At 39.3% G+C, this 144,179-nt stretch overlaps 3 protein-coding genes across 4 annotated transcripts; 1 reads left to right on the top strand and 2 right to left on the bottom strand.

Moving 5' to 3' along the window:
* Positions 1–57,594: 57,594 nt before the first annotated feature.
* On the top strand, positions 57,595–120,972 carry LOC100648429 (titin). Of its 2 annotated transcripts, XM_048404706.1 has the most exons (8): positions 57,595–57,798; positions 57,886–58,144; positions 90,849–90,952; positions 102,671–102,718; positions 103,080–103,553; positions 103,955–104,236; positions 104,331–115,428; positions 115,931–120,972. In XM_048404706.1, the coding sequence occupies exons 3-8, from the start codon at positions 90,871–90,873 to the stop codon at positions 116,031–116,033; spliced, it is 12,087 nt and encodes a 4,028-aa protein (XP_048260663.1). In that variant the 5' UTR covers positions 57,595–57,798; positions 57,886–58,144; positions 90,849–90,870; the 3' UTR covers positions 116,034–120,972. The 2 variants fall into 2 exon arrangements, with proteins under 2 accessions (XP_048260663.1, XP_048260664.1); XM_048404707.1 differs by having other exon boundaries at positions 57,595–58,144; positions 104,334–115,428.
* A 25-nt stretch (positions 120,973–120,997) lies between these two features.
* Positions 120,998–123,468, bottom strand: LOC100652071 (venom carboxylesterase-6). Its single transcript, XM_048414731.1, has 8 exons — positions 123,274–123,468; positions 122,879–123,179; positions 122,458–122,655; positions 122,188–122,363; positions 121,946–122,102; positions 121,534–121,872; positions 121,261–121,420; positions 120,998–121,175 (listed from the first exon to the last, which is right to left on the bottom strand). The coding sequence occupies exons 1-8, from the start codon at positions 123,466–123,468 to the stop codon at positions 120,998–121,000; spliced, it is 1,704 nt and encodes a 567-aa protein (XP_048270688.1).
* Positions 123,469–125,960: 2,492 nt separating this feature from the next.
* LOC100652311 (venom carboxylesterase-6) lies at positions 125,961–134,814 on the bottom strand. The gene is made up of 16 exons (XM_003394629.4): positions 132,331–134,814; positions 131,871–132,168; positions 131,606–131,803; positions 131,146–131,324; positions 130,765–130,930; positions 130,362–130,682; positions 129,935–130,058; positions 129,690–129,846; positions 128,294–128,506; positions 127,912–128,209; positions 127,639–127,836; positions 127,389–127,567; positions 127,096–127,261; positions 126,694–127,032; positions 126,487–126,610; positions 125,961–126,397 (listed from the first exon to the last, which is right to left on the bottom strand). The coding sequence occupies exons 1-16, from the start codon at positions 132,529–132,531 to the stop codon at positions 126,226–126,228; spliced, it is 3,333 nt and encodes a 1,110-aa protein (XP_003394677.2). The 5' UTR covers positions 132,532–134,814; the 3' UTR covers positions 125,961–126,225.
* Positions 134,815–144,179: the final 9,365 nt, after the last annotated feature.

The following is a 144,179-nucleotide window of genomic DNA, read 5'->3' as shown; positions in this document are numbered from 1 at the left end:
CTCTCTTCGCTGCAACGTGCATTTCTTACTCCTACGAATTAGTTTTTGCAGCGAAACATTCATCGAATTCATTAAATATATCTAACAGGGCAACATTGTGTTTTTCAATCGAGAAATAATATAAAAATGTTAAAAAGCATTTAGTGAATTTATATATGGACTCCAGAGACAGAATGTACTAAGTTTCAATTAAGTAATTTAAACTTCTCAAACTTTAGAGGAAATAAAAATTACAAAAATTCGGTATAAGATATAAATGGCACAGAATGGCAAAAATTTTACCATTGGGAAGAGAGCAAAATATGATTCAAAAACATATAAAATGTCTTTCTTTTTTAAATAATGCACCCAATGCCCTCTGGCTTTGGGGTCCAGACATAAAATTAGTTTTTAACAATTGAAGACCCAGGTAGAAAATATAATTCAAATTTCCTATGTTTTATAGAAGTTTATTTATTACAAAAATATACTAAAGAAAAAACATAGAAAAATAATATTGTTCATCAATTTCAGCTTCTGCTACGTAATAGAAAATATCAATGTTCCCGGAAATATCAGATTGCAGTCTTTCAATACAAAAAATTAGTATCTATTCCCATCACGTCGTAAGCAACCCTAGCCTACTCTATTACTGCCCTCATCTCAATTCTGGTACGTTTCAACGAACGATCGGCCTCCGATGGATGCTTTCTTTTCCCTCGGGACGAGAATCAATTAACTAAGCCGGCGATGGAATTTCCACGATAATGATAACAATTTCGTCGGGCCCTCGTTCGACCTGTTATCGAGGCGAGGATGAAGAAGAATCGGATTATACCTCGTAACGAGATTAATCCGTGCCGCGTGGGCCAAGGGACACGGGGAGATGAAAGTATCGTTCGATACGAAGCTCTGAACCCTGAAACACGGCCGAGGGGGAAGTTTGTTATCGCTACGCGAAAATGGATAAATTAATTCGATTAGAAAGGATCGACACGTGGGTGGGAGTTTGCACGAGAATTCAGTATAGGCGTGCTATCTGATTCGTTGGGAATTTTATAATTAACGGATACGTCGATCTCGAGCTTCCGGCGATAATCAACAAGACTTGAAAATTGACGGTAATAAGAGATTAATATGACCGTGGAACTGGCTTTACTAATCAGTGGAAATTTATGTACAGAATTACATTTATAAAATATGGGAGGTTATATTAATAAAAAATAGATGATTACAATTTTAGATCTGTGAGAGAACCTGTCCTTTTATATCGTGTCTGGATCTAAAAATTGTATAGCAATAAGAATCAAAATGTAAAAGCGAAATATAGGTAGAAAGTAAGATTGTCTAAAATTATTAACTTCTTAGAATTCTATTTCTTTATCTTCTTTTCACTTATAATTGAAAATTGTTAGACTGCAATGGGAAGATTGGAGATAGGTTCGTTTATTTCGCCGAACAATAATGTTCGTATTTTATTCGCCATTACGAGACATCGATGGAACGCCACTTTTCTCGCGTGGTATCGCTGGAATTTCTCCATAGTATAAAGCAGACATTCCAGTTGAACATTGGCGAAAAAAGAAATAATAACGGTGAAACACGATTTTACGCGAATTATCTTATCTTCCAGTTTTACGGAATTATATCGCTTTGTGCGTTCCGCGAAGGGTTTCGCGTCCTATACGAATGGTCGTGTAAAACCTGTTTGACCCCATAATTAGGAATTTATTCCAAATAACCGGCGCGTTTTGATAACAGAACCTGATGACTCTTGAACCACCACGCCTGCATGCGACCCTACCAACCGTTCGCGTTCCTATATATAAATCGGGACGAATCTATAGGAGATATTCTTTTCCACGAACTTGAAACGATAAGCGGCCATTGAGTCTATTAGGCTGGTGCATATGGAATGCCGTTTCTTCGAAATTTCAACTAGTTCCATTTACTAAATCTGGTCATATCGTTATTTATCAATCACATTAAAGAAGAAGAAATGTATTATAATGCGCAATATATACCCGACGCTAAGAAATTAACAATATATATATATGTCGATATTTTAATTTATTTATTTTTTATTAAAGATATTTTAATTTATGTGAAATGAACTATATGAGCCGAAATTATAGAAGGAAGATGAGAAATTGGCTAACGGGTCGGTACAATGGAACTAGGTTGCTATATTGTCTTATTTGTATATGTGACAATTATGGATTTTGGCAATTACCCGCATTTATTTTGACGATTATATTGGGTCAGAGATAATCAATCAGTCTCCAACTTCTCTTCCTGACAATACTATCATCTATATATATATATATATAATCATCCGGCTCCTAAAAAATAGGATATTAATTACGTATTCTGATACGAGGATAGAAAAATAGAATTGTCAGAAAATGGAGTCGATCGATATGGCTTTTGTGCGTTTCATTCACGTATGAATGAAAATTTAATCGAAGTTAGATGCTACATATACGGATCTATTTCTTAATTTAATCGTGTCAAGAAGTTAGTCTTATCATTTTTCATTCAGTTTCCCTGAATTCTTTTTCGGTACGATCAAACAAAACAAACCGATCTCCAATATATGCGACTTTAAAGTAACGTTCTTAAGTAACTTCAAAGTTGTAAAGTAACGACGCGTGTTAAGTAACATTCTCTATTTTCGAAGCTCACATTTCCTAACCTGTGCGTATTCCTCGGCCCCCTATTAGGTGACTAAGAAATTTACTGCAACGAGCCATCACAAAGATAACAGGTTTCCTACCGTAATACCATTCGACGATTTTTTCATTTGCAATTGCAACGTCGCGGCGTCGTCAGATAAAATCGATTTCAATAAACTGACCTCGACTTTACACCGTGCATATGGCGCTAAATGTCTTCACTAAAGCATTTGTTCCAATCGTAACAAATAACTAAGTAACAGGTTTTCAACCTGCGGGACTCGCCGTTGAATGTTCCCCATTCCTCTCTTTTTTTTCCTTTCGTCGTGTAAAATTGATTCCGCGTAGTAAGCTGAATATGAAGCCGACATATGGCGGTAACACTAATATCTTCACTGTCGCATGCGTAATATCAAGCAATTTATTATTATCTACCTTCGAATGTTTCGTCGCGTAAATTTTCGATTTCAATACGTTTCTTGAGGTAAGACTTCGCGTGCAACTACGTCAGTTTGAATTATTTTATTTCATGTACATTTTTAATACCTTTGTCGATGTCAGAAAAATTGGAACAATCTAGCGACCTTTGTAAAAGTTATCTTGGAACTTATCAATCTCTGCCGTCAATTGCAGAAGCATCTCAACAATGACACAGCTATTCCAATCCGACAAAAGAGAATCTCAGACCGAAGCTTCGGAGCCTTCATCGTCAACTTAAATTTATCTACCTCCTACTGTGATCCAGTTTATTCGATCAAACTGTATAAAAAATTCAAATTGAAATCACAGCTGATAGACAAAGTAACGCAATTTGAAAAAGTACTCTTGCCTACAAATAAGGAACCGCCTAAACAACTATTTCCACCATTACCTAAACAACCTAAATACCATCTATTGCCAACCGCGATCCTTTCGCACCCCATTTCGAGGGTCCACAAGCTTCCTCGCCGAAATTTCCTCATCCACTTCCCCATGAAACGTATTCCCGAATGGACTGTCGTTCCTCCCTTATAGCCGCAATTCGCCAGCGAAACCACTGTTCATGCCAAAAACACCAGCAGCGTGGAGATCCCTCGAGCGAAAGGGGGAGAGTCGTTGAAATTTGCCAAGTTCGTCCATGTATGGAAGCCGGTTACCACGGTGGAACATCGCGGCTCGATAACCCTAGCCGACCACACCCACGCGTCAAGCCTCGACGGACAATTATCGTCCCCTCGGCTTAGCTAGGGGCTGACCTTGACCGTGAGAGCGCCGCGTTCGAGGTTAGAAGCGTACATGCGGCACGGAGAGCGTAACCGGAAGTGCGGGTGACACGCTGCACTGGAATAGAGCGGGCAGGCAGAACGTACACCACGCGCGCCGGCTCAACCTTGCCAGCTTACTCGCTCGGTTTGTTCGGTCAGACGGTAATCTTGCGTGGAATCTGGCGAACGGTCCGTTCGAAAACGATGTACCAGTTAGATAGGGGGCCACCGGTCTAGCGGTTTCTTTTTTCGAAGCGTTATGGACTAGGTAAGCGCGTGCCAGCGGTACACGACCGCCTGATAGACCAGGCTAGCGTTTTAAAGGCGTACAGAGGCCATGGCCGAGCCTTGTCAACCATATACCTGTCCTCGTTGTCGTTGGACATCGTTATTGTTGCGTATATACGCGCATCGGTCCGACAATGTTTCCAGGAAACTAGGTAAATGGATCTGGATCATTGGAGCAAGTGTTATCGAGCCGGGGAGCGGCGAGACACGTCCTAGATGCGGAGGGCTGGAAGGTTGTCACGTTTACGGCCGCGCCGGATGTTTTATGGAGTTAATTTATTATTCGCTTGTTTAGACTGTGGACCGTAGCGGAGCCGATGGTTAATGGAAGGAGAACTTGGTAGGTTGATGTTGGCTTTTGTTGGTTTATATGACACGATGTGGGTTTCAGGAAGGTCTTCGACTAGATTCTTTTTGACGGCGTGATTGAGCGTTTTTGGGAGATATAGGGGCGCACTTTAGTCATTTTTCATGTGGGAACTTTCCGTGGGAAACATGTTCATGAATACATATTTATCACATCTGCAGTCGGAAGTGCACACGGACGTGTACATTAAAACATAAACAAATATAAATAATTTCATACAAAATACAGATATTAATACAGTGTAATATAAACTTGCGCAAGTGGCAATTTATCCGGTTTGCACAACGATATTTCGGAAAATATGGTTCTCGTAATCGTTAAGAATACAAAAGTATCTTGTTACTTGTTTCTCTTTACTCGTCGTTCCTTCGATAGCCGATATCGTTAAGATCGCATACAGTTATTCTAACTTTAAAAAAAATCTTTTAAAGTGCAAACGTGGAAACGGCGCAAAAATGCTTAAAGGCCAGAGAAGAATTTTCATCGTGGACTCATCGCCGTCATAGCGCGAACGCACACCATACAATTATCGTACGTTTGCCAATAACTGCTTCTAATAACATGCTCCGCAGCAATCGTAAAAAAAGGTTCGGTGAAGTAAGAAAAAGACAATCGACACACGTTGCGCCTCTTTACAATCACTTTCTTAATTTCCACTCATCGCGAGTATTAATTACGTATCATTATCGATCGACGCGTCCGTACGATCGTCGAAAAGTCGATGAAGGAAACTTGGAAAAATACTGGATCGCTCTTTATCCCAGCTGATTCTAATGATTTGCTTCAATTAAACTGTGGCGTCTAGCTTTTAAACCGCAACAACCGTCCAGCTATTCAATAGACGTTCATGGACCATATTAAATAAGCGTTGCAGGGAAAATTGCAGTGTTTCAAGACTGTAAGAATACGCTGTCAGCTGACGCCGCGTCAAATCGAATCTTTCTTCGCGCCTTCCGCGACGCGGAAAACCAACGGTTGTTGTTCTGCACGATATGTAAATCTATCTAGCCGGCGGTAAACTTCGAACCGCGCATTAAAATGCCAATAACGTTAACTTACAATCGGGAAATTTGTCGAAGCGAGAATAAATCTTGCTATCTTACGGGAGATTTCGAGAAATTGAGAGGAAAAGGATAGTTTGAGTTTTTTCGTGAATTTATGTCAGTCGTAATTTCATTTATTACAGGTTGTAAATTTAAGGTGTAGATAGTTTAACGATGTAATGTTTGAAGATGAAATGTAATATATCGATTAGTTCTATAAAATTGACGTTTTTGTACGAATGAATAATTATGTTAGACGTTAATATGCATTACTTAAACAAACTTGAGTTAAAATAGCAGGACTCTATAGATATATTTGATTTAGGGCAGAGATTAAACATTTCATCGTCGGTTAAACATATAAAAGATTTCAACTTTTTAAGTATAAAATATTTTTAGTTTCAAAATGTACAATTAGTGGAACGATGATACATAACTTAGAACAGAATACGTTCAAATTCTAGCTGTGAGACATGAATGTTCTACCAATGATTTATATCGGTTGTACTTTTCTTTACAATTAGTATCTTTATAACCCTACGTTAGTAACCAAAAGTTGAAATTATAAACAGCTTTTACCTCCTGTTACCAAGAAACTGACCACAATTACTTATCTCAATTCGTCTGAAAATGCCAAGGTACGTCCACGAAAATGATCATTTGGACCTCTTCCACAACCTACCGTCACTGTACCAACATTTCAAACTCGTTTTCTCCATATGCACTCGCGTAAATCTTCCTTAACGCGATTCTCCGGCTCGTTCTCCAAGGTATCAATTTCTCCTTGGATCGGACGGAGAAACTTCCAAGCAAACCGAATCGAAATGTTGCGCGGCGCCCGGTGTTCGCCGTGGCTCTCTGAGCGGTGCGGATCGTCGAAACCGTTAGCCTGCATCCCGGTTACGCCGCATCCGGTCGGCACGTGGGTCAAACTGGGGATTAATCAGGTCTCTTTGTCTTGGTGTACAGTCAGAGAGTGCAGATAACATCGTCGATAGGCCGATGGGAAAAGCATACCGACTACAGCTCGCCGCCTATCATCCGATTTTATCCCCCGTCACGTGACGGTAGTTCACCCAGAAGAGAGTCTTGTACGCCGATCCATTTACCACGATAATATACCTACAAGTCGGCGTGTGTACAGCTGGATTAACGAGGCATGCGCCGCCTCGAATGAAGACGGTCAACCGGCTTGTAAATTCTCTACGATCGGGACGCGCTAAGGGTAACGATGTCGATACTCCGATCGATCCTTGGACCATATTTATTGTTACAATTAAGGTATGAATTGAATGACACTACCATGGAATCGAGTATTAATATAAAATATTATGAAACGTTGAATTACGCGTCGTTTGCTTAGATTCACAAAAAGACTCGAGTATGTGTGAATGCGTTGAGATTAAATCAGTAATGATTACTATGTATGGTTGAGTAGCTAATATTTGTCATATTTAGATGAAGGAACTATTAACAGTCAATTGCTACTGTAAGTTTCTGAAATATCTCAAAATCTTACGAAACTACACTTAGATTAAGCCTTCTAATTGTAACCTATAAAATAAGATTTCAGTTTTTCGTTGAGATATCTCTGAATTATTATATTTCCATTTCAGCGTAATAATTAAGGGATAAATGTTATAAATTATATATTAATTATTATAATTATATTATTATTATTAAGATTTGTGATACGATGACAGATATTATTTCTTTAAAATTTCTTCCATTTCTTTATTTGTTCATCTATAAGCTATCGTACATTTTCTTCTAAAGAATAACGGGCCGGTTTCTAATTCCAGTTTCTGGTTAAGGGTTCGTAACATAGTAAATTTCCCTTTCGTATCGCTACTCGATTTTTGGGATCGAAGCGGGCGGGTTCGGAAAATCCTGCCGCGCGTTCCACGAAATTTTCGTCGACACGGTTGGAGCTCATCGGGAATGCGTCCCACGTGCCAGAATATAGGGATTCCTGGTCTGTCCGAAACGAGAATTCCGTGAATTACGTCTAGAATCAGAGCTACTCAGAGAGGTGCTCGTGGAATACCAATGACGAAAGACGTGCTTTCCTCGTGCGACAAACTCGAATTCTTGTGCACCGATAAAAGGGGCTATCCTCGGGATCGTGCCCTTCTCGTCGAACTACAGCTTCACTTCAGGAAGGCGATGATCCACGGAATGAAATTTGAAATAGAATATTTCGAACATAGGCGAGATTCCATTTGTGTAAACGATATATTTGACGATACAATGTTCTCAACAATTTCCTCCTTTATATTTTGTTTGAAATAGAGGTTGTTCTATATAAACCTGTAATCCCAGTTTCGTGTATCTTTGCAAATGAAGTTGTCTTCGAAACTTATCTTTTTGGGAAGACTATAGGAATACATATCAGGGTTACTTAAAGTCATGATACTTCCCAAAAATATTGGCAACAGTTTAAATGTTTGTCACGTTTCACATACACTAACAACTTTTGTCAAACATTATGAGAAAAAAGGAAAGAATAACTAATTCTATATATTTTGCAGGTTTTACGTGCATAATAAAACTCTCATACCAACATTATATCAGCGATAAATTCTGTTAATCCTCTGGCTGGCTATTTTACGAGCTATTTACGGCGCAAGTATTCCTATGGATGAATAATATTAGAATATATGTATATAACCTGCGTGCGATTTCGTATATGGCTACAAGATTAAAATCTATAATTACATTTTATCTGAATATAATTTATTCCATGTGAACTTACCATCCAAGTTTCCTGTATCTTCTCCACTAATACCCATAAAAATTCAATTTCTATTGCTATTTAATTTTTCTTAATTTCATTCAAGCTTAACAATCGAAAGTAAATCGATCGTAAAATTGTCAAAATATTTCGAACATTGGTCGATCGTCGTGCAGTGGTTTGGCAATGCAACGTTTCCCATGGATGACTCTGTTTCAACGAACATGCACCATCTCGTTGTTAATTAAGATTCAGAGAATGAACAATTTCTCGATCAGTAGCCAGCGTATAAATTTAATTACGATAAAGCAGCGGTGCACACGATGTTTATCTGACTAAATAAATCCCCGTTAAGTGGATTTATTAATCAGCCACGCACATACAACGGCGTGACCGTTAGCCGTGCTCTTGCCACTGCTCGTTTTGCGTTGTTCCGCCGCTCCAAGCAAGCCGGCAAAACCGCCGCGAATAATTGTCGTTTTAGTCAATATTTATGTAGCCTATAGCGCGACATTAAAATAATTGCAACGCTCATTATTGGCAATCGTGTTTCGCCGCGAGGTCACGAACGCGATGACCAACGGAAAACCGATCTACGGTTACTTCGATCGTCTGTTACCATGATTTCGAGGAATGCCGCTTCAATAAAGAACTGATGATTCGAAGCCTTTCCTTTTGTATATTAAAACTGAACATATATAGCATCCGCTGATACAACAAATTATTGAAGAAGTTCACAAACTGAAATTAAAATTATTTAAATCACTATTTTTCCTGAAGATTTTCAAATTGATTTGAAACAATGATTAAGAAATAGAGAAAATGATCTTTTGAAACGTCTGCCTGGATCTAATATACTTTTTAACAGAATATACTATTTCCTGGAGATTTTCAAATTGATCTGAAACAATGATTAAGAAATAGAGAAAATGATCTTTTGAAACGTCTGCCTGGATCTAATATATTTTTTAACAGAATATATTTTTTTTAATATAATTTTTTTTTGTAATATACTTTTCAATAAAAGAGATCAGATGACCCACGAGACTGAGAATTGAGCACAATGTAACACACTCGCACTAACTGATCGAAGATGATCCAAAAACGCACAATCATCGTAATTGCATTTTCTTAGAGGACCATTATATAAGTTACAGAAATGTTTTGCAAAATAGAACCAAATCTAATGTCCCACCTGAGTTTTATGTAACTCTTAATGAAACATTATGTAAAAATTGTATATATATATACTTTCTCAAAGATACCTATAGTACGATAAGTTGTAATATTATAAATTGAGTTCGCTATGTGTGTGCAAGTATGTTTCATGTGTACTATTGTATCGATGTATTGAGTTATATTGTGTATAGAATATTTATATACTATGATATGTGTAATACATATTATGTATGATATATATTATATTATGTATAATATGTATAATTCGCTATGTATTTATATTATATATTGTGTGCAATGTGTTGTGTATCGTTTAATTTAATTATATATCGTAATTATCACTAATGAGCGTAAGATCGACACGGCCTTTAAATAAATAAATAGACTAATAATAAAAATAATAATAAAAAACCGTTGCTAGAATGTTTCGTGTAAATCAGGAGATTGCAAAGATTTAGAAATAGCGAGAAAAATACCTATCGAAAATGGAACTAAAAGAATTTATTCTTCGCGAAAAGATGTTACGCACGATACTAATTTCTTGTTATGCAAATTTCCTTTCGCCTATTAATAGTCACACCATAAAAATGTCTCGCTGCGTAGTCACTAATTCCAAAAATTGCCATTGTCGGTAAGGATGGTCAACACATCGAATCATTATACCATTAACTGTAAAATGTTTTTGTATTAAAAAAAAAGACAAATTATTTCTGTTCATTTTCCAGTTGTTAATTTTTCCGTCCGTCAGTTTATTGTATACAGCCCAAAGCTTAAGGCTTCGAACAGCAGATACTACCAACCCCTAAAATTCCTCAGTAATAACCGATCAATTCGCCGATCCCTCTTAACGCATCTCAACGCTGGACAATTCATCCATAAAACCAACAATCAATTCCTTTTTGTAAAATCCCATACTGGTCGTCACACCTATCAACAGTAACCATCCGAAGGAACAGAGTCGAGCATTGTTCAAAGGATCACTTCTCGGCCGCCTTAGTTCGATGAACGGTCCGACAACGACGTCCAACTCCTATCAAAACGCGATTGTTCGCGGCAAATTGAGCTAATCTTCTAGGAATACCGCACGAACGAGACGATCCGGGCTTGAAAAGGAACAGGAGGAGGCGCTTGGTCCGCGCGTCGCTTCTGACTTTTCATCGGGCTGCCACGTGTTCATAGTCGAGGAAGAAGACGTACGTGGCGCTGGCGATCCTGTCTAATTGTGAAAGGTTCGTCGCGTGACAGATGCTACCAACAGGCAGCTTCACCGTTCTTTTGGGAAGGAGTCGCATAGTAGGTGGAAATGATTATGCGAGATCATAAATTAAAATATTGAACGGCGACAACGATAGATATAGTCGCATTCAGACGCAGTTCAGAGATGCACGTCTTCTGATGCATGAGAAATGTTTCTATAATATTTGAAATGGAGGGTTTAATATGACACGTTAAGAAGTTTGTCTTATCGACAGTTTGTTACAAATTTATCTTTATATCCTCTCTATGAAATTACTTGTTTGTAAAATCCGCTTCTCAAACTATATGCTATGTTAAATATTTTTTAATGTATTCCAACAGAAAATGTATTGAGAATTATCGTACAATCATCATACATACGTTTCGAACGAGACTCAAACTACTCTGAAAACAGAAAAGCGGAAGGAATTAGAAACAAAAGGTAGCAAAGAGTCTTTTACAATGTAAGGCATTCGTATCAATGGAAGAAAATGAAGGAGCTTCGACTTCAACCGAAAGTTCCACACGAGACCATAGGTCACAAGTGACCAGTTGTTATAGATCCGTAATTCTCTCAGGGGACTTCTTTTCAGCTCTTCACAATAAACCCCAACGCCTAACCGATTTCAGGAACCCATAATGTCGCTTCTATCGACTATACTCGATCCTATATCGCGAGGAGTAAGCAAGGCCCGGTTGGCGGATGGGCGAGCGACGCGGACGAGAAGCCACGGGCAAAAGGAACTTCGATATTTATAGTGCCGTGGGGCGGGAGACCCGCAAAAACTGCCGGCGATTCGCAGTCCTGAAATAACAGGTTAGCTTGAGTCGGTCGACGGGGAGAGACTTGGGTGCTGCGCTCGCGCGTAAGAAGAACCCTAAGCGCGAAGAGGACGAGCAACGTGGACGAAGGACCTGGAGAACAGGAGGAACAAGTGAGAAATGAAGAAGAAAGAGGCAGTTGGTAAAAGGGTGGGGAAGATGAAGAGAGCAGAAGACCAAGAGAAAGGCGAGGAATGTGGAAGACGATGCGGGGAAAGATGAATAAAACTACGACGACTGCCGAGGACGAGGACGATGATGAAGAAGAAGAAGAAGAAGAAGAGAAACAAGAGGAGAAAGATGAGCAAAGAAAAGGGTGGAAGATGGAGAGAGGGAGAGTGGTTCGGCTTGTAGAGGCAGCGGGTTTCTATTTATACCGCGTCACCGTGGATCAAAGATCCTGCGAGTACGTATAGGGCCCTGTCCAGAAGCTTCTTCTTGGGGTGATGATTCTTACTCGTTCTGGCCCTTCTCTGCGTCATTCGTTGGCTTTCTTCTATTGAATCACTTTCCTCTTGAAATTTGTTAAGTGAATTGGTGATATTTAGTTTTTGATCTTCTTCTTCTTCTTCTTCGTTTGGAAATGATTCTTCGTCTGTCTGGTTCTCCTTTGTATCAGTTTCTGTGTTTCTTTTCGTTGCTCACTGGTTTTCTCCGACTGAATCATGTTGTTTGCACCCTCGACAATTTTTAAACAAATCTTTTGTGTCTGAGGAATTTCTCCAAATTCTTCTTCGTCTAATAACGATCTTCCCTCGATTTTGTCATCCACTGTTCGTTTTAAAAAGTTACTGAATGACTCGTTGGTGTCCGGCATTTTGTCTTCGACGAATTTCTTCCAAACCTTCTTCTTTTCTTCCCTGACAATAATTCTGGTTCTCCTTTGTTTCTTATTGCTCGTTCACTTTTTCCAATGGAACCTTGTTATCCTCTCAAGAATTACTAAATAAATCCTTGGCATTCGGTATTTGGTCTCTTTCTTCTTCATATTCTTCTTTTTCGATTTGTTTCCACGTGGCTCGTGTCGGATTTCAAGGGAATTCTTACCATCGTCCATTCCCGATATTCACTTTCTCTCCGTTTTTCTCGGTTTCATATTCCTTTTCTTCCTTTGATGGTTGATTTCTCGATGTTTTTATTCGCGAATCGACTACCTGTTTCACGACACGGAGAGTTAACGAGTGCGACAGGTTTCGAAGCTTTACACCGGTGACTCAAAACCGGAAGCGACAGACCGCGGCTCTGGGTCTCCTGAGAGCCGCTCTCTGCAGCAGAATCGCGTGTGAGAAAATGGAATTCGGATCGATTAAGTTATTCGGACGAAGCAGATACTTCTCTGACAGGACATCCTTATTCGGAGGATATGTTCCTTACTTTTTACTGATCATTCTGGTTCAAAATAAATGATGTTACATGTTTCGCAAGATGTGTGGGAATGGAGTAACTTGTTCGAGGGCGATTAATTTTAGATGCAGCATAAATCGTTCACTGGAATATCGAATGAAATATCGGGGATTTTAACAACTTAATCATTATTTACATATATCACTCTTTTTTTAACGTCTTAATCATTATTTGAGAAAAATTTCTCCTCATTATTTATTTACTTATCGATGAAGACAATGACCTTTAATTTTCTAATTATAGAAGTTCGTCTCCACTGAAGCTGCAATCGAGCAACTCTTTGTCGCCTCTTGTTGTTGTGTATTCGAAAACATTTCCAACAAAGAGCAACTTGTAAAAACACTTCGTTCACACTGAAGCAACATTTGGCAACTAGCGGTCACATTTCCCAGAAACACAAACAGGAACAAAATATTATTTAACGATATTAGAATTATGATATCATTCAAACCCAAGCAACGATTATGAAAGCGATTCGAAACTTTTGACTGGCAGTGCTCGATCTTCTTACTAAACTGTTATCTCGAAAAATAATAACAATCCACATTGCGACGAAAGACAACTCGAAGAATCATCGTTTGGTCCGACAACATCATCATTATCTTCGACGATGCATCGAATCGCGGTGCGAAAGACAAATTGAAGGAGGCAACTGCCCGGCAATAAATCGGTGACAACAAAAGGGATTGCCGAACGAGCCTGACGCGCGGCGTTGTCCCTCTTGCGATTTCCGCTTAATAGAAGCACGAAATCGGAAGGAACTGTTAACGAGAGGCACGATCCGCCACGAGAGTCGATAGAACCGCCGAGACACGACCCAAGAAACAAGTGGTTTGTCGTTATTTGCACACAATGAGCACGGGCAACTGTGGCTGGTCCGTGAGTGAAAGACGAATGGCTGGAAGCTGGAGATCGCCACGGTTGCCGTGATTTTCAGAGACTTATTGCCCTGCAGTTTTGACGGCCGTGAGATGAAACCTCCAGAGAAACCTCAGCGGATTGAGACACCCGATCGAAGATGGATGGATCGCGATGGACATTGAGTTTCGTCTTCGTTTCGATTCGTTCGTCCGCGACAGGAGGAAGAAGAATTCTTTTCTCTGAGAAAGGCTCTGTTAAAATCTCATTGAAGGAAAGGATACTGAGTATTAGAGTGTGGATATTTATAGAAATTCATATTTTTATGGAAGTAAGGCTGAAATTTGTTTCGTCTATTAAATATCGTAACTATATTGCGGGATTTTATGCATTTATAGATCATTTGAAAATACAAGATTACAGAGAACGCACATAATATGGAAAAAATATATAAAATATCTAAATTACAGTGCTTCCTATGGTACTTGATAAGTACAACAATTTTCTATCTTTTTAATCATACAGATATAGTTTGAAAAAAATATGAATTTCCATAGAAATCTGCAGTTTAATCATATAAAATATTATACTTTGGATATTTCATTTACGTAGTACGTGCATTGTGTGCATTTTTGAACTTCTAAATTTCCTACGGACGCATAAAAATCCGCAATCTGTGATTATGTGTATGTTTCATACTGTAATATAATATATTGTACCAATACAACATGGAAAGGAAACAAAGAATATAAGCGAAAAAAAATCTTCTAGAAACCAGGTGATTCGTGAGGGAATGGAATGAGAAGAAACGCGACGTGTCGTGAAGTATGCTCGAGTATGTAAGTACATACGTGGCTGAAAAGCACGAAGAATCGTGGAAACCTTCTTCGTGGTTACAGTTAGCCTATTGTTAACAGCGTGGGCCTACGTGTTAACACTTGGAATGGCGCTGACTCGTTAACCGGCGCGCCAGCTCCGTGCTCTGTGCCAATGTCACGTTCACGCGATTAGAAAATCTTAATAATTAGCTTGCCGGGAGAATTACACCATACATAGCATACTAGCAAATTCGATGTGTAATCACGTTTCTTATCGATTACACGATATATTTTGTTCTTTTGACTATAGGAATTCTCGAACTATTTCTAAAGAAAAAATTTTCATGGCCATTTATCTTTCAGTACATTTGTACAAAAAGATTCCGATTAAATTTTATTATACAACTATATTAAAGAAGGAAAAAGTGGCTGTAAATAATGTATTTATTTTATGTACGATGATTTTTCTAAGCAATTGTATATAATTAAATAATATTTGATACTTCTATCGAAGAAGAGAGATTAGTATTATGAGGTTATTTTGGAATTATCGTACCTTTGTATAAACTTGCATTCTTATTGAAATTTCATAGAAACAGGAGTAAATGATACGGGTATCCCATGTTTCTGTTCATAAAACACGGAACAAATACCAAGTAGATATTGTGGTAGAGTAAAAGCATGGGGATAGATAAAAAGACGTAGAGAAGATACGGAAATACATAGAAAGAATGCAGAAAAACGGTGGTTTGTAATATTGGACTGCAATATCGAATCGATAATGTCGTAATATCTTTTAACATTCAGCGGCAATCGGTTGACTTGTAATGCTTCTTCCATCCATAGAAGATAGAACGTTCTCCGAATTGAATGTCATCAGAGGTCACATGACGCGACACCGGTCTCCGAGAAAGACAAATCTAAATTAAAGTCTATCGAGCGACGGTTCCGGTACATCCGATTAGATTTGTGGCAGACAGAGATTGCATCAACGGCTATCTCGACCGCGGAAATTCCATTTCCAACCGAGTCACTTCGATAAAATGTCACCGGAGGAAGCGTGTTAATGAACCTTCGGCTGACTTTTAACGAGTAATGTGGCACCATCACTGTCCCAGCCAATCCGTCGTAATGAACAATTTATCGGTCAACGATCGTCCATCGTTTAATTACTTATTCAAAGCAAACATCTCGTGCGAGATCAAAGTAACGTTACGTCGAACTCTTTGCATTACACGGTATGAACCGGCTGGAAATTACGCTGACGTCGTTCTACAAGTTTCATATTTATTCGTTCAATTCCCGTTAATTTATTCTTCATTTGTATGCGCGCTACGCCTTTTATGGTACGATTTTCCTCTCTTTGATGAGGCAAGAGATTAATTCCCAGGAATATATTCGTTTTACCGCATCGAGAAACTGTTTTTGGAAGATGTTACAACGTCAATCTGTCGAATCATAAGTAATTATATGTATGTACATATTTTACGGGAACATTTTATGGCTTTTAAATAGTAGAATAATTATCGCCAAATGATTCAATTAGTTAATAGATACGTGCTGATCGTGTACTAGAAATGTAAAGACGAAATATCTTTTCAGAAGCATGAAATATGCATGCATGTATTTTAGATTCCAATGATTGGTGCAATTTATGTATATGCATGGAATAAACCTGTTTTTACGTTGAACGAAAGATAGTTGCATTTAATATCTTGTTTGATCGATTAAATCCTAGCTGAATTTGATGTTAATATATTAACTCGTAAATTTTAAATATTTATATGTACCTATAACTGAGTCAATAAACCGACAATTTTAAGCAGAAAACGTTCGTTCACTTTATTTGAAATCGATGTAGATATATATATATATATATATATATAATATCCCGATATATATTCAGACGAAATGTTCGAACATTATCTGTTAAAAATTATCGGTTTATTGACTCATTTATAGCTATGCATAGATATTTAAAATTTATATATATATAAATAACTAATTCAGTAAAATGATAATATCAACCGGTTTTACCTCAATTCTTTCATAATTATCGCATTTGAGTTATCAGTCGTTGAAATCTCTGTTCTAAAACCTCTCTTTACATTTTTGTTTCTTTTCTTGATGGTTATCTTAACAGGTATACGAATCTCTTAAAAGGTCTCTGCTACATGCTGAATACATGAATTAAGCATATTCATGGCGATTTGAGTTGCAAAAAGAATTTGCCAAACTCCGCAGAGCCATTTGATGTTATCAAATTTTTAAGAAAAAATCCGTTTTCGCGTTCTTACCTTTTCTCGTAGTGTGCAACGAAAATTAGCTTACAATTAGCGAAACAAAAATGAAACATTTCGCTTTCTAAAACAAGCCCAAGTCGATTATTATGCAGTCACTGTTTAGGCAATAAAAATGCTATAAAAGTCGACAAGTGGTTCTTTAATTTCACTACCAACTTACCAATTTTTAAATGATACGAATAAAAGATAAGCGAATTGCATATCGCTGTGCTCCGTTTATAACAAAGTGCAGATTCGTCTGTTAACTGTTTCATATAATGGCAACACACTACCGATCTTACCATGGTCAGGGGGTTAATCAAGCAGAGTGGTCAAAGAAGCAATCAAGTTGATTCTCAAAAGACCCTAAGGAAATTCACTTGCAGGTCACAGATGCGTATTATTCTAGTTTACTTCTTCTACATCTGTTCATTTGGCTCCTTTTTCCGTATCTATTGTATCGATCATTCAAGCCGATTAATCGACGACAAAGGGGAATGGGCACACGAGGAGAACACGAAACGGTGAACTGTGAATCGTACGTGCTCAAGGTACTTTAGGGCCGTTACTGTTCTCCGGAGGATCTATTGTCAGTAAAAGTCGGCACGACCGGAATGTCATTATGTCCGTTTTGAAATCATTATCCTAACGGATGGGTCGGGTTAACCAAGGAATGCTTAAAAATGGGCGAAAGCACGCTCACGCGTTTTCCATGTTAATCGAAACAACTGAGAGCACGCGCGTTTTTTGTCTTTTACGAAACCTACGAAACGATTCAATTTCAAAGTATTTTATATCAATGATGTGTTTTTTATATAAATGTCAGTGATATGTTTAATGAATATAGAATTCAAATTTATATTTTAGTTATTTCTGTTCTTAATTAGTGACAGAAAATATTAAATTAACACTGTGGCTGCTATGTGAAAAACGAAATTTATTACGTATATATCTTGTGACATATACAAAATATATTTCACCAAAATGACAAAGCTTGGAGTTCCGTTGAATATGTTCTTTCGGAAAGGATTAAGCAAAGATACATACATACATATACATCTTGGCGAAGTTCAAGCGTGAAGTTCACAATTTATCATCACCACATGTGTGTGTTCTTTTATAATTCATAATACTACGAAGTTTTTTAAAGCTAACATGATTAATAGTTTCAAGTATCGTCTGGTTTTATGACAGTGAACATTCTCGCGTGAATGTATCGCTTACAGCGAGATTTACGGACGCCCTCCGCGATTCTAGACCACGTGATGCGTGACATTTCACCCGATGGACCAGCATACCGGAAATGTATTCTATACGCACGCGATATATTTTACTCTTAACGTTATTCAACCACTCGTAAAGGTTGATCGAGGTGGCACCGGTTTGCCGGTTGAAAAATGTTACGAAATACTGCGTCTCTCCCGACGCGTGGAAACATTAACATTCGCATATTTTTGCGCTCGCGTTTAACGGTCACTATCCACGGAACGATAAATCTCGTTGGAATTCATTATAACTGTCAGACGATAAAATTTGATGCCGAAACAAATGGTTTCTCTCTCTCCCTCGAAATGTTCTTGGAGCAGAACGAGCATCGATTTTTCAAGAATCAGGAAACCGATAATTCTTTCATCCGTTTCCTCTTATTCGAATTGGATGAGAGAGCAAGGATGACGAGCGAAATCGATTAGTTCGAATCCAATAGGAATTCCGTACGAATGGCTTTTCCCAAAGTGCCATCGACTATCGTGAGATAAACTGAATTACTCGAAACTCTGCCAGAGAACAGCCTGGCGAATTAACAAACTTCGTTTTGGTTCAGTACACTCAAATACCGAGCGTCTTTAAAAAGACACTTCTTTTAAACTGATTGCTTTCCGAGATACGAATCAGAGGATTTAGAACGATTCTCGGTTCTTTCTACGTTTTTCGATTGGTCGTTATTATTGTTTTGTGGACGTTTATCCACTAGCTCTACTGTGATAATTATCTTTCACATTGTTAGAAGTTTAACAGATAAGAGATAAAAGACAATAGTATAGTATCATAAATTATTATGATTAGTTTATTTATAATAAATGGATTAAACAGATGTTGATTAAACAGGAAACGATGATTATTTAACATGAACTAATCACAACAACGTATTATAATTAAGACAACTAAATAATTAATTAACGACTCTCCTCACCACAGATTCAGCTCTCTCAACAACTCTAACAACTCTATCTCGACAACGCAATCCGCACTCTCTGGCTTCTCAACTCATAATCCTGTTAATTCGTTTATGTCTCTTAGCAACCCCTCGTCTTTTGTCTTAACTTCATATTTTTTGTCTTAGTCCCACCACACACATACTCAGCAACCGCTTGTTTATAATTCGCACGACACCCCCCAGGCCCCTACGATATTACAATAGACAAAACTTTTTATTTCCTACGATAGAAGATTATTTAAGTAAAATATAGATTGGAAGAAATGTTTCCGATTCAAAGGAAGCCAATGAAAACGTAACGAAACAATTTTTACTTTAGAATACACGAATTTATTCTAAAGTTCCATTTTGAAATCATTTTTATCGAATACTGCCTCGTATATCTTTAAACGATCCATACGATAATACAAGAATGTAAATATCATAGAAAACGTTAGAGTTCCCGCCCTTCTCATTTATAATGTACCTTTGTTAAACGAATGTCGCAGAAAGAGAACAGGAGAATGAATTGCACTTGATACGTTGAATGAAACTTAATTTCTTCTGGCAAGATTGTCCTGCTTGCTACTAAACTGTTCGTTCAGAAAAGATCTGAAGAGCAATTAAAGTTTCTGAAGCTTGATCCTTCTAAACGCATCGTAACTTCGTCTTCGAGATCGAAGTAAGTACATGCATATATACGAGCACAAGGCCGAGTGTAATGGGTTCCTGGATTAGCGGACTGGTTTTTCCTTAATTAGAATCTGTCGTTATGATCTTGCATCGCATATATGATCAACCAAGAGAACAAGTTCTTCCTGTACGTGAGCAGTGCATCACAAACAGCTCAAGAATCCGAAATTAGCATCGACGAACTATTCATACTTACTGCATATCTACTTCGATGGTCTTAAGCTCTAAAAATTGCCATCATAAATATAACATCAATGAAGAAGGCATATTAAATTTTTAAACGATTGTTACAGAAATTTGCATGAAGATCGTATCATCGTATTCTAAGAAGATAAATATTACTTGCGATACTTAAATTATCGTCAAACATAAAGTATAATTATTTTGATATTCCAAGATATAAGACTCCTTTCATAAGCATGAGAAGTCCAATAACAAAGATCTGTAGCAAAGATAATATCATAAATATGAGCATATAAATAAAATATGAAATAATATAAAAAAATTAACATAAAAAGAAATGAAATAAGCAAGACACCATCGGCAAATGACTAAAACGGTCGATGTTGTAGATGAAACTGGAGAAAAAGATGAATATATCGTACAAAATCTTGAACTGACCTGAGAGGTTTAAACATAACCAGAAATTAAAAGTTTCATCATAATTTCGATATAAACCATCACATCATACATAAACGAATTTCCTCATTTCCTATCAAAGCTCGCGAACAAACCATTGAAATCTAAACGCTCGTTCGACCACCCCAGCCAACAGAAACACGAAGAAATGGAAGAACACCGCAGAAATACTCAGGAGACGGAGAATCGAATGGCCTAGGGGCCTCGAAACCGTATCCGGGCATTTGGATCGACCACCTTCCGCGCTCGATTCACTTGCACGAGTCCGTTGACCGAAACGGCGCATATGCAAAGTGTACAACGAGTTACCGTGGCGGATACGGTAGGTGGACTGTGCCAGTAGTGGGCCCTGTGGGAACACGCAGGCCCCGACCAGGAACAAACTGCGATTTTATTATAATCGCGGCAGACCTGTCCTTACGTCCTTCCTTTTTCTTCCTGCTGGAGCACCGCCGCGAGGTCCTTGCCTGTTTAATGGCGACCCATTGGTACCGCCCTCGAACGCGTCGCGCATCGCGATGTCGTTACGTTATCGGAAACTCGACCAGGTCTAACTACACGAGGACAAACAACGATCGGTAAAACCAATTTTTCCTCGATCCATGATCCCTTCTCTCCGATCTCTGGTTTCGTGAATCATCCGAATATGCAGGATCTACGTGGGTGATTCAACCGGTACGAGGGATTTTTTGCTGTGATTTTGTTCCTCGAAGGCTGCGGGAGGATGCTGACCCATTAGAACGTAGTCGTGTTTCCCCTGACGTGACTAATTTCATTTTGTCGCTGATGACGAGGCATGCGCTCTTATGGCCGATTCTTCGGACCCAGTAGTATTAGATAGGAAGCAAAGAGATAGGGTAATCTTTATTAATGTCCTGCGGTTTAGCCTATCTTGCGGTAGGCTATGTCAGAGTTATTCTCGAAACGCTGTTGTACGGAGAATTATGCTTCGGGGTAGGATGATTTGAAAGTAACGATAAGCAGTAAACTTTGGAACTGACTGCGACAAAGTTGTACGTATCGTGGAGCAGATGGGGAAGAAGGGAAGTTGGTCTGATTATACGGAGAACAGTCTAGGATTATCGACAAATTTTGGGGAATAAACGAAACGAGTGTTTGACTTTATGGCAGTGTTTATAATAACACGATTTATAGAATATCGCTATCGCCAAAATTCCTTGCATTTTTCGTATCGGATGCAAAAGATATCTAGTTTCAACTCTTTGTGGGAAATAAATATAAATACCGCTCAAATGAAATTATTAAGATTCAAAAGAACCTAAATACGCTTATATCATTTTTCAGCTTTACGACTCGTTTCTAGTTCGGATCAGACAGATCCCGATCCAGAATCAAGCCAACAAGCAAATTAAATGGGATGTCCCAGAAACTCGAAAACTACGGAATACACGACTACAGAAGATAGAAGATAAACTGTTAATCGACTATAGAATGTAGATGGTTCATCGATCGAATGGTTCGCGAGCAATTTCTTGAAGAAGATGTAGTCGAAACCTCTCGTTCGACATCGAGATTAAATTATAGAGGCGAACATTTAACCGGCCGACAATTCGTAGGGTATAAATGCCAAAGTCCTCGAGGGCTGAACAACGTGCAATCGGCAGCCGTAAAACCAGTCGCTGTAACTAAATCTTCCGTGACGTTATCCGGTGCACGTAACGTTTCGGTATCATTCGTCCAACACCTGTTCGTCCGTAAACGAACGGCACCGAACGACAAAAACGGAATTGGAGGAAAGAGACTCCTCGACCGTGACGATCGACAATCGACAATCGACGTTTCGACTTCGGCCTTCACTAGGGCATCGAGAGAGATCGTCCAATTCACGGAACCCTGACATTACATTCTATGGAATTCCTCCTTTTTCTATCAAGGTCTTGTAATGGAGAGGCGATTTGTATAGATCGATAGCTAATCTCGTTCTGATAAACGTGATCGAACAGTTTTTCTAGAGGAGACCGTACGTGGAGATATTTTCCATAAAATTTCCTTTGTTGAGGAGAGTGACTCTTCTTAGTGATAATTTGAGTGATTTGAAAAAAAATTGATGAAATAGAAAGACTTTCGAATGAAATGTAAACTTTAAATATGTTTTAGAAGCATATCAAAAAGAGAATTACGATTAACCTAGCCGAAGTAGGATTTTTTAATAAAAAGTTTCAATTAGTAGTAACTAAAATACTCGTTTTTGTAAAATAGACTCAAAACTTAATAATACTTCAACATTGATATTCTTCGTATCGATATAACCTTTTATATATCAATTTAGATCATTTAGTCGCTACTATTTTCATTTTAAATAGTCGTACAATATTACAGGTATCATAGATGTAGATCACGATATGTATATTCATATGAAAATTGCTCAAAAATGTTAATACGTTCTCGAAATATTCCAGTTACTAAATATGCTATGATACAGTTACTATAATATATGCCCGAAATTTTTTCCTCGAAAAACGTACATAGCTGTTCTTCGGCGTGATTCATCATAGCCTTAAAAATCAAAGCGTTTTCCTTGTTATTCTTCTGGATACATTGAAATATTTAAAGTTCTCCGTGCTTTTACCTCTTTAGAAAAGTTAAATTACGGAAGCTCTTACGAACTAATGATCAAATACTTTTAATTGAATGAAGAAAGACAATGACAACGTAGGAAAGAATTTCAATTTTCTCTGATATTTCAAGACAGTAGATAGGATATTCTATCCAGAGACCAAAAATATAGCAGTTATTTACAACGATAAAATCTCACTAAAATCATTTAAGCTAAGATATGAATTCTTATACTGTGCAAATTTGGGTTATAACAGTTATAGTCCCCGATTTTAACAAACCGGGTATCATATAAAATAGTCTACCCTGTAAGATAGTTACTACGAATCAATATGTATATATCATGTATTATCGTTGATTGACTTTATAGCAGTTAACGATTATTATTCATTCTCGATGGAAATAAATCACCTTAATGGTGAGCTGTATAGCCATTTATTCAAAGTCGATCGGGAGAAGCGTTATCGTGTTGTTGGTTCGCGACGACTCTCGATCCCTCCGTGATGTTCAGCGACGAAATCGAGCACGGTCATTTCGTGAATACCGGTACTCTCAGTCCCCGTGTAGAATCATAACGGTGCTTCTTAAAGAGAGAAAGAAAAAGGGAAAAAAGCGGCCGACTGTTGGAAAAAGCGAAGCGTCACTCATTACCTGGAACGCTCGTGCTTCCACAAAAACGTAGGATCAAATTGCCTCACGTAGACGTATGGTACCCAGGATGCTGAGTGTCTTTCGTTTTTTGCCCTTCCGCTAGCGGTATGGAATGTTTCGATACAATGTAGCGGCTGCTTTCCAAGACGACTCCAATGGAACCTGGAAACGGGAGAATCCACGGGGACCCCTTTGTCTCCAGCTTCGACGACGAAAGTAATTTTACGTTTGGATGTTCTTGTTTGGACTTTTCTCATCAGCATTGTACTTGGCATATCTATAACTTTTACAGGCTAGTTATCAATTAGACGATGAAATAAAACAATTGATGTTTATACATACGTATGCACATATGTGATTAGTAAGTAGCGTATTAGGTTCCTATTTGATTAATATTTGATAAACGTTCCTTATTAGAAGATTTGGAGTACTGAAATATTAGAAGATTTTGATTTGACAGAAATGAGGAGTGGAAACGGTAAAACGTAGGAAAGAATATTCGATAAGTATACAGCATTTTGAAGATGAAATGTTAATTAAAACAATATTTATTATAAAATGTATAATGTATAACTGAACGCCACTTAAATCAAAGATCATCTTGAAATTTCAAAAATATATCTGCTTAGACAAATTTCATGCCTATTATCAGAATAAAAATAAAGTGATGTTCACGAGATAACTGTATGGATAGACTAATTTCTAAATTAGTAGAGATATCCTGTATACAAATAAAGTAGTAGAAATGTAAACGAAGATATTACTATAAAATTATGAAATAAACAAAGAATATCGAATATCAGATGCCAGTGTAACTTTAGATAAACTTTCAAGAAATCGATTTTGGTTCATAAGATTCTCACGAAAATTACTTATATCATCATGAAATAACCTAGAAAATCGATATTAGACAAGGTGTAAAAAATCCAATAACCTGCAAGCAAGTAAAAAGCTACTATAATTCATCCTTAAAGAAGCTACCGTCACCGCGTGCAACGTCTCCCCAGGTACCAAACAACCACTATAAAAGCCATATTTTCTCAACTTCTAGACCATCAAGAATATTCCAGCCAGACAAATTACCCCATCTCACACGCAATACACAAAACCATGCGGCGCACTTGCGCCAAACTTTCCCTCGCATTTTCAAGCAATGCTGAGGAACTTTATATTCACTCGATCACAAACTTCTTCATATACCTTTCATTCTGATTTCTTTGATACAGTCTTTATATTCTAGTTGTCGATGAGTGTTAAATTTATCTAACGTGTTACGTTTAGTACTTGATATAACTACTACCACAATTTTTTCACCATATTATTGTGGAACACATTATATAAGAGTCACTGTATAGTGACGGCCAAACAAATTTTTGAAAGTAAAACGGTGAAACACTATATATAATAATAATTCGACAAAACCGAATTACAATTGACAAAAGAAATGAATTTACAATATAATTATAATGTAATTATAGGACATATTATGTTATGGAATAGGCAAGTATTTAATGCAGAGTAAATGTTTAATACAAATCTCACTTAAAATTTTACTGAATTTTATACTTTCTTCTGTCTGTCACTGTATTTCTGAGGTGTAAGTGTTGTCTGTGATAATTATAGCTGCTGGCTGTAACCGAGCAACAATCAACCAATCAGTTGATAAAATCCCTTAAAGCACATAAGGAAAAACGGACCACCTCTTCTTCTCTTTACAGATAGCATTTTCATCCGGTGGTTCTCCACATCTCAGCAAATAGGAGTATTAATAACCATGAAGAAAAATCGGAAAACGATCGTAACCTAAGGCGCTGATCACTGCGCTGCCGTTGTCTGGTACTAGTTTGTGTCAAGTGGTGGTATTTGTACTGTGTCGAATGCCGCCACATTTCAATCGTTGCACTCTCTTCAACGATGACCAATTTTTGCCGAACAAATCAATAGCGGAAGTGATCTTTCAGTATAGCGTAACAAAATTTTCACTGGTCCACGTATTTCGACCGAGTTCGTTATCGGAGAATTAACAACAGAAGAGTGGCGCGGCGGTTCGTTTGAATTCCCATGGTTCGTTATCAGCGGATTCAACTTTTGTATCCTTTTTCTTGCTTAATCGAAAAAATTGTTATCGAACCAGATCCTACCACCGGGGCAGGGCGACAAAAAGACGAAAAGGGCTGAGGGAATGGTTCAAATGGACAAGAAGAACAGAGGAAGACGGAGAACACCGGCTGGCGCCACAGAGGCACAGGATCGGCCGAGCGTGACGGAAATATGCGAGACACATTGCGCTCGCCAACGGTGCGTCTAATCCGATCGGGATTGCCGTGGAACGTGTGAGGCCATGCAAAAGCGTTCCGCCGATTCGGGCCAACTTTACGACCGTTCCACCAGAGGTGCTTTCCTGCCGATGAAACACGCACGATCTCCTTGAGTTCGCTACGTGATACGAACTTTATTTTTGGAGAGTTGCATCGAATATAGGTGAAGTTTATATTTTGTACACTTACAGATGATACGATAAAAATAGATGTTTTATTTACTTTATAATACAAGCAAATTTTTCTTTCTGTTGAATTACGCGCGAGGGCCATGTTATCCTCGTCAGTCAAAATATCTTATCTACAATTTCAAGATATCTAAAAATATTGAAGTTGGAAGAAAAATTAACGAAATCTGAGAGTATCGAATTGAAATTATTTTCTTTACGCTGTGTTTGATTTTCTTCTTTCGATTTACAAAATTTAGTTGCTACGTCACAGGCTGCACAATATATCACTATATTACAGACTGTATATATTATGTATAAAATATTAAGAAATATCGAGTAACTTAAAATTGGCGATATCTCTTGAAAGATGATAAATGATTAAAATACGTAAACTCGAAATCAAAGTGAAACTTATAGATAAGATATAAATATTATGAAACAAAGGATTAAATGGAATCGAATCCCTGTACATAGAAAACTTAAGAAATCAGATATTATCTAAAAAGTCACAGTATAAAAGACTACATTTTATTTCACCGACTTATCTTTCATACACAATATGTGACATACTCCACCATAAAAGTTAATGAAACATGTCTGCCTTCCCTTTTTCACTTGCAAACTTACCGACATGCACGGAAAAAGAGGTGTAAAAAGTGGTCACCCTTAAATTAACGGTGGCCCATAAAATCAATAAAACACCGGACAAAAAGAATCTACCAAACAGCACGTACCGTTAATGCGGGCACAAAACAGGCGGTGTTCTCGGCGCGCTTCGTCCTGAAACACGGAAGCCCATCCGAACGCGATTACAACGCGGTGTGTTGAAGCCGAAGGAAGTGCTTTGCCGTGCTCGAGGCGACGCGATCTTTTTTCTTATTACGAACGCAATGAATTCTCCCGGGTGGACGCAATGGATGACGACGTCGGACATTGCCGGGTACACGATTACACGCCGCGTGGCGTTTGCCAAATGTCGGGGTCAACCGAACTGCTGGGACAATAATGCAAAATTCCAGCGAGGCTCCCCTCGAAAATGCGTTGTGGGGCGCCACTTGGCAATTTTTCTTTTGTACGTGCCAAGTCGCGGAGCGGCGAACGCGGTTGAATTGTTGAAACAAAGTCTCGATGGATCATGGCGCGAACGATAAAAATAGCAAAGCAGGAAGAATGCGAAAGATCTTTATATCGCTGGCACGATTCCGTGAGCACGTCGATCAACCGTCGCCCCGTGATCTGGATGATCGTCGATCGCGGATCGCGATGCTTTCTGGCAATCGCTACTGCTATGTGGTACTACTTGATGTTACTTCGTGACTGTAATGATCACCTGACTTTTCGTGGAAACGGTTTCGTTAATTCTATTTGTGTTTATCTTGCTTATTCTTGGAAATACGAAGTTTAGTGAGGGAGACAGAGTAATTGGAATTCTGCGGTTTTAGACGTGTGAGTGTGTTTAGAGAAATGCGAAGATGAAATAAATATGAAAATATCGTTGGAGGAAGAGCTCTCTGAACCTTTCTGCTTGAGATTTGAAAACAGATATAAGAATATTACGTATGTGATTATGTAAGATAGCATAAGTTACTATTTCGTCCACCCTTGTTCGAAATTGTATACTTTATTTTATTCATTAAATTTAATTACACCAAACATTTAATTATTTGTCTAAAACATTCTGATAACCAAGTAAGTTCTTCGTACCGTTTCTATGTTCATCTCCATCGATTAACGTGACACAAACTTTCTTCGTTACTTAACAGATACTGGCATTCATTGATAGTTATTCACTTTCGACGAAAGTTGATTAAATATTATTGCAATAATTTGTAAACTATAAGTCGTTTCATTCTTTCTTATATTGTAATAATTTTATATTGTGCCTTTAATATCGTACATTAGATACGACGTACCTATAATAAGACACCTTTATCCAACATAGGAACCTGTGGCTGTCGTGACGACCGGCAACAAATTTTCCAGAACCGTCCCTGCAACATTCGCCGCTACAAACACTCGAATGAAATCGACGACATTCGCATAAAATTTCCATGCGTATCGCAGATATTTTACAGTTTCAAAGATATGGATTTCTATAAATTGAGGGTTGAATTTCTCGGGAGTATTACCTCTCACGTCCATAAATACAAATACGCCGGCTGCGTCTCGAATTCGATTACCATTCGTGTCAGCGGCATTTCTTTGCCGGATGTTGCACGACTTGCCTTAAAATCGACCCGACTGGTGACGAATGTCCTCGATGCGACATCGTCGCCGCTGGTCCCATCTGAACAGGGGTGGAGAATTTCGGTGGTTACTGGAGAGAGCGGAACCCCTGCTAAAATCAATACTCGCATACCCTCACCCTCGTTGTCATAGGTCCAGACTAGGATTATCGTTTATTTCGGTATTTAACGTGGCTCGACAAAATAACGGACCAGTCCTTTTGTTCAGGGATTAAACAGGAGCCGAACATTTATTAGGCGGGAAATTAACGTTCGTTAAATATTTTCGAGATTCCACTTAATTCCGCCTCATCGATGAGTCGTTGCTACGATAATTTTATTCCATCGGATATTTGGCGAGTGGATTGTGGAATGTTCGCTAATTTACGTTAAATAATTTTAGGAATTCCTTGTTCTGATTATTTATTATAGTATATTATTAGTTATTAGCTCGACTATGCGTTTTAATTTTTATCAATTTATTTAAGTTTCAAATAAATTGATAATGCACAGATCTCATACTCTTTTAGTAAGTTCTAAGTGATAAAAATGCGTGAAAGGATTGAATACGTGATGTTCTCTGCGAGACATCTTCGAAGTTTTTGAATTTGTAGATAAATATTTCTTCAAATTAACAATATAACGTTTTATATAAATATAAATTCCTACATTAAAATTATACAGAAACGGTAACGTAAACTGTGTTAGAATCACTTATGTATTATTCAATACATAAGTTTCTATTTACCATTAATTTATAATTTGCTTCATAAATGGTAATTATGAATTTGAAGTCTTTTCAAATAATTTAACCCGTAACGCAAACCGCATTCGAGCTATTCATGTCTTTGTTTTCCACATTTTTTTCTTGAAGAATTCTTGCACATTTTTACGGTTGGTAATTACTTCTTGTAAGAAATTTTATAGAAATTGTGTTTTTTTTAAAAAAAGGAAATGAATGAACGAGAAGAATAACGAAGATGAGAACCTTGGCAATTGCCATACTTATGATTATTTCGATACTTAATTAAATTGCAATTATTTAGAGGTGATACTTGAGAAAATGTATATTTTTTCCGAGAAAAATTTTTCGAAGCTATTTATTCCAAATGAAAATACATTTTCACCTATCTACTCAGCATCATGACACTTGCGTTCCTAATTTAATGATTTCATTATACTATGGTAACAAAATTCACAAAATTATTAGAAACATGAAGATAGAAATTTCACATAAATAGGCAAGGTTCAACAAGTGTCATTTATTGTAGCCACAAGTAGGAATAATCAAAACCTTTAATGACAAATCTACTAAATAACCCTCCTTTTTAATATTCTATTCCAATTCAATTCTTAGGGATTTTATTCACTATCGATATCGACAGATAAGCCGAACCTAAGAAGATGAAAACACATCAATGAAAGATCAACTAGGAATATTATTCGTCCGATTTTAACACCTTATTTACCAAAAGTTTGTAATAAATAATCCTCTTCCAATCTCATCGAATACATAAATTATCAAAAATGTCGCAACCTTCTCAATTCAATAAAATATATGGTATATCAAAAGCATTTTTTCAAGTAACCCAATATGTACCATCCTAGACTACTAGACTACTAGACATATATTCTTCAATATATTCAGTGCCAGTTTAATACATTCAGCTCTAATTTAATACCAAAATCCAGACAGCCAGCTATATACCTACTGAACATAAGAATCTCGAGATTCAACAGCGACGCTCCATCTTCTCTCTAAAGACCGTCAAAAGGAGCGTCGAAGGAACACCACGAGAGGAGGCGAGACTCCATGAAACACGATAGGCTTTATGTTCGTTAATTTCTCCATGAGACGGTAGCTGACAGAGCAGCATAAAGGAATCCAGCACAGAGACCGTGCAACCTGAGTTTAATTACGCCACCTTCAGCATCCGTGGCAGGCGCGGAGCGGCTTTGCTATCCATATTTTCACGGCCTGCCGACCACGTCCTTCGTTCCGTTCCAGTACACGTCACTGGGAGACGATCGAATCTTTCACGAGCTTTAGCGTTCGAGTTCTCCCTCGGAGGCTTTGCCTCGCGTTTTCCGCGAGAGTCCGCAGCCAGTCGAGGAATTCATTGCACCTGAAATAATCCGACCGCGCGTTACGCCGCCGCGCGAATGAATATTCCGCGCGGAACGAATAATTCAATAGCTAATTATTTCACCGCGTTATCGCATATCTATGTCCCAATGAACGCGGTACACGAGCCGCGCGATGAATAATAATAATCTGCGATGGCACTACTGTTACCATCGTCTTATGCGTTTGTCAATTATCGTAGCCACGATTGTGTCATTATCATTTTTGGGGGCGACGGGAGTCGCGAATTGACAGACGTTCGATGAAAATTAGAAAGAAAATGCGTAAAATGTTTAAATGTGGAAATGAATTCCGTGATTAGGAAAGTTTTGAATAGTGTACTTTGAGAATACAGACGTAATGTACTCTCCTATAAACTGTAACCTTCAAGTACTATTACCATAAGTATGGAAGAGAAGTATGAAAGAATAGGTAAATGTTGACGAACTGACGTTTCATCGTCAATGGAAGTTATAAATTCCATAAGCAAATTAGTGTAGGCTAATTTCAAAAATCGAAGAATGAGGCGTTGATTGCGTGCGATCAATGGAGACTAGGAAACAAGCTTTGATAGATGAATCTGATAGATGTGTGATTAATATTAGGTGCCAAAAGATAGGTAAATATAAACGTTTCAATAGCACATGATTAATGGTAGTTAATCTTCAAATCTTTGGTAACTTTGGTAGCTGTATTTGATGAATAAATGAACATAGACCAACCAATAATCGCTAGAAACCACTATACTATTCTTATTAGTTAATGTAAGAAAAGTTAATGAATCAAAGATGAAATAAAGCGTATATTTCGGTTATAAGAATATCTTCATAATATCGCAAATATTGCGTTATGTGAAGGATTTGAAGGTTTTTGAAATTGTCTGGTACACTCCACGTTCAAACTACAGGTGTCCACGTCGCAACTGATCGTAGATGTCCTAGTCATAACGTATTTCTTTGAGTTTTTCCCGGGTTTTATAGCTCAGCTTCCCCGCTACGGTTGCATGAATGTTCGAAACTGTTTGTATGCAAACATACTGCAAGTATACTGCTTTCTTATCGCTTGCTATACAACAACGTGAGCTAATAAAAACATTGAGTGAGCGACACAAACCGATAACGAACAAGTTTAGGCTCTTAACTTAATAGACTGATAATATATACATTCTATAAACCATTTTGTGACAGAAATGGAATACGGTGGACTGTTAAGAAAATCATCGACGAACCAATCCACCATTACATCATCTCTGGAAACCCATTGGGTTAGGTTGATGGACCTCGTAAGCCTGTTATCAAATGATATATCTTAAGTGGTTAAAGCATATCCTTGCGGAATACCCGTTAGTTCTGCTACTAAATAAGAATTCAGACGTGGATTGAAATGGATTACATAAATTAAACTGGAATATTGAGTCGCGGACAGAATTTATATTGTGCAGTGTTAAACAAAGCGATGAAAACTATGTTTAATAATAAAATAAAAATATAATAACAATTATATGTATATACTCAATATTAATCTTTAATCTCTCTAATATAATCTCTCTATTTTCTCTGAATTCTCTAAGTTTGAAATTTCGATGTTACGATGCTTTTGGTTCTTACTTTTATTTTGACTAACAAGTACCGTTAATTTCATCTACGATTCATCCACGTAAAGAAACGCAAATGTTTCAGACAAAACTCAAATTCAAGAAAAAAGAAGTTACGATATGCCCAACTCATTCACATATTAAAGTTATTGATACAATTAATTTAATATTCTAATTAAACATTAGAATACTAAAAATAGCACTTGTGCTACGTTTTCTATACGTTGATTTTCTTTTATATCTAGTATTTTGCCCGACCACTATAATGAAGAATACTTTGTTCCCCTAATAAGCTATCGCGTACCTACTAACCTGCCGTGAGTTGCTGTCGTTACTTTTCAATTAATCCTCCAACACGAAGAACGGGAACATAATACTTGTTATCTGATACAATTTTGATGTCAAATTCTATATATTAAACTCCTAAAATGTATCACTTTAAAGACTACATCATCTTCTCAACACGTTCTAATTACGAGAAGCAATTACATAAAATACGATGTAAAAACGAAGTACTAAATTGCTTTGCATTATTGAAAACAGCTAGTAAAGCTACTTAGTATACTACAGGGACATCGAAGTACATATAATCACGCTTTGGTTATTCATTACCATCACGACCGGTCGCCCTCGATAGCGGTAAATTAACGTAATCGCAACAATAACAGGCTTGTTAAGTCGCCTTTTGCCTCGTTCTGCCTCGCTACAACTATACTTTAAGATACAGCTGACCTGGCTTCGTAAATTCGTACGACAAACTATAATGACATAGTCATTCTACATATCGCGAGAAACTAACTGTTTCTCGCATTAACAATTTCCATTCTGATAAATTTTCTTTCTCGTGAATAAATATATTACATAATAATAAGTTTCACTTTCATCAGATCATAAATCTTCCAATAATAATTTCTTCTTAAAATCAAAAGAAAGTTGCACGCAGAATCTCTGCAAGACTGTGGATGTTTATTACATAAATCTTTCAGTTATCAACAAGCGAAAAATAAATTGGTACATCGGAAAACATTTCAGAATAAAACGAACAACAAACTTCGACTATGTGCAGCAATCATTTTATACATTTCATATACATATTACAATTTGAATTATGTAATATTTTTTACGAAATAAATATCCATACAGTTGGAGACTGTCATTTCAGGAAAATCTCTGTTTAAAAGCAATATCTGGATCCATGAACGGCGCAATATCGTCTGAAATATGCAATCGTTTATCCATGGATCGTTTGGAGCGTAAGAAGCAACGTTATCAAATCCAGGCAGCGACTCGGAAAATAGCAGATCGCGAAAATATGATCCTCGAGGGTACGTAACTCCTTATTCGAATCTCTGTGCAAGGTCGTATACCTTCGAAGATAGTGAGAAACCGTTCCGTGAACTTCTTAAAACGAACGGGCTGTGTGATTGGATTGATAATCTATGGAGACCCCATGGGGCACCAAATATAATGGCTTAATTCATGTAACGGATGCTGGAGCGATCTGGTACCGGTATTGAATCCCACTATCCGGGATAATAAAGTAGAGTAGTATCTTGCCAAAACGATACCGTTAGAAGTCGTTCTGTTTGTAACAATTGTCAAATTTATCCGCTTGATGTTTTGAATAACATATAATTGGATCCGCCGTGATAAAATGTTTCTGCTACAATTAATCTGCCGTCGATTAAAAATAGAATTGTCCGATATATTGATTTTACTATTCGTAGTTCTTCTTCGTTAAAGTTAACAATAATGACAATTGACTAATACCGTTCTTCTTTCTTTTTTCTTTTCTGTTCTTAACTCTTTCAACCTGATCTTTTTCTACCTAATCTTTGTCCTTTTTTTCGAGAAGAAACCTAGAATACCAACTTACGGATGAGTTTAAAATTTTAAACTTAGAAAGCTCGTTACGCGATTAACGAAAAAATCTAATGGAAGATTAGATATTCGCGTTTGGGATATTCGCAATTCACATTCCACGCTGAAACTTACGTACACGGTCATGCAGCATTTTCAAAATCACGTGGGACGTTAATCTTTATTTTTTAAAGAAATCTGACACCAGGATCGAAAATCTGACCATCCAAGGACTTGGTATCACGACGGTGCACGTTCCATAGTTTTATCGTGCAGGTGCGATCCTCTAACGAGAGGATCGAGTTAGATGCGGTAAAATGAGTCATCGAGGATTGATCGAAGGAAATGAGGTTTGAATGTGTGAAAGAGTGTGGTCAAGGCACGTGGAATTTCAACAGAGATAGGAATCGTCATGTAAGTAGAGACGCGTGGTACGTGTATATTATTCAAGTCGCGCTGCGTTTAAACGGCGTGATTGGAAAAAGACAGGCGATTATTTTTGCGCCGTTCCGTGTACTATGAGACTATGCCTGTTAATGATAATCTATCGTTACCGAGAAAAAGAGTATTTAGAAAAAAATACTCGCTTTCAATGGCACACCGTTTCAACGCGCTTTAGCAAAACGCTGCTGTTAAGAAGATTCGTGCAAATGCTTGGAATCTGACATATTTTCAAATCCTCTTTCGTATTTTATGGACGATTTAATGTTCGTTACCGAGAAGTATTTCTAATTTATTTTTGAAAGAGCGATAAAAAGTTTTTCCACGAAAATTGAAAGTAGTATTCTGGTAAAAATTTTTTCGAAAATACAATTTTATTTCAATTTTAACCTTCAAACGATACTTATTATTGTCTTGTGAATTTCGGTGGTTACTAACTTAATTTTATAGATACTTTATTTTAACTTTTATTCGTTTTATGCGTTTCACATGATTTGTAATACGTAGAAAATCGAAAGTAATTTCGATATTTATGCTTGGTTGTTTCAGCAAATACTTGCAACCTAATGTTTCATATAATAAAATTCTGTAAATATATTTGCAAGTAATAACTTTCTACCTAACATTATTACATTTTAGATATGCAACCAATTTTTAGTGCGGAATGCTAATATCTCTAAACAACCTCCAACTAACTATTCAAGAAATTCGATCAAGAGAACATATTGCTCCATTCCTACCATATTTCAGCATGGATTCTTCTACAAGCCCAAACACAATAAGAAGGAATCCCCAGTTCTATCAGAAGAGAGACCTCTCAGTGTAACGAAACCTTTCATCTCTTCCATATTTGCTTCCCCATTCTTCGTCAACCAATCAACAAAATCAAAAAAAAAAGTGAAAGAATCCTCAATTCTATCTCAGAACTTAACTCACAATCGAAAGAAACTTCACTCGAAGGTACAGGTCATCCTGAACGAGTTTCCGGTTTTTCCATCATATTTGGCCTGGAGGGTAGCACCAAAGGACGGCCACTGAAAACTCGCATGAGCGGCACATCGAGAAACAAATCGCTTCTGTTCATCGTACACGCTCGGGGCGTTCTCTCAAGCTTCCTCTCCGTCTTTCTCGTGTCTCTGCTAGCCAACAGAAGATTCGTATCTGCGATCCTTTCTCGAAGCGAGCATCTCAAACATAACCGCAGATGTCCATAAATACGCGGCTGGAAGCGTGCGCATTGAGATTCGTCGGTGTTTGCGGCAGGTTTGCGCACACAGTGCCACCGAGGCGAGAGGGCCTCGATGCACACGAATCGGTCGTGCAAGAATCGTGTGTTTCCAGGGTGTTTCCGTGCGCCTGAAGCGCGCGCGCTGGAAAAACTACTGGCAATTTCGCTCGGGCCGGGATCGTGTTTCTCGTAATGATGTTACAGCCATGCCGGGGTCCCTGAACTCTTTCCTTGCGATCGATACAACCGAGGAAAATCGGCCCCGGGAATTTCTCATTTATCAGCGCACCGCGCCGCCCGCACCCGCAAGGAACGCCGGAACATGGCTGTCAGCGATTCAAACCACAACAGGAAGCGATGAAACCAATGGGTCTCACGATTCGCGAGAACTCCTCCCTTTCCTTGAATTTTATTCTATTTTTATTTCCTTCTATTTTATCATATAGTATTCATCCTCTATTAGAGAAAAAGAGAAACAGAGAGAGAACGAGAGTCTATGAATTTTCTCAAGTAAATATGAATATTTAATGAGTGGAAAGGAATTATTACATCTCATTGGTTGTGTAAATTGTGTACATGGTAGAGGAAAGAGGTAATGAGACTTTTAGTCTCTAAGTACCTGCGATACCACAAAATTGGACCCATTGGTAATAAACGATAATTACTAGGGTGGCCGATGGTCCTTTGACACATTTGATGGTCATCTGCCCAATATTCAATAACCAAAGTTAAATTACAAGACTGTTCAATGTATTCAGTTGTATAGTGTGTTCTCATCACATTTACCCTGTCTTATTATTACCAAATTATTCTGTCTCTACAAAATTTCATCAAGCATATGCATTTCCTTCGATAAGAAATCAATTTTATTCAAAAGTGTTATCGATTCAAACTGTTCAGTTCTTCAAGATTATACATTGCTCGAGAGAATGAGAGGATCCTTTTCTGCCTTTGTGATTTTTATACCCATTACTTGTCTCTCTATATCTCTTGTAATAGGTAATTATCTTAAAGCCAATTTTTATTACAATATTATCTGAATAACATGCCAATTTATCAAATTTATAAAACTCCTTTACTTCTGTTTGTTTACATATTACCTTTATTACTTTCTTTGAATCAAATATTTTACGTAACAATTAACAAATTAATACTAGTTTGTCCTTATTGACTATGTCCATGACAACTCCATTCCTTTATCTTTTTCTTTATTTTTCTTCGCCTTCTTTTATCGTTTTGTGTCCTCGAAACTACCACGCATACGCGAATTCGCGTAAAATTCAAGTACCTCTCATTAACGCTCGACATAGGAAACCCTTGCTCGTTCTAATCGTTGCGCTCGGTAACCGAAACGTTTCCTAGAAATGTAGAATTATCCTTCGAGCATGGAGGGACGAGGTGAGAGAGCGTCAAGGTTCCTCGGGACAGAAACCGCGAATTCATCTCCACCATTCATTTCACGGGATCCGCGATCTCTTCTCGTCGATGATACCAGCCGCCTCTGGTACGATCGTTTGTGATGGCCCCCTTGGCGCCTGCGTGATTCAGGATCATTATCCTGGACGGTGAAGCCGCGATTTGCATGAACCGTGCGAATTTTCAGACATCCGCGCCGGGTCACCACTACAACTGCGATTTGATATGTCGAAGAATCGAAAATTGTCTTCTATTAATCGTTTTGTACTTGTAATGGATTTGGTTATCAGTAATATCTTGCCAAATTTTGTTATACCTCCACGATATGTTCTGTAATACAATTTTTTCTTTTTTTTTTTTTTTTTTTTTTTTTTGACACGACTACATGTATAACACTTCAACTAGGCATATTACTTCTGAGTATCATATTTCTTGATAAGGAAAAATTCTTTTTAACGTTAATGCAAATTATGTACTTTTGTAAAAGACACGATAATTCAAGTAAATAATGTAGAATTCAATCTCTTATATATTTTTTATGTATTTTTATATGTATGTTTTATATTTATATTTTATATATTTATATTATATATTATATGTATATTTTGTATGTATGTTTTATATATATTTTTTTATGTAGTTTTGTAAAGGAAGGGATCGATAGTTTTGTTTGGTATGTATCATAATGATTAATACAAATCAATTCATCGTAATCTTGTAAATGAAAATTACTGCTTATCTGCATATACATCTAATGACATTGAATATTCCATTCGATGATATGATCGATTGTTAAAATTCCGACAATGCATAAAACAACGGATGAAGTTGTTCAAAAGCAACAATATGTATATAAACTTCAATTATGTAAATATAGAATGGTAATCTAACATGTATTTCCAATAAGGCTGTTCGAACGCATCTAAAGAACATAATCATTTCCATGTTTAGATAATCATCTAATTAAATATAATCTATAATATTAAAGGTTTTTTGCACATTGCACACGCTTCAAAGTATAATTCGAGTTTACAAAGCACTAACTAGCTAGCTTAACGAACTTTTTCACCGTACAAAGATAAAGTTAATTAGTTAATCAAAGATACTCGATGAAATCACGATCGATCATTTTTCCCAGGGGCAATTTAACAGTTCATACCCAATCATTGGAGGAAGGGGACAAAGGGAAGCCAATTAGGCGAAATTATATTAATTTTGAGAAATAACAGGCGAAGATTAGTTAGTCGCTTCGAGGAACGGAACAATGAGCGCTACTGTGAACCGCGATAAAACGAACGTCAGTGTTTTCGATCGTCTGCACACATGTACGTATGTACGAAGACAGGATGTTATGGTTAATGGTGGTCGGACGCGAAAATGAATATGCGGTATTTAATCTTCTTTTCGCCGGAGGCGCGTAAACAAGAAAAACAGTGAAACACGCGCATTCGCTTCGCACACCTCTCAAACATTAACTGTTTGAATAACAGTTTGAGCGTCGTGCGCGGTGTGAAAAGTGCCGGTAAACGCGATCGAGGAGCTCGTTTCTACACTTCGGAAATTTCACGACGCACGTACACCTCGAGTATTCCTTCTCTTTTTGCTTGGCCAATCAAACAGGATGCTCCATTGAAAATCGAGTCGTTATATATTTTTCTTGTTTCGATAATTATCTGCACATCTTCGTGGTTTAATTAGACGCAGCTCATTACGTAATCCTAACAGTAATTATATAATTAATAAATACGATCGATATTTTCTTAGAAAAGATTGGAATCAGAAATGAATATCATTTTGAAGAATGATAAAAAACCACAAGTATAGGTTTTGCTTTAAAGCTTTCAATTATTAGAATTACAATTTTTCGCACATTTGAATGCGATAGTGTATTTATGTATATTACATGCCAATTTAATTTAATTAAGTACGTGAACGGATGAAACACCTTTTTATCGTGATCGGTAGATTTTCAATCTTTTCGAAGTAAAACAAATATTTGATTTGACACGAGAGATAAGTGGAGTGTGGTTTATTCGCAGGGAGTCTGATTCACCCAGGCGTACATAATAAGGCTAAATTATGTTGTTTGGTATAATTGTCAGAGGCGAAACCCGGCAGTTTAACGGTCATTAACCTTGTAAATTGTATTTATCGTCGACTTGCAATTTGCACCTGTAAACACCCCAGGATGTTCTGTTCCCGTGCCTTCGCAGGTCTTCTTATCGTTGACAATCAAATTGCTCAGACAATTTGCGATAATGAATCGTGCACAATGGAAACTATCGACCATTGCATCGTGATGACTGGAAATTAGTCTGAATTATTTCCTGGAACAAAGATCTGACAACAATAATTTGTAAGCTCAATGATATCTGATCTCGAAAATAGACACAACCAAATAAATATATAGAAATAAAATTATTGTAAAATAAATAAAGGAATTTCATAAAGGAAAGTGATAAATATTGGATATGTTTTTAATCCAAAAATTTTTGCGAGTTATAAGAAAATCGGTTTGCAAAATTACGATTGGTTAAGTTTAAAAAAATTAGCTATTAACAAATCAGCGTTGTAGCTCTTCGAAGCCGTAAATTATATACAATAGAACAATCTCAAGGCAGTAGAATTTTCTTTTGAGTCCCATCAACCTATAATTGTGAGGTCGTGAGATACTGAACTTCATGAAGTCAGAGTCGTGGGATCAGCACGGACTCTGAGTGATGGAACTGCAAAGTGTATCATTCAAAGATGTAAGATGAACCATAATTTATTGCAAGGAATTGGAATATCGAACTGCACAAGACATGAGGCAGATTGTAGATCGTTTCCAGATCGTACAATCACATCATAGTCCTACGCTCATTATAAAGATATGCACCAATGGCACAATTCTCAAGTCTTCAGTTACACAGAACCCGTCTTCCCTGGTTAACACGTTAAAAAGAAACATGTTTATCCCAATTATTTTGCATCTCACAACAATGACCCTTCATTCAACAATCTTTAACTACCATAAATTTTCACGATCGATATGCAGTATCAAACTACAGATCCATCGTTTTCTAGCCAAGACATGACAAACGGGACTAGGCACGTTAAATTCTCATCACCGCTAGTTTTGGTTGATTTATTTTATAACCCAGAGAAATTTCCGAGATTGAACGATTCGAGCAAAAAGAAAAAGATAGGAATCCAGAGATGGAGGAGGATTATTTATAACGATCAAACGGTACCCACGAGTATTGTCCCGCGAGCATATCCATGTATACACGCAACATAATATGTCGAAACTCGTCCAAGATCAATTTCTGATCCGATTGAACTAAATAAATAAAAAGTTAACGCTCTGGCAAAGAAACAGCGGCTAATTACGAGAAGTCTATTGCCTCGTCGGCCGTTAGAACGTCTCGTAAATCTCCTTGGCAATGAATGAAACTGTTGGTAATACAGTTTCGTTCGAGGCAACGGTACCTCACGAACATCTATCTACTTTTTTGCCGCGTTTCTTTTTATTACTGCTGGTTGCTCCACTTCCGTAGCTCACCGATATTAAATGAATAATTACAGGGTACGCCGACTCGTTCGTCGCTTTTTACGAAAGCTGACGCCGAATGGTATTTTACACCTTCGACTTTTTGTACACGTTGATGCACAACAATGCCACAAACTTTTTCGAACAGCTGCTTACACCGATCGTTTATTTCGATCTGTATTCTTCTTTTTGTTTTTCGTGTGTTTCTTTCAAACGTTATGCTAACTACTATTAATAATTGTCAGTTGTTCCAGGTGATGAGAGATGCGTGGTTTCTGTACGTCGAACATGAGGATATTGTTTTACGATTCAACATTGACGAATATTCTTTCAAGTTTAGTTCATACATACAGAGCTCACGTAACTTTGATTTTAGTAAATAATATTAACCCATTGCGAACCAAACAGTAAAATAACCAGCGAAAGTTATTACTTCTTTTCTTTCTACAGATCTATAAATCTGTAGGAAAATGTTTTAATGAAGATCATCTTTTTCTAAGTGATTTCACTGTCAATATCAGCTCCATCCCTCCTATAAAATATGGACCAAATTCTTGCTCATTTTCGGGTATCGTGTATACAAGTCAAGATATAACGCAATATTCTCAGAAGGATAAAAAGGTATAGGTTTCATTGTCACTAAGATATCGCTTCAAAGACGTCTAGAGTACATAAATAACTGCAAACTGCTACCAAACGAGTTTAAAATTCTCCTATCATCAAGAAGTTTCATACAGAATATAATACCTTTACTATGGACCGAATGAAATATGACTCAAAAAATAGTAAGGCGGAACATCCCTCGACCCCCGGCGAACCACGGCCGCACAATAAACTCGCTTTGAATAGGGGTGAGTATCCGTGTAAGGGAGGACATTCGAGTCCATTGGCCTAAGTCGAGCGGAAACTCGGTGCTCCCTCTTTCGCAATTTAATACCTCCTCGTATCAATAACCTCGTATCGTGGTAAAATATTTCCCTCACCCTCGTAAATAGAACGTTCATAAAACTGCCGAAAAACTTCCTGGCGAAGGTTGTCGAGCCGGCGAGCTCTGAACAGGCTCGAGTTCCAGTCAAATTTTAATTAAATCCGTCGACGTAACCTCGGTACTTTCTCTCGAGAGCAAAGGTCACGCGCAGATCTTGCTGGAAAGGGCTCCACTCGAAACGTCACTCGCACACACAGAACTTTAGAGATCCAGGCGACCAACTACCTTCGTAATGTCCCAATGGTGATTGTTAAACGGCGAGTTCGAGAGGGTAACGGAGAAAAGGAGACAGAGAGACAGAAGGATAAAGCGAAACAGCAAGAAGCCAGAGGGAGGGAGAGAGAGAGAGAGTCCTTTCCCTCGTCACGGTCGACATGCACAAAGGCTTAAACGGTAACAGAGCGGAAACGCGTCGAAATCAAACGGCAACCTGCACCGAGGAGAAGAGGGTGACGCGAGCAATTGGAAAAACGAGCAGGCAAGCCACGTGGACTCCGGACGCCTCCTCGAGGATCCACTTCACGTCAAAGGGCCTGCTTTTCTTCGCTTCTGCGAATCTCCACTCCCTCTATTCCGTAATCAACCTTTGCCTCCTCCTTCCAATCCGTACCGTCCTTGTAAACAGAATCACCCTCTCTGAAAGACGAATCAATTTCTCGACGGTGAAACAGCGGTAAGAAAATCGGGGTGGTAGCCACTCTGAATTGGACTCGACGTCGCTTCGCGGTATATATGAAATACACGTGAAGCACGATGAGTCGTCGACAGACGTGGGTAGATTAGGATAGAGTGAATATAAGTCTGTCTGCGTGACGATGGAAGGGGTGAAGCATGTGGGTCGATGGGTAATGCTCTGCTTGAAGTAATTAAGGAATTCGCTTGATCTTGGAGGAGTTTATTACGTGAAAAGGTGCTTGATGCTTTAAGGGATGTAACGCATGCATCATGGACTTCATTAACGGTCGATTCCCTTTCCTTGAGACTGTGCAAACGTTTAATTTGTTATTTCGTAATAGAATTCAGCATTTTTAGATATCGCTAGTTCTATCTATCACATATGAAATCATTTCGTTCTCGTATGAGGTTAATTAATAGACCATTAATGGATATTTATACATGTGGTGGACGGTGAGACGTGTTGTTGGTTAAATTCATAACGAGACGAGTTAATTTCGTTAACTGTATTTACAGATGTACTAAAATGTAGAATACAAGTTAATCGCAAGCGTTGCTCGCTCGATGATATTCGTTATAAGATTGCGCGATACTGCGGTACCGATACTAATTGTTATGCTGATTCCTTATACTTATTCACTCGACTGATGATCTCGATGACTCGATACTGATATTGATTCGTGCGACTGATTATGTCTCGAGAACATGGTCGTCTATTTATACTGGTCGAGGGGAGGGGGGTACCGGAAGTACTTTGAACTTGGTTCCGGTTGACAATTGCACGTAGCCGCGATATTGCTCTGTCCGGAGTTTGTATATTACATTATGTACGTCGTACAGTGTTAATCCTCTATGGCAGAACAACTACGTGAGGCACCTTCAATTCGAAACGTCCTGTGACGCATGTTCCGCTACATACATTTTTAGGAAATTTGAAAGTGAAAAACTTCATAGAATGTACTTGATATGAAGAAATATGTAAAATATTCAAGACAAAGTGGTTTCTATAACACTTGTTGAATAAAACCGCTAATAAACCTGTACTGGATAACAATTTTCTACCGAGATTCTATCTTTTTTAATTATGTTCTCGAAAATATGAATATGCATAAAAATCTACAGTTTATCAATCAAGTATAAAAATGTAAATTATCCTTCAGTGGAGGATATGACTTAAATTTTAGTAAGTGAAATTATATGCATTCGGATGCACATCGTTAAACCGACCATAATGCACCTATATCAGTAGAAATATAAACTGACAACCGTAAATTCTTCATAAATTCACTGTGACACGTACGTGTCGTCGCGAAATTAACATTTTACTTGAGAAACTTTTTGCATGTTTTCGACAACATTAACTTTCGCCACCCCATTTAAATAACTCTCGTATATTCAAACCGTGGCGTTTTAGATCCTGTCCACGACGCGCGTATATCATCCCGCCGGTTTTGCTCTAACCTTCGGTAGACACGAACGCCAACAAATCCGAATCGATAAACGGCAAACAGCGGCGAAGGAGTTAAGGGCGAACAAACTCGTGGTACGATAAATCAGCCGGTGGCCAAGCGAGGGTTAGCTCATCGTGCGATTCCCATAGAGCTCCTCTTTTATGGTAAGATTGTAAAATGACGCGAAATTACCAGGAGTCTGGCGTTACCTGGAGTAATTTCCTCGTAAACGTCGAAATGAAATAGTTACACTTGGTGGAGCATCTAAACTCGAGCCTTGAGACCAGGTAAATACACCTAATTCCAAACGTTCACCATTCGGGATAACTATGACGATCGTTCCTGGTAATTTACGAGTCGGGTTCAGGGCTACGCTCCAGAAGGCGTTGAAAAGTAAAACAGTAAATTTTTTAGCATTCTGTCCAGTCGAGTACGTATGTATAGTCAATGGGGTTGAATTTCTACATTCCAAGATTCTACGAAAGCTTTGTTACTATTGTAGAATATACTAAAAAAGATGAAAAAGATTAAGATAGAGGAATTCTACATTGGAGCATCAAATTAAGCTACATTCATTTTCTTAAGCATGGTTATTAGACATGGTTGATGTAATTATAATACTTAAAATTATAGAACATGTTTATAGTGAAAAATTCGTAAAATGTAGAAGGACGAAGATGGGGGATAACAGTTACACGTTAGCTAAGTCTCTATCCTACGTTAACAAATTATAAACTCAAATAATCATAACCTACTAATAATACACTGAAATTAAATTTGCGATTTATTAATATTTTTATCAATTTAAAATACTACTATATAAATTACTACTAATAACTCCTGTATTATTTCAGGAGAAATCTCTATTAGTTTTAAAAAACCAATCGTTGCAATCCTCTTCCCTTCACAACTACCTATATAAGTGCATCGTTTATTCCATCAACCCAGTAACATATGTATAGCAATCAAATCCGAATAGCCCTCCAGCTATCAGAAAAAAAGAGAGAATTTATTTCCTGAAATATGCAAATCCATTGATTCTGCAATGGAAACCACGCAAATCACGTGAATCCAACATACGTAAATCTATCTTTGCAATGTGAAACGCTTTCATCCAATTCGCATGAACGAAGGTACATATCACGGGCCGGTACACGCAGACAGATGGAATTAATCCATCCCGAACGATAGAATTAATGAGTACAACGCGCAATTAATGCGTAACGAATACCCGGTCTTCCCCTAAAATCTGACGCATTGTCTGCTGGGAAAACCTAGCCGCACGATCGCGAGTCGTACAGTCATTCAATCGCGAAATCGTATTGAATCAACTGTATGACAAGGGAAGTTACCCAGATGTTGCAATCAGTTGTGAAGAAATAATGGGAAATAATGGGAATTGTTGAAATCTGATTATTGTTATTACACGACAGAAACAAGTCGATTTCCTTGGTTATATTCTATCTTTCTTTTATTATGATAAATCCAAGAAAATATTATGGTACCAAAAAGATATTGTTTCCTAGCAAAGCTACCTTTGTTGCTACAGATGCTACTTCCTTCTAGATACGTATTTTTTTATTGTGTCTTTCATGGGGATTTAAAGTGTCAATCTATTAATATACACAAAATACGCATATCTCTGTACGTACAAAGTACCTTTTAACCTTTTACTTATCCATAGACTGTCGATATCGGTTGAAGGTTCCACGAGAAAAAGGGGGAATGTCAATTTTAACCAATTTTGATTTTAACATTTTTCCGTGCTCCTATGTGTGCACTCTATCCCTAGCTATGTCGCATAGCAAATTGAAATTTTTTTAGTTTTATAATAACTAAAAGAAATGAACGTATACAATGGAAAAGTGGAAAACGTCAAAGAAAAACAACGCAAGAAAGGGAAATCTTTCGTAGCTCGCTAAAGTTAAAAATAATGCAGAATAAAATGAAATATAAAATGATGTCTTATCTTGTTATATGAAAAAATGTGAAGTTGTGATATTTCACGTTATACATATATTGAAACATAAATTGTTATTCTTTGGGGAATGCTAAAGCTTGATATTCTCTCTTTTCTGCCCTTTAGAGCCTCAAATTGCAAACACACCGTCTAACACAACTAACGCTAAAACATTTATTAAACCCAAATAATAGAGTACCGAAAAAAGCAACCAACCAACGCTATTTTCACAGGAAAAACATGAAAATGTCATTCAAGCACTATTCATCGATCACTGCCAATGATGAATCGAACGTTCATACGACCCCGGTAATCTGAAGGTTCCTGTCATCCCCTCGACCTCTCGAAATGAATGCAGCAGCCTGACGTCATCTTATTTCGTGCACACATGTCCTAACCACCCCCGCGAAGGGGCTTCCAGGATCCTTTGTGATCTCGATTCGTTCGCAGATTAATCGGGATCAATGAGCTGATGAGACAGCTGTGAGGCTAAATGGGATCGAACGTCGCGGTCGGAATCAGAATTTGAGCACGAGTGCACGTGGCATTCGCGAACGAATACGGCAAACATTTCCCGGGAATTATCGACGGAACGGCCACGCAGCTGTTCGAAACGAGATTTTTGCAAAGGACCGAGCTTCCGGCATCGCACACATCAGCAGCCTCTAATAATCGTGCACAGAGAACACGATCCTGGGATCCAACTCGCCGCTGACGCGACGTTTGTTTGATGTCTGTTTTGTAATTTTCGGGGATTTTGATGTAGCTATGGTTTTGTGGAAATTGAATGGACGATACGAGTGTAGTTGTGGAAGCTTTGTTGTCTTGCAATGTTGATTCACTGTTACGATATAGATCCCGTATTTTGGTACAATGTTACGTTGGAATGGTACGTGGGAAGCTTACGGAATTATTTCGTGAGAACTCGATGTGTGTAATTAATATATCGTATGGAATGTTATTGTTGGTAGAATAAACTGTTTGGCAGGTGCAGGATGGTTTATGAAAATTTGTCGATATACAAATTTCAGAAAATGCTCATTGTTTGGAAAAGTTGTGTTTTTAAAGGGATTCATTAGTTCAAAGAAGACGTGTATAGAATGTACGCAGAGATTCAGATTCACAGGGAAGAATATAGCAGCGGGGATATTTCTTGTTAAATTTTGAAAGACTAAAGGGAGGAAATAGGTGTCTGGTCCGGGGGCCGAGTTATTTTCCGACGGATCGTAAATTATCGAAAATCTCGTAGTTTTATTGTCATCGCGCGTTCGAGTCTCGATTCCCTTCCCTTTCGTTCACCCTCGCGCACATGACACACGAGCCACCCCTTAAATCGACGGCTCAGCTTGAGATTAAAGTCGTTTTTCATTTCGAGGGTGTTGTTTTGGTTGGTGACACTTCAAAAATGAGCGATGTCATCGAGGGTGCACGCGGAAAAAACTAGTGGGGACGATTTCCCAATTACAATGATAATTATGGCGCGGAATTGTGCGTGGCTAATTACCATAAATCGTTGGAAATCCTATCGTAAAGGGCTCAACTCGTTTCTTTCAGTCTGCTAATCTAATCAAATCTGCATGGAATCAGGTATATGACGGTATTTAAATACACCAGAATGATTCGTATTTATATATACATACATTTATTAATTTAAATAACTTTTTGTGTAAACGTAAACTATTTATTATCTATTTATTTCTCTTTCGTCTTAGAGTATTAAGTTGTCCGAAAGGTGTCTTTCTTTCGCAAACGTGTGTTTTACAACAGTGTACCTTCACACAAACGTGAAACCAAGTCTGTAAAATGTCACGGTGTTTATCTCAACAGGATAAAACGGACTGTATGTAATTCGACAAAATAATATAAAACAAAAAACGTTGTGCGTCTATTATTTCCTCATAAAACAAAAGAAACTTTTTGGACAACCTAATAATATAGGTATGAATCTCTCAAACCTCTATTGGACAATATTAATCATTCTCTTCTTCGTTTCTTTCAAATATTAAATATCAAATAGTAAATGTACCGCGATATTTCCCTTACTAACCAATAAAACTATTTGTTTAAATAGCATCGAATAAAGCAACCATAACGACACTAATTTCGAGCATTTCGTTTTATTACACGTATCATGACTACATACGCCTTTTTGATATATTCAGTTAGAATTTTAGAATTCATATATTTTCCCCAAAAAGGGGAAAAAGACATAAAAAGAAAATGAACGCGGTAATTCTCGAAATCCCCAGATAGGGGAGGGGAGGAGGGGGTGGGGGGACAGTAATCCGACGGAACGGAAAAATTCAACGGCGAAACGCGAGGTCGCTGATTAAGGCCGATTTTATGGAGTTACATTTCCTAAATGGAATATTTGAAAGGAGACATCCGACGAGAGCGTGTGTTAAGAGCATTCTGCGTACACAGGGCTCCGGATGCTTGGGCTTTAAAAGCATCATCGTCCCATACTCTCCGACCAGCCCTAGCAACGCTATTGATTTCCTTCGTCCCCCTTGCGAGAACTATCTCGCAGAATTTACCCTCTTTCGTGGAAAAGCGTCCTGAAAGTCCATGAAACTCCGTCATGTCAGGGGACAAGACATTCGCCGTGCGCCACCCTTCAGCCTGGAGAAAACTGACAGAGGTTAAGGGGGAATAATACGAATGGAATGGAAAAAAAGCGAAAAGTAATAAAGCGAGAAAACGAAAGAAAGGAAAAAATAAGGGTAAAATATTCGTAGCCGAAGATGAAGGCGGACATTGCCGGCAGGACATGCATTTATTTCACGCAAATGAAATTAAGAATCACTTAAGATTTACCGAGGCAAACGTTGTAACTGCGTGTCATTTATCTTGTTACGAATGGGATTAAGAATTGCTCACGATTTACAACCGTACCGGGGGCCGGCGTGATGAATACTTGAAAATATGAACTGTAGAAAATTGGTATTCCGCAGATTGCGCGCTGTCCATTATGTTTTTAACATGGTCGCGTCGCGTCGGTGCGAAGAGTTCGAACGATAATTTCTTCTCTCGCGACCACATTACGAGAGGCTTACGAAAGCCTTGTATTTATCATTGGAAGCTCTCCTCGGGTTATTCTCAGAATTTTGGAGTAATTTTCAGGTTACCAATTTTTGCAAATAATGGTTTCTGGATGAAAAGCGACATATTCTTTTAACTTTTTTTAGTTACATGTATATAGAGAATTTTGTTTATTTGGAGGAGGGAGAGATTATAATCGAGGTTTTTTTGAAATCTTACAAAATATGTAATTAGAGAAAATACAGGTAAATATGTGGATGCAAAAATCTGGATGCTTCCAGATATTAAAATACGCTGCTATAATTATCATTCTATTAAAAGTTCACAAACAAAAATCGTCTAACTACACAGTGAACATTATGTTCATTATAAATTGCTTTCGTATCTGCGGAAAGTGACAGAAACTGGAAACATTTCTATTATACACTCCATACCCCTGTTAAGTGGAAGGCAAACTAAACACGTAGTTTGCACTCGAAATGCGTACAAACGGATACACGTTGTACGATTAACGAACACTACTTTAATCTCTATGCACTAAATCGCGGTTTCTCTGCGATAGGGCGCCTTACAATGAGTTATCTACGACGTATTAGGTCCTCACGGGCATTAGAACCCGAAGTAATATCCGATAATCGGAGGAATTAGTAATTCCAAGCTCTACTCTGTCCTTCTCTCTTTCTCTTTCCCCTCTGTGTTTCTCCATCTAAATCGTAAATGGAGCTCTTTAATGTAAACTCATTGAAGCAAACTAAAAATAAAGAAATAACGTCCGGATAATAATTTCCAATTTTGTACTTCATTAGAAGATTTTTTTGCCCGAATAGTTCTTTATCTTCTTTCTTTTCCTTTTTCTATATCTCATTTATTCGCAATTTGCGGTGTAACAGCTAGAGTACAGTTATGGTTATTATTAGATCGCGACGATGAACTTAATTACCTCGCCTTGGCAAGTGAGAAAGTTCTCAGAATTTAGCGGAGTTATTGATTTAATCAGCATAGAGATTGGGGAACGCCGTGGCTTCGTTCGTTTGACCCGGCATAAATAAACGATTCAATGGAATTAAGGAAGATCTCTCCCAATATGAACTCTGGTATTTACGATTTATTCAACAATAAGCGTGCTAATTATAGTCTCGGGCCACTCTCCGTAATGGTGATATCTGCTTACGTACGTTTAAGTTTTCTGTAATTGAGAAATTTATTAGTCTTCTAAACCGTAACTCATTTATTTCCTTAATTGTCACTAATGAATATAAATGAAACCTTGTGCCAAAAATATTAAATAAATGAATAGTAAAAGATGAAGACAAGATATATATCTATATTTCCAGATTGTCGTTAACTGGTATAAATAAAATTTTATAGCGAGACAAAGATGTATAAAAGATAACACGATATAAGAATACGATCTATAAGAAACTAATTTGATTTTGGCAGATGATTGACTATATAATAATAAGTTTCTTAAATATTAATTATTATGACATACAACGTTAATTTATAAACATGTTAATGGCAAATAAATGACATAAATGGTACAATTAGGCAACTCTCCTCTCTATCGTACAAATTAACTCTTACCATAATTTTCTAATATCAACTCGCTTGATGTCACATTACGAACGAGATTGTATCCAATTTAACGATTCATCCTCTATCAATCAAGATACCGTTTACTTTGAGATCACGGGAATTGAACGAGATCGTAGTCGTATTGTATCGATTGGACGCGCAGCCTTGAACTCTAGTTGTCGGAGCAAATGTCAATGGCATTTCCGGTTAGATATGAACGCGTATACCTTCCAGCACAGCACAGGCAGAGCATATTTTCTCTAGTTTACACGTTCCGCGATGTGGTATAATAACCTTCGGATCGGAAGACTGCTGCTGCTGCGCATTTCCATTCGAAACAGCGCGAAATATAAACAACTTGGTCGGAACAATAATTTCTCCATGCAACAATGCAACCATCGAACCGATATCGTATTAGATATAATCCTTAAGGATAAATTGTGCAACAATATTGCAATAATTCTCACGTAAGTTGGTATCTACTGAAAGGAAAAGATTGATCTTTCTCGGGTGAAACTTTCGATCGTTCGACCAACAACCAACCCAACGAAACTTAATTAAAGACCAAATTTGGATTTAAGGGTATAAAGACTGTTTTCATTTGAAGATAACAGGAGAAGCACATGACAAGTACATTTCTTCGACGATTTTCTGATTTTAACGTCACTTTATTATTAAACAGTAGAATTGTAATATGACATATTTGAAAATGAAGATAACGTGTTAGGTTCAAAGATATCTTGCAAGATACCGTCTTGGAAGAAGCCTTTTGAAGATATCTAACTGATCGATTGAGAAATCTTTATGAATGCAGAAAGTATAATTATTAATACAAGCAAGGTTTTAATTTTATATTACGATGAGCAATATTAGTAAAAAATTTGAAAGGAGTGAAAGAACAAATTTTTAACTCAAAAGCTAAATATAGAAAATTTTGGTAATATTAGATCCACCAACAACTTCAATAAACCTGCTTTCCTATAAGAAATACAAAATGTAAATTATCTACTTCTTCTATAGTCTTCATCTACATTTTATCCAAAATGTACAACGAAAGAACATTTACAAAATTAGTATAGTAAAATAGTATAGTAAAATGAATTCAATTGTTGAACTGAGTATAATAAAGTTTTCTATTTTCTACAGTTTTCGTCTTTCGCATTCACGGTGGATGAATCATCCGCGATGGACGTCCAAAGTGTAAGAGTGTAAATTTGTCTTAATCTATAATAAAATCGATGCAGGATAATTACACTCTCTGAACGTAATGTTCTTTTGTAGGGCGGCTGGAAAGATGGTTTCCGCGATGCTCGCAGCATGCTTCCTCGAGTTCGTTGCCGCGATGTCGGATCGATATTTCATCGAATAACAGTAAACGATGTTTCGTCGCGATGGAATGCAGCCGGGAAGCGGTGGAAACGTCGCAAGGTCGGTCGTCGACATGCCCGATCGCTGTTACGTCTGTGCAGAGAGTACGGTGGAGAAAAGTGACGTACACAAGGGCCGCCACTTGCACTTGTTTCGATTACGTTCACAGTTGCTTAACTGCCCATGCGTTTCGGTTATATCGTTACATTGCAGCCACGTTATGTTTACACTGGCCGATAAAACTCGAGATTAGATCTTGTAAAATTGTATATTGCGTGTATATGAGTGTTGTCGGTTTGGTAGAAGACTGACATATTTCTAAAAATTGTCAATTCTATCCATAAAGGATATTTATAAAGTTAAGTCTAAGAGTGTGATAGTTATTACACAATTAGATATCGTCTAATAAAATTGTAGAATTTGATGAGGAGAATGTCAGAATAGAAAATAGAACTGCTTTAATCACCTATTTACTTAAATGTCTATATAATAATACTTTATAATGAGATCTTTTTCGTTTTATGTTGCATCATTAATAAGCTTGTTAGTGACATTGCTTAAGAACATGTTATATGTAATTACATTAGATTAATTTATTTTCTTGTCTACATTAGCCTCGTTAATTTAGTTTTATTATTTATTATTTTATCGCGCAATTTGGTTCCTCTGGTAAATTTCAGAAAATCATGTGGCAAATAAAGCTATAAAGCTAAAGCTGTAAAGATTACAGCAGATATTATTTCCAATAAACAACCGGAAGACAGGCAATTTATATTAAAAGAAAATTACATTGAATTATCTTAGTTCGAAAAATATTTTCTTCCATTTTGAATTTCTTCAATGCCTGTCGAACAGTTCCATGAAATGATAATGTGATAATAATGCTTTGTATCAAGATCTTAGATAAAAATTCCAATATTAATTCCAATGAATAATCGGTATTAGTATTCAATTACTATGAAAAATGTTTTCCTACATTCTCGAACTTCCTCGATTCTTATACCACTAATTCTTCGATTAATATTACGAACCGCTTATCAGTACGGTCTTCATCTTATTATTTCCTACTGAGATTACGAAGGCAGGGCTCTTCCTTTCCGCAATATCATTCGATAAAACAATAGGGAACAATAGAACATTGCATCGCAAACTTTATGAAACATCATACAAGCTCCACGTGAACTCATACGAGCCAATATAAAAATCAACGAATTAAGTGCCTGGAGCTTCCCAACCTACGCCTGTGTTCCATCGAAAATTTTGCCTCTCCGTTTAAAGGGACATACACACGATTAAACAATATCGTCAATTAGCTTCAATTTGTTTGAGGCTGAAAACGATCGATAATATCATCAATACTTTGCAATATTGTCAATATTATTCTCGTGTGCGGGTTCCTTAAGACTCGATCAACATTCTCAGCGAAGATTCTCTTTTCCGAAAGTCAAATTAAAATTGAATCAGAGAGACGAAATAGAACCGATCCGATTGAAAGTCACCCAGAAAATCAATCGATTGTAAACTTGCCGCAAGGCCGGGGTCATCGAAGGTGCGGCCTTGACCTGCGGAAGAGTCACGTAACGACAGGCTGACCATGGCAGAGGAGGAAGGAAGCGGCGACGACGACCTCGCCGAGGCAGACACGAGGGAGAAAGTGTAACCGATCCCAAGAGTTCGAAATCGAAAGTAATTTCCTCCATCCCGCTCTTTCTCTCCTTTCTCCAGTTCCACGGTGCCCACGACGATGATTCTTTCTCCCAGCCTGTAGATTCAGGTCAAGTTCACCGACTGTCTGTCCCGACTGCCTGTCCTCTCCTCTCTTTCTCTCGTCTCACTTTCTCCAGAACGTTTTCCTCCGATATCGCCACGATTCTCTCTTTTTCTCCTGCTTTCTACTTGATATGATCGATAGAAGAAGTACCAGACTTTTGGATCATTGGCTTGAGCTACTAGCCGGGGGAGATATGTTAAGTCATCGCTCAATTTTCTGATCTCTTCAATGTAATAATTTTTTTTATTTATAGATCTCCTATTTTTTAATGCGTTGTACCATATTTCTTAAGACAGTAATATGTATATAATATTTATAACATCATTATTTCTGTGCCTCTTCTAATTTATAGAGTTAACCACAATAGCTTTTGAGTTTGGTTCACGCGACTGTATATAGTTTATCATAAAAAATGAGAAATTCGCAAGAGTAGTGGTAGGAATTACAAAATCATCAATCAGAGAAATTTGCAAAGTTAAATTTTGACAGAGATATCTGTACATCTCTGAACATTAAAACACATTACTATACAGTGACGTGCAAATATTTTCGGGCACAATGAATTTTTAATTTTACATTCGAAAAGCAATAAAAGAATATTACGTAATATGGGACATAATGCTATGATAAGTAAAATAAAGATATGAAATGATAAAGAGATATAAAGAAAAAAATATTATGTAATAGTATGGTATGATAAGTAAAAGAAGATAATATAAAATCACAATTATAAAAATCACTTTCAAGCTTTCAGCAAAAAAAATATATCTGTCTGGAAATCTTTATACACCGCCGTACGAACTTATAAATCTTTGAAAAGTCATAACAAAATTCTTTAAATAAATGGAAATGTTACATGCCGTGTTGAATCTAACACGAAAGCGCCAATTTCACCGGTTACACCAGCCAGTCGTAACTGACGGCCGCGTTTATTACGTCAGTGTCAATGGCACTGGGATCCGCGGAAGCACGACAGAGTTGGAGACTCGTGAGCACAGGTAAGAGTCGCGTCGTGTCCGCGGTTCGCTGAACCGAATTCCCCCCTGGTTGGCGAAGAAACGCGAAGCGAGGTGAACCCAACTGGAAACGCCGTGTCTCGGGTGTCCCCGGCGTGCTCCAGAGGGGACCAACGACTGCTTTACGACAGCTTCTATACACTGGCCGGGATGAACTTCCTCGCGTCGCGAATACATTAGGGGACGGACACGCACGTATCCAGTACTTTCGGACGTGGCACTGCGTCACGTTGCGTCCAATCGAGAAAGCGCGACATTAGGTGTCGAATGCCTTCTTCAACAACGTAAAAACGACTGATAAAGCGACATTTATATTAACTTCTTCGTCCTATCAATTTATCTATATAAATTCGTGCTATTGCATTATTTAAAAGCTTCCAACTTCGTTACTATTCCTATTTTTTCTAAACGTCAATGGGTGGTTGCTTTCTAAATATCCAAGAATTTGGATGTCTTTTGAATTGATAAGTTTCTTACTTCATCCCGCAAATTACGAATTCTACCTTCATCTATCTGAGATGGATGTGTAGAATGTGACTGATCTTCGAAATCAAACTTATGTCTTCGGAAGCGATTGAATCACTTCACGCAAGTATAAAATAGCCAAATATCTCTGTCTGATTAATTATAATCAGTATGTCGATCTTATGTTGTTTAATTAAAAAGTTTATAATAAAATCTCGTCCTGTTAGTATGGTGCGTAAAATAATGTATTTATTGTTTTGTCTCGTCATCAAAATTACTTACTTATGAAAGGCCGCTTTAGTATAAACTTTATATAAATTCCACTAAAAAACGTAGCTTTGATACGATAGGAATCGTTTCCATTTAATGAAAATTCTATTTATACATGCGGACGACGACCGACGCTGAAAAAACTGAAAGTGACGTGGGAACAGAACTTGCAAAATTTTATGACTTCGTGGACCCAGAGGGAAATCTGCGGCAATCGTAAAGTAGAAAGAAGTACCGAAAGTTGGGCGGTAGAGCAAATAAACAGGAAAGCTTGTGACTCGTGACGGGGACGAATTCTCTGGAAGCCGGTCTTCCTAGACACGTCGAGGTTTTCTTAGAACGGTTTTACGACAAACTGAATTTCGAATCATCTGGCGAAGCTACGTATTCTTTCGCGTTCACGCGCTGACCGATAATGAATCAGCAGATTGTGGATCCAATGCGGCATTGACCACTCCATCGAACAAATATCTCGAAACGAATTGTCGGATAGACCTTAACATAATTTCAACATCGTCCTTATGTGCCGGATACGCGATCTATGAATCATTTGACGATATACCGTAATGGTGCAATTAAACATTCAAATATTCGAGAGTGACGTATTTCGATCTAATTTCATCGTAAATCCGGTCTCTTGCTTACCTTTCTGCATTCTGAATATCGGTCATGGACCTCGCTTGAGATGCAATGAAACACTAGTTTGAGTGTATGCACACAGTATGTCATAAAATTGTATTAACATTCATTTCTTCGTTCATCATAATATGTCATAATTTGTGAATCATAAGCTTCATACTGTGGCATTATATTATAGTCATATATTGCTACATATTAGTCCTATATATAAAATTCGTCTCTCTCTAGTCTACTTATGTACCACGAAAAATTGTTTCTTTCTTTGCAGCAACGATCGATGAATATATTATTGAGAAAAAAATTCCATGTCGATCGAATCCACTTATATGGACATAAGCTTGTATTATCTAAATAAAAAATCGTGAGAAGAATCTATTACATGAACCTCTCCCGCTCAAAATGTTCAGATATCTAAATGAAGTTGTATTAAATGTTAGCAGCATAAAGAAGAATCAAGGATTAAAGAATCTTCTATTGTCTCTAAAATTACCACATTTCAAGAATATGTTCATTCAACCTGGTTTTTCTTTAAGAAAAAATTTCGCACAAAATTGAAACGAGAAATTTCACATATCTTCTGTATTTTTCTCAAACTTCAAGAATCTTTCGATAATATGAATGAATAAAAAAAGAAAATAATTCAAAGAACGCAGCAGAGTAAAATCTGCATCGTGAAGATAAACTCTTATCATATTCACTAAAACAATTCACTACGCGTATATCCTAAAACAAAATCACTTACGATATCTCCTTCTCCATCACACGTTACACCGTAGGAATGAATTTCTAAATTCATATCATTTCATTACTCTTCTAGGAAAATACCCTTTCAAACATTCTCGCATTATTGTTATATCTACATGAATCTTCGAATAGTTACTTCAACTGCGTACCTGATGATTGCAACCAACAGTTCGAGCATCGTTGGAAGGATAAAGAAAAGGGACAACTCCACCCAAAAAGTAGATGCGCTCTCAAAGACGTGCGAAGCGCGAATGCGCGACGGGAGGCGCGCACCGCGACTCCTGCGCCTCTGCGCAGCGGCTTTCGCGCACCGCACTTGTACCGGCTCTACGTAGCTCTTCCTCGTCCTCTTCCTTGGCGGCGCGCCGCGACACCGACCCTCGAGGATTCGCGCGACCGAGTCCAGCTACAAGCTGCATCGCGTGCATCCAAATCCACACCAACTCACAACCACATTTCTCGATAAGCTTTAAAATAAAACCCCGTCTATAAGAACGCTACCCTCTTAGACGCAATGTTCCTCCCCATTTCGGAGAGATTTTAAAACGAGCGAAAGCAGAAGAAGAATAAAAAGAAATTCGAGTTCCTCGCACGTACGCGTGTTAAAGTCCTACGGGTACGCTAACTCGGCGGTTGAATTACCGCGAAGGGAAATAGAAAGAGAAAGAGAATCGTAAGAGAGGGAGAGTTAGTCGCAGGGAGGCGAAAGAAGAAGACGAACGAGATGAGAGAAACGAAAGCAGAAATCCGGGGGGACAGAGAAAGAGGGAGAGAAACGTTTACAACGATGAGACGAAAGAGAGAGGGGAGGGAGAAAGAAGTGAAAGAGAGACTGAGAGACAGGATGGCGCGAGAGAAGAAGAGAGGATGCTCTGATGTAGCCGGCGGGCACACATCGGCTCCTCTCCCTCGCCAATCGGCGCGCGCGGCGTGGGGCGAGTTTGAGGTAGGGGGCCGCACGACGCACAGCGGTGGTGGCGGTGGCGTGCTGCGGCGGTGGCGGCGGCGGTGGCGGCGGCGCGGCTGCCAAGGTATTTAAGGTACCGTGAACCGGCGGCGCACGAGTAGTTCACTTCTGTTCGGTGCGGTGTCGCGGTGATTTTGAGGGGACAGAAGAGAAAGAAAGGGAGAAAGAAGAAACAGGGGACCAGGGGAAAACGGGAGAAAAGAACGGTGCTCGGGACTCGCACATCGCTCGATCTTCGAGGGTGCGAGAGACCAGCCAGAGAAATAAGAATTTCGGTGTGCAACTTGGATCCTTGTTAAGAAAAAAAAAAAAAATAAAAAAGAAAAGAAAACGATAGTTAACGATAGTTTGTCGATCGGTAGTTTTTAGATCGCGATCTGCCGAACCCGTGTTCACCACGGGACGTCCCCGTCGAGAGACGTTACGCTATTCTTTCGAAGAGTGAGACCGAAGGTTCATCGACTCTAATAACAGTTCCACGGGAAGATCTCGAAGCACGATTACAACCGCGACACAAAAAATTTTCGAATCGAATCGAAACCGGCCACGCGTCCATCCGGAAGAACACGTCGCCGGACAGCATCGTCAGGGTCGTCTGCCGTTGACGACCGTCCTGGATAGGTAAGTCTTAAAAACAGTGTGGTTTATTCGTTAGTGCGATGAAAAAGCCGGCGAAAAAGGGTGGAATATAATTCTGTGAGCTCGATACGTTCGGTACCGCGCGCGCTCGCGAAACGGCCTCTCCTCGATCCTCGATGGTGATACCAAGTGATCAAGATCAGTGATTCTGTTGCACTGTGCTCTCACTCGCGATCAAACGGACCATGCTTCTCGCTGTTCTCCTGTTCTCGTCTTCATCGCCGTCTTCGTCGTCGTTGTTCGACCGTGGATTTTATAAACTGTGACCAAAAAGTAATATGTGCCTCGACGCAGGAATACGTTGATCTCAAAGTGCTCTTTCAATGGAAGTATGTATTGCTATGTACAAGGGATAAGGGAGGTCTTCGAAGAGTAAGGCTCTCGTTTGCTGTTGTCGAGCAATGATACGAACACGAACGTGCAAAGTGATCCGATTAACTTTCGAATGCGATCGCACGAGTCACGTTGAGTCATCGGAAAGAGATCGATAAATCCGCGTCGAATGTAAAATCACCTTGTAACATCGTGGCCGATCGAAATACACTTGTTATGTATCGGTTAAACTCGATAATTACGAATGAGTAGCAACGTAACAACGAAATACACCGGTTACGGTTAAACATTATCTTACGTCAAACGATCGCCTTCGTTCTTTAATAATAGTAATAAAAAAAAAGAGAGAAGGGGAAGGGAAAACGTATAAAAAGGGAAATTCCAATTTCGCTACGGGAAAACGGGTGACTAAAGGCGTCTTTCCGGCGCGGGTGAGTCGCTCGCAACAAGTCACGCGAGGATGGACCGGTTCGACTCCGGAACGGAGTCAAAGAGGCCCGGGCCTAAATAATTCAACGCAGCGGTATAATAGGTATGCGTGTCGACTTGCAGCCGTGAAGGCTAGTCTGTCGTGCACGAACACCTCGTACAATTAAGAAACCGTGTCTGAATACCGAGGCAAACACCGTCGATACGTGAATACCAAGAAGCAACGCGGCGAATCTCGACAACCTGTAACATCCGTATAACCGCCGTTGATTAACATTACGAAACCTCGAAATCGATCGAAAGAAAACGAATAACAAAACGAACAACGAAACAGGAAAGAAATAAAGATAGAAAGTTCTTTCCTGATTCTGCCAACTGTTCACGAAAAGTTTGCTTAGAACAAGGGATCTTCAGAATCTATATAGTTGAGAGATCTGATCGTTCCCTTCGCCTATGAACAAAGGGGAGAATAGTCGAAACGGTATCGATTTTCCCTTGGCGGGTCCGCCGGTTACGGAATATAAAATAGGGTCCGCAAAGGTAGAACGCGCGTCAGCATAATGAGTTAGAAGGAATTCCAAGAATCGGAATAATGGATCGTTCCTGTGAGCGACACGCCAGCAGAGACGAAAAATGTAAACTAGGAGAATCTATAGAGGCGCACGGGCTCCTTTGTATCCCGTCGGCGTAAAACAGACCTCGGGTTTCCTTTCCTCGAGAGCGCGACACGGTGTAACGCGCGTGAATGAGCCTCAAATGCCTCCGTTAAATCGAATTCTCAATGTTATATGCAACGACGACGACGACGACGATGAAATGAAGACGAAAATTAGCATGATATTGTACCGTTGCTGAGAGCAAAGATTAAAGTCGAGGTCTCGCGTAAAGCTTTGATTTCAGTCCCGAAAATGTAAACATTTGCGATGAATGGTTCGCGAATTGAACGAAAAATCGTTCTAGAAGAAACGATCTTGTTTCTTCATCGAGGATAAAGAGAATGAATTTGTCACGGTCGAAGTAGTCGGAGAAGTTACGATTGCATTATGATCCGTGATCATTACGTTCAGCGAGCGTGCGCGTAGCCGATCCGTGGCATCCATGAATCACCTTTGCCAGGAAACGCGGGCTTTTTAATCAACGATTTACTTTGTTCCTGCGTACTATATAATAACAACAACCAAATTAATTATGCGACCGTGTGTTATCCGTTAATTATCGCCGACCGTGGAAGCCATCTCGGTATTTCTACTTCACGCTGTGCTACGAGTCTTCGTGAACTCCTTCTTCTTGGGAGAGTTCGATAACCGATAGTGCTTCGTATACTTAATGAACGATGGCTTATGATATTATTTTTCATGACTTTGAATTTTTTATTAAAAATTTCGAAATCTTGAATTTATATCTCTTAAGGATTTCAAGATTTTCAAATTTTGCCTTTCAGTTTATGCATGATGATTTGTTAAGTCTAATGCAAATGAGCGATGCTAGTGTATGATTAGACAGCTTTATATTTCTGATAATGCAATAGCGCATGATCGTGTTAGATATACTAGAAATATGTACAAAGCTACCGAATTGTACAGTATCACTGATATATTGTGTAGATTATATTTATAATAATGGCATCATATACTTAGGTGCACCCACTGAATTGCAGAGATTCATTGATACGAAATGAGACATGAATCCATGATTTTGCAATCCAAAAGCTTTAACCGCATTGTCAAATTTCTTATTTCTCGTATGCATGAATCTTTAGAAATTTGAACCAATTGAATTTCAAAATATCACCGATGCGAAATAGCAACAACGTCGCATCGCTAGTGTACTGAAACGTTATATGTTTCTGTGCATTGCTTCGTTAAAAGTATACACGCAAAAATGTAATCACGAAACATCACCAACGCGAAATCGTAACATCTCCAACAATTGCTCGTTCGCACTGATTTCAAAACTAAATGCTTGAAACATCAATTTCGATAATTTACAATATTTACGAATTTCATCTCCAAATTTCCCATTCCTATATAATTCCAATATTACATGCTCGTTAGGAATGTACATAGAAAAATATAATTATAAAACGCCACAATTGTAATTCTAAATCGCATAAACGTTTCATCGTTCATCGTTCACCGAGGTCCTCTACCTCTTCGAGACTCATAACGGTTTTAATCGATGAAGAGAAAGAAAAAATATTGCTTCCAAGAAAAATGAATAGTTAAACTACGTGAGACCTCGATTACATCGTACCATTTGCATGCGTATTTTCTTCGCGACGGAAGAAGGATCAGCATATTCGTCGTACAATACGTTGATTACCCGGTTTCTTACTTACGGCTCGACCAGCTAATTGCTAATTACTAAACGCTAATTACCAAGACCATCTTCTAGTCGTGTATTGCACGAGAGGGCAGCCACGGTTCTGGCTACCTTGTTAGACACAGCGACGAAAATGAAATAGAGTAATGGAGTGTAAGTAAGGAGCTATCTCAGGCACGCGATCCGCGTGCAATAACCGTGGAGAATCGATTCTACAAGGGAGAGCTTAATTGCGATCGATCGCGGAAGAAGAAAAGGAGAAAAATCCTTTTTACGTAAGCCGTTTTCGTACTTAGGTATAGCGTGTAACACAAAATCGAGTACTCGCGACATCGCCATGGACATTAGAATTATTTCTGTAAAATATCGTAAATAAATCATTTAAAATTACATCTAAATGACGGATACGATCTTAATTAATAGTCTTCTGCAGTTTAGGCTAAGTTAATTTGATTATTAATAGATTTCTATAATGAAAAGTGTCGATAAAATGATCGATATACTATTGATAATTTTGCGCTATATAATTTACTTTTATCAACTTTTTGACGTACGAAAATAATTGCTTCCATATTTATCGAATACGATATTCATATTAAAGCTTCACATTGAAAAACATTTTCTTCGAAGTGTATGCTTCGTAATAAAGCAAACACTTTCTACGAAATTTGCATCGAAAAATTGACATAGAAACCATTAATCTTAAAAAGAAACCTGTGAAAAATCAGCTGACGCAAATTTATGACAATGTCGGTCATGATTGAAGTGCTAAAGTGCTCAGTGAATAATCGAATCTATTAAAAGTCAGAATGTATAAGCTGAATTATTACTTCACGTGATTGCTCTCGTCGTCGTGAACGAATTGCAAGACGAATTAAACATAATTGCAAAGGAAGAATAAAAACTGAGAAAAAGGTAATAGGAAAATGGAATGGTTCTTGTTTTAGAGAGAAAAGCCAACCGTGGCAGGTTTTGAGTTAGGTGTGCCACGAATTAATTATGGACGGTAATAGCTGGCTGGACTATAGTTGGCTGTGAGTTTTTCTTTTCTTCTCGTCTGCTTCGTAGTCCCCCTTTCGCATAGGTAGACGTTTTTGCTCGACCAGACGCACACAAGCTTTCTTTCATTGTCGTTAGCGCCGTCTAGCTTTTCAAACAGTGGGCAACGCGATGAACCGATGTCGCACAACTTCTTGGTACGACACGATCACTTTTACACCCGCTTCGCCATTTCTTGCTGCTGCTGTTGTTGCTGTTCTTGTTGTTACTGTTAAATAATTAACCGTTGATTCCCGGGCAAACGGTGCGTGCATGAATCGCACCACTACCATTAAGGAGAGAGATAATCTTCGCGCATTAAACGAGTCAAAACTACTCGACATTATCGCAGTGAAAGTATCCAAAGTAAGACAGAGATCGTTGAGCAAGAATTCGTGCTCTGTTATGTGCTTGCGCCGTCATTGGGCCTCTTCTATTCGGCTCCTCGCTTGACCGACCGTTTGAATCACGTACCAGACCCACACGAAACGGTAAAAACTCAGAGATGCGGTTAGTGCCGCGCCACGAATTTGGGTCGTGCGACCGACAGGCCGCCTTTGTCCAGAAAAAGGCGATTCTCTTCGATCGACCGCCTTTGTATAACATTCAAAAGTCCTCGTTTTAATTGATCTTCATAAATATCCTCTAATGAATATCCTGAAATTTAATTATCGAATTTTTATCGAGGCTACTGGCTTCGTGATGCAGCTTCCAGATATTCAATTCTACATGTCGGGAATTTTAAATACTTCGAATTTTTATTCAAGGATATGCAATCGAAGGTTCGACGATTATAATAAAACTAAATATAAATCGAGGCTGTATTTGTCTTCCGACTCGACACTTCTAATTTTATCCATTATTCGATAAACGTATTATCCGATAGACTAAAATGTAGTTCGTTAAATTTAGACTCCATTTATGGAATCTCAGAGCACGTTCGATCGATCATTTTCAGCAAGTCGAAAGTGTCACTGAACGCTGTATACCTAGGTGATATAACCGACAGCCAGGTTATATACCGTTTGACGAACGTAGTCAGGCTACATCTTTTGAACGTCAAACTATTTAGAAGCGATGGAGCATTAAAAGAGGCAGCGCTTCCTATCGACCGGGCTACAACGCTATATAGCGGTTCAAAAAAAAAAAAAAAAAAAAAAAAGAAGACGAACACCCGCGAACGGCCGGCTCGTCGGCCACTGGCCTTCGGTCGCTATCCAAAAAGGGCTATTAAAAATATCGAACACGAAGACTCGACCTATCGGCCCGTGAAATCCTGTATTCAACGTGTGCTAAGGCTGCTCAAAAGACACGACCAATTATTCTTTCTCCCTAAACGTCCAGCAAACTTCGAAAATTCAACCGATCCGTCGGGAATTCCCCCAAATTGCCGCAAATTCTTTGAATCTTTCACATTCTATTGTGAATATCTTTCCTATCGGCTAAAACATTTACATTAAAACTCACCTAACCCTCGTAAATATTTTTACCGATCATAGAAATAGGAAGATCCAAAGTTTCCAATATTGGCAGATTTACCAATTCTATCGTTAACAAGTTCCTTTACAAACATTTTTGCAATTCCTAAAAAATCACTATATGCATACAAAAAATAAATTTACAACCAAGTGATGTTAGTGTACAGTTACCGATGATTCGAGACTCAAAGTTGGAAACACTACATGTCAACGACTTGCAATCGTAAAACTGAGCGACAATAGAGTTCAAAAAGTTCTTTCAAACGAGGAATCGACATCGATCACGTTCGAATTCTATTCGCACGGAGCTTGCGGTACCGACAATGCGACCACCTCGTATTCCAGGCACGCGTGCCTCGTACACGAAGTGCTAATTCAACGTCACGCCTTGTTCCCCGTAGCCGAATCTTTCAAAGAGAGACCAACCACGATACGTTCCTCCGTCAACATACGGTTTCCTCCTACGATTATCGCGGAATTTGGATACGCTCGGGTCCGCACACGTGAATGCGAATGAACCAGGCCGTCGAAAAATCCGCCGGACAGGCCAATGACTCGTACAAGGGAGTAGGAAGTTCAACGATTTTCATTTTGACGGCCCTGGTTCTTTTCGTGGATAGAATCGGTTCCAACGCTCTGCCGAGCCGTCACATACGAAAGAACGAGAAATAAAAATAAAACGAAAGACTGGATATATCGACTTTCTGTCGGAATCGTGGATTGCTCGCATCGTGTTCCATTCCCGAAGAAGAATTTCTAGTATCGCGGAAATGAACGTTCTATCAAGGGGAGGACAAAGAAATTCAATTACAGAATTGTCCGTTTTGCGAACGTTCCTGTCAAAGAGTTTTCATTTTGATGTTATCGTCCTGGGGTTACACGAGATGATACGATCTATCGATTGTTGTACCTAAATTGTGCTGTGTATGCAGCGATAGTCTACAATTGGCACTTTTTCCTATGTATTTAAGTACTATACAGCATTTATAGTTTTTACATCATGATATAAATACGATTTTTTTTTTAGTCCTTGATATACACGATGTTAGAAGAAGAAAAAGAAGGATACTTACTGTAAGGACCTATAATGTGCACTGAGGGTAACAGGAAATGTTTAACCTAACGTAAATCCTTTTCAGTGTAGAATGTAATTTTTAATTTTCTCGAAGAGATACTTTATCAACATAATTTTTAAACCATAAAGAATAATCGTGATAGAATATTTCTGTTAGACTTCTTTAATAACTTTATTTTTAGTTATGTTTCTTCGTTTCGGAGATTTATTTGTGCACTTAAGTTATTGGACGTTTTCTAAAACACAGTTACAGAATTACATCTTTTTCTGAAAAAAAAACAAATCCTGAATGAACCAATTCTTACATCTTCTACTATACCGTCTTACAGTCCTACGCTTTTATTTCTCAACACCCAGTATACAATTCTTTCGTGAAGAATGTAAAAAGAACACAACGAAACTTGCTTCGAGATTACGTTACTCCAAACGTTACACGACTTTTCGCAGCCCTCAACAAACGATCGTCAACCCGAGCGTATTAATAGCCCAGACCACCTATCGATAATGCTCGTGATCAAAATCCGATACAACCATGATATTCACGATTAATAGCATGATTATCGTTGGGTTATCGGTGACACGCTACTATCGTGCTGGAATTCACGCGGCACGGTTTCACGGTCGGCGTGTCGGCGCGTTCGTGGATTCGCGGTCTGAACGGGTTTCGAACGGTTTCTGTCTGGCCGATTGAAATACCACGAATGAATTTACCTTGTGATACTTCGTATTCCTTACGTGGTTACTCGTGCCTCGATGTCGAATGCGGTTTATGAGGTCTGCCCGGTAACCGGTCGTGTACTCGATAAAAATCGGCTACTCTGTCCAACGAGATCCGAGAGAATTTCAATGCGCGCACGAATCGACTCCGAGCTTTGGACTCGTCGCACGTATTGCACGAGCGCACGAACGGTTTTTAGAACGTTAATCGACGAGAGCCGACTCGATTTCGTTCGCTCTGAATTCTCCCATGGTGGCTGTCAATATTTCCGATAGCTGAGAAATCTCTTATGAACCCGCGCAATCAAGCACGTTTGAAATATTATCGAAATAATTGAAATCTCTTTTAAATAATTAAATTGGTTAATAAATTCTTGCGTTTCAAAATACATGAATAATAATGATGGTAATCAATCGGATATTGGTTTTGCAACTTTTGTATGAATTATATATAGAATTGTTTGAAGCTGAAGCATAATCGAGGGTTGGTTAAAGTTTGGAGTGATTGTAATGAGGGGTTATATTAAAATTAGTGTAGTATAAAGTAGTTTGATTTTTCAGGCAATATAAATGTTCAATTCGTTAGATGCGTTTCAATGTGATGCAGAGGCAAACTCTTTTATATAGAAATAAAGCAAATGCGTAATTAATTCGAGTAAAATTGAAAATCGGAGAATAATTGTATAAAATTCTATGAGTTATTAAAACTGTTCCTTTAGCTGATTTTGAAATTAAATATGCATGTATTTTCCTCACACTTCTTGAGCATTTAGAAAATACTAATTAATTATGTTACACGAAACGTGCTGGGCTTATATCGTTTCTTTAGACGCAATAAATTTATTCCTCTTATCGGCAGTGTTATGTTAAATTAGTTAAATGATATAAAATTTAGAAAATGAACAAAAATGGACATTTTTTATCCACGTGCGGTTTACATATATTACTTTGATAGTTCTTCCAAATTCTGTAGAATCTGCTTTCGTATGTTGATGCCATGCTTTTTTTATGCAGAGTTCAATGAACATCGAGAAGTCAATAAACCTGACTTTATATAATTACAAAAACATGAATTTCTTCCTTTAAGAATACATTAGTCGTTTTTAGAAATTTATGCAAAATTCGCATTTCAGAATAATTCACGAAATACGCGATTCTCTGAAAATTCTCATAACACAGTTTACGTCATCCTCAATACGTAACACGACTCTGAAACCGATTACCATTCGATCGCCGTGTTGGTTCCTCATTAAATAAAAGTCACAATCGAACGTTCTTTCCGAATTGTCCTTCGCTGAATCATTCAACTGATTCACTCGCCTCGAAAAACCTCTGCCAAGAAAAACAAGAAAAAGAAAAACATCGAAATTCGTGAATCGTGATTCGTGCACAAAACGTGTCCTCTTGGATGACTAACACGATGCAAATCAGCTGTCGTCGGGTTTTACGAAATTCGGTTGAGCGACAGTTGACCTAAAACACTACAGACCCCTTGTTGTTCCAGAGCAAACGAAAATAAAGGTGTATAATCCAGTTCGCGGTGGTTTAGTGAACCTGCACTATTGGCCTACTTCCTCCAACAATGTAGATATATCTGGACAGCGGTTGTATATCGCGCGTTGGAATTGTCACTGACAACCGGTCGGTGACCTATCCATCTTTGTTTCACCTCTTGTTCCCTTCTCTTTCAGCTTGTTTCCTCTTCGACGTATTCTTTCTGTCTCCGGTGTGGTATAAAGGCGAGGCACAAACATGCACGCGACACACGTCATTTTATTCACGAAATAATCCGGTAACCGGTAACAGGTTACCAGGGGCCGTTTTATTGAGCTGTGTAATGGCCTTTATAGATCGTTCCGTTTTATAACACCGTCGACCGTCACTCTTCGTGAATCGTTAACAGGTGGTTCGATCGTAGATAAGACGCAATGCCTTTCACGCTTCTATATGGAATTTTCCGCGTCTTTTACTTATCCTATCGGTGTCATTAGTTCCAACAGGTCTTATCAAATCGTTCTCGATTTGTCACATATAACCGGTGTTAACTTTCGCGCATAAAACGATGGCACTCGTTGGCTAACCTGTAACACGGGCTGTAACATGTTACTGTTTAATGCTGTTCTAGATTATATCGGATTAACTTGATACAAGTGATAAAGTAGAATGTTGGATTATCTTTTTAAGTGCTGCGTAGAATAAACGAATATAAACGAGAAAATATCCATCTTCTGGGGTCTTCAACTGCTCGTAATATGGAACTCGATCTGTTATTTACTTATACCTATATTTTAATATTGTGCATGTACATTGTACATAGCTTGGTTCTTTAATATTGTACTTATTCTAAGCACTCAAAGGATTAAAATTCAATAAATTAATCTACTTCATTGCTCTCACACATCTTCTCGACTTTCTTGCATAGAACTACTCTTTCCTACACATTATCAGAAATTTTATAGCAAATTACCATTCTCTGAAATATATGAAATTTAAGAAAGTCATTTTGCAAAACGAACCATGACCAAAGCAGCTCGAACTAGTCCTGTTATTTTCCAAGCAGAAAACTGACGCGAAAACTGACAAACCGCATGCGAAAGCACAGGCAGCACCGAAAGGGAAGAATCGACTGGCTTCGCTATCAGAGAGAGAGTGCGATTCAATTCCAGCGAATCTTCCATATTCGGAGCATCCTCGAAGGCTGCTAGGGTTATTTATTAGAGTTGGCAATGAAAGAGCGACGTTCGCGAAGGGGCGATGCCGGTGCACGCGGTTCTGGCGAACAGGGTACCGTAAGAGCGTTGGAATTAAGTACAATAGCACGTAACATTATACAACGAATCAAAGGAGCACGCGTACGCAATCAGATCGACCAGGCTCCGTTTATGTACAGGGTGTTTAGTCTAACTGTATCATTTAAAATATCCCTTGTATGAAAATAAAAATTTCAGAACAATTTTTCGCACACAAGTTGCAGAATTTTTCGTACACAGTTGTTTTATAGAAGCTAATGTATGAGAAAAAAATAATTATATTCTATAATAAAAATTTAATAAAATTATAATAAAATTTTTAATGAGACGAAAAGGTCAATATCTTATTTGTCTGTATAATTTTGCCGAAGATTACGTAATTCCATTTTTCAACTTAATAATTTGACTTAATAAAATATTATAGGAGATTTTCAGAAAGATAGCATTCCGTAGAATATTAATTGATAAATTTATCTTCCGGGTGGCAATAACAAAATCTTTTCAGTAAAATAAAAATATCGTTCCAACATACTGGTCTCCAAAAGGTTATATAAGTTCAAGTTAGGTGAAACACCCTGTATATCATTCGTTCTTCGCCTCATCGATTCATCGTGGGCTCGCTTCGAGGTCGAACGGTGTTCAGTTAATGAGAAACGAAATCGTGATTTCGTCCTCGTGGCTTTTTCTCGCCATACAACATGCGCAGCTTGACGCAAGTCATCGCGATCCTGGGAATTTTTTATGACGTCATCCTCTATCGAATGTAGGTATGCCACGAAACCGGTTTAACCGAGTGATATAAATTAAAAAAAGAAAAGCAGAAGAGGAAGTGAAAATAAACCGAAGAGAAAAAGGGGAAAGAGGAAGAGAAATAAGTGTAATGTAACTTTGTAGTAGCTCGTTCTTCCTGTAACCAACGCCGAAGAATCATCCGGTGGAAAGAAAAAGAAGAGGAAAAAATAAAATGCCCGGCGTGCAACTCGAACTCTGACTCGATTACAGAATTTATGGTTAATTCGAGGCTCGAGAAAGATCGATGAGAACGTGGAGCAACGATTTATAAACTGGTCGGGGCTTTCGTGATACGATATCGTGGCATGCAGCAGATACAAATTCCCCGTGAATCGATGGAACTTTACCGTTGATGAAACGCACGCGAGGAGAAAGAGCGTCGGCCGATTTAATCGAGTTTAGAATGAAAAGAAAAAAGGAAAAGAGGAATGGGAAAAAATGGCAAGGCAGCCCCTAACATCTCGAAGCTGAAGCAGATATAAACGCGATCTCGGGCGAGAACTAATCTCCAATGGTAATCGGCCGGTGCTAACGGTAAATTTTCTAACCGGTGCTTAGTTTCTGCTTTAACGCTATTAGCTGATCTCGTAGAGCGATCCAAGAGACTGATTTCGAAGTATGGAGGCCTTAAGAGACTTTTCTGAACACGCTCGACCGTATTTCGCCGACATTATGTACTTCCTTCTTCGAATTGCTAACTGACATTTTTATCATTTCGTACGGACGAGTGAGATTGAGACGATCGATAGATATCGAAATATTTTAAATTAACGTGTCTATCGCTGAAAAAGATCGATCCAAGTTTCATTTTTACTGGAAAAAAACAATTACGGTATTGTTCATTGTCTTTTTATTTTAATTTAAAGCCTAAATATTTTGAAGCCTGGAAGTCAAGTGAATGGGAATTAAGTAGACAAAATAAGGCTTAAAATTTACTTAATACTTGCTTTCCCTTTTCATCATTTCATTTTCATCATTTTCATCATTTTTAATGAATCATTTCAAAATCATTCTGCTATTTAATTTCATTTTATTCTTATTATTTTCTCTTTATCTTCTCTTTCCAAGTACCTTTGGAGTAAGTTTGGTTTCCATCGTCATCGTTCTTTAATCTTGTCTTTTGTTCTTTACACTTTTCATGGTCAATGTGATTTCTTCGCGGATATTTTTATTGCTTATCTTCAACTATTTATTTATTCTGCTGTTGCATCCCGTATTCATCCTATTTCGTCACGAGAAAAGGAGAAAATGGAGCGGAACCGTGACACATAGGAAATCCCCATGATCAGTACACGTAGGTGATTGGTACACGTTAGCCGATCTTCGTATGCTCGTCTATACCCTACCCATTACTTCCTACGATTGTTGTCAGAATTTTCGCACGATTATTTGCGCGGGAGAAACGAGAAAAACTCGCTGGCAATGGGCTAATTGGAAATTATGTAACTGTCGGTACACGCTTGCCCGACCACGTTCTATTTTCTATAAATCCAATGAAACCGTTATCCGATGGGACGATATTCCTTTTATGCTGCAAAAAGAGGCAACTCTCGATGCAAGCTATATAAACTAATCGGTACGACATTTTTCTCATAAGAGTGAAATTTCGCTCCTTTATAGAAGGTTAAAATTCCAATTGCTAGTTTCATGCAAGGTAAAAGATAGGTGGAATTGCTACAACAAGTTTCGTAAACGAATAACGATTTGCAGTTATAAATGATTAATATGAAGCAACGTTGATCTCGCGTCACCACTTTCACCGGTTGTCACTCTGAAATATAGATCAACTTGAGTAACCATATATATCGTTCGACGAATTCACGAAATATCGATGTGTAAGTAATGAAGGGAGAGAGAGAGAAACTGTCGCGCAGGATTCGTATCGTGACGGACAATCAACCCACATCTTCGTCCCGGTTCGAAAGCAACCGGTCGTGATCCATGGGGAAATCGATTCCTACCTACCGACTTATTATTAGTCGTACGACCTTGGCTCTCGAGGACCTCTTTCAGATCGCCATCGTCGTCACGTACTCGATCCACGATTCTACGAAAGTGTCGTCCGATGCTCGTGCAGCTCCTTTGCCTCGTACACATGGCGATAATGTATCCAGCCCAGAGTCCGGATCATTCGTCTTCGACCGAAGGGATGATCTCGGTGTACCAGTTTCATCTTCTTCTCCTTCTTCTCATTCCTCTTCTTCTTCTTCTTCTTCTTCTCCTTCCATTGGAATGGTTACCTGGCCGCTATGCTGGTTCATCTCGAAGGGAGAAGAAACTGTCGCTTAACGAGCGCAACGCGAGGTACGATCGTTAATCGTCCGGCATTCGCATATACGCAAAAGTCACCCATGAAGAATGAACTGTGGAACCCGTTGACCACTTCGGTATCTACACATCTTGATGACCGAACTATCACGGTCATGGCCGCGCCTGACCGCCATTCTGAGATTAATAACGTCGAATCGACTCCCTTTCATTCGCGTCTTCGACAACTCTCCTTCTCGATGCTGTTCTTCGTGGGCCACTAGGAGCCGAAGTCCATCCACCTTCGTTCTCTTCTCACCAAGAAAACACGCGTTGAGTATAGTAGAGAAACGATGGATGGAAAAAGGTCGAAGGGAATGTGCGAAAGAAGGCGGAGGGAGCATTAAGCTGGTAGAACACGGCTTTACCTTGATGAAGACCATTTGTGGAGATTCGTAATAAGATAGTAACAAAGTATGCTCCGTCTTGGTCGTTTTATTCGAACCAGCTAGTGCCACGTTTCCTTTCCTCCCTTTGAATCTATTACACAGCGGTTCTTTCTTTTCCCCCGGCTTTTCTTCGTAAGCTTTCCTTTCGATTCACTGCACACCTTTGCTTCTCTCGCCCTATCTGGCTTTCTTATGCTCTCGTCGTAGATCAACCATGGACGACGAGGGAGAAACCGATATTAAAGCGTAAATTCGTATGGTTTCGATGAAATATCGAGATGAAACTTCTCGCCGGCCTCGTAAAGCCCCGATTGAGTAGAATTGATAAGAATTCGGGAGCAAAGAATCGGATAAGAAATTATAGGATTTGGTAGGCGCTTGTTAGAAATAATTTTCTCATTCATACAATACCACGATATCCGGCTGGTAGAAATTTCAAAGGAAGAAATCACGCGGCGAGGAAGATATTATTACAGCCCGGCGTCGCTTAAAGCATTACCTCTGCCGGTATCTTAAATCGGGTCGAAGGTTCGCCGTAAAACTTAATTACTATCGCCCCGGAACAGGCGTACCCTCTCTCTAGGGTCAAGCAATAAAGGAGTGGAAGAGAAAATACAGAGTATCGTACCACGATACCATTTATAAACGTATCGATTACCAGGCTCGATTGTCTAACGACCGCGACCCGTTTCGTGGGTGTCCCCGTGAAGCGACGATTATCATTCTTTCAAGGCTGACGCGTCGACAGTCGACAGGTTTTGTCTTCGCGTTGAACCTGTCCCCGAAGGTGGGCTCCGATCAAGGGGGACACGAATCGACGACGAAGATCGTATCTGGTTCTCTTACACGGGGTAAGACAACCACGCTACGGACCTATAACGTTGGGTGGCTGTTCGTGGTTCGCGCGATTCGTATCCGGTTCACCGTCTCCAACATTATTTCCCGTGAGTCTTGTCCCCAGGCCCTGCAGAGAAGTCGATCTTCACCGGTCCGGTACACGGTGTTGCCTGCGCTCTTCACGACGAGCGAGTAACCTTTCATTCCGTGGTGTTGGTTGCTCGGTAAACGGAGAGGAGGGGACGCGAGGGTGGCCCTGCACCTGGGCCACGGGGACACAACAGTGTCCCGCTGTGTGGCTCGTGCACGAGCCGACCGTTCTGTGCTTCTCTCTTTATAGTCCACTAACACCTCCGGTTGCCTCGTTCAAGTACACCGACAGGCATTATTCTGATCGTGCGCGGCCTATCTTCTCTCTGACGGTATATATATATGCCGTTCCCTAGTCAGCCTTCTTCTCGCCGTAACAATGAGGCGTCTGGCGCGTTTACATACTCCTCACGGCAGGAATTCCTTGCTACGACTCCTGGAAATCACAGAGACACTGTTATACGTCAGCTGATGATTCTGCTACCGTTTTCGAATTCGATCGTTGTATCGTGCGCATTATCATTGATTCTTTCGTTTTAAGATTTGACGAAGTGTTAAGGGATAGTAAGATTTATGTAGGATTTGGTAGATGATTTTGTGGAATTGAATATAGAATTCGAATATAAAAATCGCCGGGAAAGAGCGCGATAGATTATATTTCTTATCTTCTATAGCTTAGCAATGTTGAAGAACCAAGCTCACATTATGAAAAGTATATTTCTATACTCGATATTCACGTTACAGATGTCCTTTTGTCGCGCTTTTGAATAATTTCAAAATATTAATTGTCGTAACAATATCTTATCCTAGATTTGTTTACCTTTGTGTTTATCGCTAATTTTAAAAATTCTAACAAAAGTCTAAAAATCTCTAAAATAACTTTCTTAGTTCGTGATACGCAGAGTATATTCACCGCAGACTCTTTCATTCCATGTGGCCATAAAAAATATTTACTTCTTATGAAATACAAGTAGGAATATCCGTCGGATCGTTCCAACCAACCGGATGTACGAATATTGATCATCAAGCACTCCGCCATTCTATTTATAGAGGGCCACCGGAACAACGTTCCCGTTGGCCAGTTCGTACACGAGAGCTCGTCGATCTTCTCGTTTTCTTTGCGTGTCACTGACAACGCATCGCGCCGGCATAAGCTTCGTTACAGAACGCGCGCCGGTGAAAATTATTCCAGTCGGCCGGATGCGCGTATATTAATCACAACGCTGAGCCCGTCGTGCCTTTCAACAAGGGGGAGAGAGCTCACACCTGGACCACGAGGACAATGGCGAGCAAACGCGGTTGTGGCTCGTGCTCCAATCCCATACACATGTACCTTTTCCTCGTCTTCCTCCTTTGTACATCGCCGACTGGTCCCACACAGATCAGAAAATCGTTTATCGAGTTAGTTAAACCCCATTTTCCATTCCCTGCCAATCACCCGGGGATAAGTGAATCATTTCCCTTGGCACATGCCTCGTTACCTCTGATTTACATACTCCCCTAGTTTACATGTTTTACATACGCGGAATCTATCTATGGCTACTTGTAACAATATTCGAAAATTTTTAATGAAGTTCGTTCGAAGCGAAGCCTTGTTAGAATTTCGAAACGAAGGTGAAATGATTCTATTTGAAATATGGAACTTTTCGTGTACAGGTTACCATATTTAGAATGTATAGAATAGAAATTGATTTAGCTTCGAGAATTCTTATCACCTTCGACTTTCCGATGCATTTATCATATATATTACGGAAAGAAAGGAAAGAAAAATAGTAGTTGGCGTTCTAGATGACGGCAAAACTCGGCTAGTCACGTTCGATTCCGCGAAATCTCATGTACATTCGACGTAGCCACTTCCTAGGAGTGCAAGCTCTTCCAATGATCGTTCTATACTTCCTTGTACTGGTTTCCTAGTCGGGATGTCGCGTCGATCTGAAAACCTTGTACAAGAAGGTCCGGCCATCGTGACTCGCTAAGGGATCGGGCACGTTACATCGGTAAAGCTCGACACAGGTGCGCATGCCTGTTCCAGGGAGGACAGGATCACCGTTTCTTTCACTCTTATCCCGTCCCCTTTCTATCCAGTCATTAAGGTTCCTTCACCCCGACCTTACGAGGAATCGCTAGACGAAGGTGATGGTCTGTCTGTCCGAACGCGTGGCTGGATCAGACTTTCTGTCATTTCCACGTTCGTTTCCTACGTCGATGATCATATCGGGCATGATATTACCTTAAAACACGGTAACTTTAGCAACAAAATTGAAATACATTGTTCTGAAGACCGAGTAGATTTCGTTTAGAAGGTAACCCCGGAAAGAAGGAATAAAAGACTAACAGACCTACCTAACGACCAAAAGGTATTGATTAATCAAGTTTATAGTTTCTCGCAAGATTCCATGGCTACAGCACGTAGGTGTGGCAAAACAATTTATAGATGAAATTTTATACCTGCTAGAATCTCCGACTCTTTGTCCATATTTCGTTTTCGTTTCAACAAACAAAAGTTTCAATGTTTTAAGAAAAACTGTACTATAAAATTGAGAAAAGAAATCAGCAATGTTTTTCAAATTCGAGAAATGCTTCAACGATTATAGAACACGAAGGGGTTGGAAATATCTCATAGGAAGTTAATAATCTATTAAATTGTATAACGAATGTCCAAAATTAAAGGAAACGATATACATAGAAGCCCATTGCGATATTCAAAATTCCACAAGAATTCGCGCGTTCGCCATCAAAATACCAGAGCATCAGGTGTCGCGGCCATTGATTCCCGTTGTTTGCAGAGTTAGATAATTGAAACACGGGGATTAATTGTGCCAGCCGAGCGAGACAATCCCAATATTAGCTTCCGTGTCCACGCTAATCCAGATTAAGCAAATCCTATATGCGAACGGTATATCTCTACACAATATATGCATGCATACCTTAGCAACTTCGTCATAGCAATCTGCATACAGCAACCTCCAAAGTGAAGTTTCGTTGCCGTTGTGTCGCGTGCATTCCCACGGCGAAGACAAACGCCGTGTCGAAAGCATCGGGCAAAAGATGCGTAAAGCCTTGTTTACTCTCAACATTGTCTCGCTAAGTGGCACGGTGTCTTGAACTTGGATATGTTCGTCTCGAAGGCAGTCACGTCGGCGACGAAACGCATGGAACGCCGCGCCCAAAGCAAACTCGGTATTTCAGGCTTTCCACGTAAACGCAGGGCAAACAGTGCGGCGATGCAGCAAGTTCGAGGGTTTCCCGATGTGCAAACACGGGTTGAAGAACGAAGTCAAAGTCACGTTCGATCCTCTCTTCGTTCATCGGAGGAACCCGTGGGGGCACGCCTCCATTATTATTCTAATTATTCCCTGTTTGGATACGCGATGCCTACGCCCGCTGTTATTTGCATCGAATCCCGTCTCGCCCCTGGACATACGTTCGCGTATCGAGTACGCCTCTAATTAGAGAGTAGCTCGACACACAACCGCCGCATCCGAGACCGAGGCATCGGTACTTTGGGGGGAACGGTACTTTGAAACAGTATCGAGGTCCTCGTAATGTCAGCCCTGCACTCTGTAATCTCTCGAAAAATGCGAGGACGGTCCTTCCAAGTCGGTTGCCGACCATTCTCCGAGCTTTGCCATCGATATCTCTATCCAAGCAGCCTGCATGGTGAACGTGGTATTACGGATGAGAATATTACAATGTTCTTCCGAGCTCGATGAACATTGCAGGGTTTATCTGGCGGGGAGATTGGAAGGAATTGTGGCTGTAGGAAGTCAGCTTCGTTTTCCAGCAATTTGCGCATACAGTACTCGTCAACGGGGGTAGAAAATACCTAGTCAACATAGTGTAAAATCAATCCTTGTGATAAATATCATAAAAATTTCTACAACAACCTGTGTACGACTAAATGCTTATGCGAAACAGAATTATCTTATTTCACCACAATACACTCGATATCCTTCATCTCTTTATCGTAAAGCTCGCGTTACTCAAACTTATTTTATAAGGAAACGTAGCAAACTTTCATTTGCGTATCTTTGTTCTAGAAGAAGATCAAAGTCATTTTAGTAGCTGTCCTCTAATTATTTCGAGCGTTATGTTTCACGTTATCCAAAAGAATCCAAGTCAAACAGTCCACGAGTTGTTCGCTAGTTTCCGTGTTGCGTCAGCAGATATTTTCAATTATCCGTTTATTTCGCTTCGCGCACCCTCTTTCGTATCTCCCTGACTCGGAGGTGAAGCCAAAGGCGTCAAGAGACTCTCGACGCCCCGCTGTTGTACTTACTACCTAGCGCAAGCAACGACCAATCGACATTCCAGAATAGAAGGATGGTATGCTTTTCTCGACGGATAAGTCCCGAGAGCTCGGATTTGTCATCCTCTTCGAGGCTGTGCCAACGTAGCCAGCCATCCTAACGTAAATCTTGCGTCGGCCCTCTGAGACGCATCGATTTAACAGCGAGAGAGCAATCGAGGATGTTACGCAACGAATCAACGTCGACGCGAATCCAATCGAGCCAGAGAAGATACAGAAACGATCCTCGGAATACAACCATTGCAGTTGTCGAGTTTGTTTTGGAACGAAGTAGCATGTCATGGAGAAAGATTGCTTCTGATCGTTATATCGCTACGTTCTCGTCGGTCGTCGCATTAAGCAACTTTTTACCGCACGGAACGGGGTAAAGAAATATTGTGTTACGCTTTGGTAGTTACACCGTGCATAGCAGTTAGAAAAAAAAATTAATCAGAGTCGAGGCTGAACGATGCAAGGTGTCAAACTATTAGCTTTTTTGTCACGGTCGAGTAAAAAGTTTGCTTAATATACCTGTCGATCGTATAATCTCTTCCGTATATTAAATCATCACTCGCCAATATCACAGACCACTATCCGCTATATTCAGTCGTTAGAAATCTTTTTCTGTTGCCACGAACATAGAACACGGATATTAACGTTCGCCTGAAACACGAGTTACCTATGAGGATAATAGTCGCAACAAACTGTAATCGCGAGCATAACGCCGGCAGGATTAATTGACAAGACATCTCCTTCGCGATACCATTTGCCTCTGAATAACCGTAACATATTGCCCATCAAGTAACGTTCTACAGTCTTTGAGGATCAGAGACGACAGGCTGCAATTGAGCCACGTAGAAAAGCCTGTCAGAATGGCATTCCACATTCTTCTCGCCGTGAACATCGGCTATATGCTATTTCTGTCAAACGTTGCGGCCCAGCCGTGCAGGTCTAAAGACACGCCATTACACACGCTGCCGCAAGAGGATCAGCGGCATCTTAGAGACGCTTAAAGGATGAGAAACACGGATACCGCTAGTTTGCATAATAATTAATCACCGGAGCTCCTCATAACGGACAATTTCCGGCGCTCCCTGGATCGTAACTGGCCGCATCTGCCAATAATAGCAAAGGAAGAGAGGGAATAGTTGATAACGGAAGAACGCGGTTCAAGTTGTCGAAGAGCGAGGAAAGAGCCTAGATAACTCACGAGGATTTTTCAACGAACGATCCAACTCTTAGTCCCATTACTTTACCGCGTCGATTATTCAGACGAGGATCAGATCCCATTTGCATGGACGACGTTACCCTGTCGTTCGATTAGGGCTTTAGGTTGGAGCATTATCTTCAAAGAAAGTTAAGATAGCGGAGAAAGGACGTGAAACATTACGTAACGCGGAACGAGATTAGCCTAGTGATGGTATTGCGTTCGCATTACATTCGCTGAACGTAAGGAATGGCTTAAATGGCGTTATATCTAAATCCATACGACGATACTCAGGGGAGATATAATGACATTGAAAACCAGGAGAGACGAGAGCCGATCCCCTGCATATTTTTCCATCCAAACTGAATTCCTTAAGGATTTCGCGGCTACCTTTTATAGAGATCGTGGAATAATCTTCCATCGTTGTAGATTGTAGAACAACGACGCTTTCCCCTCCTTCCGATATATTTCGGACTAACACGAAAATATTCACAGGGGGAGCGAGATATACTTGAACGTTCACATTTAAATGCGAAATTTTAGTATCCATCGCATCACTTTATTTTCCGCCATAGACATTTCGTATTCAGCTTTGGAATATCAAATATTCGTCTGTTATGAATTTATAGTGGCAATAAATGCTTTGAGAGGCGAAATAAATTTGCCATTACAAAAGCAAACATTACCAATTCTCAATCAACGATATGAGATCGTTGTCACTTTTCAACTTTTCGTTGACGCTGTGCAGTTTAATTGCTTTCTATCTTTAGCAATGGAATTGGTCACAGTTGCAAAATTAAGATAATATCGTATCGTTTGTTTGCACCGAAACTTGAGAAAAATCCCTCGCATCGACGTGAACAAATGCGTAAATCGCTACGTCCATTATAGCGCCGCGAATCTATTGCCATAAAATCGCTTCCACAAATATTTTACATTCGTCCAAGAGGTCCCTTGGGAATGAAAGAAACGACCTCGTGAAAAATTGCTCTCGGTGGCAGAAAAGCTGTTCGCAGATAAAAACTGGACTATCGTCTCTACCATGTTATATCACCCACGGGAATAGACCTTGCCTCTGTCAACTAATTTCCTCGAAATCCAGCTACGATCAGAATCCATTATGAGAGCGGTGCTACCGCGATTGGATCATTAGGGGCAGGACACAGACCACGTAGCAACAAAAAATTTTAATCGAGAACGGACCAGAGGAGAAGGATTCGCGAGTTGCTCCTCTAAATCACGTGCCTTTCCAGGAACCTATCGATTCATTGGCCATCCAAGGGACCATTATCACGAAACACGTCCTGAATTATGCACTACAGATACCGGTCAGTGGATTCGCTTCAAGATGTGCCTGGTTAAGGGAAGGGAGGTTGTAATTGATGGGCTCTAATGGACTGGAGATTACAACGTGGTGTGTTTTAATTACCGCGATCACAGTGTGCCTTCCTGTTATTACGCGATCTGATAGGCTGCGGCGCGTTCGAAACGCCCTGATCTTTCCGATCACAGGGCTAAAGAGGAACAGAGAAATAATGAGGAAGGGCGCGCGTCCAGATCAAACAGAGCAAGAGAAATCATAAAAAAGGAAGGAAGAGAAAGAGAACGTAGATAGAGACTTGGATGAGCATTCCTGTCCATGATCGCGATCGCGACACAGGGCTACACATCTGCCACCAATCATCTTCCTCGTCGATTACCTAGCCCCGATTAGCCCTCCCTCGCTCGATACCTCTATACGTGGATCGCGGCCACTTTAATTTCGTGCAAATTGCCTCGTTGATCGGTTCTCCCGATCAGTGTTTCAATGCTATTTACTTACGTAGCTCTAATATCGCGCCTCGTATTATGCGGACCACGCGCAACTTGATAAAAAAATGTCCATAATTGGATTACCAGTCGTTTAGGAGGGAGGAGCCGGTAGAGAAATATATCGTAAAAAGTGGTAACCGAAGGAAAAGGGAAGACAGGATGGAGAGGAGACGTCAACCAGAGAGTCGCGGGAACCTGTTTTTCCACGGCTTTGCTTCACTTTGTGGTAAAATTAATTTTACAATTACCAGCGTCTCGGATCGCAGTCATCCGGGAAACGGCTCGAGGGGGAAAGCTAAAATTACAGGGAGAGGCGCGATCGACCGACCGGGGAAGAATCCTCTGAAATTACGACAAGACGTTGCGCGAATAAAGCGGAGCGCGTTCGCGGATGCGTGCCACGAGATCCCGGGAGAACTGCAACGCAATAGACACTGGCGTAACAGCAGCAACAACAACAACAGCACATGGACAAGGGGCCGCAGCCACTTATGGATTATCCGTGAAGAAGTCGTTGCATTCCCTAGCCGGGGCCGTATACGAACGGGCGTTGTTCGTGTTTACACGAGCTCTGGGCACTTCTCGCGCCGGAAACTCAGACAGCTCGGTGAGTTTGCCCCGGCCAGGCTGCCACCACGAAGGATGGAGAGGCATCTCGCATGGGAACGTGAAAGACGCCTGTGGAAAAAGGCTCTCGTCAAACAAAGAAGGGACCCTCGCTTTTATCGTGGTTTCTAAATTCCCTCTCTCTCTTCGGTGGTTTCGCCTCTCTGTGTTCTTCGTTATATACGCTACGTCGAACGATACATAGAGAAGTGGAAAGCTGACAGGGTGACTAACGACGAATGACGGGGAAGAGGAAGCTGAGTCAAAGGAACTCTGTCGATAACGAAGCTCGGGCAAGGGAAAAGGATGAAAAGCGTGTTCGTGGCAGAGACGTTAACGGATTGTACAAACGCCAGACCAAAAAGCAGGAAGTCTTTGCCGAAAGGGGAAGACAGAGACTACGAAGGAGAAATTAGATAAGGAGCGACTTCCGCTATAAAAAAAAGACGAGCTGCGAACGGAAAAAGAAAATAACACGAGTCTCGAGAGAACATCGCGATAGACGAAACGGAAATTGTTTCGTCGTTTTGCATGAATTTTACCACGATCTCTGCCGAGGGAAAACACGACTTTCAAGAAGATGGAATCGTAAACGAGGAAGAAGAATAACGTCTGGCGTTGAAGATGGGATTAGGCCTTTATTACTTTTTCCAGATATATAAGGGAGATATACGGAGGCAGGATGCGAAGAATGCGAGTAACTTACGGCCGAGTTATGTGTGCGCGGTAATAATATCAACTTAATTGTACGCTGGCGTAAAGTTGTTTCGCATAGCAACTTCGTGCTGCGTTCGTGTATAACGATAAAACTTTGCGATCCTTACAGGAACAGTGACTTCCTAGATCTTTCAGCTACACCATGTTAAATTCTTTCGATATTTTTTTTTCTATGATATAACGTTCATATATGAATAATTAATTAAGCATACAGAACAGTGAGAATTATAACGCTATGATCAATTCATCTTAATGTGTAGCCTTTAAACTGAAATATTTTCTCGCAATTAGTGACTAATTTAGTACACATTTTAGTAACAACATACGACAGAATTGTATGTTTCTTATACAATATTCATTGATCATATATTGATCGTGATACTGATCAATATCTTCTTTATTAAGCTATTCACTGACCTCTATTATTGGACTTGTTCCCTACTCAACAAAAACGTATCTGTAAAACTTTAATTTTCAAACGCTCTTTATCTCCATGATCCTTCGTTACGCTCAATCTTCTCCGACATGGAACATAAATGTCAATCGATTTGTTCATCTCGTTACCTCGTGCGCTTCACCAGAAACATATCCGCTAGTTAAGTCGAAATTCCTCATCAATTCGGTTCAATTTTCGTAATCTTCCTCTTCGCGCAGACAGCGTTCCGCTCGAGCAACTCCGGTCTAGCGTAATACAAGAACACGTACGCCGAAATAATTTCCCTTTCGTTTAACGAAAATGAACGCGCGGCGAGCGAGCGTATCTGCGCGCGCCTCTTAACGCGTATCCATTTTACGATGCGCGGCGTGTACCACCGGCAAATTGCTCAAATTTAATAATCACAGTAATGAATGTACACCGCAGCTTAAATAATAACAGTAACATTACAGTACGAAAAGAAGTATTCCGATGCATCGCGTTAAACGTGAGCGTAGCCGCGTGTTCCGTGACGAAGCATCACAGGGGATGAATCGAGAGATGGGAGAGGAGAGAAAAAGAGAGATACCTATCGAGGTTGCAGGCACCCAGCCCCGATGCGATCTTTCGACGAGATATTATAATACCAGGGGAATCGCCGCATCTTGCGGTAATACTCGTTATTACGTGCTGCTGAGCGATCGAACGATCGATCGACACAGAGGGGACGTTTCAATCGCGACGCACAACTCTATAGGATGGGCAAGATAAATGGGGAAGGGGGACTTTGAATAGCCTGATGCGCTCCTCCAAGACTCTCTTACGACATGCTCCAATGGTTTCGCGTCGTCTTCGAAAAACAGAATGATAGTAGTTCGAGGTTATTACGTCGAAAACGATTAGACTGTCCGGCCAGTGAAAGAATCTCCCCGTACCTCGATTCGCGTATCATGCGACGATCCGTTCTACTCGTTTCGTGTTCGATATTACGTATCGCTACTTCTAATAAATAATTTTACGATGAATGTATGAATTGCAACACGTTAATATCGATTAGTAATCTAGCGATGAAATATCTTTTTTCTATTTAAACGATGTTATCCGAAAGACTACTGAATTGATATTACACGGTATCCAAAATTAGTTGATTCGTATGATTTGTTCAAAGTATGTTTTTTGGGACTTACGTAGTTAAAGTAGAAAAATTCTTGTGCATATATCGATTTTAAATTAGACATTGGAAATATTCCTAGAAACGAAAATACTTATCTGAAAATGTATTATTAACATCGATAAAATAGACGATGTTATTTGCCTTAAAAATTTACATCCAAAACGTATAATTATCAAGAATCCTAAGGGTAAGGAACGCTAATGGACCAGGTAATCTTTTCTTCGCCGTGGTTTATAGGGTCCCGCATTACTAGACGGTTACGTAGCCAAAATTCTGCGAAATTCGTACAACGAACCGATCCATTGGAACCGATAAATTTCTGGAAGTTCTTGGCGAGATAGAAGATGGGGAAAAACCCGGGAGGGTGGAATAAAAAAAATGCGAAAAAGGAGTAGAACCGGTCGATCGGTCGGGGCGAATTCCTAAGAATCACCGAGTGAAACGCGATTTGCCGGTGCGAACGAACCAAATATGGCCGAAGAAGGGTAGCGACGAGAGCCTCGCAACAACCTCGTCGTGGATTCAGGTGAAGACGAGGAGTCGGCAGGCTTATCCTCGACCCCACGTAATTCTAGCTCAGGTAGATCTATAAATAGAGGCCCGTGTACATGATGCCGACCTGTTGCTCGAGCACCCTCGTGTGAACGTCGAGGCCCTGAGTAATCGAACCCCGTTGTTCCGAGAGTGCCTTCTCCGACCATGCCGCTGCCGCCTCACGTTCCATCGTTTCATCGTGCCCAAAAGCACTCGCCGCTTCGAGAGGTCATTAGGCGTAATGAATACCCGATAGCCCCTTAACCCGCAATATAATCGCCTCGCGGAGCTCTAAACACGGCCAGGCCGAAGCTTGCCTCCGCTCTTAGCCACAGCTTAGCCCCGTGCTAATGATTTCTCCGGCGTAATATCCGCCGTACGGATATCGTGCTTTGCTGAACCTTTCTGCGAGGAACCCGCGTTCTCAGACTGACTTTTCTTCGTTGCGTGCAATTTGTGCCGTTTCATGCCAGCAGTCGGATGATTCTACGTTTTACAATAATGTTGATGAATCGGACGGACGGTCTCGTCGCTCGATGCTTCTTTGTGTCGGAGAGACCAGTCGTATATTCATCGATGATGGAAAATTGAATGTTACGCGAACTTTGAGAGGCACATAGCCAACGTAATATCCTTTACGTGGGGATCGGACGATCAGTGGTACGCAGAAGCCACTGCTAGCTATGAATTCTCGTTTGTATCGAACAGCAAGGGCCGTACGCAGCTCCCCGTGGTGTACGGCTCCTTTCGAGTTCAGATTGTCCGCCGATGATCGCGTAACGAGCCGCTCGCCGTCAACCTGTCGAGAAGCCTCCGGGACCAGTCTGCAACTGTTCAGTACACGCGGCATGCGGAAACGAGATAGCTTGCAGGGGTGAGACGAGACAGGGAATTTTCTCCGGACCAAACACGCGACAAGTAACAGGAACGAAATGAACGGAGATCGCTGCAAAAAGGGAATTTTCATAATTAATAGCGCAAATAACACCCGCAAATAGGGAAGATTAGAGGCGTCTATTAGAAGAGTCCAGTGCTAATGCCTGGTGCAGAGTCCCTGCTAATGGTAGCAGAGTCACGGAAGTTTACAGTATACCTGACAATTTACATAACGTCATTTACTAGCTTCGACTTGACCGAGTGTTCACCTTCGCGCCCTCAAAGAGAAATAGAGAAAGACAGATCCCTGATCTTTGAACCCGTTTGCGCCCATAAACTGAAACGTGCAGATCACGACGCAGCCGCTTTTGCATTCGGTCCACTCCCGGTTACCGGCTCGACCAGGATTCTTGTATCAGATACAGCGGCACGGAGCTTGTTGCCTGCTTCTTTGAAACTTCCTCCGGTATTAGCCATAAAATTACTTTTTCCTAGCGACCACGTTAAACCTGGCGTCTCTTTAACCTTTGGCCGCGATGTGCAGTGAACCTTGAAAAATTAATTTGTAATGTTAGCTTTGTCTTGTACGGTACTCTTGTATGGTTTAGAATTATAATATTTTCGAGCTGTGTATGTCCACAGATTATTTTGTCTATATATACACTACCGTTATACTAAGATCTTTTAATGGATGTTTGAGCTTTTACGCATTTTAAATTAACAACGTACGACAGCGAATAGATAGATTATTAACTTGTATTTGATGCTGTCGTTTAGACGATTCGATTCAGAATTCACATTTAATCCTCTACAGCTAAAAAATTGAGAGAATTTCAAATTAGAAACCTAAGAAACCTATTGAAACCCAGAAATAGCATACTATGTAATTTCCTACTTTATTTTCTTTCATAAACCGAGAATACTAGAACTGGCTCCAAACTCTTGTACCTTGCAAATAACCATTTGTCAAGAGACATAACAATCTCGACTGTGGTTTGATTAATGTGGGAAGCACACATGATTCGAACAGGTTCCCAAGGACACTTTATAGCCAAAGCAGGGCGACCAGTTACCGCGTAGGATTCGAGATAACCGACGAGCCTGGCCTGTCAATTATCGAGCTTTTGGACGTCGAATCATCGTGTCGTCCCGCTAAGAAGATGAAGCATCGCTTCAACGGGCCAGTCTGCCTTTTAGGAGAGGCGGACAGGTCCGTTAGTCATTGCTCGATCGGCCCGATACTCATTCAGGGTATTACCATGTCGGAAGTAAGAACCTCGCATCGTGTCACCGTGCCACGTCCACTCCTTCCAGAACTTTATACAAAATATCACCGTTATTCGCACGCTACCGATAACAAGTTGACAAAAATAACCCATTCCATCCAAATCACCACGATTAAAAAAGACTTCGGTAACCATAAAACAAAAATGGACAAAAGTGAAGAGAAGTTCTTCTGGCTCTCGAAAAATTATCGAACGTAAATCATCGAAAACGTTTCAATTAATAGATAAGAACGGTAAGGAACGTTTTATCGCGCGCTTCTCGAACAGGGACCAGTTCCAATGTCGCGATCTCGCTTGTGCACGCATGCGAGTCCATTTGCATAACATACAACGCATATAACATAACGATTCTGCGCAAAGTTACAATATCCGCGTGTTAAGACTGTGACGATCTTCGAGTTACAAAAAGACAACTTTCGACAACATATTCCGCTCTATTGTTCACGGTTTTGGAACTTCTGTCGGAGAACGATACCTTCCCAGAACCAAGAACATCACTTTTGCTTCCAAAATTAAAACTATTAAAAAATAATTGATGAAATTTTACACAACGTATGGATCAATGTGCAATACCTTAATTAACACTCGATTAAATTTAATAAGTGATACGCGTGCTATAAAATCAAACTTCAGAGATGATATTTCCTATGCACGAACCTAATATAACGCAGACTTCGAGTCAGACCGCATGATCTCAATCTCACGGCCTGGAACGTCGGAAATCGTGCGGAGGTCCAGTCTTTACCTAATCACGATACATCGTCGAGTATCAACGGCTAACCGGGACACGGGTTCCGTGGTGGAAACTTCGCCCACGGTCTCCGCACCGGAGGGGATACGAACAGTTTGTTCCCAGGTGAAGGTAATCATATTCCGCGTTCCACGGTAATGGTGAACGAACGCAGCCTCCGGGCTCTAACGGAACCTCTGGCACCAGGCACCCCATTTCACCGGACCTGTGGGTGCATCTACCTGCACCTTATACTCAAACCAAACTCCTATGTTGTCGCAATTATCGCGCGAACAGCTGTTATCCGGGATAGAGGAGATCATTCCTTGATCGTTATCAGCCTGTTGTTTCTAACTGCGGTTTCTAACTGTCCTCTCCGTGGCCTCTCGATCTACTTCTAAATTTCCTGGTTAGCCTCAAATTTATCTGTACTTGGGCGCCTTATTGAACCACGGTTTCTATCAGCTCGATAAGAGAATTTTCCTACTTTCAAAGGGCATTTATTGCTCTTACTATCAAAATTTAGTTTCTAAATATTAGGAAATCGTTGCATGTATCCATCGAATTTGAATTAGCGTAATAAATACGCTTTTTACACGGAAGTGATATGATCTTATTGTTTGCTGTGTCAGTAAATGCTGTATAGCTGCGGTAATTCAAAAGGGACAAATTATAGCGGACAATATGTTACTTACGAGGAGCACGAACTTCAAGATTCTATTTTTGAATCTTAAGAAATTATTCTAACATTAAAATCTAGTACATTCACAAGAGTCTAATTATACAACTAACGATGCGTTATTTAGAAACAACAAAAAATGTAATGAAAAAAATTTCAAACTCCTAATGAGGAGCTCCCCTATTCAGCTCTATTCAACAATATACCACATATAGTGAATGATTTCTTAAAGAACCTGATCTAGTGATCCTAATTCGAATAATTGCCCATGACTCGCTAATTCCATCAGCGTTCCTATTAAAAAAAATCACTTGCTTCTCACTATTGGAACGTGATTACGCTTATTTAGTTGTCAGGTACTCATCTGTATCCGTATCGCTTCGTGAAATCGGGTTTTCGGTTGCAGCACGGCCGTATCGAGAGCGTAAGTGAAATTAGTCGCGGTTCGGCGAGTGTGGCTGCAACCGGGTCCTGGTAAGAAGGAAAGTAACGCGACTCGCGACGAATGAGGGTGAATCGACGCGAATGTCGATCTTACGACGAAAGGGAAGTAGACAAGACAGTGGGGAAAAAGGGGAACGATGCCACGAAAGAGAAAGAACGATCGGCCGGTGAAACGAGGTGTGCGCTCGCATTTTCATTCACGACGTGTCATCGTGTGGGCGTGCCGTTTCTAGCCTGTTAGAGCGTAACGGCGTCTACCTTGTCGTCTGTGTTAACGAACATACGAGCACGTTTAGCTAAGAATGCGATAATAGGACAATGGGACGTGAATTCATTGAATTTCGAAGAAAATAGACGCGAGTAGAAAGTGGCGGCCCTTTTAATTTTACGGAATTTCAGTGGCTAGAATACGTATCGTTGCGACGTGTCAAACAACTCCTCATTTTCTTTGTGTACGCGCACGCCGAAGGGTTGTAAGCATTACTGAAATAATTTGTATGATCCCTGCTTTCACGCTTCTATCGATCGATTATTCATTGAAAATCCGATAACCGAATTTCTATGTCTACTACAAAACTGTATAATATTAACATATTCACGATTCAACAAAATCTATAAATATTTGCATATAACATTCATAAGAATCAATTATTGAGTTTCTTATAACGTTATTAAAATGTTGATGCTCATTTAGAGAAAGGTAGAGTAAAGAGTACACTGAACCACATATGGGTCAACGGACTATGCACTTGTTAAAGAAGTTCTGTCACAATACATTTGTCCAACTGTTGAATTTTCATCGACAACCACTCAATACAAACCGCAAAAGCCTAACCCCCTTCCACTTCAACACTCGACAGTGCGTCTGCATTTATTCGCCGATGAATACTTCGGCAAGGGATCGAGTCGCTCGTCAATACATGTTCATACCCATTCACCGAATTCCTTGGTTCAATGGGCCGTATCCTGAATACGCAATGACACGCAGCTTTTGCCGGCTCGTGAGGAACCAGGATTTTCGCATCTAGCCTCTGACGGTTGACTCCCTCGGTCGTTTGTTGCATATGCAAAGGAAAAAAAAAGATTAGAGGAAATCCATCCAGCAATGACGAGGATTCATTACGATACTTGCAAGATGTAATTTACAGCGTCGTTAACGAGCAGGCACGAGCTTAGGTGTCACGAGTCGCGTTCCTTCCTCGCTTCCATCCTTTATTTTTCTCTGTCTCGCTCGTTCGATCAACAATGAAATTCCAGCGGAGGGAGTACGTAGACGACGAGAAAAGATGAAGTCGAAGACTTAAAAAGAGAAACTACCCACGCTCTTTTATCTCGGTGGCCCTTTGTATTAAGCCGCTGTCGCAACTGGTATGCGCCGGCTTCACCAAAGTCCACCTTCTCTTCCTGTCAATTCTTCCTTTTGTTCCTTCTCTCTTGCTTCGTTCTCCCTTCAATCCCTCTCTCTTTTCCTCTTTTTTCTCTCTTTAAATGGTTAGTCCTGTGAAACGCGTTCCTAACATACGTAATTCGTTCTTCATGCCGGCTCTTATCACATTCGTCGTTCGTTGACTCCGGATGATGAAATACTGAATCTTCTCTGACCTCTTGCTAAATCTTCGCAATCAATTCGCAATGTAAATTTTTACAGATTATTCAGCTACGATATTATCGATTTCGTATTTTTATTTTTGTATCTTTCGCAGCGCAAAGATCAGCAAACACATCAAACAAATTCCAATATTTCGTTGACAGATTCTTCGATTTCAGTATATCATTAAATTCTCATCTTTATCCATGAATTTGGCAAACATTAACCACTTAACAGTATGTAAATTGTTCAAAACTTATGTTTCACCCAAACTCATAAATTCCAGACTTTTGCTGAATGTTATGCGAATCTCAACGGCTCCACAACAAATTCTTCGACTTTAGTACATCACCGGGTCTTCATCTTTAATTTCGAATTTAATATTTTTCTCATAAAATTTTTCCATTATCTACGTCATCTTTAACGAAATTCAAGCAATTAAGAATCATACGAAACACTGTACTATGTGATTCGGATACCATATCTTATACAATTTCTTATTCTTTTATTGAATCGATTTTGATTCCAATGCACTCCCGATTTTTCATGGTTATCCTTGAACTTGCCCTTGAATTTCACGAGAAATTCCTGCACACATCACCGTGAAAAGACAGCCGGAAATCACGCGAATCCAAACACGCATTCCCACGCACCCACGTCTCGTAAATTCACGCCCCACGTACACACGTGAAAGGGACTTGGTATTTAGCAATGTGAATCGGTTTCACTGGCAACATACAAGTCGTTCCTCGTGTTCGTGAATTTTCACGTCTCGGCTGACACCGAAATACGCGTGCTTATTCATCCGTCAGCCTGATCTGCATACCACGCCGATGTATCGCGAGAACTAGCCGGTCGAAGTGCGAAGGTATGCGATTGGCTCGCTTCCAAGCACGTCCAGCTGTCACTGGGCGACAGTTACACTAGAATGCCACGTGACAGGATAAATATGACCTTAACATTCAGCAGAGAAAAACGAACAATGGCTTATTACATTTTGCTGTTGGTACACGGTCGAGTTCATAAGAAAGAAGAAACGCGATCGACCAATGTGCCAAGGTATAATACTTCTAACCGACGTCTGTTTACGGAAATCGCTCTTCACTGAATGCTTGAAAGAAATTGGAAGAATGACAGCATCTTCTTTATAGACATGCCGTGAAAAGAAATGTTTAAGGATGTTGAGTAATCCATTGGTTCGAACAGTAGTACACGTACACTTTGGGATTGTGTAATGCGAGAAAATAATGGTCTTTAAATATCATAAATTTGAGACATTCATGAATGTACTAATTCTTTACTTTCTAATATTCATAGTTTTTCCTGTTTTTTAATTCTATATTATTTACGTGATAACCCCGTATAATTTTGAATGTAAATCATACAATTTATGAAATAATTATTTTATGCTTATATATAGAATAAAGACTGTGGCATTTTTAGCTGTATATTTTATCAGATATATAGTAAACTTTCAAACGTAATAAATTCATATTCTAAAGAATACAAAAAAATCAGTGAAATAAAAATAATAAAAATAATATATACAATAATAGCAATAAAAAAGAAAGGAAAGAAAAATGTCTTCGTTCGAACTAAACAATCAAACTTTATAGAAAAATATATTCAACTTTCGTTATATATTTTCGAATTAAACTTAAGTTTCAAACTTCGTAGTATAAAGAATATCAAAAAGAATAAGAAACGTTATTCAAGAAGTTAGACACTCGAATAGAACAGATGTAGCTAACAATACGTCTTTCATGGTTTCAGGAAACGGAAAAAGACTGCCGACATGTCGGCCTTGAACGCCGGGCCTTGTCGACCCGGGATTATACTCTGTTTGGCTGTTCTACTGGCATCGCAATCCAATTCTGGTAAGTTTTCCAGCGAATCCACTAGGAAAATTTTTTCACAAAAGAACCCGCTCGCTCCACAAGACTTTTATCTTCCCTTTCGTCTTGCTTCAACCAACTGCATGTACACGCTCAACGCATCGGAACGTAACTCATTTGGCGGGGAACAAGTGTACGTGAGATGACACGAAAAGGAAGTCTTCACGAGGAAGAACGCTGACTTTCTTCGATCAGACTTTCCATTCTTCACGCGTTCATTTAAAAAGATAAAATAATATCGGTAATACGCGATTATGCAATTACAGTGATTTTTTGATTAAAAATTGTATTAACGTCTCTATACAAATTTTTAGATATCGTACGAAAAGCGTACAAATAGCAGTTCAGAAAATAGTAGCTTCTAAAGAGAAACATTACAGTTGCACTATATTTGGATCATAATGAGTTAAAACAATTCACTAAATAATTTTTATTTATTACTTACGTTACAATTATTTATATAAAAAATAGTAATAAAGGTAGTGTTAACATAAAATTAAAAGAATACTATCCGACAAAACGATCTATCTAGATAACCAAACCAAACACTTTCTGATAAATTTTCAAGGCACATCTAAAAAATAACAAGATACAAAAGAAAAGATTCTCACGGTTGAATTTTGCCCGACATTCAACTTACACAAACACGCAGGGATAGAATTAATTCTTCGTCGATGATCAGCCCGATCGAATCTCTCCTTAATCTTCTTTTTCCAAACCACCGCTATGACTAACCCAACCAGGCAAACTCTGAATGAGCAAGCCAGGCTCCGCCAGGACATCGAACCTATCTTTGTCCTTCCTTTCCCTTCGAGAAGAGAATAGTCTTACCTCATAATGCTCACCTCTGGCATCGGGCAAGTCGAGGGCCCCAGGGTGCTTTCCCATGGACCTGGCACACCATATTCGCTCTTCGACGGCACTCGGGTCGTCCCAGTGCGGCCACTCTTCTCCATCACAAGAGCCACGCTCTCTTCGGGGATATCGTATACGGTCTCTTCCGTTTACGTCGAGCCGGTTTCGGATTACGTATATACGCGGACTATCCCTGACCGCGCCTGCTATTCACGGTCAATGATAGATCGAACGTGGTCGACTGACAGATTCGATCGAGGACCGATTAGTCATCTCTGCCCTGTGGCCATAATGCCGTTGCTGCATCAGAAATCATTCCAAAAGGCAGGCAGGCAGAGACCACTTTCACCTGCATCAGGGTTGCGTCACGTGAAACTCAAGGTCAAGTTCGTGGGAAAAGACACAGTGTTACGTCGGTAAATTTATCTGCTTCATCTGGCTCTGTACTAATGTTGAATTAAAATTAGTTCAGATTAATGGTTGGACAAATTAATCGATTTTATTTGCTATCTTTTTTCGTTATTCGCGAATACTCAATGCTAAATCTATAGAGGCCTGTTTCACTGAACGATCAAATACTAACAACCTAATTTTGACAATCTTCGTATCTCTTGGTTTGCTAGATTAATCGTTTCGCTGATACTTCAGATCAATCACTATATTTTTTATGAGGTCATTGTTGAGTGATTACCTTTAGCCTAGTCATCAATAAGATAAGCGATATACTCAAGACTCTTACGAAAGACAAGTTAGTAAACGCATGTGCGTGTACTAACTTTCTAAAAATTAGTTTAAGATCATACAACCGAGTTAATTACACTGTGTCCAAGAACTAGACAGCTAAGATCACAATCTGGTCGACTAAAACACAAAATCTGTGGTGAGAAAATCAGTAGAGAGAGTACTCTAAGAGCTATTAATCTTCGAGATTATACCTGGACAAAATTATTACATAATTGAATCGTGTATGTTCTGTACTATTATATCCAACACTATTACAAAGAGAGATATAAACTCGAACCTGTAATATCTGTGTGTGTCAGAATCTTCTATTTCTTCCGTGTTTGATCAATTTTAATTTCACTGAAAAACAACTATCGGAACACAGAATTAACATTCGTCACTTCCTGAATTGAATCTCTGTTACGTCGATTTTCATTCTGTGCATTCAACTACCTTAATAGATACCTGTATCGAATTTTAATCAAGCGCATCGCACTTGATTCAGAATTTCTATTAACCTTCTCACAAGGGTTGTTGTAACATCTGATCAATCGATACATCTTCCGGTTTCGCTCGAACGGTAAAAACGGATGGTAAAAAAATACGAACAACCGCGATCACTTGCTGGATCTTAGTCATCCTTCCCGCGATCCATCAACGCCACGATTCAGCATCGATCCTGTTTCCCGTCGCAACGCGTAGCCATCGGGACTCATTCTCGGAACAGCGTGTTACCTCGAACGCAGCGACGTGCAAAAACGTTGCATCGTCAATGAGAACTCATTAGAGATGCAACGTTTTTGCCTCGAACCTGCCACTCCTCCACCCCGCCGACAATTGGCTGGTTCGACGAACAGCAGGTGTGGACAAATGGTCGTGGGGAGCGATTGAATTCCCCACGACTCCGTACATTTCTCTCTCTCTCTCTCTCTCTCTCCCTCTGTTTCTCTTTCCTCTCGCAATTCTTCCTTTTTTCAACTAGATCACTAGGTGATCCTGTCCCTCGTGCGCACCTATCGTCACCGTTTTTGCCGCAGCTTTCCTTTCGAGCGAACGAGCATCCATCGAGATCGACGCGTTCTTCGATCCAATTCGATCCAACCAGCCGACGTGGTTTTCTTCCATCAAATCGGCGCGTTTGAGGGGCGTTTGCAGGGCTTTTGCATTTGAGAAAAAGATCGATATTCTCGACGTATCGCCATCATCATGAAACGTTCCGTTGACAAAAAGCCACGAGTTTCGTTAACTCCTGGTTGACCTCGGATATTCAAAGAAATCTTCTTGTCTTTCCATTCTGAACGACAATTTCGTTGAAATTATCCCCATCCTCGAGGGATTCGCCTCGATCGTTTCAAAACGAGACCGCGTGGAAAGACATTTTGTACGTATCTCGAGTAGCAAATAAGAAAAAGTTTGAATTCAATGAACCGAATCCAGTTCCCAGTGTAATTCATCGATCGACCGCACGAGTAAGCCGTGATCATCGATCCCTGATCGATTCGACGTCTCTGATTGACGACGCGTTGAACGAGCGAGCTTGAAAAAAAGTTGACAGGAAAGTGATATCCGTGTCGTAACCGGGAACGAGATTTCGAAATCCTCGCGGAAACGATCTACGGAACGTGGAGAAGGAGGGAAGAAGAGAAAAATGCGTGTCGTTGCTACACAGCTGCACGAATAGCGGTTCCTGTACTTGCCTGCATTCACGTGATGCTGTGAATTCTGGTCAAACCTGTAGGTCCCGAAGAGATGGCTTCACGGATGTCACTGACCGCGTACCTCACCACGTTGCCCACTTACGGTCCATGTCGCCGCACCTGACCCTCGTTCCATATTTATGCCTTAATGCCAGCCAAAGTGTCGTTATCTTCGAGTATCATTCAACCGTCGGACCATGCACGACTTCTCTTCGACAGCTCTCGAGCCATTCGTCCGACGTTTCCTGAAAATATTATCGAATAATTTAGTTGCTTCAGCGAATACGACGTCATTCTTGGAATATGTTTTACGCGAAAGAGTTGTCATACGCATCGTGATGTAGATTTTTGCTAGATTTTTTAGATTTAGTCAGTTCTATCGATAAATAGAAAATTCCTTGGATGTAATTTGGTTAAGTTTGGTAGTTAAGTTGTAATACGAATGAAATAAGTTAGAAGGATAGAAGATATTGAACCACAATTTAGTATTAAAAGAAATCTCAAGGTTTCTTTCGTTTAACTCTCACGGTAACAAAGAGGTAACTGTGAGTGACTACACAATTAACAAGGCGAATGCAAAATCTTCAAACTTTACACATTGCTAGATTTCCATTCTATTTATAAAAATACTGCATTGTAAGGATAAATAATTAATATACTTCATGTTTGCAATATATGTATCTACATCATTGACAAACTATATTTTCACAGTGACATTATTTTTAATTTTATTATTCACTCCTGTAATAAATAATCGAAGTTATTATTCTCGTTCCGTCGAGTTACTTAAACTCATAATTCAGTCTCAGAGTGCGAGAGATAAAAATAAAATTTACTTAACATCGATTCATCTGTACAAACGTCCAACAGTAATAACTTTCCGGTTAATAATAACAAAATCGATTTTACATCCTCGCCGTTGGACACGGATATCTTTAATTAAAATCAGAGTAATTTCAAGCCTCGTGGTCTTGGTCGTGTACATTTGCCAGATAAATAACACGCCGGTATCAAACATGCTCGGGCAAACACATTCGGTTTATTTGCCTCCTGAGGAGGGTCTCGGCGCCTGTTTGAGGATACATCTATCTTTCCCCGTTATCGCGGTAATTAATTGCTACCCTAATGTCTAGCAGCAAGTATTCGAATCTTAAACGCGATTCGAAATACCGAGAGAAAAGGAAAAGGTCCCCAGGTTGTTCGCGCGTTTCGAACGGCAAATTCGAACGTCACTTAAAATTCGGGACGTGTAAAAGAGCGGTAAAGTAAACGTAGCGGTCAACCGTCATTAACAAGGGTACACGCACGCTGCGCTTGTACAAACACTCCTGCATAATTAGCTGGTTTTCCAAACGCCTTATTTTTCTTTTGGTACACGAGGATTACATAACCCTTGTCGAGAATTCATTGCCCCGGTAAAGAAAAGGGCATCGATCTGAATTAACCGTAGAAAGACCAGTCAAGGTATGTTGACCTATTAACGTTGGGACTTCTTCGGAAAAACCACAACAATTAATAATTTTATTATAGAAATTTCAGTCGATTCACAACGGTGGGTTTTTGAGGATTCCAATTCCCATAAAATAAAAAGTTAAAAGCATTTATATGTTGTATCTGGTAGCAAAAGTGCGAGGAATCTTGACGATAAAGTACCGTTCATAGTAAATTCTTCATTTTATTACACTGTTAAAAAGCCAAGAACTGAGTGATTCTCATGAAGCTGAGTGATGTTTTATTTAAAATAATTGCATGTGATTCTTTAACGATTATTCCGACGGTATAAAAAGCAAACTTCAGTATTTCTGGCGTTAAAAACATCCGCCTACCGCGATAATTTCATTCCAATTACTATTTTCATTGCCGCCATGAAAAGCCTGTAACAACATAGCTCCAAGGTTTCTATATACCGTTCCCTATGCACCCTCTCTATCGCGCCCGAGCATCGTCCCAACAAACGTTTACTTTCCTCTACTCTATTTGCGAACCACGGCTCCTTATCGTTGTCGTTTACGATCATCGTCACGGGCGTGAAAACACATTTCAAGACGGAAGTAACTCCTAAACGGGGAACAAGAACAAATGATGGAACAGCCCGGTTTTACTATACCGGTCCGAAGGATCCTCTTAGAAACTAGCAGGACTGAGAAAAGGGTTCCTTGTGACCGGTACGTCGTAAGAGGTTCCCATGTTTTCCATCTTCGTTCGTTCCTTCGCTCGATTCTCCTTTTATCCTTCTCAGCTCCTTTCTTCGCTACCTTACCGGAGGTGATGAGGTCAGCGGCGGTCATTCGACAAAGGATATGGTATAACGGAACGCGTGGGTGCAACTTCGTTGTGACACGGATTAAATGATCGTATTAATTTCTCTCTGCCGCTGGCACGGGTCCTGGAATTCGAGGCTCCTCTCCTGGGAAACGGTCTTCGTGCTTTAAACGCGTGACACCGGACCTTTCTGCGAATTTGCCTAGTTGAACGTGACGCGCACAGGCTCACTAAAGTATTCGAACAGTTACGAGTACATTTTGTGAATATATTATGCGCGCTGTAGGTAACAATTGAAAATTTCATCAACGTTGTTATGAAACGTTGGGACTCCATTATGATGATTATATTCGTGAAGTTTGGAACACACTATCGGAAAATGTACTTTGCAGTCGATCATACCGAATCTTCCGAGATTTTTCAATTTTGTTGAAATGCTTTCTTGAAATATCGTCCTTTACAGATCACAAATGATAGCTTGCACTTCGTTTCAACTCAATCAAACAATCACATATTATTCACGATGAAGCGAAACCAATATTTCGTTCTGAATGGATTGAAACCATCGCTATAGCAAATCTTATGCCTCCCTTAATAAAACATTATAAACCATTTTCTTTGAAGTTATTATCTCTAAAAAAAACTTGTTTGATAATAACTAAACTATGTTTCGAAGATAAAGAATAATGCATAAAACAGGAACCGATGAGTCGATAGATTTACAAGCAGAAGAGTTTCCGAATCTTTCGAAAATGCGTTTTCATCTCTATTTTCTGAAGTAACCAACGACGATGAACATCTACATTCAGTAACCACAGCTGTGCCATCGTTCATAACAGAACCGCAAGAAGAAGTTGCACTTGCTACCAGTTATTCCTCTAGCCACCTGTTTTCGAATCTCATTCTCGTTTTACCGTAGCTTCGCGATATTGTAAGCGGCAATAAACTCGATTGAAAATAGGAGATAATTTATAATTGTCCTCGAAACAGCCCCGTTGCTGCGAGCGAACGTTCGCAATATTACGCCAGAACCGGTTAGTCAACTTCTCTTAATGCAACACGCTCGATACCAATGACATTGACATTGAATGTCGGAAGAGCACAAGTAGTGATACTTTCCGACCCATTAGGCAAGCTTTAATTTCTCATGTAAACGCTAACGACGATAGTCATTCGTCATCATTTGCCATTCGTACAATTTATCGTCGCGTGCGAAGAGCTTGTGTATGTTAATGTTAGAAAGTATCGTTCTAAACATGGGATAATGAACAAGTTAATCGAGCCTGTTTGCGAAAAATGGTAAACGTAAATGGTAGAAATTGAAAATTATTAATCATGTTGATTTACGCGAGATTGCTAGATGATTTTTCACTGTTTTTGTAGCTTCTGTTGAGAGAAGAGCTTCCTTCTATGGACGACCTAATTATTCAGGCATTAGTGGGTATTTGATAAACGAGTAGCACATTGATGATTAATGAAACTCGCTAGTTAACCTAATCGTAGAACTTATCCTAACCTAACTATAAATATCAACTCTTCCATAATAAAGTGATTACCTACTTAAGGAAAATATTAGATCTCATCAGAAGGATGGAATAATTATGTACAAAATGCACATCATTGTACCGCCAAAACGTTTGGCTTCACTTTCATCATCTCCGATTTATGGGAAGAATATGAAGCACAAAATATATTGTAGAATATAGTTCGCTATTTCTTGTTCCTTCTTTACTGCGTAATCATGTCCAGCTTTTATTTTAGTACAAATAGTAACATTTCGTTACTCTTTCGTTTCCCATTTGAAATTTTCTTAATTCAATAAATCTTCCAAATCGCAATGAATCATAATAAACTTTCCGGAATCGTAACTCTATACATCATCCAAATATCAACCAACAAACCAAATACTATCGACAAAAAGTTATGAAGTTCTCGGTCTTCCAGTCAAAGAGTCTGTTCGTAATAGAGCTTTTCATCTGACGCAACAAGGATTGCAATTACTTCATTGTGTTTTTCATCTTCCATTGCCATGAAGAGAAATCTTCCATGGCGGTTGCGGTGCAAGGTAACCGCGACCTTGGGAGACACGTAGTGCAGAATTTCGTGCACGCGATACGCGCCGGGAAGCAGAAAGCCAGGTGCTCATCAGAGCGTGTGCGGTTGATGGTAATGAACTTTCGCGAGGCAAGGCCGCCGGGATGATTTCATAACGCGCGCGCAATGCCTTTGCTCTCGCTCGCCTGACCAACCTCCACAAACTCTCTCTCTCTCTCTCTTTCTCCTATTGCTGCTCAGTTCGATAGCTCTTTCCTCTTTTCCTCTTCTGAGACCGCAACAGCTCGTTGTACGAGCCGTTGAACACACGCTCGACCGAGAGGGAAAGAGAATCATGAGACTCGGTAATAAAAAGCTCGATCGAAGGAGCGAGTGAGAGCTAAATAACCGGAGAACATTGACTTATATAATGAATCGCGCGTCTCTAAGGATGAATAAGAGCTCGGCCTCGATTACCGTTCCTACGAGAACGTATGAATTTTTTCCTCGGCGCACGAGGCGAGATCGCCATTATTGTTCAGAGATAATTCAAAGGCCGTCTGTTAGTCCTTGGTTAATTACATGCAATGCAATTCCGTGGTCGAAGAACCTGTACGTGGAACGAAACGACCGGAACTTTCCTTCTTCGATAAGCATATGTACTTTGCAAGTATCAATTAATTTATATTAGTTTCTTGATCGAACTGTTACATATTAATGATAAATTAATAAAGAGAGGCAGCAACAATTTTTTTTTTATAGATTACAGATTGAAATGAAATATCATTGTTCTTAGAGTTCATTTTTCCGGGAACAGAAATATCTCTGACAGTCAATAATCCCGTTACTCCGTCAATTTATTCCACTTAATTCGATCGACTCTTTAAATCGATCAGGATCGAACCACTGGACAAACGGGTTACTTTTTTCGATCTTCTGCACGAAAATTGAATACAGCAGAAATTCACAACAAAAAGAACCGGTTCTCCGGTATCTGTCGCCCTGCTGAGCGAACAAATTATTTATCTCAACATTACAAAAACTTTCTTTGTGGCACCTGTCGTCCCTTCGTCCATTTATATGGCCGGATAATCTCAGTAAGCAGAGACAATGTAACGGGTCCTCGACAGATGTTCATCTAGATTCTTGCAAATGCGGAGAAAAAAACCGGGCACAGTTGCCGTAAATTTGCCCGTTCATCGGCTGTCCGCTTCTGTTGAATGAATACAATGTGATCCAAGATTGTAATCACGCGCGACACGCCGACACCTCGATGAAGCCTTACTTGCTGGCAAGGGCCGAGCGAGCCGTAATAATTTAGCACGGCCATCGTGCAAGACAAGAATCGTCTCGATGGAGCAACTTATATATAGTATGTATATGTAGATATATATGTATACGCGTAGTACGTGCTAGGCCCGTGTAACGTGGAGGCACGCGGCTGGGATCCGTTCGTGGGACTCGCGACAGAGACACGGATGGCCCTTCCATTCACAGACCACGGTGTGCTTCCCAGTACAATTCAATTCGCTGGAAACCGACGCCTGCTGCACGCTCCGCACAGCGCTGGAATGCTGATTCTCGAATATGCCTTGGCTTGCCGAGCAAAGCACGTAGGATGGAAACGCGAATCTTCTACCGTGGCTGGCCGGGAACACCGTGCGGAAACGCACACGCCGCGCATTTCAACCTCACGCCTTCGAGCCGCGGATCGACTTCCGATCGAGCGGTCTCCACATCGTAGTGCTCGTCAGCTGGGATATAGGTTTTTTGGTCGAATCTGGAACGAAATGTGATCTGATTCATTGTGAAATACAAAGGAAAATTTTTGTATAAAGAAAATCGTCTGTATTCGTTACGTTCTTTCGGAGCGAGTTCTTCTTAACGATGAATGGAATAATGTAATAATAGAGTTTATAAAACATGGAAATTTAAATAAAAATGGATCGAATAAGCACACAATTTCATTCATGTTAGAAAAATTATACCAGTTCAGCAATTGTTTTCTATTTTTTTAGATATATAAGATTTGTAAATGTTTAAAGAACTATTACATCTTTTAAGTCTATTCTAAAAAAGTTCTAAGATAAATGTCAATGTTTGAAAGTAAGCTTGAAATTAATTTGAATTTCAACGTTTCGAAGCTACGTCATATGATCAATATTCAATGAAATATTGTCTGCCGAAGAAAGATTCCAGTTCCCATTAATCAGGTCTATTCGACTCCAGTCTCAGAGATGATGATATTAAAATTTATCAAGGTAGTCGATTTGAAAAGAAGGAGATCGTAATATAAGCCATAAAAGAGTTCACGAAGCATCTTCAGCGCCATATAATAAATCTGCCAGCACGGTTCGTTCAATGAAGGGATCATGCTGGACATTCGAATCCTTCGCCTCGCAATGCACGTATCCGCGTACGGAGACGTTTTGTGCATTTCAAAGAGTTCCTGGACGGTTTTCAAAGAAAAAAGTACAAGCAGAGACTTTCGAAAAGAGGACGGCGCGTCATTTGCGAATTCGTACATTCTCCACATTCACGTCGGTAGCTTATGAAATCTGTATTTCGAAATCAAAGTACACACACAGAATAGATAGAGAATAGAATCACTATTATCGAAATATTAGAAACATTCGCAGTTCAAAAACTGCATAGTACAAAAATATTCTAATAAATATTTATAACAATAAATTCTGAAAATATTCTGAAATGTGAAACGATCACAGAAAGAAACGATTATTCCTCTATTCAGTCTATTGTATCTTTATTAATCTCGATACGAATTCTAAGGAATTCAATTTTCAGAAAAACCACCTATCCAATATCAAACAGTAAAATCCTGTATCAAAAGACTTCTGTCTTTCCGTTCTATCTAAAGTTTGTTCCGTCAATAATAGTTTCGTACTTTCCAAATTCTTTCGCAACCAATATCCAACTTTCATTCTAAGAAAATCTCGCTTCGTTGAAATTCGCAATAAACGCGAGTCGAAGACGTAAACCGGAAAAAGAGAACATCCTAGAAAGAGAAGATCCTATCGGCGAATAGAGAGGCTTATTGTTCGAGTAGGAAGAATGGCGAGAAGCGATTGTACCTTGCAAAGGGTGGCGTGTCGCTTTTCACAAACAATCGAACTCTCGAGTCGCGCGCGCAGCACTTCAATTCCGAAGAAATTGCGAAAACGACGCCGTGTAAGGCGAACGATAAAGACGAAACGAAAGCGAAAGATAGAGATAGAACGAAGCTTGTGCACGTGCGTTTCTACTATGGATTCGTCGACGGTGAAAACTAGCAAGGATATAAGGATAAACGAATGGCAAAGACAGAGCAAGAGATAGAGTGAAAAAATAAAAGAATTCTGTATTCCATGCACACTCGGCATACAATTCGTTCGACTGGGGCGAGGGTGTTAACGAGAATTCGCCCACGTACGCTCGCGCCATATGACGCTTTGACTCACTCCGTTGTTAAAGCCCGGCTCACCCTCCGGACAAACGCATCCCGCCGGTAATTACTATGATAAACTGCATGCAGAGACACGACTCGTCTCCCTATGAAATTTCATGGGAAATAGAGTTCCTTAGATTATTTAGCCTCGTACATATGCTATTTCAACGTTGGAATTTCCATAATGAATTCCAGGAAATGAATGTTATTTTCGTGCTATGCACAACTCTGTTTATAAGTATTTCCATGCTTCTGGAAAAATTAAGGAAAAAATCATTAAGGAGTTATTAAAATATTTAAAAATTGAAAAGTTCGATACAAGTAAAAAGACATATGTTTTGTTAATTTTGATAAATTGATCGATAATTTGAACGAAATATGTAAATATAGAAACGAAATTAATATTTGGTACGGGATTTACACACTTTTCCACTAAATCGATTATTTCCTATTTACATATTTGGCACGCGTACTATTCATAATTTAAGCGCCGCAATTATTATCACCTTTGAAATCTTAGAGTATTTTTAATATAGCTCTCAAATCAGAGAACTGTGGGAACTAAGTTGAGCTACAAATACAAACTCCTGCTAATAATTTATGTGAATTATCACGTTTGAATAAGAAATCATTGGATCATATAATGAGAACATGAAATGAAATGTATATATTTTTCTGTTACAGCGCCTGTATATGACCAGGATACCACACAAGTAGCAGAATACGATGGAGGTACGTACGCCGTGACGACTTTCATTACTCCTAATCTAATCAATGTACACACACGTTACCGACGACGTGAGGTTAATTGTGGCCTCTATCGGAGTCGAACAGACAACACGTGCCATTTTAACGATTCAATTCTTTCAATGAATATTAAGAACGTTGTGCACCGCTTTAACCTTAAATATCACATATTCAAATAACTCTGTAATGCGTATCCTTTAATAGATGCAATCTTTCATTCTCTTTAAATTAATTAGAAAAATCAATTATTCTCTTTGAATCTAATTCAACTCAAAAAATTTAATCTCTATATAAACTTAAAAGAAAAACACAAATAAGAATTCCAAATAATTTTGTTAATTTACAGCCACAGCTGGGTGCTACTATAACTTTCAACACTATGCGGAAGGCGATAGAATCATAACGAACGAACCATGCCTGAACTGCACGTGTCACAATCGAATGCTGATGTGTTACTTGAGGGTTTGTCCCTTCACCAAGGCGATTGGCCAAGACTGCACAGTTGAAAAACGCCCGGATCAGTGTTGTCCTGTCATCACCTGCCCAGAAGTGCCGGTACAACTGTTGACCTCGACTACTAGCGCGCCAGCAATTTCCGGTTCTACGGCGGTCGGTTTCCACGACAATTATGGATGCAATGTTGACGATCGATTCTACGCGGATGGTGCCCAATTACCCACCGATCCTCAGAATCCTTGCGAACTCTGCTATTGTATCAGGAATAGGACTACTTGCGTCATGCAGGAGTGTACTTTACGTGTGGCTGGATGTAAGCCTGTTTATCAACCGGGAATTTGTTGTCCTGTCAAATATAATTGCGGTAAGTTTCTTGTAAACGGCATTAAACAGCGAAACATTGTGATAACAAAAATGCAAATTTTTGTTACACCATGTTACTTGCGTTATAAAAGAAACGTAAAATATTGACAAAATTTTGAAAAGTACTAATCCTTCCAAAGCGTTTTCGTCGACTATGTAAGCTATAAACTCTAACTAAGCTTACTTGAGAATTTTCTCACTTTATTTTTTTTTTTTTTTTTTTTATTTAAGTCATACAATAAGATTATTTGTATAGTAAAGATTCACTAATTGTATTGATCAGTTGTGCAAAGATAAGTTTAAAATACTATATTGTATCAACGTATTCGGCAATTTTAGTCATTCATCAAGATTAATTTCTGTATATGTTTTATTTGGATTATAACTGTAAATCTTCAACAGAATACGACGAGGAACTCGCCACGACGGTTGAACCAACGCCCGGTCTAATTATGACTACCACGATGGCCCCAGGAGCAACACCGCAGTGCTACCACGAAGGAAAAGTTTACGAGGACGGTGACTTGATCTACTCGACCCAGCCCTGTCAGCATTGCTATTGTTTCCGCGGTGACATCGCATGCGCTGTGCAAGATTGCGGAACACCGATGAAAACTCATGGAAAGAATTGTACAGCCTTACCACCGCCGGAAGGAGAGTGTTGCCCGACCACGTATCAATGTGGTAAGAAATAACTTCCTTTATTACACTGCTTAAACGCAGCCAACATTCCAACGTTCGCGAAACTAGTTCTATATAAACATTCTTTATTGCATAGAAGAAGATGGACATGGTGGACTCGTTACATTACCTAGAGGCGAGGAATCATCTACTGAGGAACGCGTTCCAGAGACTACAGTTGCAACTGTGACAACAGCTGAGAAAGAAGCACTGCATCCTGAAACAACAGAAGAGACCTTCCCAGGTTCTGACAATGTCATTCCTCAAGATCACGAAATTGTAACCACTCAAGAGGCAGTTGAAAGCGCGCCGTCTACAGAAGAACCTAAAAAAGAAGAAGTTCCTTCTCTAGAAGAAACCGCTGCTCCAGAAATTCCAACAACTCAAAAAGAAACTGAAGGTACTGCAGCAGTGACAGAAGCATCTAGCGCAGCACCAAAATTAACCGAATCTCCCGAGGGAGCAAAGGCCGCAGCGACGGAAGCACCATCCGTAGAAGAAAAGGGCGAAGAAATGGCTACTACACCTGCAGAAGAAACTACTCAAGAAGTCACCGAAATATCAGTTCCAGAAGAAGTACCAGAATCGTCACCAAAACTGGAGACTACGCCCCAAGAAGTAACTACGGCAAGAGGGGAAGAAAGACCAGAGGTAGTTACTGAACAAGCAATGCCAGAAGAAACACACACTCATAAAGTGCCTGAAGAAACACAACCTGAATTGCCAAGCGAAGAGAAACCAACGAAAGAAAGTGTGACTGTTTCGGAGAAAGAGCCAAGTGTTACTGAAGAGACAGTACCTACAGAGGAGCATCCAGTGGAGGAAGCTAAGATGCCTACGCAAGCACCAGAGTTTCCAAGCGAAGCACCAGAAGTTCTCAGCGAAGAAAAGGGAACATCTCCAGTTTATGGAGCAGAAGCGACAACAGTTAAAATATTGGGCGAAGAGGAAGTAACTGAAACAGTCAAAACGACTAAAACTCCTGCCACTGAATCAGAACAGAGACTGTCTACGGAGGCACCCATTGAAGAGAAACCAGAAGAAGCCGCAACACCTGGGATTGAAATAACAACTGAGAAACCAATTGAAGAGGTTCCAAGCACAGAACAAGTTCCTCAACAACCTGAGCAAGTTTTCGAAGAAGAAAAGGAGAAACCAATGGAAGTGAGCACGGAACAATTACCTACAGAAGTGCCTGCAGCGCCAGTAGAACACGGTATAGAAGCAATACCTACAGAAGTTCCAGTCGAACAGAAAACAGAACTCCCAGTATTTGGACACAAGGTTCCTGAAATGCCTGGTCTGGCTCCCAAGAAGGAAGATATGATTCCTCCTGAAGTATCGGAAACTAGTGAACATCCAGCTGTAACAGAAGAGTACAACATGGAAGAGGGAACTCCTGTAATTCCGGAACGTGGTCCACCAGGTATCTCGATTACGGAACGTGTACCAGAGAGCAAGGCAGAAGATAAGGATGCAGTAACCGAAATTTACGTTACGGAAGGTTATGTTGACATGAAGCCACCAGAATTCCATATACCAAGCAGCCTCGTAACTGAGGCACCTGAGCAGAAAGGTTCGTCCATGTATGTACCTACAATTCACGAAACAACAATTGCTCCTAAACAAGAAGCTGTTCCTATAGAAGAAGGAACTACGGTGGAAGCGCAATTGCCCGAAGAAGCGCCTTCGTCCACTTCGATTGCACCAGAAAAGGCTACAGAAGGTGTTCCTCCGGTTACGGAAGCTGGTGAGGTTCCGGGTGAAGAGAAAGAGGTAACAGAAGCTGCTGCGAAGGGCACTGAACCTAGCCCTGCAACAGAGATTTCAACATCAGCCCCGGAAATTCCAGAGAAAGTACCACAAGAAACTGAACAACCTAGTTTGCCAGAGGAACAGAGTACGGAGACATTGTCTTCCGAAGTTTCCCCGACAAAAGAGTCTTCTGAAGAACAAGAGTTACCGACAAAGGGACTTACTATCGAAGAATCTGGAGAAACCTCTTCCGAAGAAGTGAACGATTCAAGCGAAGAAATTACTGCTTCCAAAGTGAAACCGGCTGAAGAAGCCGAAAAGACACCTCAAGAACACGTATTTGAAGTATCGGTTCCAATTCCAACTAGGGTACCTATAACAGAAGAATATCCAACTGAGCAACCAGCCATCGAAGAGCAAACCGAAGAAACTGTGAAAATAAGTACAAAAGGTGCGCCAATGACACCTACAGAAGTCAACGCAGTTCCGGAGGAGAAACCTGCTACAGAACAAGGAGAACAAGGTACTGTTGCGCCGGAAGAAGCTTTGCCAAGCGAAAAGCCTGGTATAATTTCGGAAGCTCCTGAAGAACAGGCTACTGAGAAACCAATTACTGAAGAGGAAGCTCCAGTCACTAAGGAAGCTAAGGACGAAACAATAAGTATAACACAAATACCCCCCGGCGAAGGTGAGCGACCTGAAGCAAGTGAGAAACCTGTCGTTGAAGAAATGACAAAAGAAACAACGATTTCAGAACTCGGAGGTTCACCAGTAACACAAGAAACGACGGAGGCTGAGGAACCAACGGAAGGTACTCCAACAGTTACAGGTCACCCAACAATGGAGCCAGAAGAACAGAAACCAGAAGTTTCAGAGGCTAGTGAACAGCCAGCTCTTGAACAAACTGAAGCACCGATAACCAAAGAAATATCGTCTGAAGAAGTAGTGCAAGAAGAACAAAAAACGGAGGAGCCAACGAAGGAAGAGGGTCAAACTGAAGGACCAGTGACTTCATCTCCATCGACAGAGGAATCAATGACTGAAGGATTAGTAAAGGAAGGAACACAAATTCCTATAGAGGCGTATCAGCCAACTAAACCTCCTATTAGTGAACGTAAAGAAGATGAATTGGGTGCAGAAAAGCTGCCTGAGGTGGAAAAAGGCGTTCAGAAGCCATCTCTTGAAGAAGAGAAGCCAACTGAAAAGCCTGTAGAAGAAGAAGAAACTGCCATGCCAGGAGAAGCTCAAATAACTGGAAAACCCCTTGAAGATCATAAACCTGTTGATAAACAACCAATCGAGGGACCCGCCGAAGGAGAACAACCTGCGGAAGAAGAGAAACCAACTGAAGAATCTGTTGAACAAAAACCTGAAGAAGAAGAGAAGGCAAGTGAAAAACCAGAGGAAGAAGGAAAGACAGTGGAAGAAGAGAAACCAACAGAAAGTCCTATTGAGGAGGAGAAACCAACTGAAGAACCTGCTGTAGAGAAAAAACCAACTGAAGAGCCTGTTGCAGAAGAGAAACCAACCGAAGGTCCTATTTCAGAGGAAAAATCGACTGAAGGACCGGCTGCAGAGGAGAAACCAACTGAAGGCCCTGTTGCAGAGGAAAAACCAACTGAAGGAACTGTTGTCGAGGAGAAACCAACTGAAGGTCCTCTTGCAGAGGAAATACCAACTGAAGGGGCTGTTGTTGAGGAGAAACCAAGTGAAGGTCCTGTTCTAGAGGAAAAACCAACCGAAGAGACTGTTGCAGAGGAAAAACCAACCGAAGAGCCTGTTGCAGAAGAAAAACCAACTGAAGAGCCTGTTGCAGAGGAGAAACCATCTGAAGGGCCTGTTGCAGAGGAGAAACCAACTGAAGAACCTGTTGTAGAGGAAAAACCAACTGAAGGACTTGCTCTAGAGGAAAAACCAACTGAAGGACCTGTTGCAGAGGAGAAACCAACTGAAGGACCTGTTGTAGAAGAGAAACCAACTGAAGGACCTGTTGCAGAAGAGAAACCAACTGAAGGACCTATTGTAGAGGAAAAACCAACCGAAGGTCCTATTGGAGAGGAAAAGCCAACCGAAGAACCTGTTGCAGAACAGAAACCAACTGAAGAACCTGCTGGAGAGGAAAAACCAACTGAAGGGGCTGTTGCAGAGGAAAAACCAGCCGAAGGGTCTATTGCAGAAGAAAAACCAACTGAGGAACCTGTTGCAGAAGAGAGAACGACTGAAGGACCTGTTGCAGAGGAGAAACCAACTGAAGCAGCTGCTGGAGAGGAAAAACCAACTGAAGGACCTGTTGCAGAGGAGAAACCAACTGAAAGATCTGTTATAGAGGAGAAACCAACTGAAGGTCCTGGTGTGGAGGAAAAACCAACTGAAGGTCCTGTTGTAGAGGAAATACCAACTGAAGGAGCTGTTGCAGAGGAAAAACCAGCCGAAGGGTCTATTGCAGAAGAAAAACCAACTGAGGAACCTGTTGCAGAAGAGAGAACGACTGAAGGACCTGTTGCACAGGAGAAACCAACTGAAGCAGCTGCTGGAGAGGAAAAACCAACTGAAGGACCTGTTGCAGAGGAGAAACCAACTGAAGGACCTGCTGAGGAGGAAAAACCAACTGAAGGGCCTGTTGCAGAAGAGAAAGCAACCGAAGGGCCTGTTGCAGAGGAAGAACCAACTCAAGGATCTGTTGCAGAGAAGAAACCAACCGAGGGGCCTGTTGAAGAGGAGAAACTAACTGAAGAACCTGCTGCAGAAGAGAAACCAACTGAAGGACCTGTTGCAGAGGAGAAACCATCTGAAGGGCCTATTGCAGAGGAGAAACCAACTGAACGGCCTGTTGCAGAGGAGAAACCAACTGAAGGACCTGTTGTAGAGGAGAAACCAACTGAAGGACTTACTCTAGAGGAAAAACCAACTGAAGGGCCTGTTGCAGAGGAAAAACCAACCGAAGGGCCTATTACAGAGGAAAAACCAACTGAAGAACCTGGTGTAGAGGAAAAGCCAACTGAAGGACCTGTTGCAGAGGAGAAACCAACTGAAGGACCTGTTGCAGAGGAAAAACCAACTGAAGGACCTGGTGTAGAAGTAAAACCAACTGAAGAAGCTGCTGGAGAGGAAAAACCAACTGAAGGACCTGTTGCGGAGGAGAAACCAACTGAAGGGCCTATTGGAGCGGAAAAGTCAACCGAAGAACCTGTTGCAGAACAGAAATCAACTGAAGGACCTGTTGTAGGGGAAAAAACAACTGAAGGACCTGTTGTGGAGGAAATGCCAACTGAAGAACCTGTTGCAGAGGAAAAACCAACTGAAGGACCTGTTGTAGAGGAGAAACCAACTGAAGAACATGTCTTAGAAGAAAAACCAACTGAAGGACCTGGTATAGAAGAGAAACCAATTGAAGAGCCTGCTGTAGAGGAAAAACCTACCGAAGGGCCTATTGCAGAAGAAAAACCAACCGAAGTGCCTATTGCAGAGGAAAAACCAACCGAAGGGCCTATCGCACAGGAGAAACCAACTGAAGAACCTGGTGTAGAGGAGAAACCAACTGAAGGACCTGTTGCAGAAGAGAAACCAACTGAAGGACCTGTTGTAGAGGAAAAACCAACCGAAGGGCCTATTGGAGAGGAAAAGCCAACCGAAGAACCTGTTGCAGAACAGAAACCAACTGAAGGACCTGTTGTAGTGGAAAAAGAAACCGAAGGACCTGTTGCAGAGGAAAAACCAACCGAAGGGCCTGCTGTAGAGGAAAAGGCAACTGAAGGGCCTGTTGCAGAGGAAAAAGCAACTGAAGGACCTGCTGTAGAGGAAAAACCAATTGAAGGACCTGTTGCAGAGGAGAAACCATCTGAAGGACCTGTTGCAGAGAGACCAACTGAAGGTCCTGTTGCAGAGGAAAATCAAACTGAAAAGACCGTAGAAGGCAAACCAAGTGAAGCCACTCCTTCTCAGGAAACTGTACCAGTATCTGTAGAAATTCCAACTGAAAGTCCAATCGAAGAGAAACCTTCTGAAACTCCTGAAACAGCACCTACTGAAGTTCCTAGTGTAGAAGAAACTGCTAGCTCGTCTGCTCCGAAAGAGGTAGCTGAAGTGTTGACAGAACTTCCAGAAGAAAGTTCAGAAGCTGCCATCACCACAGCTACGGAAGAAGTTTCGCACACCGAGGAAGCACAAACAGAGAGTAGTATGTCACAAGAGCAAACAACAAAAGCTCCCACTATTCACGAAGAACCTTCTACGGAACCAACTATACAAGCTTCAGAGCAGCCTACTGAGGAAGAAAAATTACCAGAAGGAAGCACTCAGAAACCAGAATTACCTTCTGAAGCATCAACAGCAACTATTCAAAGTGAAACAACCGAGCAAGAAGCTAAAGTGCCTGAGGTTGGTATCATGACTGAAACTCCTGAAGTGTCAGCGGTTGAACCTGGAGCTGTTAAGACAACAGCAGCACCAACTGAAGAAACGAAATTACCAGAAGGGGAACAAAAAGCATCTACTCCCGAAGAAGCTCAAACTGAAACTCCATCGAAAGAAGAGGGAACCACTCAAGGTTCTCTAAAGAAGGAATCAGAGGGTCCTATTACAGAAGAGAAAGTTCCAGGTGTATCACTTGCAACACCCAAAGAAGAAGAAATTCAGGAGACCACACCCTATGCAGAAATAGCGCCGAAGGCCACAACTGAACAAATAGCCGAACAATCCACTCTGGCTGAGAAACTTCCGGAAAAAGAACTATCCACAGAAGTTCCTTATATACCACCAGCAATTCCAGGAGAAGGCAATTGTCTCGTCGAAGGACAATCTTACAGCAACAACTCTATAATTCCTCCAGCCAACCCTTGTCAACTTCAATGTCGTTGTATCAGTAGCATCATTCAATGCGATCTTGTTCAATGCCCACCGCCTCCCAATCATTTATCAAACTGCATGCCAATTTATACTAGCAAAGATGCCTGCTGCCCGATGTACACCTGTGACTCGACGCCTACAGCAGGGTTGGAGTCCGATAATCATATGATCGAACACGAAACGCCTAAATACGAAGAGGAACAGAAAACTGTATCACCAACAGCTGAAGTTCCAGTGAAGGAAGGCACAACGGAAGCTATCAAGGAACATTCGACTATGGCACCAGAAATGCACATATCTGGTGAAGAAACGACTGAACAGACACATACACCTGGTTTTTCCGAAGAAAAGCAAACGACACCGAAATCTGCGGAACCTGGACACGTACAAACGACTACCGTTGGAGAAGCTGCCAAAGAACCTGAAGAACAAACCCTTAGTCCAGTATCTCCACAGATAGAATCTTCTAGTCAAATACCTCCAGGGGAAGCGAATGAAACTTCACCAGAAGTATTAAGCACTCCTATGAAAACCCCAGAGGAACAGGTAACCAAGATTCCATCTACGGAACAGCCGATCGAAGGGCAGGCTCCTGAAGAGCAACCTTCAAGTACTGCTGTGAGTGGGGAACAGACAGTTGTAACCACAGAAGGAATCCAAGAAGAACAAACTTCTGTTGGAATTGAAAAGGAAGCTTCTACCACAATAAGACCAACGGCTGAACAACCATCTATTCCATCTGCTGAAGAAGGAGAAAAATCTGTAGAAGGCGAAGAACAAATAACTGTTTCACCTGCAGTTTCAGAAGAAGGTATAACAAAGGAACCTGAACTTCCAAGCTCTTCCATATTGCCAGAGGTTGCAGTGACGGAAGGTCAACCTTCAGTGAATGTTGAAACCCAAGGACCACTAGAAGAAGGCTCTATTGTGGGCCCAGAATCGGTAACACAACCCGAAGAAGAAGGAGTAAAGGAAACTAAGCCAGCTGAAGAGGAAAAACCTGCTCAACCTGAACAATCTACTACAGAAGGTGGATTACAGACAGTCCAACCTGGTGAAGCAGAATCTGAAAAAACATCCATACCACCAGTTGAAGTGTCTACTTCACAAGAAGGTGTAACAGCAGGCGAAGAACATGAAGTGACTCATGTGGAACAAGGAACTGTTAAACCAACTGAAGGTGAAACACCCGTAACGGCAGAAATGGAAATGACTGCACATAGTGTGACTAAAGAAGGACCAAGTAGCACAGAAGCACTAGAAGTAGGAATAACCACGCCGTCAATCATAGGTGCAGAAACTACAAAGGAACCAGAAACTGTTTCAGAAACTACTCCGGAAGAAGAACATGCCGTCCCTGAAAGAACTGAACAACCTTTGATACCTACTACTTTAGCAGAAGACGGAATTAAGGAAACCGCAGTTAAGATGACTACGATAACACCCGAAGAACAACCTGCGAAGGTACCCGAAGAACAGTTACCAAGTTCTACCGAAGCTGCTGAGGCAAGCACTGAGCAACCCTCAACATCTACTAAAACGGAGGAAACGGCAGAAAAAGAAGAAGTCACTGAAGAACAACTAAATATCGTTAAAATGAAACCTGAACAGGAAACTACACCACCACCTGAGGAGCAACAACCTGAAGTAATACCAACAGTGAAAGGAACAACAGAATCTGTTTCACCTGTTGCAGAGGAAACTACACCATCGTCTGAAGCTACGCGATCTCCTGTATCTCAGGAAACTATTACAGAAGCAACACCTGAAATTAGTACAGTGAGAACAGCTCCTGAACTGACTTCTCCTCAAACACCAACCGAACAACCTTCAATGGAGAAGGAAACTGAGGCACCTGCTACTGAAGAAGTGGCTACAGAAGGAATTAAGGAACATCCTATTGAACCAGAGGAGCAACCGGATACTGAGAAAACAAATATAGCTCCCGTTGAAGATAAAGTGCCTGAAATTACAGCACCAACTGAAATTCCAGAAGAGGTAACAAAGAAAGAAGAGCAGGTGACAGAATCTGTGGTACCATCTGAGGAAACTACAATGCCAGTTGTAACTGTGGGAGAACAGAAACCTGAAGAGGGAACTGAGGAACCAATTGTAACAGAAGGTGTGGCAGTTGCAGAGACGACCAAAATGCCTGATATGATAGATGAAGGAATTACAGCTACCAGAAAAGAACAACCTAGTGCAACACTACCTCCAGTTGTGGAAATCAGTTCCACAGTAGCACCAGAAGAAATTCCAATTTCGCCAGAACAGACAACGGAAAGGCAGAAACCTTCAACAGAGGATGAAGGTGTAACAGAAGAGAAGGCTACGACTATGCCAAGTGAAATGGGTTCAACTCCTGAAGAACAACCTTCTGTGACGGAAGAAAAACCGGAAGAAGAAATGACGCAGAAGACTGAAGTACCATCTGTAGAAGAAGCAACAGGCAAACCAGTGGAAGAGGCAGCAACGAGCAAACCAGTCGAAGAAGCAGCAACAAGCAAACCAGTCGAAGAAGCAGCAACAGGCAAACCAGTCGAAGAAGAAGCAACAGGCAAACCAGCGGAAGAAGTAGCAACGGGAAAACCAATGGAAGAAGAACAGACGCCGGTTGAAGAGCAAACAACTCCAGTAGAGGAAAGCGTAAAGGTAACTGAAGCTGTTTCTAAGGCACCTGCCGAGGCTAGTTCTACTGAAATACCAGTGAAGATAGCGACTGAAGAAGCAACAGAACAAGGACCATCTGAGATACCAGAGAAAGCACTTCCTACCGAAGGACCAATACAAGCTACTGAAAGTCCGCAAGTTCCTCTTCAAGCACATGAGGAAGAACATTCAACCGAAGCTCCCGAAAACGTAACTCCTGCAGGAGAGATCCCAACGCCAGAAGTTCCAGAGAAAGAGATTCCAACTGCAGCACCAGAAGAAGCAATTACTACGGAGGCAGTAGAGAAGGAACTTCCTAGTGAAGTTCCAGAGGAAGCTCAACCTACCAAAGCACCAGAAGAAGTTCTTCCAGAAAAGGAGAAACCGACCGAGACAACAGGAAGTGCTCTTCCTGAAGAAGAGAAGCCTGGCGAGGTAACTGAAAAGACTCTTTTTGAAGAAAAGAAACCCGCTGAAGTAACTGAGGAGATTCCTGAAGAAGGAAAGCCAGTCGAAGCCGAACAGCAAACAATTGAACCCGAAAAAGAAGTTCCTCAAACTACTGAAAGTATTTCATTCAAAGAGCAATTCCCTGAATTATCACAATCAACTACACCAGTAGCTGAAGCCGAAGCAACGTCTCCTCAAGAAGGAGAAGTTCCAGTGTCTCCAGTTGAAGCTACGGAAGCTACAACAAAGGAAGCTGAACCAAGTCAACCTTCAGAGGGAACACAGCCTGCCGTAACGGAAGGACTGCCTGCGGTAACAGAAGCACAATCTGCCGTAACAGAAGCTCAACCTGCGGTAACAGAAGCACAACCTGCTGTAACGGAAGCACAACCTGCTGTAACGGAAACACAACCTGCTGTAACGGAAGCACAGCCTGCGGTAACAGAAGCACAGCCTGCGGTAACAGAAGCACAGTCTGCTGTAACAGAAGCACAGCCTGCTGTAACAGAAGCACAGCCTGCTGTAACAGAAACACAGCCTGCTGTAACAGAAGCACAACCAGCAGTAACGGAAACACAGCCTGGCATTCCAGAAGCGCAACCTTCTACCAAACCAGTAATCGAAACTTCAACACAAGGTGCAGAAGAACACCCAGGAACTGAAAAGACTCCTGAGGAAGAGCAAGCAGTTTCAGTATCAACGGAACAGCCTCAAGAAAAGAGTACAATTGAACCAGCGCTTCCTGAAGAGCACAAAGAAGGAGAAACTCACGAGCTGCCAACAGAACCATCGGTTGAATCAGCCGAGGAAGAAGAAGAAGAGGTAGAAGAAGCTGCATTGCCGGAAGCACCTTCGACAACCGAGAAAGAAGAGCCATCTGAAGGTCAACTGCCAAGTGGATTTGGCGAGCATCTTCCACCAGTGAATCACACATTTGAAACCACTGAACGACCTATACAACCAAGTCTATACGAACGACCTACGAGTACTCTAGCTCCGCAAGTTCCTGAATATCCTGATCAATCGGTAACTGGAGAAGACAATCCACACTTCCCTCCACATGGTGGCAGTTACTTGAGTCCCGACGAAGATTACGACGAAGATGATCAAGCTATTTACGGACCAGGAACTTGCCGATATGGCGGAAAAGTTTATGTATCGGCGCAACAAATTCCAAGAGATGATCCATGCGACTTCTGCTTCTGCTTCAGAAGCGACATCATTTGTTTGCAACAAAGCTGTCCACCGCCGATCCCAGGTTGTCACGAGGAACCGATCAGTGGATTCTGTTGTCCAAGATACGAGTGTCCTGTGTCAATGGCCACGTCGCTTAATATCACCACGACGACGACCACGACGACAACCACGTTGCCGCCACACTTCCACGCTCATGCATATAAGGGAGCTGCGAAACGAAGCGGCTGTCAAATTCGCGGACAAGCGTATCGTGTTGGAGAAGTTATTAGGTCCGCGTCAGGACCTTGCCTTCAGTGCACGTAAGTTTAAAGTCTCTTTTTAAGTAATCATTATCATTTGAAGCTACTGAGTGTAAGTTATACTCAATAGGAATTATATATATCCCAAAAATTTTATATTTTAATCAAATTCTATGTCATATTCTAAATCGTATATTTGCGGCTACATTCTTTAGAAATCAAGTGACATACTGACATGATATTAAATTATACTTTCTATTTAAAAATAATTGCATCCGAAAACTCTACATTCTAACTATAGCAATATACGGCATCAAATGGCCCAACTACCACTCACTATCAAAAGTAAAATAGCCACAAGCGAAACACTCATTGCCTTATAAAAAATTGTCCTCAAACCAGTAGTTTATCTCGAGCATATTCACAATCCCCGATTTTCAATATAATCGTATCACGAAGAGTAACCTAATGAAAGTCTAATTGTTTTATAACCCATGGATAATGGGAATTTTGCAATACCTGCGACAATAATATTAATGAAACGAACGATTTTGAATTTCAGTTGCGGTGGTGATGGCAACATGAAATGTGATCCACGAGTGTGTAGTCCGGAGCCGATGTTGAGGCAAATGATCGCAGCAGCTACGGCCAGAAGGAGGAGATGAGCCGACCAACACGATCCCGGGGATCCGTCGAACAAACATACGCACAAGGAAGTCTAGAGCAGGATCAGTGTTGTATAAAAGTGAATTAAAAATATTCTAAACTATCTAAATATCGCGGAAACACAGACTGTAATGTGCTTCGGCGATCACGAACTGAGTGGCCAAAACCGTAAACGTTTATATTATAATATTATATTATGTTATATAAAGAGAAAAAAAAAGAGAGGAAGAATGAGATAGAGATAGGAATAGAGAACGAGAGAGAGAGTGAGAGAGAGCGCGAGAGAGGGAGAGATCGATGAGCACGTGTAATGGAAGGGACTAAAGGAACAAAAAAGAAAGAAACGAAGAATTTAGCTATGTAAAACAAGGCTCGTTTTTAGTGCCAAACGTGAAACAGAAACAAGCAAACCAGTGGAACGAAAAGGGATATTAGTGGAGAAATATTTCGTGATAGTTCCATGTCTTACGCCATTATCTTTTTTCTTTTTTTTTTTACACGTAAAAACGATGGTTATAAAGGAAGAGAAAAAGCGATTAATGAAAAAAAAGTTGCTGAACGTACGAGACTTATGACTGTGCCTTCGTCAGTGCCGACAACAGCGGCACTAAACTTTCGTTCCGTGACAGCCAAACACGGCGCTAATTTTAGCCACGATCATCGTCGTTGAAGCTTAATATTCTCAAGGAATCGTCGTTAGGAATTAAATGTGGTGATGGGATACAAACGATAAATGCGTTTCAGTCGAACGCGACCAAAAAAAGAAATAAATAGATAAAAAAGCGAAGAAAATATACGAACCTTGGTACATACGAAACGATTTCCTATACAGTGACATTGTAACAGCAATATCAGAGATTGTACGAGGGATAACCACGAGATCCTTTTCTTAGCATAAAGCCTTGTTGATTTCCCGCGTACGATCGAATGCGTGAGAATTCGATTCACGCGATAAGAAATGTAAGCGCCACGTAGCAGATTGCTCTTGTAATACCACTGTAGAAACTTGAACAACGATGATCCAAGGCAATCTGCCGTACGATCGCGATAGATCAAAATCGTTTCATGGCTGACACGCGTCGTGCGCTAACGATCAGTCCACATCTACTCACGTCTGCTGACGTTCACGCGTGTTCGAATGCGATCGATAAGATACTAGAAATATCAACGCCGCAGATCCATGACAAACTTCCCAGTCAATAATTTCTTCCAACTATTTTTTACGCAACAACATTCCTCTATAGAATTTTTATAATATCCTTCGTCTTCCTATAAATCACGAACGCGATAATACACCGAATGTATAGAGTTGGTGGAAAAGACGTATTAAAATTATAAGAACTACTAAGCATTAAAATTTAAACGCACCATGTCAAGTGAAAATTATTTCTTGCGATATATTTGAAAAAGTTTCTACAATATGCATATAATTTAGAATGTAGATTCCAGACATACATAACTTGTTATTCTTTTGATACATAAATTTGAAATATCATTTTATAATGTTTAGAGTTTGAGATTCAAGGCGACGTCAGTCGTCGTTTAATATGTCGATTCCACCAATTGCACATACGAGTAAATTCCTTTCTTTATCGCGATAGATCCGTGTAATAAGCTAAGATCGTATTCAAGCACGCGCGCTTGTATGTGTGCGTGCGTCTGTGTGCATGGTACATTTATATGTTTTAAAGATAAAATGAAAAGAAAGAAAAAGCCACAAAGACAAGACGAAAGGTACGCGTATCTCAAAGCTCAAACAGCGGCTCGCGCGGAGGACCGAACGCGAATTCGCTTCTCCGGCGAGCTGGCGTCATTATACATATATATATAAATATATATATAAATATAAATATATACATTTATACGATTCTTTATACACACTGTACCCCCTAAAATAATAACACTTAACGATGTTCTATACGTTTGTATGAAAGCATATTAATTATATCTATACGATGATCGTTCTTCGTTCTCTAGTCTCAAAGTGTCGCGGGGATTGTGGTTCTACGATATAACGTGTCCACCACTTCACTCCTGCGATTTATCCGTAAACAGTCAATTAGAATTTGATACCCATTTTACTAAGCCATACCGCGTGGAAAACACCCGAGGAACAAGCGGAAAGTGTTCGTTCACGTATACAAGGAGTCGAATGTGGAACACATTGTCAGAAACGCTTTGAGACTCCGGAACTTGGGGCCGTTTAGGTGTAATAAAACGAACGCTATTATTATCGCAGAAAGTACCGCGCAAGATAGCTGTCCCTGTAATTTATAATACAAACGATAGACCACACGTATTAAAGTTCTGTCTTCCTGAAAAAATTCTGTCTTCAAGCGAATCCCGTCGAATGCTTTTCTGTATATGCGTTCGTTAATTTAGCTCGTAATTTTCGCGGACAAACAATCGAACGTGAAACATTCGCGAGTAAACGCGGTCTGAAAAACACGAGTATGAATAGGGAAGAAATTTCTGCCGGAAGGAATTAGGAGAACGTAGTGTAACCATAGTGCTTCCAATGGCAACTCGATCGTGATATAAATGGCCATATTATTACTGTCACTGTCTCGAAGATTATCTTTACATACGTAAACACATCCGATAATAAAGTTAAAATACATAGAATTCACGAAAACCTTCTTTATATCTAAACTGTCTATACGTTGATTTAGTCCAAAGACCAATATTTAAGGAGCATTTAAAATAAAGTAGAATCTTTGTACATGAACCAATGCATGACTAATTAGATTAAACATTCAAAATGAACGATTTGGTTGGTGATCTAGAATCTAGGTTAGTCGATTGACACGTTCAATGCATATCTGAATTGACCTACCTTTACAGTATATACATAAGGGGATTGTACGTTTTTTAAGATATTTTCCTAATAATTCATATCAAGCAAATACTTGAATTTTACGATATAGAAATAGATTTTCTAAAATAATTATTTGTGTATGATAATGACATGAAAAAAGAAATCATGTTAAAAGTCTCAAAATTTGGAAAAAAGCTTTTGGGATAGTCTCGTGAAGAACGCATGCGTAAAGTTTTATGATGCCGAAATAGGACTCAAATGAAAATGATTCATTAGCATATGGCATTACAGGTAGTGGAAATCGAATCAACAATGAACGTATTAATGATATATTTTTTATAATTAAAACACGGTCGGGTGGCCACCTTGCGCTATCTATTCGAGGAATGAAAGTTTTTATTGCTATTCATAAATGCAGTCCATTAGGAAAGTACGATAACACAATATCTTTCTATAAAAACGTTGAAGCTAACAGAGCTCGACAATCTTCAAATATAATTTCCCCTGCGATTAAACGTGAACACGTTTCTCGCGTACGAACCAATCATAATTTCAGTACTTACGCGCAATCGAATCGGCTCTTTTTTATTAAACTAAAATTTTAGTAATTAGTCGAGCCTAGTATTTATCTTAATATCCACTCATAGTGATAGTATATTATACGGGCTAAGATGCAACAAGGTCGTAATTTGAATCGTCGAATAGTTTTATCGACTAATGTTTTAGGACTGTAAGTAGAACCACATAGAACCCTATACTAAATTCAAAATTACACAATAAAAACAAATGACGAACTATGACTAATCTATTTCATTTATTAAGTAGAAAATTAAATAACTTTTTAATAATTAGAAATTAGATCATTATTAATCATCATCTAATATTATTAAATAAAAAGCTAAAAATATAAATTAGTACTTTAATATATTGAAAAACAGAAAGAGGGATTTTAATATATGTAAATATAAATTTTTATTCCATGTATTACATACATATACATACATGGCCATGACAATTGGTCCTTATGTGGTCGTATTTCTATCAATTCCTTCGTCTCAGCACCATGATTACTGACTAATGAGTACTGTCGACTACTAACAAGTTTTACAATCTCGTTATATCGTGGCTCGTACTATACCGAAGGTAAAACGAGTATCGAGTTTTTACAACGGTACGTTTATATGATATAGATGTGTAACTGTAACGTAAGATATATTAATTATGGTGAACACATAGGATGCATGTAATTAACATCTGCGTGCTCAGCGTTGGTAAAAATCTTCCCCGTCGTGTCACAATTGATCAATCCGTCGCGGCTGACGAACGTGTTCTTTGACAACGCAAACGAGCCACGCACCTTTATACATATTATATATATAAATATAGATATATATAAATATAAATACATGATATTTATACACAGAATGACCAATTTTTATCTGGTGCCAATAGTCTTCTAGCGCGAACGTTTACCGCGTCGCAATAGTTCTTCAATTATAGAAATCGATTTTCAATGGAAGCCGAATTGTAGATTAGAATTGATCATGCTGTGAATAGCGAGACGAATATTAACTATGCACAGTACGCGAATATACTCAAAATGCTCGTGATAAATTTCTCGGATAGTTCTTCTTTCTGTCTTCTCTTCTTTCATTTCGTTCGTTCATTTAGTTTTCCTCCTCCACCCTTTATTTGTTTCATTTTTGTAATCAATTACGAAGAACCACGATGACAGTTATCCCCATTATTATCAGCATAATTATCAGTTATTCGCCACGTGTAATAATATGTAATACATAAAGAAACGAGCGAGCCGAGGGTATCTCGGTGGTTCTGACTGTATGGAAGTAGGTTAGATTTGACAGTACGTGCTAGTATAAAGTGTCCTTTTATATAGAATAAACGATTTTGTATGTCTAATTTCGATCTACTCTCTGATTCTCACTACCTTCCCTTACAAGGGGATATTAATGGCTCGAGTTAAGAAATATTTGAATAAAACATTATTCAAAAATAGTACAACATAATTGGTTGCATGCAGTAATTATTAAAAAATTTTCTGATTTATTTCACATACATGGTTAATGGTTTTGCTAAAAATAAATAGCCAGGAAATAGCAGCTAAGTTCATTTACTTCTTCTTTGTTACTCCTGCCCACTTATTTTGTTTTCATTAAAATCGATCGTATTCCAGAAGTTTATGTTCGCGAAGTCGCTACTAGTTTCCATCTTTATGTTTTGCGGATTAGCTATATGAAGATATTGAAATTCTTTTTCATTGGGATCTAATGTTTGCCATTGAACATCGCCGGCACGTGGTTTACTATATTTTGAAATTTTTATTAAGAATATATTTAAACAGCAAATCGAGATAATTAAAGAAAAAGTAAAAATTTAAAGTAAAATACCCCTCTATAGCAAATGACGTGTAAAAATCGAGCAATATTTGTTGCATTTCCAAGTCATTCGGCCTCGAAACGTTTGAAATTCTAGTGTCAAGCACAAGAAATGCATCATCTCCATGGCTTACCCCTAATCCATCCGGTGAATTTAAGAGAAAAATATTAACTTAATAAATACTAATAAGGTTTAAGTTCAGAAATATATAGTATAATAATATGAAATAATAATAATATTAAAATTTATTAATACCATAATCACGAGATTATAAAGTAACTTACCAAAGTTCTTGGTAGAACCACCACTCACAATTTCACTACAACTATGCATAGATCTGTAACTGTAGTAATAAGTCCACACCGGACTTTTGTTAATTTTCGCTTTCAAAATGGCAGCTTTCTGAAAGTCAACGCTGAACATCCGATCACCTATCATATGTGTCACCGACAATGATGTGTTACTGTCAATAGGATTAGATCCCAAATAATACTTCCTAATTTTTTCCGCAACCTCTTTATGTTGATTAAGAGGAAGAGTATCGTTATAGTCAAGCAAATATGGCGCAATATTATCCCAGTCATCGTTCAACTGCTTCAACAGTTGATCATTACCAACGAATGCTACTCGGAAAAAACTATGTATTTTACGTGGCAGTACACATAGAATTAATACTACTATTGCATAAAATCAGACCTGCAGAGATGTATAATCCTTCCTCACTAACTACTCCAGAAATCCAGGGAACATCGTATGCTTCGCCACTAACGATAATATCGATTGGCGAACGAGTGATAAAAGGGTCGGGTCCATATTTGTCAACAACTGGTCCAAAAGGTGCATAAATATCAGGCTGTGATTAAAGATTCGAAACTTATATGAAAATAAATATAATTGTAATTGTACAATATCAAGATGAAAAAATAGTAACAATTCACCACTTCGCCAGTAGCTTGCGATAATATTCGCGCAGGGCGAGTTTGGAGACAATCGATCATTTCTTTTGTATTACGTGTTGGACATCCTAAAGTAGCTGCGAATCTTCTAGCCTTTTCAGGAGCATATTTTGTCTGTGCCCAAGGATCGAGTGCCACGCCACTTATCGATATTCCTCCTATATAAAATATAAGATATAAAATATACAATATAAAATATAGAATTTCTCTCATATTAACTCAACAATAATATAAAGAAAAATAACCACGTACTTTGGAAAAGACCAGCACTTAAGCGTGACAAATAATGATAATGGACGCTGCTTGCACCTGCACTCAAACCAAAAATAGTTATTTGGTTCGGATCGCCACCGAAACTTCTAATATGATTATGCACCCAACGCAAAGCCACGTTCTGATCTTTCAATCCCATATTTCCAGGTACTACACTGTCGCCGGTACTAAGAAAACCTTAAACAAACATATTTTCTGGATCTTGTTATAAGTATAACGTGTAAATACTTTTAGCTTTTCGTGATCAAAAAGTTCTACCAATTTGAGTAAACCAACAAAATCAATTAAAAATCAAGCGGCTTTTAAATTTATTACATTAGTTAAATCTTTTAAATTAGTAGTCAACTGGTACTATTAATACTAAACTTTTGGAATAAAACCTTTCCATTATTGTTCTTACCGAAGGATGCTAGACGATAATTAAACGTGACCAGGATAACATCACGGTCCATTACAAGCGTTTCGTTAACTTTGTTTCCGCTACCAAACTGATAAGCTCCTCCATGAATCCAAAACATCACTGGTAACAAGGATTCATTGCCATTCCTGAATGGTACATAAATATTCATATATAAGCAATCCTCACATCCCGTAACTTTGTCTCTATTTTGAGGGGTAGATAATACGACATATTGGGTGCAAACAGGACCTTTCTCCACAGCGGGTAACTCATTTATCCATTCTTGCACGGGCTGCGGTGGCTGTAATTTCACAATATTCTATTTAAGTATCACGTTTCGTTAATCAAAAGAATTTTAGTTTCTTGACATAATTTTCCACGATTGTTCTACGTACTTTGAACCTAAGGTTCCCAATGGGCGGTTGCGCATAGGGAATACCTTCGTACGCCTCGTATTTCCTACCATGTCGAGAAATCTTATAATATCCACGTATGTCCCCAAGAGACGTCTTGACTCTGGGTGCCTGCTCATTCTGCCACGAAAAGTTCACAAATCCCAGCAGGAGCAAAGCGATAACTGATAGTTCCATTGTGTTCCTTTTGAAATTACGTACATATCTGGTCGGTAGCAAGCGTTTTATAACCTCCACACAACTGCTGATAAGCATATGAAAATGCACTTTTTAAATTAACGATATACTTTTATCGATTTATCAATATGTAAAGCATGTACATGAATACATATATAAATAGTATAGTATAGTAGTATATCTCTAATATATAGTATATTTGTTATCAAAATATAGTATCAAAATATATTATACATAAATTGAACAATGATTGAGCAATTACCGATAAATGATTGAAACATTGTTCTGCCGTAATGCACAAGCCAAGAAATAAATACCACGGATACATAATCTTTCCTAAAGCGAGCATTTTCTCCTACTATCAGCATTTTTCCGGCTGGCAATGCATTCGCTGGAGTCAAGTCGCAATTTTGATGTGAAACTTTCACCGGAATTCGGCTAAGCACCGCACAATACTATTGGTGCAAGGTAAATATTTAGCGCTCGCATTCTGATGATGATATAAATACATCGGAAATATAAGAATTTTCGCTCTCTGTATTTGAAGTTGAGTAAACGAACATTCTATTCTAGTAGAAAATTGGAAAAAAGGCATAGCGAAATTATTGGGAAAAATTAAAAAATTTCTTAATATACACTTCATATATATATATGAAATTAAAACACGAATAGCGTAACATTTTTAAATCTTAAATACTTGCACTAAAAAAACGAAATATGAAGAAAATGATCCAACTACTCACTGTTAGAAAATATATATTAATTTAAATAAATTGCCTTGATTGGTTTTATTATCATTTACATTATTCAATCCGTGCATTCTGTAGATAACATATTTTCAAGATAACTTCCTAATTTTTAATGAGTTATTCATATAACAGTTCCGTTACAACTGCGCAATTAAATTCTAACTAAGAAATTAACATCATACTACTAAAGATTATACACGTGAAGAGATCCCACTATTACTTAAACTTTTATTGCAAATGTACGTTAATCTTTCTCACTTTTCTGAAAACTGACTTCGTACGAAATATCTAAAAATTTGTTTTGTATGCGAAAAGATATGGTTGAAGAACAGATCTTCACAATTTAATCGTCGTTAGAATAAACTAATTGCAATCTATTATTTTGTGCGAGGGATTTTAAATCAGATACGTAATTTAGATTGACAATATCGTAGCAGAAAACCGAACATTAATCGTAAGATCTGACTCATTCCTACATGAAACATGCATCAAATGTAATTTCAGACATAACTAATGTTATTCTATAATTAGTATTTTGCATATTCAACGGTAAATACGAAAACTTTTTGCATTTCATATAGAGTAATACTCAATAATATGTTATTAATTTAATCGTCACAGTTTTGCACGTTGGATTTACTGGATAACTTTCCAATTACTATTCATCTATTCTGCAACACCACTTTACTTTTATCTGTGACATGAAAAATTTCCATAATAAATTGCGAAAAGTACTTGTCATATTTACAATTAATAAATATTAATTAATATACTATTCATAAAAAAAATATGATAAAATATAGAAAAATAGATACTCCCGAAATGACAAATCACAATAAAGTATGTTAATTATTTACGTAACGCTAATAAATACTAACATACACTCATATTTAAAAATGCACAACACTAATGATACGATATCAGGTGCAATTGTGTTGATAACTGCTGTGCTGATGTATGACTATTACTGACTATTTCTGAGTAATCTAACTATCAGTTAATTAAAAAAATCACGATGAGAGAATATCACAGCAGAAAAATGATATAGATATATACAAATTATAACACTACAAAGTTAATTAAAAATTGAATTCTTTCTAATTAGACTTTACATATAAAGAAATACAATAAATTCCAACAAAATAATTTACAATAAACAAATTTTAAGAACAGTTATATAATCCTATAATTCACAACACTGCATCAAACGCGATCATCATTTCATCGCAACACTAATTCAAACCGAAGTCGGCACCTTTTTACAACGTTAATTCAAGTCAAAGTCAGCATTTTTTCGCCATTCTAACTTAGACCGATATTAACCAATCGCAACATTAATAACAAATCGCAATTTGCCCAATATAGTGGTGGACTAACAGATACATTAACTAAAACACAAACTACTATACTAAAAATATTTAAAAAATACTACAAATACAAATACTAAAAGCGAGCATAGTAACAAAGTAGTAAGAAAATAGCAATAATATGCAAATGAAATATACGTAAATAAAACCAGCTTAGATGCTAATACTTCACTAAGACGAGACAATGACATTTCGTGTCAAAACTTAGGATCGCTGTCTTCTAATTGCCTGCAATAACAAGCATCGCTATTTTCTGATTGATTGGAGCGGCATAATTTTGTCAATACTTGCATATAAATCTGTGCGTCGAATACATTGACTCCATCAACGAATTATGAAAGTTTTGAACTAAATATTGGGTTGTGACTTCAGTAAGTTCAGTTAAATTCAATATTTATCTTTATTTGGCCAAACTTATTTATGTTATAGCTCAATAATTATAAATAATTTTCAATATTTTGAATTTCTTTTTCTGAGTGAAATATGATGATATTTATATACATTAATAGATAATGAGAGCTTAAAACTTGAATTTTAATATACAGACATTTAGTAGATTGTTAATAATTTCGTTAAATATTAATGATATAATTAGAAGAAAACAGTTTCAGATTAATCCATCCATTCTCTCTTGATTACGTTCATGAATCTATTTTGTTTTCGTTAAAATGAATCGAATTCCAGAAGCTTTTACGCGCAAAATCCGTACTACTTTCCATCTTTATGTTTCTTGGGCTAGCTATATGTAGGTAACGAAAATTAGTATTATTAGGGTTTAATGGTGGCCATGCAACATGATCGACGCGTGGCATTCTGAAATGTTGAAAAATTCATCGTTAGAATGTAGATTTTTTAAAGAAAAAGTATGCATTATATTTGGGAAATATTTCAGATTTATTTACCCTTGTGCAGCAAAGGATGTATAGAAGTTGACTAATAGTTGCTGCATATTTAAATCTTCTGGTTTAGTAACATTTGAGATAAAAGACTCAAGTACAAGAAATATGTCATCGCCATGGCTTACTCCTACAAAATGACTACTCAATTAATTTAAACCATTTCAAATATTACATTTCTTTGCCAATTTAACTATAAAATACAAAACTTACCGAAATTTGCTGTCGAACCTTCACTCAAGATTTCACTAACACTGTGTGTTGCTCTGTAGCTGTAATAGTAGGTCCACACTGGGCTTTTGTTAATATTTGCTTGCAACCTGACAGCTTTCTCAAAATCAACGTCGAACAATCGATCACCCATCATTCTTATTATTTCCCAAATTGTGTTTTTGTTAATTGCTCTTGACCCCAGATAATAACTTTTAATTCTTTCTGCTACTTGTTTTTGCTGATCAATAGGTACAGTGTCATAGAAATCAAGTAAATATGGTGCAATATCATCCCAATAATCATTTAATTGCTTCAGCAGATTGTCCTTAGTAATAAATTCTGTACAAATGTAATGCAATGAATCAAAATAGTGTTAATATTTTTATGAAAATGAAATGAGACCTGCAGTAGTGTATAATCCTTCTGCGCTAACTACTCCAGATATCCAGGGAACATCGTATACTTCGCCACTAACGATAATATCGATTGGCGAACGAGTGATAAAAGGATTGAGTCCATATTTGTCAACAACTGGCCCGAAAGGCGTGAAGGGATTATACAGCCAATACTGTGATTAAAGATTCGAGCTTTATACAAAAAAATAAAAAAGAATACAGAAAGAAAGAATACAAAAAAATGGATATAATTGCAAGTAATTGTACGACATCAAGAACAAAGAATGGTAAAGAATTCACCATAAAGTCGCCAACAGCCTGCGATATAATTCGCGCAGGACGGCTTTGTAAACAATTGATCATTTTCTTCACTTTGTTTGACGAACATCCTACAAGAGCTGCCAATCTTCTAGCCTTCTTCGGGGCATGTTTCGTTTGTGGCCAAGGACTGAGTGCCACTCCACTTATCGATATTCCATCTACGTAAATTATAAAATAGAATGTGCCTCATATTAATTCGACGATAATACAAAGAAAGGTAATTACATACTTTGGAAAAGACCAGCACTTAAGCGTGACAAATAATGATAATGAACGCTGGCACTACCCGCACTCATGCCAAAGATAGTTATCTTCTGAGGATCGCCACCAAAATTACTGATATGATCATGCACCCAACGCAAAGCCTGGCTCTGATCTTTTAGTCCCATATTTCCAGGTACTACACTGTCTCCTGTACTAAGGAAACCTTAAACAAATACAATAATTAGTTTTAATTTTTTTCTAATTACTTGCTAATTGCTTTAATTACTAGCCACTGTACCGAATGGTCCTAAACGGTAATTAACCGCGACAAACACAATATCACGGTCCATTAAGAGTGTTTCGTCTGCTTCGTTTCCACTACCAAACTGGAAGGCGCCTCCATGAATCCAAAACATTACCGGTAACAAAGTACGGCTGCCATTCCTAATAGACGCGTAAATGTTAATATACAAACAATCCTCGCAACCCTTAACTTTGTCATCGTGTGATTCAAAAGCCATGATGTACTGTGTGCAAACTGAACTTTTCTTTATAGCGGGTAGTTCGCCTTCCCACGGTTTTACAGGTTGAGGTGGCTAAAAGTTCGTAGTACATTATTATTATTTTATTGCGTCATAGTGAATGAGATTTTATTTTCTTACAGACATTGTTCAACATACCTGGAACCTAAACTTTTTAACTGGAGGTTGCGCATAGGGGACGCCTTCGTAAGCTTCATATTTCCTGCCATGGCGAGATTCCTTATAGCAACCTCGAATTTTCCCCAGAGACGTATTGACTATTGGAGTCTGGTCATCTTGATGTGAAAAATTCACAAACGCTAAGAAAAGTGAAACGGTCGGTAGTTTCATCGTGTCCATTTTAAAACTGTTTTAAAACGCTCGGTGCGACGGTCAACCTTTTATTAGCTTTGCCATAACTTTCGATAAGCATGTGTGAATGTTTTTTCAAACCAGTACTGTATTTTCTGTATCGGTTATTAAAAAGAAGTAGGCATTAAAAAAATATATCTTTGGTGTAGATAATATTTTACAATAAAATCTTGTTAGATTTCAATACTGCGTATTTCAGTACTGCGTATAGATTCACTGAAAAATCATTGAACAGATATTTATAAATAACTTATGTACTATTTATTTTCTCAAACCTTTACAACGTAAACATATCTAAAGGTCTCTCTTATATGAGAAAAAATATATGGTTGCAGAACTGAAACATTATTAGTATAAATTAATTATAATAAATCCATTACGAGTTCGACTGAAACTTAAATCAAAAGACAAACCTACTTACATTGCAGATTGGTAATACTATAGGAAAAAATCGAACGAATAATTAAAGTGGATAAAGCGATAGATGTAAGAGCTGAATAATTCGTGCATTCAACATAAAAATAAAGCTTCAATTTCAATTGAACCTATATCTTTCTCAACCTATCTCCATAACTGATATTACGTGACAGGCATGTTTTTCTTTTTACATCTTCAAATGCAAAAGTTTAAAAAATACGAACTCTAAATGTTAGAATTTAAATGCGAATAAACATTGAAAGACAACATATTATCAGGAAAGATTAGTATAATTGCACATTACTGTAATCGGAAATATCCAGAAATCCAAGATAACGTACATGGAATATCGAAGAAGTATCTATAAAATATCCATTAGTTTCAAAACATCTTGTTTTATTTCATATTGATACAGACCAATGTCAAATGTAGTTTTTTCTCCTTGTAATTATCTTTGACTTTTTAAATTATAAATAAGAAGATTTAACAAATTAAACGGTAATATACATATGAATATTGGAAGAACTAATCTATGTTATTATGAAAATATGCATATTTTTCTGAATGATTCAATGTAAATATCTATAGGACTACTTCGTTATTTAGAGTTATAAATATATTTGTATCACCATGTTTGTTTATAAAATCAAATTTATTAATAATGTATTAATATAAAATATGTTCTTTATGACTAAAAGATAAGACATTATACATATGTATATTTACTTTACTTCTTCCTTTACTAAAATTATTCAGGAAACCATTAATTTTCCTGAGCATTTATTGTATCCCAAAAGCTCTTTTGCGCAAAATTTCCATTAGATTCCATTTTCACATTTTTTGCATCAGCTATATGTAAGTAATGAAGATTATCCTCGCCAGATTTTAATGAGTGCCATTTAACATCACCGACACGTGGTTTTCTAATATAATTACAAAGTCTTTGTCAACGTGATATTCAAACAATAAAAATTAATCATACATAAATTGTATTTCCAAACTCATACATACCCTTCAATAGCAAAAGAAGTGTAAAAATCAAGTAAAAGTTGCTGCATTGCTAGGTCTTCTGAATTTGTTATATTCGAAGCGTCTTTATTAATCACAAGATGAATATCATCTCCATGGCCTACCCCTGTTATTCATGTATTCTACATACATATATTACTCCACACATTTTTTCTCCGCTGTTATAATAGAACTTTACTTATTTGAACTCATTAAAGATGTACATCTCATATAATAAGAGTTCATTTCGGAGATATTTATTCACAAACTTCTTCTTTATTAATTTATTAATTTTTGTTCACTATAAGTCTACTGCTAGTTTTCATAGAATAATATACTCTATTTATTAATATAAAAAGGTGTTCCAATAAATGAAGTTCAGATAAATGAAGTTCTATTGTAATTATAGTAAATGGCGCAACAAAATTACCGAGTTTATTCGTGAAGCTAAGGTCTTCTTTAATTTTGTATGTATAGTAATAACTCCACACTGGATTTTTGTTAACTTTGGCGTGTAACTTAACAGCTGTCGCCATGCCAACACCATATGATCGGTCGCTGAGCATTTGTATCAGTGGCGTCACTGTATTACGATCAATTTTTTTTGATCCCAAATAATACTTTCTGATTTTTTCCGCCAGTTGTTTATGCTCGCAAAGCGGAACAGTATCGTTATAATTAAGCAGGTATGGCGCGATATCGTCCCAATTATCATTTAGTTCTTTCAATAATTCATCGTCTTCAACAAAATCTGTGCAAGTAAAACTCTTATTTGGATAATATTTTAATAATATTAATAATTTCAATAATATTACTGTTACACGAAATCAGACCTGCAGCTTGAAATATTCCATCTTCGCCAACGACTCCAGTAATCCAGGGAACATCTTGAACCTCACCTGAAGTGATAATTTCAATTGGAGAACGACTAATGAAAGGACTCGATCCTTGCTTCTCCACAACTGGTCCGAAAGGACTAGCAGGATTGTTCAACCAAACCTATGTAACGGATTTTGTGATAATAATATCACATCTATGATACGTATAATCTATTTCGATTACAAAACGCAAATTAAAAACTACAGAGAAAGAACATCACAATAATTTCTATAATACATGTACCTAGTATAATATAAATACATAGTATCAACAAAAAGTTCAGTCGTAAACGCGTTAAACAGATAAAATTTCAATCTTGAAACTATACAATTTACCAGAAGCTTGTCGACGTTTTGTGATATGAGTCGTGATGGACGCTTTTTTAAACAAGCAATCATTTTACTGCTACTATCTGTTGGGCATCCCACTGCCGCTGCCAATTTTTTAGCTTTCTCTGGAGCTCGTTTTGTTTGTGCCCTAGGATTAAGTGCTGTACCACTTATAGATATACCTCCTAGGTAGTAGAAATTGCAAGAAAAGATAAGTATCATACAGTGATATGAAAATTAAAGACTAGTACAATTATAAAGCATCTTTGGTCTGAATGAATAGCGCGCTGTTATTTATTGAGCTATCGCGCCAAAAATTTAAAAATTCAACTGTTCAAATTAAAGTTACTCTATCAAATCAAACAACCTCATTATGAAAATTTTTGCCAATAATTCAAAAAATAATAGTCTGTATACGTTTAAGTTGAACATATTGTATACATACATATATACTTAATAAACTTACTTTGGAATAGACCAGCACTCAAAGGTGACAGACAGTGATAATGAACGCTCATGCCTCCCGAACTGAAACCGATTAAAGTTACATCTTTCGGATTACCTCCAAAGTTCTCAATATTGTCGGATACCCAGCGCAGTGCCATGCTTTGATCCTTTAATCCCATATTTCCAGATACTACATTATCTCCCGTACTAAGGAAACCTTAGGACGAAATACTGAATGTAATTTGAACCGCCAAAAAATATCTTTCATAATTTACTATTCTTACCGAAAGGTCCTACACGAAAATTAAACGTAACCAATACAATACTCTTATCCATTAAATGACTCTCGTTTAGATCATTTCCAGTACCAAATTGGTAGGCTCCTCCATGAATCCAAAACATTACTGGTAATAAAGTCTTACTATTATTTCTAACTGATACATAAATGTTCATGTACAAGCAATCTTCACAGCCTGAAACTGTATCTCCGTCTGCACCAGGCTTAGTACGATGCTGTATACAAATGGAACCCTTTTTCTTTGCAGGTAATTCATGTTCCCATTTCTGCACTGGTTTGGGTGGCTGTAAATTCACGAAGTACTTAAAATATTGACAAATATTCTATTATGATATACATATATTTTATTATGCTATATACGTATATACTATATTATATAAAGTGATAGTTGAAAGTGTAGTATGTATTTTGATATTAATTTATGTGAACGTTATCGTTGTACGTACTTCGAACCGAAGTTCTCCAACAGGAATTTCTGCATAGGGGATACCTTCGTAAGCCTCGTAGGTTTTCCCAGATCGAGACTTTTTATAATAACCACTAACGCTTCCTAAAACTGTTTTGGCTTTTGGAATTTGTTCATGTTGTAACGAGAGATTTGTAAATTCGAGGAGGAGAAATATCACTGATAACTTTATTGTGCTCATTTTAATGTTATACACAAGTAATACGAATATCCGTCTTTTATAGCATTTCTCACGATTTTTCAGCTGAATGTGAATATACGCGCAAATGTGTAATATAAATATTCTTAATCTCGTGTTCGTTAATCAACTGTTAAAACAGCTGCAAAAACGTTATGTCGGACGTAAATATCTGTCTTTTTTTTTTTTTTTTTTAAGATAGAAACTTCACGTTTTTAAGAGTGAAGCATATGTATGTTAAGGAAAATTTTAGTTCTAACTAATTATAAAATAGATATACACATTCTGTATATTGTTAAAATTTTTCGCGATTCACTTGAATCGTTCACTTTTCTCTTCCGGTTCTTTTTTGTCTTTTTTCAGGATGATATTCTTTCACTGGTGAAAAACTATCACTATAAAATTTGGGGTTTGCCAAACAACAACAAAGCGAGTGTAGAAGAATTTGAAATTGTGTAATGGGTGCTATTTTATAACTCTTACTCTATTTCTGTTTTATCGCTATGATCTAATGGAAAATCGTAGAAGCATTTTTCTTCGAGTATTTTTAATTGTAAAGGGGTATAATAAATAAATATGTATAGAATATGTTTGGAGTTAATGAATTTTATCGTAGTTTTTTCGCGATTCATTTGAATTGTTACAATCCCTAACTACACATTGATTGATTCTAAGAAGAACTTGAAATTTTATTTTATTACTATAATTATACTGTAACGAACTGTAACGAACAATTTTAGAAGATCTAGTATTTTTAAAAGAATTTGTCAAGTAGATACATTTGAAAAACATGTTGGTGCCTCTATATCTGAATTCAATTCAACAGAAAAATGAAGCAACCTAGACTAATTTTTTTCTAATTTTATAACGAATCATTCAGCAACAAAATTTGCTTATTTTATTTTGAAATCATATTTTAAAATCACGTTTTAAAATTCTGTGTAAACATGCTTCTCTTTAGAAGTTCTCTTTAAAAATCTAATCACCAGAATCGTTCTTAAAAGTTGCTCAGATCACTGATAAATCTTCCTTAGGTTTAAGATTTTAATCCTCAATTGATATCTACACCTACGATGGTTTGGATGAAGTTATTTAATTCTAGAATACTCCAGTCTTATTTATACTTTACTCAATACCAAAAGTACTTATTATTAATTACACTTCCCAATTATATCTGAATTATATTTCACTAATGTAATATACCATAGATGCATTGATATGACACCTAGTCAGAGTCGGAGCCAATTAGCTCGTATTACTTGCCATATAATTAATAATTATACCAGTTATACAGCTAATTGTTTCACTGTATAGTGATACAATTAGTAATTATATATCAAATAATAATGATTTCCAGGTCTTACCACGAGGAGGTGCTGCGAATGGAGACCCACCCTATCCGCGACCCATCCACCCTCCTTTTGCAAAACAAAATTTTAATAATCCATCATCAAATAAATGCTCCTTTTGGTGTGTGTTTGCATAATGCTCAAAACAAACAGCAAAAGGAGCTTTAAGAAGAAAAACCGACGCAAGAACTAGAAACCTGACTAGGATTCATGAAAACGTGAAATCTAAAAATTAAATTAAATCTTAAGAGTTAAACGAAAAGAACAAGAGAATAAGATGAAATATGCGCCATATATAATTAACTAATACATAATATGTACATTCTACAATGCCATGCTTTTACACTACCATACCATACTTCTTACTACCTATACTTCTACCTATTTACTACCTGCATCTTAACCCATTTACTTAGATTACAACCTCAACTTCAATCTACCTAACCATAAATCACATTTACATAAAAATCTAAATATTTGCTTACTCTCTATGTAAGTAATAATCTAAATGTAATAAAGGGAAAGGGAAGGGGTATTGTAATGGAGTATGATGAGAGATGACCACAAAAGATCCTGAAACAAACTCAATCTGCGAAAGGTTAGTAAAATTCTATAAAATATATATAATTACTCCCTGATTGATATAAGGATATAATTAGTTATTATTATTATTATATTATTAGTTATATAATAATAATTTCATAATATTAGTTTCTTTCTTTCCTTTGTTCACTTCCTTTATTTCTCTCATTCTTTTTAGCCTTAAGCATACCACATATTTAAGATGCTATGAAATATTCAAATATGTTTTAGTATATTTAAAAAATAAATTTGAAACACACTCATTTACTGGTGGATTTGATATATAAAAGAAACAGGTATCTCTAAAACGAGAACATTTTATACATGAAAATGGTCAATTATAGATCAAATTACTATTGATTAAATTTTAGCAAAATTCGAGAATCATTTGTATCTTTTTAATCGAAACTAGGGTTACGTTGGACAAGAATTTTAAGTAATTGAATTTAAACTGAATTAAAACTTGAAAATTTCATTTGAAATAACTAAGATGAGAGAAAACCCGATTATTATAAAATCACTTGCTTTGTCTCTTAATTTTTAGCAGAATCTGTTATTTCCTACAAGATAGTAATTCGCAACATAGTGAACCGAAAGATATGCGCATAAATTATTTTTTGGTTAGAAACGTGACGATGATCGTGAATGAACTTTTGCTTCATGCAAATGAAATTCAAATATTTGTAAAATTCTACATTACTGTTAAAAGATTGAAAATATTGCGGTCAAAAAAATTCTAAAAGTTATGGTTTTAAGAACGAACAATCACCAGCATTAATTCTAATAGTAATGAATTAAATTTAAAAAAATATTTCAAGCCTTCATAGCAACATTAAGATATTTCATTATAATATTTTGTTAGGCACGAAATCGCTGCGTATATATATCGTGTATGAAATTGTATATATATGTCGGATGCACGTCAGGATTGTGGGTGGGGGTGTTCGGTGTATCTTCGTTGGAATTAGCCATAGGTGCGGTGTAACAATGGTTGAGTTTATTGACACAAATTAGAGAGATTTGCAGCGTCGACAGATAATCGCAAGGTTTCGATATTCGCGGTACTATGACAATGGTCTCGGCTCCGGCAACGTTTCCGCGGTCAACGGATACTGGACTTTACCCTTCGTTTGCGTCTAAGTTACACTATATGTTAGAGCACGGGGCAATTATTTCGTATACGAAAGACAGGTCGATTACTGATGAGATCGCACTAGAGAGAGTCTCTCCGTCGCGGTGATGCTGTCGAAGAAAACTATGATGGGTGTGCCTAAGGGCACGAGATCATCGGATTCGCGGAGAGAAGTCTTCGCTCGAAGGGTGAGGGAAATTGACGTTGCTGTTAATTGGTCAATTTCCATGTTGGTGGTTAGAGAAAGATATTAGCTGTCCTTGGGGAAAGTTGCTAGCGAGAAGCGTCGTTCGTGGAAGGATAGATTTCTCTTATCTTCCCGTAGTTGGGGCACGTGCCATTTGTCTATTTGAGAGACTTTGTGTAATTGAAATTTAATATTCGTAGCGGGTCCTCGCCCAGCTAAACATATACTGTGAAGATGCGTTGGCATCTGGCAATCGTCTTACCCGAAGGACAAAGTCTGCGTGTGGCGAGCCACGGGACAGAAATCGTTGAAATGTTTACCGTCGTGCCCCGTCCCAAGTATTTCTTTTAAGGAGAGCTATAGAATTACTTCATGCCTTTGTTAGACAAAACGTTCATCCCTTGACCGCGACTACGTTCGGCGACCGGTTGTCACCTCGAGCCCGAGCTCACTATCATAAATTTCGAATAAGTACAGTCGGATCGAATTACAACAGTTTCTTAGTGCGGCTATGATGAAATCTGGGTTACAGCGCTAAAGGGGTCCTCCCACCGCTCCAAAGGGGAGGCTCCGGTGTTCTTTCATCTCCGACACGGCCATTCTGACTATCACACGTCCTCGGGTGGATCCTGGAGGCTTAATTTACTGTCCAAATAGGTCAAGGGCCCAGGTTAACAACAGAAATTTCGATCGGACGTTCAATGATAAAGTAGGGAAGAAAAAAAACACAAAAGTCAGTAGCATTATGATTGGTATTCAAAGCGCCAGTTGCATTTTGTGAGTTACCAGTCAGACCGTAATGACATGACAGATCATTTTCGATTTCGTACACGGACGAGTCTCAGTTTGTTGGATCATATTACCGCACTGGGCGTGTGTGGAGACACTGAGTGCGGGTGCATTGACGTAATAGGTGTGTATGAAGACACTGAATGCGAGTGCAGTGTATGGAGACACTGAACACGAGTGCATTGATGTAATAGGCGTGTATGGAGACACTGAATGCTAGTGTGTGGTCACACTAGGCTTATGTGGAAATATCGAATGCTAGTGTGTGGTCGCACTAGGCTTGTGTGGAAATATCGAATGCTAGTGTGTGGTCGCACTAGGCTGGTGTGCTAGTGTATGGTAACACTAGGCTTGTGTGCTAGTGTATGGTAACACTAGGCTTGTGTGCTAGTGTATGGTAACACTAGGCTTGTGTGTGGAAACACTATGTTACATGTCATAGTCATAGTGTTAATGATCCTCTGAGATCGGTGTAGTCATATCGTCATTGTCACTGCCATTGTCATCACTACAGACGTCCAACTCAGCAGGAACGCAACTATTCGGCATTTTTCTTAATCTGTCATGACTGTATTTATACGATCGTTTGCCATCTAATGTCTTTAAAGTATATCTATCCCCTTCCAAAATCTCTGCTATTACGAATGGACCCTTGAATTTTGGCTCTAGCTTGGTTTGGTTTCTTTCCTCGATTTTGCGCAATACGAAATCACCGACATTAAACCTAACCATTTTAGCTTTGGTGTTATCGAATCTTTCTTTGTCGTGTTTGGCGCTACTTGCTATATTTTTTGTCGCCTGTTGTCTTACATCGGAGATATCTATTTCTCTTTCTTCAACGCTATCAGGTAGTAACAAGTCGTACGGTCTTGCTGTCCTACCGATTAGTAGTTCCAGTGGGCTCGCTTTAGTCACGCGGTTGGTGGTGCAATTCAGGGCCAATTGTATCTCCCCAATCGCGTCTTGCCATGATCGACCGGTCGTCTCTACTACCGTGAACATATTTTTCAACGTACTCATAACACGCTCTACCTGCCCGTTGGCTCTACTAGCACCGGTCGCTATCAAGTGGACTTTAATTTGTTTGTTTTCACAGAACTCCTGAAATTCCTTGCCCGTAAAACATCTACCCTGATCTGCTATTATCCGGCAGGGACTGCCGAATAAAAATATAGCGGACTTGAGAGCTTCGATGGTGTTAAAGGAGTTTATCTTACGGGTATGATGTAAGTGTACAAACTTCGTGAAAGCATCGACCAAAACAATGACATATTCCTTGGAATCCTTTTTACCGCTTAGCTTGCCCGTTATGTCCATGTGGACCGTATGCCAAGGTATGCTGGTCTTAGGTATAGGATGTAGCTCGGCCTGGATCTTACCCGAGCTTGCCTTCGAAACTCTACAGGCATGACAGTTCTCTACGAATTTGCGAACGTACTTCGCCATTCCTTCGAACCAGTAATACTCGTACAGCTTCTCGAGCGTCTTATCCCAACCCAAGTGCATAATCGACTGATGCACATGGTTGATAACGGACCATCTAAAGCCTCTCGGGACAATGGGCAAGCAGAGGGTTCTACCCCTCCGCTGCACTTTGCGATAGAGGATACCTGAGCGCAACTCATAGGTATTCGCGATATCTTCCGCGAGCTCGTCGTTTCGTAGTTTGCGGGTAGTTTCTATAATTTGCGGGTCGCGACGCTGTTCGGCCAGTAGCCAGTCTTCCGATATTTCGGCCAAGTTAATTTCTTTCTCCACAATTTTGTCAATTTTACGGTGGCCTAAGTCTACGGGATTTCGCGAGAAGAAATCTACGTGGGACATCCTCTTCCCTTCTCGGTACATAATGTCGAAGGTGAAAGTCTGCAAGTAAGCCCACCACCTGTGGACTCTGTCGTTCAAATGCGCTTTGTTACTTGACGCTTTCAGCGAATTGCAATCCGTAACAACAAGAAATTCTCGTCCATGTAGGTAGTGACGGAAATGCTTGATGGCGTTTACGACTGCTAACGTTTCTAGTTCGTAGGAATGATATCTAGATTCCGCGGGGGTAGTTCTTTTGCTGTAGTACTCGATTACTCTATTTTTACCTTCGACTTTATGCATCAAGATCGCTCCGTAGCCCTCCGAGCTGGCGTCGGTATGTAGCTCAATTGGGTAATTAGGGTCGAATATCATTAGTACCGGCGCGTCGGTCAGGACGGAAACTACCTGTTGTCTGATTTTCTCGTGCCTATCTGACCATGTTATGTTTTTGCTACCTGAGGTGAGCGCATACAGGGGTTTCATCATCTGCGAGAATTTAGGGACGAACCTACGGAAATACGAAGCTAACCCAATGAATTGTCTGAGCTGAGTGACGGTCGTTGGCGCGGGTAAGGAACTTAAGGCGTGTATTTTACCCGGGTTGGGGCGAACTTCTCCGTTATGGATTATATATCCCAAGTAAAGTACCGTTGTTTTCAGAAAAGAGCATTTCGCGAAGTTGAACGAAAATCCGGCTTTCACAAGAGTATCTAGTACGGTGTTCAACCTTTCTAGAGCTTGATCTATCGAGTCGGCAATAACTAAGACGTCATCTAAATAAACGACGACGTAAGAATACGCAAGGTCGCCTAAGGCGTTAAAGATGGCCCTCTGAAAAACGGACGGTGCATTTTTCAATCCGAACGGCATCGTTACATACTCATATTGTCCGTCGGGTGTAACGAACGCGGTATACTCCGTTGAATTGGGATGTATGGGGATTTGGTGGAACCCGCTGGCCATATCCAGGCTAATGAAGTATTTCGCGTTCTGCAATCTCGCAATTTGGTCAGCGATAAGGGGTAGGGGATACCGATCCGCAACCGTATTTTTATTTAGCGCTCGGAAGTCTACGCACAGTCTATCCGAGCCGTCCTTCTTCTTCACGAGCAACATAGGACTTGCGAACGGTGACTTACTAGGTCTTATAATGTTTGCTTTAATTAGTTCGCTAATTCTCTCCCGCACGGTTTTCCGCTCTTCCTCGCTAAGTCTGTAAGGACTTCTTTGGACGGTGACGTTAGGGTCGATTAGTCGTATCTCTAGCTGGCCCGTAGTTACACGAGTACGTGGGAAACCCGTGATGAATGAGTTTTTAAACCTTTCGAGAATGGAAATTAACCGGCCCTTATCGTTACCAAGTACCTCGGTGTCTACTTCACCGAGATCGATCTCGTTTTCGACGGTCCTATTACAGGCGTTAACTATTTTCGTTTTGCAAATGTTGAGACTGTCGCGCGTAATATGTACATCGAAGCCTTGGCTCAAAATTTCGCGACCAATCATGATATCGTATTTTAAGTGGCTATCGGGGAGGACGTGAAAAGTTATCTCGAGCGCAAAACCGTTGATGCATACGGTGGACAAAATCTGCGACGTACTCTTAACGCATGTATTCCCTATCCCTCGCATTACTACTACGTCGGCCGTTCGTATGCCGGGAAATTTCGGGGCAACGGACTCCTTAATCAACGAGCATTCGGCCCCAGAATCGAAACAAAATGGGAACGACTCACCCTGGAGGCTTAATTTACCGGTTGGGGCCTCCACCACGCAGAATTCGACTCGACGTTCCTGGCCGTTGCTGTCTCCTCTCTCTTTCCGCAGCGGGCAACCAGAGGCGATGTGTCCTTCCGCTTGACACTTGAAGCAAACCGGCTTGGACGATGTAGCTTGTCGGCCTCCTTCTGGACGTCGTATCTTCCGTTTCTCGGTCCGCACCTTCTTGCGGCACTCCGCCACTTCATGCCCAAAGGCACCGCAGTAGAGGCACTTGTTCCGGGGGTCGGACAGCTTGTGTCGTTTGGTTTCGGGGCTAGATGGTGTATTGCTTGTCGCCGGCCTCTTCTCGTGAGCGAAGACTCTTATTTCGTTTAAAAATTGGTCCTTGGTCTTGATATCCTTCTCGAGTGCCACTCGTTCGATACGCCGGTCGACTGACTTCACTCGATAAAAGGCGATAGCATTGAATAATTCCGGCAAGGTTATATGTTGCCACTTCATCTCTATGAGGGAACGGACGCGAGCGGCGAAAGCCGCCGTGTTTTCGCCCTTCTGTGGTTGTTCGTTAAGTATCTTCATTAGTGTCGAGGTTGCTGTATCCTTACCACCAAAACGCGTCGTAAAAAGTTCCGTAAACGCTGGCCAAGTGAGGCCTTCGTCGAACACTCCCTGCGAAAACCAATTTGCTGCGGAACCCTTCAGAGCACTGCTCAAAGCGGTGGCTAGCGAACGGTCTTGTAGGGGGTGGTCCTTCATAATCAGACCAGCAGTGGTACACCATGCGACTGGATCGGCGCCCGGGATGTCGGGGTTAAAGTCCGGTAGCACAGTTTTGGTAGGTTCCGCACTCGGCTTCAAATTCAGCTCCTCCACTAGGCCACGCAAAATGGCCCTCATTCCGTTCACCGTCATAACCGTTCCGAATCCCACTTCTGATGTCGGATGCACGTCAGGATTGTGGGTGGGGGTGTTCGGTGTATCTTCGTTGGAATTAGCCATAGGTGCGGTGTAACAATGGTTGAGTTTATTGACACAAATTAGAGAGATTTGCAGCGTCGACAGATAATCGCAAGGTTTCGATATTCGCGGTACTATGACAATGGTCTCGGCTCCGGCAACGTTTCCGCGGTCAACGGATACTGGACTTTACCCTTCGTTTGCGTCTAAGTTACACTATATGTTAGAGCACGGGGCAATTATTTCGTATACGAAAGACAGGTCGATTACTGATGAGATCGCACTAGAGAGAGTCTCTCCGTCGCGGTGATGCTGTCGAAGAAAACTATGATGGGTGTGCCTAAGGGCACGAGATCATCGGATTCGCGGAGAGAAGTCTTCGCTCGAAGGGTGAGGGAAATTGACGTTGCTGTTAATTGGTCAATTTCCATGTTGGTGGTTAGAGAAAGATATTAGCTGTCCTTGGGGAAAGTTGCTAGCGAGAAGCGTCGTTCGTGGAAGGATAGATTTCTCTTATCTTCCCGTAGTTGGGGCACGTGCCATTTGTCTATTTGAGAGACTTTGTGTAATTGAAATTTAATATTCGTAGCGGGTCCTCGCCCAGCTAAACATATACTGTGAAGATGCGTTGGCATCTGGCAATCGTCTTACCCGAAGGACAAAGTCTGCGTGTGGCGAGCCACGGGACAGAAATCGTTGAAATGTTTACCGTCGTGCCCCGTCCCAAGTATTTCTTTTAAGGAGAGCTATAGAATTACTTCATGCCTTTGTTAGACAAAACGTTCATCCCTTGACCGCGACTACGTTCGGCGACCGGTTGTCACCTCGAGCCCGAGCTCACTATCATAAATTTCGAATAAGTACAGTCGGATCGAATTACAACAGTTTCTTAGTGCGGCTATGATGAAATCTGGGTTACAGCGCTAAAGGGGTCCTCCCACCGCTCCAAAGGGGAGGCTCCGGTGTTCTTTCATCTCCGACATATATATTAATATATGTCGGGTTCACGTTATGATTAGGGTTGGAGTTAGGGGCGTCAAATGAATCTTCATGGAAACTAGCCATTGGTGCGGTACAACACAGGTGAAGTTTATTACAATAATGAAGATGTTACAGTCTTAACAATTAACCCCGGCGGTTAGGCGCTCGCGACACTAATGACAATGGCCTCGGGTTCGATAACGAATCCGCGGTCAACGGGATGATAGATGTACGTTCTCACAAAGTCTAAGTCTGACTCTCTGTTAACAAAACGTGAAATATTCACTGATCGTAAAGACATTACTCTTTTCGTCAATGAAATCGCACAAGAGAATGACTTTCCGTCCCGATGATGCCACAGGAGAAAAAATATATGGGGTGTGTCTAAGGACACGAGATCTTCGGATTCGTCGAGGAAAGCCTTCGTTTGGAAGATGAGGGAAATTGGCGTTGCTGCTAATTGGTCAATCTCGAGGCGCCGTTCGTGAGAAAATAGATTTCCCCTAACTTCCCGTAGTTGGGACAAAGACTGTTTGTCTATTTGAAGGACTTTAATTAACTAAATCTTAAGATTTATAACGGGCCCTCGAGCTAGTTTAGGTAACATTTTGATCTGTGTTTGTTTCCATGGTTTGGGAAAGTATTGGATTCTTAGTATTGCATTGAATATTATTGTCATTAGTTTTATCGCTTTTGGCGGAAGGTTTTTCAAGATTTTGCCATTGATTAGGTCGATTCCTGGCGCTTTGTTGTTTTTTGTTTTATCGATTATGTTTTTAATTTCTTGTGCTGTTGTTTTAGGTATGGTGTATTCCTTGTCAGTTGAGGTACTAGTAGTTTGCGCATCCTCATCCGTATGACATTTCAGGTTGCTGTTGTTGATATTGTGTGGTATAAATGTTTTGCAAAGGTGGTTGGAGAATTCTTCAGCTTGTTCTTCGTTGCTTCTTGCCCATGTGTTATCTGCTTTTCTAGTTGCTAGGACTGGTTTTATTGGTTTCTTTATTTTTTTTCGTGGGTTTCCATAGGGAGTAGTTGGAGTTCTCGTGTGCAGAGAGTGTCTCTATGAACTTTGTGAATTCGTTATTGTTATGCTCTTTTATTTTGTTTTGTATTTCCTTTGCAAGTTTGTTTAGGTGTTTTTTGTTTTCTCGTGTTCTATGTTTTTGCCATTTTGCTTTTGCTTTTCTTTTTTCTCTAATTTTTTCGAATATTTCTTACGGAATTGTTTTTGTTTGTCTGCTGGTTGGTTCAGGTGTAGTGGTTGTCTTTGCTGCTTCTTGGATAGTTCCTGTCAATGTTGCTACTGCCTGTTCGATGTGTTCGGGAGTTTTCAATCGGATGTTGCAGTTTATTTTGCTCTCAAATATTATTTCTTATTTCTTTCAAAGTTTGCCATTTGGTGGTTTGGATTGCTATCAAGTATTGGTTTGTTTTTGTATTCAATTATTATGGGTGTATGATCGGAGCTAAGCTCGAGGTTGGGTGTTATTTTTAGTTTGTTTGTGTTTAGTCCCCTTGTAACTGCAAAATCAAGTAGGTTAGGTTTTTTGTTCGGTCTGTCGGCCAGTATGTCGGTCTACCTGTGGATAATATATTGAGGTTATTGCTTCTAATGTATTTTTCCAGGCTTCTACCCCGAGGTGTAGTAATTCTTGATCCCCATAGCGTGTGCTTTGAGTTGTAGTCTCCCGATGTACTTGTTCCCTAAGTGTTGGAAGTATTCTTCCCACATTTGTGATGTTATTTTGTGTCGCGGAGGTACATATACTGCTGACAACTGGAAGTAGTTGCTGCTAGTTTGAACTGTAACGATGGTTGCTTGTATATATTCCTTATTAACTTGGCTGTGTAAATGGTGTTTGATATCGTTTCTTATTATCACTGCAGTTCCTCCGTGCGCTTTTCCTGAGAGGTGTTTGGTATCATATATGGTGTAGTATGGTATTTTCATGTAACTTTTTGGAGTGAAGTGTGTTTCTGAAACAAGTAATATGTCAATATTGTTGTACAGGAATGTTTTAGTTTCAAGGGTCCGTTGTTGTAGGTCGTTTGAGTTCCAGGCTACTATTTACAACATGTCCGTCTTTATTTTTTGCTTAGCATGTTTGTAAGCAGTTGTAGCATGACTGTGATTTGTTGCGTT

This window comes from Bombus terrestris, chromosome 3, assembly GCF_910591885.1.
Source record: "Bombus terrestris chromosome 3, iyBomTerr1.2, whole genome shotgun sequence".
NCBI classification, from domain to species: Eukaryota; Metazoa; Arthropoda; class Insecta; order Hymenoptera; family Apidae; genus Bombus; species Bombus terrestris.
The sequence above is the reverse complement of the archived record's forward strand: the minus strand, read 5'-3'. Positions and strand labels throughout refer to the sequence as shown.

What these genes read in the sequence shown, in the direction of transcription:
- LOC100652071 (XM_048414731.1), bottom strand. Translation starts at nt 123,468, where the DNA reads ATGGAACTATCAGTTATCGCTTTGCTCCTGCTGGGATTTGTGAACTTT. An exon ending in TTATCGTCTAGCATCCTTCG is followed by an intron (nt 122,656 to 122,878) that starts GTAAGAACAATA and finishes TGTTTGTTTAAG; the next exon opens with GTTTTCTTAGTACCGGCGAC. An exon ending in CGCAAGCTACTGGCGAAGTG is followed by an intron (nt 122,103 to 122,187) that starts GTGAATTGTTAC and finishes CTTTAATCACAG; the next exon opens with CCTGATATTTATGCACCTTT.
- LOC100648429 (XM_048404706.1), top strand. Translation starts at nt 90,871, where the DNA reads ATGTCGGCCTTGAACGCCGGGCCTTGTCGACCCGGGATTATACTCTGT. An exon ending in TCCTGTCAAATATAATTGCG is followed by an intron (nt 103,554 to 103,954) that starts GTAAGTTTCTTG and finishes AATCTTCAACAG; the next exon opens with AATACGACGAGGAACTCGCC. An exon ending in GGACCTTGCCTTCAGTGCAC is followed by an intron (nt 115,429 to 115,930) that starts GTAAGTTTAAAG and finishes TTTGAATTTCAG; the next exon opens with TTGCGGTGGTGATGGCAACA.
- LOC100652311 (XM_003394629.4), bottom strand. Translation starts at nt 132,531, where the DNA reads ATGAGCACAATAAAGTTATCAGTGATATTTCTCCTCCTCGAATTTACA. An exon ending in TTACCGTTTAGGACCATTCG is followed by an intron (nt 127,837 to 127,911) that starts GTACAGTGGCTA and finishes TATTTGTTTAAG; the next exon opens with GTTTCCTTAGTACAGGAGAC. An exon ending in AGGCTGTTGGCGACTTTATG is followed by an intron (nt 127,262 to 127,388) that starts GTGAATTCTTTA and finishes CTTTAATCACAG; the next exon opens with TATTGGCTGTATAATCCCTT.